The 138,390-nt window shown below is 39.5% G+C and overlaps 1 protein-coding gene across 3 annotated transcripts; it reads right to left on the bottom strand.

Moving 5' to 3' along the window:
* Positions 1–23,307: 23,307 nt before the first annotated feature.
* opn7b (opsin 7, group member b) lies at positions 23,308–120,335 on the bottom strand. Of its 3 annotated transcripts, XM_088332730.1 has the most exons (7): positions 119,473–120,335; positions 69,943–70,112; positions 63,404–63,453; positions 57,749–57,911; positions 57,400–57,527; positions 36,557–36,891; positions 23,308–29,165 (listed from the first exon to the last, which is right to left on the bottom strand). In XM_088332730.1, the coding sequence occupies exons 3-7, from the start codon at positions 63,426–63,428 to the stop codon at positions 28,668–28,670; spliced, it is 1,149 nt and encodes a 382-aa protein (XP_088188856.1). In that variant the 5' UTR covers positions 63,429–63,453; positions 69,943–70,112; positions 119,473–120,335; the 3' UTR covers positions 23,308–28,667. The 3 variants fall into 3 exon arrangements, with proteins under 3 accessions (XP_088188856.1, XP_088188854.1, XP_088188853.1); XM_088332728.1 differs by lacking the exon at positions 69,943–70,112; XM_088332727.1 differs by lacking the exon at positions 69,943–70,112 and having other exon boundaries at positions 63,404–63,491.
* Positions 120,336–138,390: the final 18,055 nt, after the last annotated feature.

The raw sequence follows: 138,390 nt of genomic DNA on the forward strand, positions 1-138,390 counted from the left end.
CTACCACTGTCAGTGGCTTGGTGAACTTTGAGTGTCCTTTGGCAATGATTCCAGGTTTGCGGATGCGAACCGCAGAGCCAATCTGGAAGCTGGGTGATTTTGCACCACGACGTTTGTCAGTGTATTGTTTTGACTTCTGTTGTTTGTTTTGTATGTTTTGTAGCATGTTGCCTTTGTCAGCACTGGGGCGCATGGAGTGAAGACCTGTGATGTGAAGATTGGTCTACCATGCAACAGTTCAGCGGGGGACACTGAAGTCACGGCATGTGGTGTGGCTCTGTAAGTGTGTAAAAACTCAGTGAAGAAGGCTTTCAGTGGTTTACCTTCAATGTTGGCTGTTTGTAGACAGTCCTTGAAGACTCTGTTGAAACGCTTAATTTCACCGTTGGCCTGTGGGTAGTACACAGAGCTGCGACGGTGTGTGATGTTCCTGTCACTAAGGAATGCTTCAAACTCAGTCGACACGAACTGAGGGCCATTGTCAGTAACAATTTCCTGTGGGTTACCTTCTCTGCTAAACACAGTGGAAAGAAAAGTCATAGCAGAGGCAGAAGTAATATTTGAGCAGAAGGCAATCTCAGGCCATCGGCTGTAATGGTCAATGAGGGTGATGGCGAAGCGGCAATCAGCAGGCGCAGAGTGAATAGGACCAACGATGTCCACAGCAACCTTTTCCCAGGCAGCAGTTGGGGTAGGCACAGGCTGTAACGGGGCAGTACGTGTGGTTGCGGTTTTGTCATGCTGCAAGCAGGTGGTGCATGATTTGATGGTGCGCTCAACCTGAGAATCCATTCTAGGCCACCAGTACAAGTCTCTCAGTCTATGTTTTGTGCGAACAATCCCTTGGTGTGTAGCGTGAGCAAGTTGGATCATTTTTTTCCTGTAGCTGTTGTGGTATCACAACACGATGAGTGCCACGCACAATGACACTGTTCTGCACGGCAAGCTCATTTTGCACACGGAAGTATAGCACGATGAGGGGGTCAAGGCCTTTTGCAGTACGAGGCCATCCCTTCTGCATGTAGTGTCGCACCTTCTGTAGCACCGGGCATTCCTCACACGCACTGGAGAGCTCATCAGCAGTGACTGCAGCAAAATCAGGGCACACAGCAGCCACCATCTCCAACTCCATCTCCTCGTGGTCGTCTGTTTTCTTGCTCACGACCACCAGAGGCGACACCCAGGCGGACGCGTCCACTCTCTCGATAATGCCATCAGTTTCCAGTTTCGTCAGCTCCTCTGACACCTTGTCACGCACGGCATATGGGAGTCTGCGTAGCTTTTGCTGGACTGGAGGCACGTCTGCACGCACTTTAACTTTGTGTATAAAACCTGTAGCAACGCCTAAAGCATTTGTAGCGTTGACGGTGTGACTCATCTCCGATGCAGCAGGGGTTGCAATCTGCCCATCTTGTATGTGAAGGCGAAGTGCAGTAAACAGGTCCATTCCCAGTAGTGGTGTACCGTCAGGAACTATGTAGAAGTCAGTATGTGCACTCTGGTTGCAGTATGTAACAGTAAGTTGAAGACAGCCCAACACTGGAATTGGCTTCTTCATGTAGGTCACCAGGTGTACAGCAGGCTTTGAGAGAGACACGTGCATGAATGAATGTCTGTAAATGCTCTCTGGCAGAATTGAAACTGATGAACCAGTGTCCACAAGCAGGTCAGTAGTAATTGACTGTTCATCATTCGCATGGAGAGCAACTGTACACGTTAGGCGCTTTGGGACTGCAGGTGTAAGGGGCTACTAGACACACAGTAAGGTCTGGGACAGTAACTTCTCTCACTGATCGAGTAGGAATTTCGCTGCAGCACATTTTACTAAAATGTCCAATTTTTTCACATTGGTTGCATTTTGCATTTTTAGCAGGGCATTTGGGGTCATTTGCTAGATGAGAGTTGGAGCCACAACGGTAGCAGGTTTTGTGTTGATTCCTTTTATCTCTTTGTTGCACAAGCTTCACAGGAGCTTCGGGCACGTGCACAGGAGCAATAGCATTCGCTTCTGCCATAGCGGATTCGATCTGTGTAGCAATAGTGATCGCTTTGTCAAGTTTTAAGTCCGTTTCCAACAGCAAGCGTTCTCTGATCCTCGAAGAGGGCATCTTCTCAATGAATTGATCCCTAATCATATCATCAGCAAACGTGCCAAAGTCACAGTTAGTAATTAATTCCCTCAATGCGGCAATGAACTGAGCAGTGGTCTCGCCCGGTCTCTGAGCACGCCGACAGAACTTGCTACGCTCAGCCAGGACATTCATCTTCAGTACAAAGAAAGTTTTTAACGCATCACAGGCGGATTTGTAAGAAGTGCCAGTGTCGGGAAGGGAAAAAAAAATTCTCTGCCCTTCTGTGCCTAAACAGTGCAGCAGTAGTGCGCGTTTTTGTCTGTCCGGCATGTCGTTTGCAGTCAATGCTAGCAGGTAATTTTCGAACATCTGAATCCACGTAGTGTTCAACATCATAGGCTCACCCGGGGTTTCAAGCAAAGCAGGGGGTTGTGAGATTCCGATCCAAGTCATCCTCGTCGCCAATATGTTGTGTATGTAGTAGGGTTGTAGTAGGATTCAAGGCAGGCACGGACGGTACATTCATAGAGTGTTTACTTAACTTCTTCCTCGGTAGTTCTCAAGCACAAGTACAAGGCTGCACATTGGTATACAGCGACACCGCAGGGAGGGGAGTGTATTACATGACACCACACCCAGCAATCATCGGGCAGTGGGCAGGGGACACCCTGAACTGGTTGCCAGCTAATCGCAGGGCACACAGGGACAGACAACTCGCTCGCTCAATCACACCTAGGGACAATTTGGACCGGCCAATCCACCTGAAATGCATGTCTTTGGAATGTGGGAGGAAACCGGAGTGCTCGGAGGAAACCCACTCAAGCACGGGGAGAACATACAAACTCCGCACAGGAGGTCCGGTAGCTGGATTTGAACCCACACAGGACCTTAGAACTGTGCCGCACATGCGCTAACCACTGTGCCGCCAAGCTGCCACAACAATAGTCGGGTATGAATAATGGTTCGGTGCCGCAGTGGTTTTATCTTACGTTGTTCACAATCGCAAGCTTCAGGAACCCAAACAATATACGCTCTTCCTGCCCCTTTTCTCAGCAATAGTTCGAGGATCGCGACCATAATTGTGCTGTTCATTTGTTGATCTCCGCTTGTAATACTATGGGATAGGGGATAACAAATTACGGTCACACCGGTGCTGTTGGCAGTAAAAAACGTCCACGCCTGACAAGAATGCACTCGATGCGATTAGGTTTAATGAATTGTGAAATATTTTTGAACCTGTGATGCACTAAGCCAGGGGTGTCAAACCCAATTACACAGAAGGCCAAATGTCAAACCACATCTTTGGTTGCAGGCCGAACAGGATAAATATTAATTGAATACACTAAAACTCAATTTAAAAAAAAAACGAATCAAAAACTGACAGGAATATTATTCCACAATAAAAAAAACTTAAAATACTTTGCTTTCCATAAAAATATCTCCTGTAAAACCTAAAAAAAACCTAAAATAATAAACAATGGAAATAAATATAAATGTAAATAGGGCAGCGCGGCGGAACAGTGGTTAGCGCGTGTGCTGCACATTTATGAGGTCATGAGATCAAACCTCCTGTGTGGAGTTTGCATGTTCTCCCCGTGCTTGTGTGGGTTTCCTTCCACATTCCAAAAACATGCATGTTAGGTTAATTGTCCGGTCCAAATTGTCCCTAGGTGTGAATGAGCGAGCAAATTGTCTGCCCCTGTGTGTCCTGCGACTCGGTGTCCCCTGTCCACTGCCCGAAGATAGCTGGGATGGGCTCAAGAACCCCCGCGACCGTAATGAGGTTAAGCAGTGTGAATAATGGATGGATGGAAATATAAATACAAATTGTGCTTTACACCAAAAATATGTGCTTTTAACATAAATATTATTTAAAAACAAACAATATATTTATTCCAGAATAAACAAACTAAAACATTGAATGACTTAAACTTTTCTCTCTATAAAATATCTCTTGTCAAGACTATACAAATTCAAAATGTGAAAAAAAGGAAATATCACTAAAATTACATTTTACTGTGGCATTATTTGTACACTTTAACGCTTCAGATTTCTGTATGTGGTCAGATTACCACATACCGTAGTGCCGTTTTACATAAAATTCCTTATGTACGGCCACATTAGCTCCACAGAGAAGGCACATGGGTTTACCAGGCAATGTCAGTTAACATATAATCAGCATCTCCTCTGTTTTGAAAGGCTCCACTTTCTGAATCAACTTTTTGGTCGGCTATTGTGAGAGTTTAACATCCGCGTCACCCACAGCAAAAGAAATGTCACCCTGCTTTTGTCCATTTAGCCTTCAGTTACATCGTGTTGGATACAAAAAAATCGTCCCTGGGCGTAACATCTCAACTTACTGACATTAAAGGCTCACTATTAATGCACTTGTTGGTCTTGTTTTTCAACTGACTGACGTGTTGTTTGTCATTGGATAGTTTTAAGAGTAGCGCTCGTCAGACTATAGCTAACTCGATTGATGCGGGAACATTTCCGGAAAGTCTTGTGGCGGCAGCTGAAGCGCTGCATTGTAGGATCTGTAGTTTGAGAGTTTCATAGAGCCGGGCCATTATATTGGAAGCATAAAAAAATGATTTCACGGGCCGGATATAATTGTACGCCGGGCCGGATTTGAGTTTGACACAAATGCACTGAGCTATGAAGCGAAATAGCAAAGGCATAACAGTACATCGATTGCCGTGCATGGCATGCATAAAATCGTATTTCATTTAACGTGACAAGTTCAATGTGGAAACGATTTGTATGTGCTTTGGTGTCATTCCCACACTGTGGACTCTTGTTACAAGTTCTACAAACGCATTAGTGTTTTCAATTCTGATGTCAATCGAACTATTCCTGGCATGTAATCATACCCAATCCAAAAATCGGATCAATAAACCTGTTGAGAAGATTTTTTTAAATGTAAGTGTCAAAGCTCTACCCTTGTTTTTAGCAGGCAAAGCCCAAACTGTTTCATGTTTTCCTGTTCATCTATGTAAAATCTTCCTGACACCTTTCAAAATTGTTTTGCATTTTCATTCTATTTCAATCCGTAAAGGCGTGTTTGTCATGTTCGTCTGCTCTTTTTTCTGACACCTCGTCATTTGTTTAAATTCACTTTTAGATGCCCAATTCTTTGGAATGATTTGATATGCACCTTTGAGATCAAGATCATCAAATGTTGTCTTAAAAAGCTCATTAAAAACATGAAAAACATTTGTTGTTGTCCTGAGGTTTCTCATTATATTCTTTCTTTTTCCTCGCTGGCATGAAATCCTATTATGTGTTCTTTCCGGCTTGTGTCTGTCTATAGTTTTTCTTGATTGGCTCCGCATTATTTTCTTCTGTCTGTGCTCCACGTATTGCAGTAAAATCCCAAAACTCATGTCACCGTGAGGTTAGCATGATCTACACCTTTCAATCTCAAATTATTTTTTTTCCCCTCAGGCGTGATAGTTTCTTACAAATCTAATTAAAAGTGCAAAAGACTGCTAAATTATTTTTTTACTTCGTTTATCCTGTGTTCCACTTTGAGGTCAGAGTGAACTTATTAAAATGAAATAATGTTTTTTTTAAAGGTTGTTTATCTTTGACTCCCTTGGACATGCTGTTTTGATCATTGGAAAGTAAAGACAAACTCTCAGAATAATAATGAACACACCTAATTGTGAGTCTGATGATCGACTCAAGCTGCAGAACTAACGGAATGGATGGAAAAAGAACCAAGACATACTGTTACAGACTATCTGTAATGACCGGGTCAGTCACTTGATGTAGTCCCGACAGCGGCAGAAAAATAACATCGGCAAGTTTTCCTGGAATAATTAATACAGCATCATAATCAAACCACCTCTGGCGTCTTATTCAATACCTCTTCGAGGAATTACTCACTTCAATATAATTGCAAACGGAGTTAGGGAAATGGTTTGTGCCTGAGGTTCAACCAACCAGCTTCCTTAGGCCCTTTATAATGTCACAGTCCTGCAGTCAGGTTTGATTTCCGCTTTCTCTTCCTTTCACTTGTCTTTACGTTATTTGTTCACTCACATCTTGGCTCTAATTTCCACCCCACACCTGGTGTCACTGTCCTGATTACTCTCCAATCTCACCTCTCTTCACAATTTAAACTATGTTTCCTTGCACGTTGCTAATTTGTTGCCTCTTATGTCACTTTCCAAGCCTTCTTGTCACAGTCTTGGTTTCTTCCAGGGTATCTGACCTTTGATTTCTTTCATGACCACGAGTACAGCCTCCCAAACATGTGGACTGTTGCCTAAGCTGAAGTGAATCACAACCCCTTGCCTGCCTCTGGGACCACAACTGCTGTCTCTGGATTTTGATACTGTTGCCCCATATCTGACTCCTCATGTACCAAACAATAACATAATAAAGAAGTCTATTAAGCCACCAATCCGTGTTTCCGCCCTTGCTTTCACAGCACCCTGAGAAGGTTCTTGACTTTCAACCAGATGAGTTACTGGCGGTATGGCTCTGTGACATGCAGTAAGGTTTGTGTCTGGTGAGGCACAGTATGATTTAAAAATAAATGAACCAACATTTTATTCATCATTTTTTGGCAGAGCAAGAAAGCAATATATGAACTATAGCAGAGAAAAAATGTTTTATTTTCTGTAGGGAGAATTGCTTTAAATTATCTTTATTTGGGTTTAAAATTGGGTTTCTCTGTGACAAGATTACCAATAAGGTAATAAGATCTAACACAAGAAAATGCCCAAAATAGCCTCTTTTGTTTCTGCAGTATCATGCGGGAAGGAATCATCAAAAAAAAAAAAAAAGTATTTTACCTTTAAATTATCTATTTTGCAGTTCATTGATATCGATCAATCCAGAGGAAACATCCTAGACTAACCCATCAGTCACTGAAGGCAACTCCTGAGACTGGTCAAAGTTTCCTGTTGACTCTTTTCAAAATAAAGTTGTCCAACTTACTGATTAAAAAATGGGCTGATTTAATTCTGACATGCGAGAAAATAAATCTCTGACACGAATCATGACAACGTACATAGGGCACCTCATTAATATTTTGCTTACAAATGAACACTCTGGGGTTTCAAAACTTTGTTATACAACTGAAGAGTCTGGTCACTCCCTGTAAATGAAGTACATTTCTGTCCGTGAGCCCTGGTGTGGAGTTTGGGGTGGTTTATGTAATCTGATATTTCCAAAAGAAACACAATTAAGAAAAGGGAAAATAAAGAGGGCTTGTGAGACGGATTTTTATTGTTTCCTTAAGTTGGCAGAGTCAGTGGTCGGAAAGGGTTAGGAAAAATGCATTTGTGGCAGTGTGGTCTCCTAGTCTTAGCTTGAAGGTATTCCCAAATTCTGAAACATCCAAAGTGTGAGAAAATAGTACATGGAAGAAAATACAAACATTTTGAGGTTAACACTGAATAAATATAACAATTTTGTAGAAGTGAGGCACATCATCACCTGCCTTCCCCCATTGCACGTCACTGATATGGAGTGAACTATTTTCTGAAATTAATTTGGGTCATGTGAAACTGAAAGTTAGTGGACTTATATAGCTTACTTGGATTGGATGGGGATCAAACCTTTACACCCTGTCAGGCGGTCAACTAGCCTGTTGATCTAGTAGGAATGTGGATGTATTAGAGCAGGTGCAAACTTGTATCACACATAAGAAAAAAAAGCCGTGAGGTAATGGTGAAATTTAATAGAACTTATTTTATCTGTTTAGTCAATTATCTTGAATTTTAATGCATCTCTATTACACAGGCAGAAAAGGGCAAGGCGACTCAGTCAGAATGCATAACACAATGCACATTGAAAATCAGCAGAGAAGCAAGCTCATACGCAGCTTAGTAGTAAGTAAGATTCAAACTTTTGACCTCTGGGTTACCTAGCAATGGTATAGACAACTGCACCAAAGGGCAGTGCTAAATACCAGTGAATATTGATATCATGTAGATAAATGGGGAGTGGCATAAGTGTAAAGATGGTTAAAATTAGGTCTATTAAAATGAATGTCCAATACATGACATCCACAGTTGATTTGTTCGAGAACCGTATTTTAATTGAATGGAGAGAAAAAATGGTAGGCATGGATTTGTGCAGCATAAAAATTGAACATTGTACATGGGAGCCCATAAATCTAAGAGTTAGCACTTTTTTTGCAGCTTCCAAAGAAAAGTCAGTGGGAGCGTGTTAGTTGTCAAACCGAAATTTACCGAAATTGTAAGAATAGTAGAAGTAAGTGTTCAGAGACGGCATGCCAGCTTTTTTTTTTCTTTTGCTTCCCACTAATAACTGTACATTTTTTAAAATTTTGTATTCTCATTAGTTTCTTACAGGTGAAGATGTGGTCATTTCAAGGTACTGTATGTGTGATTAACATGGTAATTGGGCTGGGGGTCAATGGTGGATGGATTCTGATTGGGTCTTAAGCCTTAAATGGTTTCTCCGTGCCCAATTCTGTTCCGACTGTGTGAGTACGTTGTGTGTAGGCGAGCATGCATTGTATGGTTGATGCTTTATACAATGGATGCTTCAACTCCTGCACTTTGATTTTAAATACCGGTATTTGTCCATAAAAAAGTACTACAGTTATCCCTGTTTTTTACCAGGGTTGCCTTCCAAAAGGGAGCCCTGAAAGTCAAAATCTGCGTAGTAGAACCCTATATTTATGAAATTATCTAATTCAGATTGACACCAAAGAATGACCCCATGTACACGTTAAAGCTTTTGTTTAACAAATAAAGTACCGTACTTTATCCACATTATTTAATAAAATAACCTTCGTAGACTTGGCCTACACAAATATCAGAGGAGCATACAGAGCAGTCCCCCGCCCCCACCTTGGCTCATCAGATCACCTTTCTGTTATGCTAATTCCTGCATACAAGCCCCTGCTAACCAGAGAAAAACCTACAGTGAAGCAGGTGAGGGTGTGGACTGAGGGGGCAATGGAGCCACTACAGGACTGCATTGAATGCACGGATTGGGACATGTTTAAATCGGCTGCCACTTACAACAACAAAATAAATATAGATGAGTACGCCATGTCTGTGTCAGCCTACATCAGTAAATGCGCAGAAGACGTCAGCAATACCAAAACCATCTGCACCCGTACCAATCAGAAGCCCTGGATGACTGCTGAGATACGCAAATTGCTAAAGGTACGGAACCTTGCCTTTAAATCTGGTGACGAGGAGGTGCTGAGATCAGCGAGGGCTAACCTGAACCGTGCTATCAGACTAGCAAAGCGATCGCACAGTCAAAAAATCCAGGACCGTTTCCTCAGCACAACCAACACCAGGGATATGTGGAAAGGCCTTCAGGCCATCACCAGATACAAGCCAATCACCGCCCCAGTGCAGGACACTAGCATGGACTTTCTGAATGACCTCAACAACTTCTTTGGGAGGTTCGAGGCACAAAATGGCACCCCTGCAGCGAAAGCGGTTCCACATTAGGACGAAAGAGCACTCCTCCTGGACTCAACTGACGTGAGGAAGACCCTGAGAAGGGTCAACACACGGAAGGCTCCAGGCCCGGACAACATTCCAGGGCGGGTCCTTAGGGAGTGCGCCGATCAGCTGGCTTGTGTACTGACAGACATTTTCAACACCTCGCTAGACCAAGCCACGGTACCATCATGCTTCAAGATTGCCACCATCATCCCAGTGCCAAAGAACCCCTAGATCTTATCATTGAACGATTACCGGCCCGTGGAGGCTGTGGAGGTTGTCAGCAGCATCAAGTTCCTAGGGGTGCACATCACAAACAAACTCACCTGGTCCGTGAACACTGCATCACTGGTGAAGAGGGCACAGCAGCGCCTGTACTTCCTGCGGAGGATGAGGAGAGCCCACCTGCCCCCACCCTCCCTCATCACATTCTACAGGGGCACCATAGAGAGTATCCTGACCAGCTGTATCTCTGTGTGGTGTGGAGGCTGCAGCGCTTCCGACTGGGGTAGTGTGAGGAGGGTGACGAGGACAGCAGAGAAAATAATCGGGACTTCTCTCCCCTCCATTCAGGACATTGGCCAGAAGCGCTGCCTATCCCAAGCTAATAACATTATCAGGGACCCCTCTCACCCCCATCATGGACAGTTCACTCTGCTAGCCTCTGGGAAGAGCTACTGCAGTGTGCGGTGCAGGACCACCAGGTTCCACAATAGTCTTGTCCCCCTGGCCATTAGACTGTTAAATGGTCAATCAAACACATAGTAAATCTAAACTGCTGCTAATCTGTACATCTGTTGGTTTTGTTTGACTTTTTTGCACTACTGGCAGTTTTTTATAGCTAGCCACTCCTTGCACATCTCTTTCTCTGCACTATTGTACTTACAGTGTTATTGTTACAGTGTTATTGTTACTGTTTACCTGACTTGTTTACCTGACTGCCCATTTTGCACATCCGGTTAGCTGCTCCTCTTGCACTATTTGCACTACTGTAAAATACTATACATAGCCATAATTATTTAGTATATTATTAGTACTCAATACTCCAACTCAATACAACATTTTATTTATATTTGTACATTCAAGGAAACTGTGCGGGTCAGATGTATCGACATTTCGTTCTGTATACACGTGTACTAGAATGACAATAAAGTAGATCTGAATCTGAATTGTACTATCAAGTTATAATTTTAAAGGTAACCTTACTGCTTTATTGCACAATTGATTAGAAAATGTGATGAAAAGGATTTAAGGGCACAATCCACTTTCTTACTTCAGATAATATTTGGTCGCCATCGTATGGACTTTATTGAAAGAGAAAAAAAGTTAGCATAAAAATACTTTTATTTTTCCTTTAGCAATTTTGAATGGATTTCTAAAAGAACAACTTAAAATGTTACTGTTATGTCGTTACTAAGTTATTGCCAGCGTAATTATTGGAAGTATGCTTAAATAGACTCAGTCAATCACACAAAAAATAACTTAACTTGATGATTACAATGACCCAGCACTGGTGAACTATTTTCAGTTCTGCAGACACATTTAGCTGTCCTTAGGGGGCACCATGTGGGAGACCACTTGTCCAAAAGGGTTTTGTTGACATGATGGCTTTTACAGAAACAAGAAAAACATTTCAAAAGATATGTGCGTATGTAACGTAGGCTTGTCAAGCCAGTCAGAAAGCCGAAGACAATGCACAATGAAAATCAGCTAAGAAGCAAAATCGGGAAAAGTAAACTGCCATACTGCTAGATTATTACTTTCTATCAGTGGTTTTCAAACTTTTATAGCCAAGGCACCCTTTTTTTTTTTAGATAAAAAAATCTTATGGCACGCTGTCAATTGCAAATGTTTAAAATCATTTAATTTTGATATTATTTTTAAAGCTTAAACTGTGATTATAAAGTTGTTCTTATTTTTTTGTGGTCACTGTGGTTAATCATTTTGGTTAATAATTTAGCTGTAAGATGGGATTTTATTAGATTTTTCCTTCAGAAAAATAACAAATAAATTACATGAGCAAAAATTCTTGTCAGTTTGTCTAGTGAAAAAAATAATAATTACAACTATATGCAAGATTCTTTACTTTATATCATTTATTTAATTTTTAATCAGGCTATCTTAAAGAGTGTCATTCAGAAAACTTGTCCCTGTACTACCTCCTGAATAGATAATTAATAAAAAAAAGAAAAAATATATGATATGGGTAAGAGTTGATCACTGGGAACAAAAACCCCAATAGCATGTCTTTTATTTGCAGGAATAAATTTCGGCAAATTCCTGCAGCACACTAGACAAGTTCTAACGGCAAACCTTTGTACCCAGGCACACTGGTTTAAAAACAATGTTACGTCGGCTGGGTGGTTGGCACGCAGCCCCACAGTGCAGAGGTTCAGGGTTCAAGTCCAGCTACCGCAGCCTCCCTGTGTAAAGTTTGCATGTTCTTCCCCCGTGCCTGAGTGGGTTTCCTCCCACAGTCCAAAAACATGCTTGTCAGGTTAATTGGCCGGTCGAAATTGTCCCTCAGTGTGAATGAGCGAGTGAGTTGTCTGTCTCTGTGTGCCCTGCGACTGGCTGGCAACCAGTTCAGGGTGTCCCCTGCCCACTGCGCAAAGATATCTGGGATGGACTCCAGCAGCCCTGTGACCGTAGTGAGAATAAGCAGTCCAGAAAATGGATGGATAGATGTAAATAAAGTTTAATTTGTAAGTCAAGTCAAGTAATGTTAATTTATATAGCCCTTAATCACAGAGTCTCAAAGGGCTGCACAGACCACATATTATTGCAAATACTTAGAGTAGAATGACAAGCAAATTCTTAAACTCCTGATAGCTGGCACATCACAATTGTGTATGATTAATGGATTGTATTCCTCCCCAAAAATCAAATGAATCATCCAATGAGCGTTAACATTATTTGAAATGTTTTTTTAAGTGCTTATTTACAAACATAATATTGGAGTCTCTTAGTTGAATTAACTGTCATGTCGGGCTGAAAATAACACCCGACTAATATCCTGTGTGAGCGGAAGGCAAGCTCACATACGAGACGGGATACAATGTTCAGAACTAAAATTATTTTTACCGGCAAGACAGTGCGACGTGTCTGAATGTTCCATGTAGGCTGTGGGAGCAAAGACAAACAAAGACTGTCGGGACAAATAAACTGTTTCAGAGAGTCTGCCCATAGGCGACAAATGCCTAGCCTGAGCCTCAAAACAACGTTGTCACACTATGAGAAGATAACAAGGATCAGTGGGAAAAGAACATACAGTATGTGACTTAATAAGCACGACATTTGTGCACAAAACATGCAGAGGTTTGTTTCTCATTGAAAATAACAAAAGCCCATACACAATGCACATTTATTGTCAATGAATTATTTGAACAGTCTAAAGTGATGCATATTCAGGTTTGAAATATTGCTTGTTAATTAAAAGAGAGCAGGTGTTCTGAAATTTCTTCCAACCCATAGAGACGTCCTACCAATGCCCAATGCAGATAGTGGTTTCCCGGGTAATGTGAAGGTTTTGGTCCTACCAGTCATTTGTGCCTTTGAAAGCAATGACACATACATGTTAAAAACGGTAAGTATCTCAAATTTTAGTTTTTATGTAGTCTTATTTATGTCTTTCCCTGCATTTAAATACATTTTACTGATGGAGCTTCTAAGCCTCTTTTGTTTTTAACTGTTGTAGCTTTTTAGTTTGGTGTTTGTTGACTACAGTAATCACGCAGTGTATGTATGCATGATAACCCTTGTTTTATAGAAAAATTCTGTTGGCAATTCAATGTTAGTGGTTTTACTTGATTATAAAAGAAAACAAAATTACTGTCAGATCAGCCTACATTAGGACGTCGCGGTAGGGTACAACATTTTGGCAGAACAGGGGTCCTATTTCTTTTTTTTTTCCTCTGAGTGTTATTTGATCCCAGGTAGCAAGCATCTAAGTTATGAAAATAAAGGCTGGAGTTGTTAAGAAGTTCAAGTTTGTATCCGCATAAATGAGCTATTGACAATGTCTGTAGCAATTGAACAAAATGGGTTTAGCACAGGGCATCACGGCGGCGCAGTGGCTAGCGCGTGTGCGGCACAGTTCTGAGGTAATGAGATCGAACCTTGCTGTGTGGAGTTTGCATGTTCTCCCCGTGCTTTTGTGGGTTTCCTCTGGGAACTCCGGTTTTCTCCCACGTTCCAAAAACATGCATGTCAGGTTAATTGTCCAGTCCAAATTGTCCCTAGGTGTGAATGAGTGAGTGAGTTGTCCTTATCTGTGTGCCCTGCGATTGGCTGGCACCCGGTTAAGGGTGTACCCTGCCTACTGCCCGAAGATAGCTGGGATAGGCTCCAGCACCCCGCGACCCTACTGAGGATAAGCAGTGCAGATAATGGATGGATGGGTTTAGCACATTCTTATACTAACAAAGGGACAGTGCCAGAGCAGAAAATTGAATGTGAAAAGAGGGATATTATCCCTAAATTAAACCTAAACTTCTTGTATAGTAAGCCTTTGTCTAGACCAGTTATAGTAGGTACCGATAGAATAAAGCTCAATGCCACTTCTGGCTACAAAATAAGGTCCAACTGAAATTTGTATGTGAAGTTGTAAAATCAGTGAAAAAATAAAGTTTTATAATCACGACTAAATAAACGTCATAAATAATTGAAAAAAAAAGTTAGAAATTCAGAAACTATACAACCATAGTTGAATACGACCTGATAAAGCACATTAATTTAGTTCAACACCTTTTCATCCCTTGTGTACCTGGCAGTGCATTGTGGCAGATGGTTTTCCAAAGCCACATGTTGATAACGTCCATCTGCTTTCATGTGTATGAAGGTTGGAGCAAATCCTCTCTAAGCTTCAAAGGTAATACCGTAGATGTGTTTAGTGGAGTAAAGTAAAAAATGTAGACCATGAACCAAAGCCTCATTATATTGAGCAAAAAAGGAAGGTCAAAGATATGATGTAATGTTATTTGGGGGATGTGTGGTTAAAAACGTCATGATATCAATCCATTGAACAATAATGGAAAAATCATTTTTAAAATGTGTCTTTTACTAAAGGCCAGTTGCCCCATAGTATAAAAGAACATTTCATTAAAAGAAAAAAAGAAAACAAACCAAAAACAATATTTACTCCCAGTGAAAATTGATTAAAAGGATGCCATATATCCACCCCAAAAAGACTTTATTTGTTTAAAAAGTGAAATTGGAAAAACAATGTTTACAGGACGTAGGAAAGATGCATTTTAATGAGGTACATTTAGACACATGAGATGAGGTAAAATCAATATTTTAGTTTTTTAGGATTAAAACACTTCTAAAACGGACCAGACTACATCTAAACATCCAAAAGACCTCCAATGCCGGTTGGTTTGCATTTTCAAATAAACTCAGAATAAGAAAAGGATTTTCTTCCCTGCCCAAATGAGCTACAGAGGAAAGGATGCAAATTCAATACAATTTCTCATATACTGTGAGAGCGGTCCTATGGCTGAGGAAAAACAAAACTAAGAGTAATCTGGTGTAGATAATTACCAAACAAGAGTCTTATGTCCAATGCACTTTCAAAACCAACTGATAAGACGAGGCAATTTTTGGGCTACAAAATCAAGCGCGGCTGACAAAATGGAAAAGCAGGGGGAAAAGAGCAAATCAAGAAGTCAAATAATTACAACAAAATAAATGAATACATGAAGAAATTATTTAACAATAACTAAATGAAGACGTAATAGATGAAGAAATCATACAAATATTTCTAAACACTTTGCAATATTACAGCAACCCCCAATGATTTTTTGTGCCTCGTCTTATGTTTTTATTTTTTTAACTGCATGGTCATGTTGTCAAAGGAAAGTGAGATTTAAGTTATTTCTTGTCTGTGCAACACATTTTGTACGTAAACAAATGGAAATGAGTGCACAAAACATGAATGAATTGTCATGCCATTAAAATGTATTGTTTAGCATGTCTAGACTATTGTGTTGGAGACCATTCCAATTATCTAAAATGTAAAATCAGCAACTTTTTGATTGGGGTGCGTAGTTTTAGGTGTCCTTAAAAAGTTAAAAAAAAAAATCTCTAATAAGTATGTGTTGACAATTCCCAACTGAGTTCAAAGAGCCTTTATATATATTTTTTTCATCGTGCCTATCTTACTTTTATCGTCAGTGTTCCTGCCAAGGAACGCATTAGGCTGAAGGAAAAGAGATTGGGGCACAGGGGACTAGAGTGATTACACGCGCAAGCCCGCGGTAAACTTTTTTAGACCCTTTCATAGCCAGTGTCATGTGTGACGTCACAGTGGAAGCTGGATGCAAACCATACTCCATGCTGGTCAAAACACTGAAGAAACCAAGTTTGCATTTCTGCTAGTTCCATGTTGCGTGTTTGCGTGCCGGAATCAGAGAAAAAACGTTAGTGATCATAAATTGAAATGTTGCCGGTTCCCAGTAGACACTCAGGATCAAAAAACTAATTATTATATCGGGTAAGTCTCTAGTCATTTTGTAAGCTTCAGATAACTATTAACATGTAGCCTAAACGCCAGCAATAGATGTTTCTTCGAAAAAAATAAATAAAAAAACAATAAATACATGAATAATTCAATGGAGCCTGTCCAAAAAATGACTTTGATTGTGTGCCTACAGTTTGTTTGCAAGGCATGCTTGTTCGAGCAGCCACACATACTGTTTACAAAGCTAATATTGGAATTCAGCTACATGCTAACAGTTAGCTGAAGCTAAGAAAATGAGAAGCTATTATGCCAATATACCAAGTAAAAATGACTTGATAGCAACAATCACAAATGTTTAACTTAGCTAACCTGATATTAGGTGTGTTCTGCAAACCCAAACATTTTTGATAAGTGCCTCGGTCCAGTCTTTTCATTTTAATGCATTTAACCACAACTCGTCTTTTTCTTTGAGGAGGAGTGTCCACTGGGATCCTGGAAAACTTATTTCAGTTCACAACATTTTTTCTTCGATTCTGGCTTGAACACAAAACATGAAACCATTTAACACCCCACTAGTAGCAACGAAAGCTTGGTTCACACAGTGTTTTGTCCAGCGCAAGTACTGTTTTGCTTCCAGTTATTAAACCACAACGTCATAGCCATTCATTTTGATGATACAAAGCTGAACTTGTAGCGCGTACACTTGTTGGCGCTGTTCCCTCTATGCTAAGCCCTGCAAACAAAATGCATCACAAAGTTTACAGGCAAATTAAAGGGTCAATTTCAAGATGAAAATGGTGAAAGTGGAAAAGGACTCTTTCAAAAACAGTCCAAATGCCAACCCAAAACCTCAAAAAGGTTAAAAAAAAAGTTGATTTGAGCCCATCTAAAAGAGTAACGTACTAGCACAGCAACACAAGCGGCTTGGCAGAGGGTTCAATGATGATTTTAGCCAGAAGATTGCATCAGCAAGTAGAATATTTGGAATTTACAGACAGCATTGTTAATGGACTTCTTACATTTAGCATTTTCTGCCTGGACATATACAATTAGTGATTGGATATCTTGTATTTATTTAAACATTTGTTGCCACCTACATGTATTGCTGATCTGACATGCTGAGTTCTAATGTCTAAGCTATCAAAGGCACTTTGTTGTCTTGTTAGTGAATCAAATATCTCTGCAAGCCAGATAAAACTGCGTGGCCGAAGTTTGACACATGTGATCTAAGGGCTGACTTTGAGGCATTCACCAAAAACAAGTCATGCCGTGTCACGCCTGACTATCATTTGCTACTGCGTCTGCGTCAGCACGGCACATGGCTATAACATGCCGGTCTCTTCCGTTGGACTTTTCTAAGGCTGGGGTGTGAGTAATAAGCGAGTGACTTTGTTGTGATGTGATAGAGACATGGCTATCCTAGATTTGTTCAAAATGTGTTGCCATTTTACGGAGAATAAATTGAAGTGATATAAAGTCCCCCTTCAATTGTTGCTTTTAATGTGTCGCAGAACAGTTCATATTTGTGTATAATACATTTTGTGTAGATATAGATACATCATTTTACAGGTCCCATAATACAAGGACTAACAGCCTCAGAGACAATTTCCTGCCCAGTGCCATCACTACCCTAAACAAGCAAACAAGAGCATGAAAATGTATATATTTTGACTATGTATTGAACAATGGGTTTCAGTATTCATATCTTTTTTGTCGACTTGTTTCGGAAATATGTCATTGTGCTACTTTTTTATTGAGCTACTGTTCTGTTACACCAGGGGGTCCCCAAACTTTCTCCTGTGAGTGCCACATGACTTTTCCCTTTTTTAATGAGGGAACAGGGTTAGTTTTCTAACACAAACAGTTTAAGGAATGCCAGAGTGCCTAAATGTGTTGTTTTCCGCAAAGCTAAAAAATAACCCTTCTGGAATCTTCACAGAACAAAAGTTGATGTATAAATATTAACATCATTAATGTAATATATAATAACCAAATGCCCCTCTCTGGACTAGTCAAGTCATGTATTTGTATTTGTATAGCCCTCAATCACAAAGAGTCTCAAAGGACTATTCACAAAACAAAAGTCAGAAAATAACTAAGATCACTTACGATTAAATAAATTACTACCAAATAACAGAAAAAAGCCAGTCTGTTGTGAAATGCACAGTCTTAGCGGGTCCAAGTTCACATTGGTTGTCAGAGCACAGGACCACCATTGTTCCAGATGACTTGTGAAAAGGCCATATATTTAATCCCATTTTATTACATGTTTATCTTGGAGCGCTACGTCTAATCTTGTTGTAAAGAATGTTCACAACATTGTCTAATTCTGTACCTCTCAGAAAAGTTTTATTGTTCACAATGTAAAGGGTTTTGTGACAAAAGAAACATCGGATTCGGTTTAAGTGCAGGTAATAGTCAGAATAAGATCAACGATTTGGTTTGTAGACAAATCTGTTAACAAGAATAGTTACAAAAGTTATACACGGCAATCTGTGGTAACCAGGATGATGTCATCACTCAAATAGTAGTTTCTGTGTTCACCATTTAGCATTGAATAAGCGGATTTTATCGTGTCTCATACAATCAATAAATCCTCTGATTCGGATTATTTATAGTCTGAACAAGAACATATTCGGATTAAAGTGGGTGTGTACGTTACTGAAATATCAGCAGAATTCAGACATTAATTTGACCATTACATTTATATAAATATACCCACTGTAATGGGAAGTTGATGCTGATGTTGTTTCTTGTAGAGCACCATTACACCGGATTGAAATCCATTTGCGGGCTGTGCAGTTCACATCGATGGCTTCACTCCAGTCTCGACTGCTCATGTGTCGTTTGCACACGTATCGACCCAATTAGCTGGTTTGTTCGCAAACCACACATTTTTTCAGGAATTATTCGTTGTTGACTTAACTGTGTCAAGTATAGGAAAAATTCGATTTTTCTTTTTTTTTTTGATACATCTGTTATTTACAGTACCTTTATTTTGCATTCAATTAGTTTCACAAAACAAATGCAAATGTTATTCCTGTCTTAGATTGTTTATTTGTTCTTGCACTGAAGTCAAGTCATTATTTCTAATTAACATTATGTTGTGTCTTTATTAGAAATTCTGAATTTCTTGAAGTTAATATTAATATTAATTAGTCTAAAGTAATTCAAAGTTTAATGAGCTACACAACACAGCGGCATATTACGGTAGAGTCTCGAAAAAAAAGGCTTATATCACTTGGTAGAGTAATATATTTTTTCTAAATTAATTCATTTTGTACCAAATGTTTAATCATTATTAGTAAAATACTGATTACCAATTCTCCATAATGATAATATTGCCATGTGCCCAGCCTACCACACTGTGATGCAGTATGCCTGTATGCTCTCCATTCACTTATTTTGAGAAATGAATGACTGCATAATTTACCCCAAATCTTGAACAGTATGATGTAAGAAATGGTGATGATAAATGAGTGTTTTGTTAGACTGTTGCATGTTAAAATGACACCTCAGAGCTGTAACTTCGAGGATTGAGAAGAGCACATCGAGTGACTTATCTTGTCTTCTACATGCTTATGATATTCGAATTAACTTTCTTATCATAGATAATAACACAATGAACATTGTTTACAACCAAATTAAATGTAGGACTCCAGAGGAAAGACTTGAAAGATAAAAAGAAAGTCAGAATAAATATACAAAAATAAACAAACATATTTACAGCGTTGATCGGGAGAGACAAGTAACATGCAGTGAAATAAAAATCAAACATCAGACTTATGCAAGCACCTGTTACATCTATCTATCTATCTGTCTGTCTGTCCGTCCGTCCATCTATCCATCTATCTATCTATCTATTTATCACAGACCTGAGCCCTTGGTTGGTGATTACCTTGTGGGAGTATCTGTCTCTGAGCCTGTTCCTAAGCTGGGACAAATAAGCAAAATGGGAGCATAACAACAAACGATCGGTTCGGCGGCACTAGGTATATTGCCTCGGCCAATCAGCTTTCGAGATTCCCCACCTCGGGAAATTATGCAATGCACTGAGTTGCAGAGCCAAATAGTGAGTGTATAAGTACTGGTGGATCTTTAAAGTTGTGATGGTTTCTTTCCTCCCACTGTGTTTGCAAGACTCGGATGCATGTCGTGCTCAGAGACAATCTTCGCTCAAATAAAAGTCGCTTTTGGTAAAATATCCGGCACCCGGCTGATTCTGCAGATCCTGTTGTGAGGTGCTGCACTTAATAACTTAGCCTGAAAACATTAGCAGGCTTCAAGTCTGCAAAAGAACACATGCCACTTTTCCTTAGAATGAACAAATGATGCAAGTCGTGAAATTCCAGGAATTAATCTTTAATTTTATTAATTATTTCTCTAAAAGTGGTACGAGGGAGAAAAGATTTTGATCTCACTTATGGCTGTGCTCATAAATTTACATTCCCTGGCAGACTTTGTCTACTAATGATTTTCTTTAAAAAATGTAAAAAGGACTGCATGTGTGGTGTTAAAATATTGGTTTTCTTGTAGATTTGTCTCATTTCAAATTAACATCAAGTTTTAACTCAATCTCAATGCAAACAAAACATTGTTCATCGGTCACTCATTTTTTATTAAGAGGGCATTCAGTCAAAAACAAATATGATTAATATAAAGTAAAAGAAAATTGTTTTATATTACTACTAGTCAGTCACAAATTGCCTGCTTTCTGGAATTGAGTAGTGATTGATCCTTACCTGAGCTAATGATATAATGCCACGTGACAAAAACTAAACTAAAAAAAACCCTGCTGCTTTATATTAAACAAACATTAAATCAATAGTTAGGATCCCATTTCTAGAGCAGTCAGTCATCTCTTATAATCAATTGATAAATCAATAACATATTTCAAAAGTTCTCTTATTTATTTGTTTTTTTTTTTTTATAGAAAAGCTCACAAATTCTGCCAAGACATGTAAAAATTTATGAGACAACACCGGAAAATGCATCTAACAATCTTCATTTTTGAAACATATATCTGCAGTCCAACAAACTTAAGTTATTCAAATATATTATAGTCAATGATCACAATTTGATAAACACTTTGATATAATTTCCTTCCATATATAAATATATACATTTCTTTTCATATCACATTCATTATTATTCTGTCAAAATTAGGGACATCTTGAACAATGTTAAATGATGTCTTTTACATAAAGATGTGTATTTACACAGCTATACTTTTACAAGCTATTTTTTTGGCATACGCACAACACAATACTGAGTAGTGGCTTTGCAAATTGAAGCATATTTTTTAAATGTTACAAATTGAACCAACAAGCGCACCATTGTTTTCTGTATTTATTTCACAGAAACATTTTGGAAGAAAAAAGACAAACTATTTGCGACACTACTGTACCCTGCTTGTTGGTGCAATAATAGAACACTCTTTAATTCTGGGCCTCATGATAACTGACTCATGCGTTTTGACATTTGAACGCACTCACATTACAAACAACTCATTTGAGTTGACACAGATACATTCTTTGACAATAGTATAAAGTACAAATAAATACTGACAACAAAAACAACCACAATGAAATGCGGCAATCACGGCCAAGCAAATTTCTCCAAGGTATAATTCACTTATTTTATTAACTATATGTTGTCATCATTGTTTTATGTGGGTGCTGTCCTGATATGACCTCATTGTTTACTTTTCCGTTTCAATAATCTCTCTTTTTGTTTTTATTCTACTTTGCTTCTGATACCAGACAGGTGCAAGGAGGAAAGGAAATATGAATTTTGGCTATGGGTTAGTGCTGTGAATTGGTATATATAAACATATTGTCTTTTTATATGGGAGAAGACTCGTACCATGCCAACCGCTAATTATTCTTTGGCTTAGATCACTTCGGTTGTTACCAAGTTAACTATCTTATTTTTTTTCTAAAACATTTCAAGTTTTATCACAGTTTGTCTTGGTGTGCAGTTTTTATACTGTGAGCCTTTTGAGGTGTTCGTGGGTGATACATTTTTTATCACAAAAGCGAATACGTTGTGTGGTTTCTTATCTAATCAGTCAATTTTTGCAGCCCACATGTTGGCTTTTGCAAGTCATTGGATAATTGAAATCATGTGTTGTTGCTCTTCTATTTGTGCAAGAAAAAACGTACCGAAACACTTAAGCATATAATATTTTCTGTTGTCAGTCAATTTAACTCCTCCCATCACATGAAAATAACAATGCGTGTCTCAATCTAACATTGATGTAGAATATTGGTCCTAACGACTGGTATTAAATGTAATCAGCTTTTATTCAAAGTCTTTGATGATTGACTCTGATATTGACACTCATACATATTATATATATATATATATATATATATATATATATATATACAGTGGAACCTCGGTTCTCGACCATAATCCGTTCCAGAAGCCTGGTCGAAAACCGATTTGGTCGATCACCGAAGATTAATTTTCCCATTAAAAATAATGTAAAATCGTTTTAATCAGTTCCAACACCCTGAATGTTTAGCATGAATGATCAACGTAATCATAAAGCTAACACATGTTAATCGTACGTTCGCGTTATCGTAATCTTCCGTACGAATGATTACGCTAACATGGACGTGTAAAAATAAAAAATCAGGTCATCTACAAGTCATTTAGCACCACAAGTGGCTAGCGCTTCTTTGGAAAGGGGCTCCGTTCCAACACCCTGAATTTGGGGCTTAGTTCCAACACCCTGAATGTTTACCTCGAATCATAAAGCTAACCCAGGCTAATCGTACGTTCGCGTTATCGTAATCTTCCGTACGAAAGATTACGCTAACATGAACGTGTAAAAATAAAAAAAGGATAAAGAAAACAATTATGAATAGGATTTCTTACCCCGTTCCTCGATAACAAAAGCAAAAAAAGAGGCACGTGTGCACGTTGTTACAATGTATGTGTTTCACCCGGTGCGGTTAGAAGGGGGCACTAACTGTCAATGTAAACACTGAAGTTTCCGGTAAAGCTGAGTGACATACTTCAGTGTTTACATAGACAGTTGGTGCCCCCTTCTAACCGCACCGGGTGAAACACATACATTGTAACACGCGTGATAAAAGTTGGTCACGAGGGGTGGGACCCATCTACACCCGTGCGCCGCTCAGCATCGCACCGTAGCGTACGCACTCACATATTACCGGCGTCCGAAGACCGATTTTTTGACCGAACAGCGAAGCAAGAATTTCTCGAAATTTTTGGTCGAGCACCGATATGTGCGAACTGAGAGGCGTTCGAAAACCGAGGTTCCCACATATATATATATATATATATATATATATATATATATATATATATATATATATATATATATATATTCCCATTTTGCTCTCCCATTCAATAGTGTCTTCATGTAGCTTGCATAGTCTATGTGTTCATCTGTAAGAGTTGCTGTGGAAATTTGGAATTTGAGTGGAAAAGGATTAATTTCAAGATTAATAAGGCAAACCGAAATGCCCAATTCATACAAAATGCTAACATCATAAAATAAAACAGCCAGAAATATTCAAAAAGTGTCTCATGACAAAATATATAGAATTTGGTTGAAACATATAAAATACCTACTGGTTTCCTGTAGCAATTACAAAATATTTCCGATTACATTTTTAGGTAAGATAATATGCTAAGTTCGAAATTTTAAGTGCTGGTGGAGACACTTTTAATTTTTCTAAATGTTTTACTTGTATTTAAAGGCCGACTCTGCCTATCTAGTTCTTCACAGAGGTTAAATAATGAGTACATTTTCAGAGAAAAATTACAACACATTTTATCTATAGACCATAAAAAACAAAAACAAAATCAAATTAGTCTTTTTACATACTGAAATAGCTTGTAACTGCACACAACCTGTAGTAGGTGGCAGTGCTGCTCTCATTGCACAAAAAATAAGCACCTATGCAAAGTCCTCCGTAAAGAAATGTATAATATATAAATTGTATTGCATTTGTGGGGAATAGCCAATCAAGATGAGTGCAATGAAAAATAGTTTTTCCCGAATCAATTGGCATATACTGCAGTTTCATGACACTGAAGCTCAGAAAATAAATGTCTGGTACAATTAGTCAGCTAATTTTGTCCATCCTTCCATCCATTATTTTGCGGGTGTGGGTTTCAGGGTCAGCGGCCTCGACACGGAAAGGCAAACCTCCCTGTCCCCCAGCCACTTCATCAAGCTTGTCCACAGGATCCTGAGGCGTTACCAGGCCAGCCTGGAGACGGTAGTCCCACCAGTGAGTGCTGAGCTGTCCCCGGGGCCTCCTGCCTGTGGGACATGCCCTAAGGGAAGTGTCCTTGGCTGGTTCCTGGGAGAACCCAGCAACTCTACAGAGGAAACTCATTTCAGCCGCTTGTATCTGAGATCTTGTTCTTTTGGTCACTCCCCACATTTAGTGACCATAGATCAGGGTAGGAACGGAGATTGATCAGTAAATTGAAAGCTTTGCCTTTCAGCTCAGCTCCTTCTTTACCACGACTGATTCCTCTGTCAATATACCGTTCCATCCTACCCCTACTTGTGAACAAGACCCCGAGATACTTAAACTCCTCCACTTGGGGTAGGGTCCTTGTCTCCAACTCGGAGAGGGCATGCCACCCTTTTCCGTCTGAGAACAATGGTCTTGGACCTGGATGTGCTGATTTTCCTCCCGGCCACTTTACAGGTGTGTTAACTGCTCCAGTGAGAGGCATGAGGAAGCCAGCACCACATAATTTGAAAAAAAGCAGAGATGCAATGCTGAGGCCCCCAAATCAGTTCCCTTCAATGCTTAGGGCCCGGTCACACAGCCGTTTGCGTCTGAATCACGGCCAGAAATTTCTGCCTGTGAAGCAGACGCTGTTGGACGCTTTGAGATCGCCATACAGACGAGATACAGCAGTGCTTTACACGCGGTCGGAAATTCACACGCGGTTGGCAGCGCGGAATAGTTTTGCGCTGCTCAAAACTTTAGGGCCCGGTCACCAAGCCTTTCACGGGCGTATCGAGGCTGAATCACGGCCAGAAATTTCTGCCCGTGAAGCAGACGATGTTGGACGCTTTGAGATCGCCATATAGACGAGATACAGCAGTGCTTTACACGCGGTCGGAAATTCACACGCGGTTGGCCGCGCGAAAAAGTTTTGCGCTGCTCAAAACTTGAGACCACGTGTTAACCGCGGGCGGCACACGAGGTAATGACGCGGAACGACGTGGTCTGGCCGCGGCCAGGGCGTGGTTACACATGGGTAGTGTTGTGGAAAATAGACTTGCATTTGTAGAATAGAGTTGCATACATTTAGAAAGAAATGTAGAAAGACTTGCTTACAGTGTGACAGAATGTTGACATCATTTCGGGAAGGTCCTTGGGACCTTCAAGGACTCTCTGAGCAAACTGAGGCGAACAACATGTCCTAATAAGGGTACGACAGCATCTTCCTTGTTGTTACTGAGGACTAGGGCCGTCTTTTGGGTTGTACTCAAACTGAAGCTATAAAAGCGTTGTTATGTCTGGAGTTCTCTGAATTTCTTTGGGATGACAAAATAAAAAGCTCCCCCTCATGGCAAGCCCCGGTGTACTTTATTAAATCACGTAAGAAGACTTAAAAGATTATCGAACCTGCATTTTCTCCTACAGTAGGACGCGAAATTTCAGCGGGTAATCGTGGGTGGAGCACGGTCATAGGATGTTCTTCGCCTGTATCGCGGTGTTATTACGTGAAATTAGCGTGTTACGCGTGTGACGGTCAAACGCCTTTCTCCGCGTATATACAGCGCGATTTGCCGAGCACACGTCAGTTGTGCTCGAGACGTCAAGGGGTGGACATGGATCCCCCTCACCGTAGTGACCTCGTCTTAATCCATTTTTATTTCTTGACATTTCTTTTCATTTCATAACAAGATAATAAAATAAAAATGAAAAACTATTACAATAATAACATATTAACTTCTTCGGTGCCATAGCTTGAAATCTTGATCTTCACGGGACTGTGTCTTGAGCGGTTATGATTTCTACAGCCCGGTGTTATGCCGAGAAATGCATCCCTGCCAAGATTTGCATCCCCTCGCTACTACAACCACTTTTACCTCGTTTTATCTCACTTTTATATCACTTTTAGGGAATGTACTGGCGAACATATAACCAAATCCACTTCGTCTTGCATTTGTTGGGAATATAATACAACTTAAACCATTCCGTCTTTGTTTTTGTTGTGAACGTAATCGAACGGTAATGCACACCGTATATAAATCACTTTTGAGAACTGTTATGCACTCTACCGTAAAGCTTATTATGCAGAAATAAGCTTTATGGTAGAGTGCATAACAGTTTCAATACGAGCGATTTGAATAGAAAAAGGCAAAATAAACATGTTACCTGCTCAAAAAGGCTCGGCAGCTTTTATACCCGTGGTCCACACGAGAAAATTACGCGGAAATGATGCGATGAGGAAGCGGAACAGTCGCCGGCGTCTGTTTTGCGGGCATACCACCGATGAACAGCGGGTTGGCCAATTTTGCGCATTTTCCATCGCGGGCAACCACGGGCAAAAAAACCCCACAAAATTTTACCCGCGATACAGACGCAAACGGCTGTGTGACCGGGCCCTTAGGCTACGTGCAGGAACTCCATTCTTTAATGTTATAAACTGAATCAGAGGGTGTAGAGATAGTCGACTGTTCCACGGACTGGACAAAAATTACACTTCTCCTCATAAATCGAATATTTGAATTTTTTACTGACTTTCCCATCCAGAACCCTGAAATAGATCTTACCAAGGAGGCTGAGAAGTGTGATTCCCCTGGAGTTGGAACACTCTCTCCTGTCCCTCTTCTTGAAAAGAGCGACCACCACTCCAGTCTGCCAGTGCAGAGGTACTGTACCTAAGTCCCTGTGATGTTGCAGAGGCATGTTAACCACACGCCCACAACATCCAGAGCCTTGATTCTCTCGGTAGAGATCTCCACCCCTGGGGCAATATCACAGAGAGGCTTTTCAACCCCTGGTGACTTAAACCCCAGAGAAATGTAATCCCACACCTGAGTCCCCAGGTTCTGCTTCCTCACAGAAAGACGTGTTGGGGCTATTGAGAAAGTGCTTGAAGAATTCTGCCCACCGCTTCACAATGTCCCAGGTCGATGTCAGTAGCGCACAGTGTTGATGGCATATCATTTTCTCCCCCTAAGACACCGGCTTGTTGACCTGAATTTTCTTGAAGCGATTCGGCAGTCACTTTTTCTTGTTTTTGCCAAACTCTTCCTATGCTCAAATTTTTGCCGCTTGTCCAGCTAATACCCCTTCAAATCATAATTGCGCGGCGCTCCACACACCCGACCCCTTTGACCTGCTCTCATAGCTGGTGAGCCAAGGCCTGGCTCCGGAAGGGGGACCCAAAAACCCGGACAGGGGCAAGGGAACTCGTGTCCCAATGTTTCAATCAAAAAGCCTTTTATTTTGTGCATATGATTTTACAAGTGTTTATTTTAATCTTTTGCAGAATATCTTTTAAAAATTACAATAGTATTCTTTTTGTTTGCATTCTTACTGAAGCATATCATAAGAACTTATTTTAATGATGCTTAGCACCTTTTTTTCTTTTTCTTTATGTTAGAATGTCGGATTAAAAAAGTCCTACCTAAGTAAGCATCTCTTCAATTTTGACTATTATAAAAATAATAACTATTGACAATATTGAAAAGAAACACAAGCAACCGAGTTGCAAATAAATAAATAAATAAATAACGACATAAATAAAGCAAACTTCCCGTTTCAGACTTCTCGTAGCTGCAGTTATTTATTTTTTGGGATTGGGCAGCTACCTGACTTCTTTTATGCCAACATAAATTGGCTTAAGCTCCTGATACATACTCAAGTATGTTACCAGGAGCAATCTCGTTCACTCTCACTTGTATTGACACTTTCACGATGAATGTAACATTTGATCATAATATAGTGGGTACACTGCTTACTGGAAAATATATTACTAAGTTTACGAAACTTGCATGTTTTTCTTTTCAATAAGATGTGCCATTATTCCAAGTAAAGCAAATCACTTGTCTCAAAATGTTACTATGTCCAACTTTTTGTCACAGTGCAAATCACATTTTGTACTATTCAAGATGTGTAGCTTATTTCACAGCACGAAATTTTTGACCAGTGGATTGGATCGTAGAATTCCATTTTGTCCTGAGGCCTTTCTCCTAACCACATGTATAATAGAAGGGATGTTTTCTCACAGTGTTTTCTTGTCGACATTAAGTTCGCTCCGAGACATGGCTGATAACTTCAAATAACACCTTCTAACTAACGCAGCACCAAATACAAACATGTTGTCTTCCAATTTGTGGCATCAATAAATATAGAAACTGAACATGGAATCAAATATATTATCATCAAAAAATACATTAAAGGTAGTTTCATCAGGGACTCTTCCCTCAAAAAGTTTCCGTTCTTTTCACAGGTCCACGTTTGAACTGTAATCTGATTCGATTGTTGCATGCTAAATTACCTGATTTGACTTTGATCTTCTTGCATGTGGGTTTTTGCATGAGTAGTTTTGGCAGGTTTTGTTTTGAGGCGATTGATGGATCTTTCAACTTTGAAGTCCTGTGGGAAACGTCTTATTTCTATCACTTTCTTTTCTCCCCAATTTCTTGTGTGGCACTTTCTATACTTAGAGGAAGTCACTCTGCTGTTCATTGGAGAGTTGACTGACGGCCACCTCGCTATGCTGCAAGTCCTGGAGCATTGCGGCGGTTTGCCGAAGGCCGTGGTTGCCACAGTTGACCCCGGGGGTTGCGATCTCTGGAAAAGGACAATGTCTACATGAGGCGTGGTCCTCCAGCAGACCGTTGGATAGCTGCATACAGTTACACTCTTCTTTTCGATGAGAAAGCCTGCGCGTACACTTCCCGTCAACATTGGCCTGACACAAATGCCCGCAGAGGGACCTTCTGCACAGTGCCACATCCCGGCAGAGCGATTTGCGGAAGTTTGGCTTGAAAACCAGATAGACGATCGGGTTGTAGAGTGTGGAGGACTTGGCGAAGATGGCGGCCAGCGCAAAAGCCATGGGCGGGACGTTGGCGGGGTTTCCAAAAGCTGCCCACATGGACACAATCGCATAAGGACTCCATGCTGTCAGGAAACCGATGCAAACTGCCACAGACAGCTAAAATCAAAGAAAAGAAACAAGAGCAAAACACAGAATTAGAAACTTGTCTACAGTGCTCAATACTTTGCTTTTTGACATTTCAGGAAGTTACTTGTAATGAGTCACTGCGTATACACTAATAATTGGTTGGCTTTTTCACTTATATCCCCTTTATCATTTTAATCATCACATCATTATATTAATCATGTTAATCAAACACTGGTAATTTATGGTGGTCACCGGCGGTGAGGGATGCCGTCAAGCTGAAGAAGGAGTCTTATCGGGCCTTCCTGGCCTGTGGGACTCTGGAAGCAGCTGGCAGGTATCGGCTGGCCAAGCGGAATGCGGCTTTGGCGGTTGCCGAGGCAAAAACTCGGGCATGGGAGGAGTTTGGCGAGGCCATGGAAGCCGACTTCCGAACGGCTTCGAGGAAATTCTGGTCCACCATCCGACGTCTTAGGGGGAGGAGGCGGTGTGCCATCGACACTGTGTATAGTGCCGATGGGGCGCTGCTGACCTCGACCCGGGACGTTGTGAATCGGTGGGCGGAGTACTTCGAAGACCTCCTCAATTCCACCGGCACGTCTTCCTCTGGGGAAGCAGAGCCTGAGGACTCTGGGTTGGGCTCTCGTATCACTGGGGTTGAAGTCACCGAGGTTGTCAAAAAACTCCTCGGTGGCAGGGCCCCGGGGGTCGATGAGATCCGCCCAGACTTCATTAAGGCTCTGGATGTTGTGGGCGTGTCATGGTTGACGCGCCTCTGCAACATCGCGTGGACATCGGGGACAGTGCCTCTGGACTGGCAGACTGGGGTGGTGGTTCCCGTCTTTAAGAAGGGGGACCGGAGAGTGTGTTCCAACTACAGGGGAATCACACTTCTCAGCCTCCCTGGTAAGGTCTATTCAGGGGTACTGGAGAGGAGGGTCCGCCAGGAAGTCGAATCTCGGATTCAGGAGGAACAGTGTGGTTTTCGTCCTGGCCGTGGAACACTGGACCAGCTCTATACACTCTTCAGGGTCTTTGAGGGTGCATGGGAATTTGCCTGTCCGGTCTACATGTGTTTTGTGGACTTGGAGAAGGCATTCGACCGTGTTCCTCGGGAGGCCCTGTGGGGGGTGCTTCGGGAGTATGGGGTACCGCACAGTCTTATCCGGGCTGTGCGGTCCCTGTATGCCCGGTGCCAGAGTCTGGTCCGCATTGCCGGCAATAAGTCGGATTCGTTCCCGGTGAGGGTTGGGCTCCGCCAGGGCTGCCCTTTGTCACCGATTCTGTTCATAACTTTTATGGACAGAATTTCTAGGCGCAGCCTTGGCGGGGATGGAGTCCGGTTTGGGGGCCTCAGCATTGCGTCACTGCTTTTTGCAGATGACGTGGTGCTGTTGGCTTCCTCAGCCCGTGATCTTCAGCTCTCGCTGGAGCGATTCGCAACCGAGTGTAAAGCGGCCGGGATGGGGATCAGCACCTCCAAGTCCGAGGCCATGGTTCTCAGTCGGAAAAGGGTGGTATGCTCCCTCCGTGTCGGGGAGGAGGTCTTGCCCCAAGTGGAGGAGTTCAAGTATCTTGGGGTCTTGTTCACGAGTGAGGGTAGGATGGAACGGGAGATCGACAGACGGGTCGGTGCAGCGTCTGCCGTCATTCGGACCCTGTACCGGTCTGTCGTGGTGAAGAGGGAGCTGAGCCGAAAGGCAAAGCTCTCGATCTACCAGTCCATCTACGTTCCTACCCTCACCTATGGTCATGAACTTTGGGTCATGACCGAAAGAACTCGATCCCGGATACAAGCGGCCGAAATGAGTTTCCTCCGCAGGGTGGCTGGGTTCTCCCTTAGAGATAGGGTGAGAAGCTCAGTCATCCGGGAGGGACTCGGAGTAGAGCCACTGCTCCTCCGCGTTGAGAGGAGCCAGTTGAGGTGGCTCGGGCATCTAATAAGGATGCCTCCTGGACGCCTCCCTCGGGAGGTGTTCCGGGCATGTCCCACCGGCAGGAGGCCCCGGGGGCGGCCCAGGACACGTTGGAGAGACTATGTCTCTCGGCTGGCTTGGGAACGCCTCGGGGTCCCGTCGGATGAGCTGGAGGAAGTGGCTGGGGATAGGGACGTCTGGGCTTCCCTTTTAACGCTGCTGCCCCCGCGACCCGATCTCGGATAAGCGGAAGACAATGGATGGATGGATGGATGGTAATTTATAAAGCTAATGATTATCTTTATATTTGAATGTTGTTATTTACTTATTTACTTTATGTTTTATTCACTTTATGTGTCTTTTTATGTAGTTGTTACATAGTGGTCTTATTGTTAACAATTGGGGGTACTTAAGACTTGCCTTGAGTCTCATTAAACTAACAGAAGGACTCAGTCTAAACCAGCGGTCTCCAACATGGTGCCACAGGAACCAAGTAGTCCCATAAGAAGCTCTTAAAATAGCTCAACAGTGACAGGTCATTGTGGTTTTCCTGGAAATTTGATTTCTAACTAACATGTTAAAATAGGGGGCAGCACGGCGACGCAGTGGTTAGCGCTTGTGCGGCACAGTTCATGTCATGGGAACCTGTCGTGGGTTCAAATCCAGCTCCAGACTTCCTGTGCGGAGTTTGTATGTTCTCACCGTGCTTGCGTGGGTTTCCTCCGGGCACTCCGGTTTCCTCCCACGTTCCAAAAACATGCATTTCAGGTGAATTGGCCGGTCCAAATTGTCCATAGGTGGGAATGAGCGAATGAGTTGTCTGTCCCTGTGTGCCCTGCGATTGGCTGGCAACCAGCTCAGGGTGTCCCCTGCCCACTGCCCGGAGATGGCTGGGATGGGCTCCAGCCCCCCCGCGGCCCTAATGAGGATAAGCGGTACGGCTAATGAGATGAGATGAGATGTTAAAATAGGCTCAGTCAACCAAGCCAATTTGAACTCAACTCCCAATAATTACAACCTGGTATTTACAAACATCCATCGATTATCTGAGCCCATTCCAGCCACCTTTGGGCACTGGGCAGGGAACACCCTGAACTTGTTGCTAGTCACTTGCAAGTCACAGAGAGACAGACAACTCACATGCTAATTCACACCTTGGGACAATTTGGACCTGCAAATGAACCCAAGATGCATGTTATTTGGAATGTGGGAGGAAACCCACGCAAGGACGGGGAGAACATGCAAACTCTGCACAGGAAGGCTGGTAGCTGGATTTGAACCCATGACGTGCTAACCACTCATTTGCTGTGCCACCCTGGTAATAACCTGGTAGCATGAAAAGAAGTCATTTTAGAAATGCATATAAAACTGGTGACCCATTGTGCCAATCGATAGCAGAAAGCAGAAAGTTTAAAGCTTAAAAAGGGTTGTTGACCCCTTGATAAAAAGCTAGAATGAAGCTGGGACTTTCCACTGACTTGAGTTTTAATTTTGTAATAGCCTGCCTCTTTGGTACATACATGATTTTAGCAATGTTTAAAGGAAACTTGTTGAATTTGTGCAGCCTTTTTTTGTACTCATAAAAAGGCCAGAATATTCAGTTTTGTTTGTTTTTATCGTAAGAAAAAGCTAAACGGTACAGCTTCAGTCCAGGGTTTGTTTTGCCCGTCACGATTCGCAATCTGAAAGTTAAAGAAAACCGTGAATTAAGAGTCTGTCTTCCTTTATTACATATTTTGATTGTCTAAGTGTAAGGGAAAATAATTACTCCGAACGTGACACATTGAGTAAAACATAGCAAAATTTGAATCATTAAAAGAGACCCAAAATTTCAACGGTCACTGCAGGATGTCGGCTCAACAGCCAATCAAAAATAACCCATCTTTCTGGAGGATCTAGCTACAAGAAATACAACTCTTTAAATCAGGTCTCAACTGTAAAACTTAATTGAACATGCACATGAGCTCCCAATAGCAAAAGAAAAAATACTCTTAAGTTCATTTCTGCATGAGTCAATGTACATTTCCTGGTTCAATTACAATTAGCATTACTCAATTATCTTGATTATGATTCTTGCAATCTGACAGGGAAGGATGCCGTCTCATTACTAAGCAGGAAGGCTTGCCTTGACTTTACAACTTCATTTTGTTCCTCTAGCATTTTAAGACAACTATCACTGTACAAATTAGACAAATAAAAACACAAACTTTTATTTTTAACTTAATACATATAAGCAGGCCAGTTGCAAATTGAAACAAGTAAAAACTAGTTTATGTGAAAAAAGGTTTAGTACATTTACATAAATAATCAGCATTTAAGACAAACTTAGTCTAATTTTGCATGGAAACCATAGGATAAAGATTTTGCAGGAGAGAGATACCTTACTTTAAAGCATTACACATGTAACTAACTAATAAATAATATCTTACCCGCAGATGACAAGGGATCTTTTCTAAACGTAAAACATTTACTCACAAACAATGATAAAGGAAAATGTTAGTTTTGGGCATTTAATGTGTTACCTTGGTTTATTTTAACGGTTGAGTCAATCCAGTTGTAAACGTGAACCAACTCATCAGGTTATACAAACTCAACACTGCCCTCTAGATGTTGGAGAGAGATTTGGTCTGCATTAATTCAAGATATTTTGATAGAAGCGACCTGTAGACTTTGTTTCCTTTTCGAAATAATCAGAAATTTATGGCGGCCCGGATTAAATCAGCCAATCGGGCAAATCTGGCCCGCAGGCCAAATGTTTAAAATGGAGGATCTAAGCCTTCCTACCCCTCAAATACACTTTGAGTCAATACAATTTCATGGGACTCAGGATTGTTCACACCTTGTCCCTTTATGATAACCCCCTTATTGGCAAAATGAGATTTTAATTCTAGCAAATATAATCTGCATCCTCAGTCCCCCCGTTCCCTGTTGGCAAAAATCCTTCTCAGACCAGCTTGGCTTGGCATGTTTTCTAGGGAAAAACCCTGAACATGTACAAACAATTGGTTGCGAGAATTGTATACAGAGACCCCTCGCTAGTTCGCACTTTGTTTTTCGCTGACTCACTGCTTTGTGGTTTTTGAATTTAATCAAATTGTCTTTATTGACATTGATATCAACGTACTATTTCAAAAGGTGTTCAGCACACAGCAAATTCTATCACAAAGACAGGTTAGGGAGGGCTTTGTGTGTTGGGTGGGCATGTCTGTCTTTGTCTGTGATAGGCTGGTCTATAGTACAATGAAGAAATTAAGTATTTGAACTCCCTTCTTTTTGCTATTTCTCCCACTTAAAAAACATGGAGGGGTCTGGAAATTTTCGGCGAAGGTGCATGTCCACTGTGAGAGAGATAAACTAACAATTTATTTGTGTAATACAACTGCAAATAAGTATTTGAACACCTGTGTATCATTTGGAAATACCTATGAGTCAGCCCATTTGAAGTCCACCTGCACTCCTGAATAAGATGTACCTGTTTGAGGTCGTCAGCTGCATAAAGACACCTGTCAACCCCATACAATCAGTAAGAATTTAACATGTAACACAGCGAAGAGCTGTCCAAAGACACCAGCGACAAAATTGTACACCTCCAGAAGGCTGGAAAGGGCGACGGAGCAATTGCCAAGCAGCTTGGTGAAGCAAAGTCCACTGTTGGAGCAATCATTAGAAAATGAAAGAAGCGAAACATGACAGTCAATCTCATTCAGAGTGGAGCCCCATGCAGGATATCACCTCGTGGTGTCTCAATAATTCTAAGAAAGGTGAGGAATCAGTCTGGAACTACACGACAGGAGTTGGTCCTGAAAAGAGCTGGGACCACCATTTTTAAGGTTACACTAAGATTTCATTATTTGAAATTATGCATGGCACGAAAGGTTCCCCTGCTTAAACCAGCACATGTCAAGGCCCGTCTTAAGTTTGCATATGACCATTTGGATGATACAGAGGAGTCATGGGAGAAAGTTTTGTGGTCAGACAAGACCTAAATAGAACCTTTTGGTCATAATCCCACTCAGCGTTTTTGGAGGAAGAAAAATGAAGATTACTATCCGAAGAACACCATCCCTACTGTGAAGCGTAGGGCGGTAACATCATGTTTTTAAGGTGTTTTTCTGCACATGGGACAGGACGAGTGCACTCCTTCCATCAGTGAAAGCATTGAAGATGGGTCATGGCTGGGTCTTCCAACACAAGAACGACGTAAAGCACACAGCCAGGAAAACCAAGGAGTGGCTTATTAACTGAAGATCCCGAAGCACGCGCCTGGTGACAGACTACAGGGAACGTTGACTTCTGTAATAGCAAACAAAGGCTACTGTACTAAATAATGACATTCATTTTCTCAGGTGTTCAAATACTTATTTGCAGCTATATCGCACAAATAAATCAATAAAAAATGATGCATTGTGATTTCTGGATCTTTCTTTTTAGTTTATCTGTTTCACAGTGGACAGGGAGTTAAAATACTTATTTTCTTCACTGACTCAGTCAAACGGTTGGGCAGGTCCACAAGTGGCTACGAAAACAAACTGCGGAACATGGTGACCGCTAGCTTTTAGCGGCTTGTTACATTGAAAAGAAATTCATCTATTAAACTCGACTCTGACGAAAACCAGAAGAGTGGATTATTATTAAATTCGGGAAGCGACTGAGGCGGCATCGGGGAGAAGCCTACTGCTACAGCTAGGCTAACAACTCACTTAAGGCAAGCCTGTTACCTAACACCAGATCCATTACCTATGAAACGGATGACCTGGAGCTGCAAGGTAGGCGCCGTTTGGGGCAGCAGTAGCTCAGGAGGTAGAGCGATCGTTTTAGGATTAAGGGATCCCAGTTCGAATCCCGGCTTGTCCGTGTTACACGTCGAAGTGTCCTTGGGTAAGACATTGAACCCCCAATTACCCCCAATAAGCAGGTTAGCGCCTTACATGGCTGCACAGATCACGCCCGCTATTGGGAAATGTGAAGCACAATGTAAAGCGCTTTGGGAAGTCATTGACTTGAAAAGCGCTATATGAATGCAGATCATTTCATTTCATTTCATTACAAATTGTGGGAAACAACTACATTTGGGACGGTTGTATTTCAATCATAGTGCAGACCTGGCTTTAGCCAAGGTTACTTGCTAGCTGCTCTCTAAATCACTTGCTAATTCTGAAAGAAGCCCTACAATTTAGTTGTACAGTACTTTTGTATAACGACAGTAAAGACCATTCATTAAAAGGAAATTCTGTGTTCTGTCTTATTAATTGAAGATTTAACGTCATTATTTTGTTACAATTGTATACTCTCAGTCGGTGACGACTTCATCTTGCGGTAAGTTTGACCTTTGGGCCTTGCTTTTTATGAAGATGTAATGCTACTTCAGGTATTTTCACTTTTTTGGGGTAGTTCTGGTCCCCATTAACCGCAGTATTTGATTTGACTGCAAATTAATAATTTTGCTTTTGAATTTGGAGTAATCTGTGCATCCTGGTGTCAAAACCCTTTTAATAGTTGGAAATTTACCTTAATAATGAGTGCATGTGCATTGGTGATCTTGTTCTGGGGGGACATGTGCTGCTGCACAGCCTGGCGGGATCCGCGGACAGTCAACAGGATGAACAAGTAGGACAGAAATATGACCGTGCAGGGGACGATGTAGCAGAAAAAAAAGAGGCAGATGATATAACTCATTGCCAGTGAGTTCTGGCTGGGCGCGTGCCAGTCGATGCAGCACGCAGTGCCGTAGGGCTCGGGACCGTACTGACCCCACCCCACCAGGGGCCCAATGGCGAACACACTGGCGTAGCACCACACGCCGGCCACCAACAGGCAAGCGTGGCAGTAGGAGAACTTGCTGCCTGTGGAAAAGAAAAACAGAGAGCCGGACTAAGGAAACAAGTCACACGATTGGAGGAACGCTTCTGAACTTGTCAGCAGTGTTCTCACAGACACTCGGCATGGGGAACATTGTGTGCTACTATAGGGGCCTGGGTATGACAGGATGAACGGAGCTCCAAAAAGTCCAAGTTCAGTCTTTGTAGTCTTTCCGGATATGACAAGCTATTCATCCCAGGTATCCGCTTTGTATACCTTCGTTGAACTCCTTCCAGTAGGTTAATGTCCTTGAATAAGTAAGGGTTCCACACAACGCTGTTATATTCTAACTCGGGTCTAACATAAACGCAAAACATTCAAACTAAGAATGCTGGGTTCTTGTTGTAAAAGTGTCTGTAAATGTTTGATGCTATGTTATTGGCTTTGTTGGTAATTTTGGCGATATGCGTGATAAACTTTAGGTTTGAAGTAAGAGTGACACCCAGATCCTTATGTTCAGTAACAACATGCAAATCATGATCATTAATGTTATACAGCGGAAAAGAACCATGAAAAAACGACTGTGCTAAGCATTTATGAGATGACAGTTGCAGTTGCCACTTTTCGGACTAAAGAAAAACTGATTTAATGTCATTTTGGAGAGAATCAATTGTTCCTGTAACCTGGGTTTTTGGTAGGAAAGCTGACAGTTTAGCATTATCGGCAAAAATTGAGATGTCACTACTTTGAATGGCCTCAGGTAAGTCGTTCACAAAAAACAGAAATAATAATGGTCCTAGTACTGAGCCCTGCGGTACCCCACTACAAACTTCCGACCACGCTGAAAGAACATCATCAATTTTTACGCATTGTTTACAATTTGACAAATATGCAGTTATCCATTCAAGCAGTTTTCCACTAATACCATAGCATTTCAATTTCTGTAAAAGCTTGTTATGAGACACTTTATCAAAAGCCTTGCAAAAGTCTAAGTAAACAACATGACCAGCCATATTGTGAACAAAAAACATACTGGTAATATTATTCAAATGAGCTACTAAGTTAGTCATGGTAGAATGTCCGGACCTAAACCCATGTTGTTTAAACGTAAAAAGATTGTTCTCCTGTATAAATTTCCATATGGCATCTGAGATAATTTTCTCAAACACTTTACAAACGCAGCTAGTCAAGCTAACTGGTCTATAGTTGGCTGCACTTGTTGTGCTCCCCCCTTTAAAAATGGGGTAGGATATCATAACAAGCCCGTTATTAAAAGTTCAATGATTTAGTACTTTAAATATATCAACAGTGTGAGTGATGATTGAGAGATGAAAAAATTAATCCCAAAAATAATGGCTTTCCTTAATCTCTTTTTTCCCCCCAATAGGAATTGATTAAACAAATACTAAAAAATGTTTAAAAACCTTAAGCAGAACCATGCAAATCTCAATTTTATGTGCACATTGCACAGAATACGACATTCTGCCAAAATTCAAGCACTTGTTCAAATATAAATCTTGTGAACAAACTCTCCCTAACAAATATTATGACCTTTTTAAATTTATTTCTGATTGTTTCTCAAAAGAATCACCAAAATTACCAGACTTATATATCGCCGAGTATCTTGAGAAATGGAACAATGCGTAGGGCATCCACTGCCGTGAAAAAGTATTTGCCCCCTTCCTGCTTTCTTTGTATTTTGCATATTCATCACGCATAAAGCTTTCAGTTCATCAAAGCAATTTCAATATAACAACAAGACAACAAAGGGAATACAAAATGCAGTTTTAAATGTTGACACATTTGAAAGTAGTTTTTTGTTAAGGCACAAAAAAATGTGAAATACAATGTGAAAAAGTAGCCATTATCCACACATTGAAACAACTGGGGACATTGGCAAACCTCCCCAGGAGTGGTCGACTTACTAAGATTACTCATAGAGTGCCGCAACAGCTCTTCCAGGAAGACACAAAAGAACTTCAAAAAACAACCAAGTAACTGCAGGCCTCGCTGGCCTCAGTTAAGGTCAGTGTTCATGGCTCCACAATAAAAAAAAGGCACTTGTCAAAATCTGCATCCATGGGACAGTTCCCAGGTGAAGACCAATGCTGTCACAAAAGCACACGAAAAGTTGTCTCACATTTCTAAAAAAAAAAATTTGGTTATTTTCAAGACTTTTGGGACAACATTCTGAGGACTGATGAGTAAAATATTAAACTTTTTGGAATGTGCAGCCCGTTACATCTGGCAAACAAAAGGCACAGAATTTGAGAAAAAGAACATGACTATGAACATACCAACACTAAAGCATGGTGGGGGCAGTGGGATGGTCTGTGGCTGCTTTGCTGACTCAGAACCGGGACAACCTTCTCTGGTTAACGGAATAATTAATTCAGGTGTTCCGGCCATCATCATTTGTGCCCTCAAACTCAAGCGCTCTTGGATCATGCAGCAGGACAATGATCCAAAACGCACAAGCAAGTCCACCTCTGAATGACTCAAAATAAACAAAATGAAGGTTCTGGAGTGGCCAACTCAAAGTCCAAATTTAAATCCAATTATGACCTTGAAAGGAGAGGTCATGCTCCAAATCCTCCAATGAGGCAGATTTGAAACAATTCTGCAAAGATGAGTGGGCAGAAAATTCTCCACACCGTTGATAGAGACCCATTACCAATTATTGTGAACGTTTTATTTCTGTTATCGCTGCCAAAGGTAGCCCAACTCACTTTCAGGTTACGGGGCAATAACATTTTTACATAGGGACAGATGGATTTTTTTGTGCCTTAATAAATGGAATCAACATTTGAAAACTGCATTTTAGATTTCCTTGGGTGGTTTCTGTGTGATATTAAAATTGGATGATCTGAAACTTGTGTGAGTGATAAATATGCAAAAAAAAAGGAAAATCAGCACTGTAAATAATAGAACCAAAACAAACATCCTTGACATTCCTGCATTTGCCATCATTTACAAAGCAATTCAATCTCTTCTCCATGCCTTGTGATTTGTAATACCGTATATTTGACTGCAAAGCACTATGAATTTATAACAAGTACAAAATATGCGCTCACGAGTCTGCTGTGTAGTGAAAGACTAAACAAGGTGTGCTGTCGTGTACAATAAACATTTCTTGCAGTGCCTCTATTGTGTGGACCAAACACAGAGAAGCGTATACATGGAAAAAGCGGATGCCCCCCATTCAGCTAGCAAGATGAACCTTGTCAGCTTGAGAGCTCTCTGTTGCTATTACTTCCATGATGACTCACTGGGGATGCATTCAGACACGAGGGGCCCTTAATCCAATACACAAGGGCAGATGTGTGGTAATAAATGATGCTGAACGATTGACAAATCACATCCAGAAAATCCACCAAAAGAGTGTAACAGCGGAGACAAGATTTGATTTTATATTTCAATATCCATCGTAGATTTTGAATCCTCTTCAGAATTCACCAGACATTGTTGTATAAAACTGAACTCACAAAGGCTCAGGTCTCAAGCAAGTATAATAAGTACGACCAGTATGAATGTGCCCATACTTGACAAAGTGTGGCAACAATGACATATTTTCAAACTTGATCAAGCTAGAACAATCTTTCAATTCAGTTCAAATGTATTGGAACCTCACATGTCAAAGGAAAAGGTCTCCAGGCGTTCCGAAGGTCGTCGTTAATTTGTGTTTAATCTCTCTGCCTCAGTTCATTTGTGTCAATTCCGTTCCGTTTTTGAGTGCTGAGATAAATTGAACTCCTGGTGAACACATTGCAAGAATATACTGTGATTTTTTGATTGAGATGGTGCAGGTTTGAGATACAAAAATGCGATATTAGCGTGATGTGAAACTCGTGGTGTAATGATTTTCAACATTTTTGGGAGAAGTTAGTGTTTTACAAAAATCCTGTTCATTCCCAATCGTTTAAAAATAAACCCATACAAGAATACATTGTTGCATTGGAGCAGTATGTTTATTTCCCAACTTGCTCAGCTTCCTAATATTCCAAAATATGAATTTTAATGCAATATATTGTTATTTTGCACTCTTCGAATTTGCCATAAAATATTCATCAATTTATGATTTTATTGCTTCCAAAATTACAACTTGAATGGATCACAGATGAGCAAGGTTCTATTTCTCTATATTCTTTTGGGGGGGACTTTATTGCTTGTGAAACATAACTCTTTTTAATCCTGTTTGGAACTTCATTATATTATATAAAGTTTCTGAGTTACATTTTTGGATATATAGTTTTTCCCTAAAAATTCATAAGTAGCTATAAGAACATGAGAACTATACATATGACGGACCACAGTATCTATTAACGCTCACATATTAATACTGTACTGTAAGTACTGTAATTCCCAGTCAATAAGGTGCGTTTGACTAGAAGGTGCCTGGTCAAAAATATCTCATGGGAAATATTTTTTGATATATACAGTACATTCAATTTTTTGGCCAATTAAGGGTACCGGTACTTGGGTGCACCCTTTAGTCGGAAAAATAAATTCATTTAAGAATACAATTCGGTGCTAATCATGACTTCACCAAAATCAGCGATCACATGAATCAAATTTTAAATTCTGGAAATCCAAAAGAAACAATTTGGATTTAAATTGGCATGTGAATTTTGATAGTTTGTTGTCTACTCACATACCATATAATGATGCAGAAGAGGCCAGGTGCAGTTGTTACACAGGAACGATTGTAACAGTCAAAGTTTGACCAATTGGAAGAGAATTTTATGGAGTATTGAGTATTTTGACGGGCAGCACGGCGGTGCAGTGTTAGCATGTGTGCGGCACAGTTCTGAGGTCGTGGGAACCTCCTGCGTGTGTTCAAATCCAGCTACCGGCCTTACTGTGTAGTTTGTATGTTCTCCCGGTGCTTGCGTGGGTTTCCTCCGGGCACTCCGGTTTCCTCCCACATTCCAAAGACATGCATTTTAGGTAAATTGGCCGGTCCAAATTGTCCCTAGGTGTGACTGAGCGAGTGAGTTGTCTGTCCACGTGTGCCCTGCGATTGGCTGGCAACCAGTTCAGGGTGTCCCCTGCCCACTGCCCGGGGATGGCTGGGATGGGCTCCAGCCCCCCCGCGACCCTAATAAGGATAAGCGGTACAGCTAATGAGATGAGATGAGTATTTTGACCTCAGACAAGACTTTTGAAAACTCTGATTTAAAGTTAAAAAACTAATTTTTCTTTCTCAATGTTTTTGTCTCATGCAAATATGCTAAAGATGCTAAAATGTGTTTGTTGATGCTAGCTGTCAACCAGACAGAAAACAATGAGCTTAAAGATGGCTAATTCTGGATACTAGGACAGTTGTAACACATCCAAAAGTGACTATTTCTGTATAATTTGTATGGATAAATGCAAGGGCACAGAAAAGAGAGAAAAGTGGGTACAGTGATTTGATAGTCAGCAATTTTCCTTGAAAGGCTGCACCGCAGGCACTGGCTTATACATTTGCCACAACTGCTTGTCAGTCTCTGATTAGCAATGATGTCTCTACAAAAGGGTATTTATGGCACAAACATTTGTCGTTATTTCATGCTCTTTTTCTCATACATTTCTATTAAATAAACCCTTTCTCAAATAGTGGACTTATTGGTAATACGAAAATCACCTGGTTACAACAGTCCACTGGCAGTGTTACAACTATACCCAGTACTGGTTACAATTGTAAAACTGTGTATCTCTCTGTTTGAGAGACTGTCACAGACTTTTGGAGCTACTTAGCACTCTACCATTCATGTCTACGTGTAAAAAACAAATTAAGGTAACATGTTAAAAGTTTGAAAAGGCTTGCACAAAAGATCATAAAATGAGGAGAGAAAAGTTAAAATGTTCTGCAACTCTACCAGGCCTCCCCTAATATTAGAAATTGGGAGAACAAACACGGATGAACTTCTGCTATGTAAATTATTTTAAATGTCGCTGCAGTATTCCAGTTCCTGAGCAAAAGCATTTAAGCAAATTCATGCCACCCACCCACACTCCCTTGCACATCCATTTAAATGAGTATGGTTGCAGTCATGAGGGTGAAATGATCCATGAGAAATATCGTAGCAGCCCTCACTCATAGCCAATGACTAATTGATTCTGGCATTAGCGTCACCAGTGCAGAGGAAAATCCTGCGTGCTTTATCATCATATCCACTAAGCTTCTTCAGCTACATGTCAGGCCATTTTACAATCCCAACTTAGACTGGGGGCACCCCAGCATACAACGCATGTTGTGTTATCTGGTGTGCACATGTGTGTGCTTCTTCTTGAATCTTTTCTCAGATGTCAAGCATACTTTAGCTGATAAAAACATCTTGGCGGGACAAGTCAATTTCAATGTGAGATTGATTACATAAAGAGCTAATCAACAAATGTCCATAAATCCATTTTTTGCAATGCTTATCCACAGTAGGGTCACGGGCAGTGGGCAGGGGACACCCTGAACTGGTTGGCACACAGAGACAGACAACTAACTCGCTAATTTGGACCGGCCAATTGACTGGAGAATTAACCTGACATGCATGCTTTTGAAATTGGGAGGAAACCCAAGCATGGGGAGATCGTACAAACAGGAAGGCTGGTAGCTGGATTTGAACGCTCTAACCACTCAGCTGCCGTGCCACCCATAAAAATTTAAACCACACAGGTAGCAATAACTTATTTTCATTAAGCTAACACAATGGACACTCAATTCATGCAATTTTCAATGACTCATTTTCGTTTTTTGATTTTAAGTTATTGAGCTACCTGCCATTGTGAGCCAACAAAAGCTTACTGATAATTATTTAAACATGCAAGCCTCCAGTTTTCAAAACCACAACTGGTAGACTGAAAACAGGATATTTAAAAAAATGTTTTTTTACTAAAAATAATTATTAAAATGAATTTTAAAAAGGAAACATTAATAAAAATCCAACAATCGCTTTTACTAGAGGAGATGATGATATTTTTATTTTACTACATTTTTTCATTATTTTTCTTCTTTTTGAGGGTAACAAAATCTATCCATCCATCCATTATCTGCAGTGCTTATCCTCAGTAGGGTTGCAGGGGTGCTGGAGCCCATACCAGATATCTTCGGGCAGTGGGCAGGGGACACCCTGAACTAGTTGCCAGCCAGTCACTGTGCACACAGAGACAGACATACATTCACTCGTTCATTCACACCTCGGATAAAAATTTGGACTGGCCAATTAACCAGGCATGCATGTTTTTGGAATGTGGGAGGAAACCGGAGTGCCCGGAGGAAAACCCACGCAAGCACGGGGAGAACATGCAAACTCCACACAGGAAAGTTTGATCTCGAACTCAGAACTGTGCCGCAAATTACCAATTGTAATCATTAGGTTGAATAGTCTTTTTCATACATTCTCTTAACAAAAACATTTTCTGCAGGTAAGAGTTGCTTGTCTTGGAAACTATTCCTCCATTTAAATTCTGGTGATTTATACTACTTGTGTGTACTTTACTTATGAAATGCCACTGCAAAGAATAATAGATGAGTTAAAATACTTTTGTATTTTTTTTAGAATTTTTAAAAAGTAAACGTTTTCTGGAGTAAGGTAAGTTTGTTTTTCTTTACCGATATAAAGTACACTAGAAATTATATCCAATGCTTTGCTATATTTTGTATTTATTCTTAAATGAAAACATTTCCGATAGTTAAGTGTTGCTTATCTTAAAAACATTTGTGAAAAAAAGGTTGTTTCAGTGGCCCTAACTGCCCGAAATTTGTCAACCTTAAACCACGTCCACAGTCACCTAACCCATCCAGCTTTCTCTCCCCAAAAAATGTTATGACAAATCTGATAATGCACTGTCATTCCTAACACAATGTCAGATCCATTTCAGCATGGCAGCAGCAGTTTTTCCTTATGATCGGTCCAAGGTAGACTTCAATGTGTCCCACCTCACAGGAAGAGCAGCGGAATGGAGTCAATGTTTGGCACAGTGCAACTTCCTCGAGGCATTCACCACCACGCTCAGATGCTTCTTCCAACAGTTGGTTCCCGGGCGGATGTGGCAAGGTGACTCACAAGACTAATCCAAGGACACTGGTCAGTGTCTGACTACGCCATATATTTCCTTACCCCCGCTACTAAAAGTGAGTGGAACACACCAGCTCTTATAAATGCATTCTTCCCAGAGCTTTCCCAGGAGGTCATGGACCAACTCGCCACAGTGGACTTGCCTGATAACCTCGGCAATCTCATTTCCCTCTCCATCAAAATCGACTGGCAAATATCTGACAGAAGACGGGGAAGGCTAACAACACAGGGCGTCCTGCTTCATCAATGTCACTAGGATACGGGAAATCCACGTCACTCACCTTCTCATCATGTGCACTGCTCAGAGAAAGGAAAGGAGATCACGGAGATCAGAAATGAGCACCTCTCTCCAGTAGAAAGAAGCAAACGATGTCCTGAAGGACGTTGTTTTTATCGTGGGGCAAGAGGACATTTGCTGCGTTCCAGCCCCACCAAAGAGGTCACGTATTGAAAAAATAACACTGTAAGTGGTCTTAGTCAGACCAGTATGGACGGTATCACACGTGGCTTTAATCCTTGTTATTTTTTGTCCAATAAAATGATAAAACCTTACATTAGCCATGGCCAATGGGGCATGCCTGCATTCATTGACTTTGGGTCTGTCTCGATCTTTTTGAGCCCCTCTAGCCAGACCTTTAAGAGTGGATCTGCAACCACTGCCACACCCACGCAAGGTGTATGCCAACAACGGCTCTTTGATAGGTGTCGTAACTCAGATTACTAGCCCTGTCTACATTATATTTATGGATGGTATTGTAACAAGTGTATATGTATTATAAAAAGTACTTCATTTGTTAGTCCTTGGCTTATCCTGGTTAAAGTTACACAATCTACTATTCGATTGGGGATCTGTCCGAATTTTCTCCTGTGGTACACCATGTCAGTACTCCTATTTTAATAGATTTAAGTCGGCTTTTTCCTCGGTGCCCATTCTGTCATTACCCATCCTTGATTAACCCTTCACGGTTGAGTTTGGGCTTCTGACGTTGGGATAGGGGTGGTTCTTTCACAGGTCTAGCCTTCCTAAGAGTCCATGGTCGCATATTTCTGTTGACTTTGTACTGGGTCTGTGGTTGACCTCTTTTCTAAGATTGTTTACGTTATTTCTCTAGCCAAACTCCCCTCAACTAAGGTTACTCAAGGAGCTTTCACGCATTCATGGTTTCCCAGATGACATAGTATCTGACCAGGGTCCACTGTTCATCTTCAGGTTCTGGAGGGAGTTTTGTAAACTCATAGAGCTACGGTAAGTTTGTCGTCAGGGTTTTACCCAAATCCAATGGCCAGACCGAATGACTCAACCAAGAGCTTGAGAAGGCCCTGAGCAGGAGAAAACCCCGAACAATGGTTCTTGCAGCTAATTTTAGTGGAGATGGCATATTACACGCTCCTATCAGCGTCTTCGGATGTCTCACCCTATCATGTTGTGTTTGGACGCCCATTTTGTCTCTTTTCGGGATGTTCTGTCCAAGGTCTTGTTCCTTCTGCTTTTAGGTCGGTTCAGAGGTGCAGAAGAATGTGTGAGCAAGCATGGAGTCGTCTTCTGTGGCAGGCCTCTGTTTACAAAAGATCAGAGGCCCCTCAATATTTTAAAGGGTAAAGGATGTGGCTAGCCACACTAAACCTGCCACTCAGGGTAGCATCCGGCAAGCTTACCCCCACGTTTGTTGGTCCTTTCCCTATTTTCCAAAGTTATCAGTCCCATAGCGGTCCGCCAATGTCTTCTTAAAGGGATTTGCATGTTTCCCACATTTTAGGTCAGGCAGGTCAAGACGGTTAAAACTAGCCATTTGTGCTTAGCTATGATTTCTACTCAAACCGGATGTCACCAGCCCTGATTACATCCTAATCACCACTCCTGCTCACTCCTTTTTAGGGGCACGTTTGCCAGTTTGTTGCCATTCTTGTTTCGTTTTAGTGTTGTCTCAGCCTTGTTTTGTTTTCTGTTTACCGAACCCTTGCTTTCATTTCCGACCACAAATTCTGCTTGCCGAACATTTAGTCTGTTACTTACGCCAATTGTGAGTTTACTTCATCACCAACACCCTCTGGTAATCAAGATACTGTTGCCCCGCTTTTTTTTGTTTGTCCCACCTGTGTACCGAACCTGTACCGAATAAACGACGCATTTCTGTCTTAAACCTTGCTCCGGCATTGTGCTTCCATGCTACCCCGAGCGGGTCCTTAACAGTAAACAGTAAAAACATACATTTATACATATATCTATGGGAGTGATCACTCCACTCTTTTCTGCCACGAACTAAATGCAGAAGGAACTAAACTTGAACATGTATTTTTCTTTAACATTCTTTACCAGCATCCACCAAGTTTTGTCTGTAAAGTACTTAATAACAAAAAGTAGAGTACATTTTATCTAGTATACAATACACAAGGGTTCTCTTCAAATCTCTTAAGATCCAAAGCAGTCTGACCTTGTTTTGACCAGTCAGCTGCGCTTGGCATTACAAGTGATTTTCTCCATCGATTATGTTGTCAGTAAGCTGCAAACTCCTTTTTTAGTTCCTCCCTATTCCATCTCCCAGCTTTCAGTCAAGTGACAAAAGCAACATTAGCTTTTAAGTTTGCTAAGCAGGGGACCCTCAACTAACTTTATTGGGGTTTGATCCAGATCTAAAAAATAAATGAATAATCATAGGATGCTGTAGAATGAATCCAATGAAAAGCATTTGGTGTGCTTAAGAGTGGACAATTAGAAGTCCATAAACAATAATGAATTCAGTTTAGGGCAGATTTTCTGGCCCAAATATAATTTACTCTTCTAGACGTTTTTCTTAAATGGGAAGTGCCTGCGGTCAGCACAGTGGCACAATTGTTGGCGCGTGTGAGGCACAGTTCTGAGGTTGTGAGATCAAACCTTCCTGTGTGGAGTTTGCATGTTCTCCCCGTGCTTGTGTGGGTTTCCTCCGGGCACTCTGGTTTCCTCCCACATTCCAAAAACATGCTTGTCAGATTAATTGGCCGGTGTTAATTGTCCCTAGGAGTGAATAAGCGAGTGAGTTGTCTGCCTCTGTGTCCTACAACTGGCTAGAAACCAGAGGTTTCCCCTCCCCACTGCCCGAAGGTAGCTGGGATGGGCTCCAGCACCCCCACAACCCTATTTAAGATTAGCGGTGCAGATAATGGATAAATGGATGGAAAGTGTTCGTACCAGACAATGTTTGCCATTTTGCTTCTTTTTTTTTTTTTTAAATCATGCAGAAAATTTTATTATTTAGCTCTATAAGCATAGGATATACCAAAACAAAGCTTCAACCCTCATCTTTTGTTAGAAAGATGATTCCATACTTTGTTTCGTAAACAATTGAACATTGATGGGTTTCTTGAAAGTACTTGTTTCCAGAGCAAGCTTCAGAGAAAAACTGCTTTTTGTGAAAGAATGCATTTCAAGCAGAACTGAAAGATGCAGCAGAAAACTTATCAGGTGGGCACGGCCCCTTTAGCATCCTGCAGCCAGAGGCAGCCAGGTGTGCACAGAGCTTAAAACACAAGAAATAGACATGAATTAGTTTTTTTCATGCCTTAACATCCTGTGAGGCTTGTACAAAGTCGAAATTGAGTTTTGTTCGTAAATTTGAGAATTCAGTTTTTAATCAGGTGTGTGCTCTTTGGTCTAGAAATCACAGTATTTTGTTAACTTTTTTGTGTCATGGCGTAGTGGGCTGTTATTGACCATTTTCCACACTGATTGGCTATGAGAGTAAAATTTAGGTTTGATTCATACCCGCTGTGTTTTATTACATCCTTGCCCAACAACTGAGCCCAACAATGCGATTTTATTTAAAACATTCCCCCTCAAACCCTTTGGTTCACGTTCAGTGTAGAAGTACAGTAAAATCGGGTCTGAAACATCCACTCAACCTGACCCAGGCCCAGGGGTATTAAAGCCTGATTCAGCCCCCTATTTCTGTGTCGGCAAAGCTTAAATTAAATGACAATATTTCATCCTTCACAGAAACATTTTTGAGGGGTAAAGAATTGGGCCATAAACAAGAGAAGCGGTACATCCTTAAGAAATTGGCTTGGCACTTTAAGTGTAAGGCATAGATGACAAAGAACAACAATGACAGCAAGAGCAGCCCGGCCTGACCCAACGTAATGATTAATATTTTAGGCCCGATCAGGGCCAACTTTCGAGTCGAGTAGGACTCAGGATTGGCTTAAGATCTTACCTATGGTCCAGTGTTACCATAGTGGTTTCCGTAAAACAATAATAAACAAAATGTAAAATTCTGTGCGACAAGGTACAGCTTAGTGGTTGAGGATCACTAATCGTGATCTACCGGACTTAAACTTTTCACCCAGTTGAAACATTGTGTCTTTTTTTACAATAAATGTCTTCAAAGGCCTATCAAATGCCACTTTTGTTGGTTGATTAGATGCACTTTGAAGCATCCGAAAGAGTTTTATACATTGAGCAAAGTAAAGCCCAGTTGAAATCTCTTTTTATCTCCCATTGTCAGTGTATTGATTGGTCGATACACAGTCCCTACAAAAACTTTGAGGTTGGACTTTGATGTGGTCTGTAGACTAATAGGATTAGAACACACAAATTTTGCTGGAGTTAAACTGAAGCCGATTGTTTTTTCCTTATCTAGGATTCACTCAACAATTCAATAGAAAATGTGTTTGATCTTTAAATGCCCGTTTTGCTCATTTAACTGCTGTTCTTCTGTAACCACCTTCCCTGTTCTCAATACCTAAAATAAGACGACCGAAAACATTGAGATTAATTGCATGCGGCGGTAGAAGTAAAAAAACAAATTGACTCACATTCAGAAGCTAGCTTGTTATTCACTTGGCACTATGAGTTGAACTAAATTAATCAAGGTTTCTAAACCTGATTTCTCTTTCATTGCCTGAATTTGTCTATGGTAAGGGGTGCTTGAGAAACTTGATAATTTTATTTCGGAAATATTTATTTGATTACCTCGATACAGTGAGGCCTATTTACGACACACTCGAGTTCGGACCTTTCAACTTTATGATGCCTTTGCCTCATCCAAAATTTTGGCCCCAGTTAAATGGAGTTTGCAATCTGTTCAATCTGGCTGTGCAATCACAAAATGTGTTGCAAGGCTTTTTTTTAAATATGAACGCTAACACTAATTGCTGTATAATTTTGACTGTAATTATATAGTTTTTTTATGTTGATGCATGCAGCCATAATTACATTTTTGCCATTTGAGAAAAGAACGACCGATTAATGAGCATGATTTTATAAAAACAGAAAATATATTTTGCATACGTGCATGTGTCATCTATCATTGTGCTTTATATCCAGAAGACCTTTGGCTTTCTTCCGCACCAAAAAATAATGTCTTCATTGTCGAAATATTTCTTACTCATACGTCTTTTTATTATTTCTAGTAATAATTTTTATCCAGGCCATAAAAATATGACTTATACTCTAGTGCAATTATTGTAATAAAAAATGTTACAGAAATTAGATTAGTGCATAACTCCGGTTAGATCTGCATCTTAGTAACATAACTCATAATACCCTGTAAAACAGGGGCTTCAACTTTTTTATAACTGAGATATACTTTTTGTCACCAATTGGCGTAAAGGGCACCCAGTTTGATATGCATTACTGAAAAAACAACGGCAGTAGGGTTGAATAGAGTCTGTCGACCAATTAAAAAAAAGCATTTTACTAGAAAATCACATTTACCCAGCACTGGTGACCCATTTTCAGAACCGGTCTGCCAGCACTACGTTGGAGGCGCTCACTGTAGCTTATTTCCGTGCAAAATTGGAAGTGAAAAAATGATGAAAAAAATCTCATGAAAAATATTAATCTTTACATGTAAAACATGTATTGCTCGCCTTGCCTATAACTTTGCTCATTTTTTTTTTCATTTCAATATTTCTTCTATTTCATTATACAGGACTGTCTAAAAAAATGGAATATTGTGATGAAATTCTTAATTGTCTGCAATGCCATTAAAAAGAGTGTCATGCGTTCTAAATGTATTTTTTAAAAAAATGAGTATTATTTGTTTTGCTATTTATGGCAAATTCAACTATTTCATCTCAAAATATCATAAAAAAATAAAAATCCTAATTGTGGGCAATGAGACACAATCAGCCACTTTAATATAATAAAAGCCTTCCAATATTTCAGTTGATTTGTAAAGAATCCAGAATGTAGAAACACGTGTTTCTTAATTCCATTGAAGAAAAAATAACTTAAAATATTTTGATTTTCTGAAACAGTTGTATGGTTTTGGTCAAAACATGCAGCACAGCTAAGCTATAAAAGTTATAAAAATAAAGTCAACCTAAAAGATATCAACCAGGCATTTTGATGAATATTGTGATTGTCAAATATAAGTTAAGAAGCAAAATGCACATGTTTTTAGTTCTCTCTGGAGGTAGCCGATTGGAGAGCTTGTATCAAGGGATGTCAACATAAATATTTCCCAGGGCTCTTCCAACAACCAACCAGGTTTACCTGCTTTCTTCAGCAATGACATGATTGGTTGTTAGCTGAATACTGAGCTACATCGATGTCATCATCCTTCAACACCAACCTTTCAAAATAGTTTGAGTCTGGTTCTTAACTCCGCAAAATGCCAAGTAATACTAGTATTGGCCCATACAACATAATATTGTTAGATACTGTCTGTGGCTGAAAATATGTTGTCGTTTATTCTTTCTGTTTTGCACAAGGCAGATTGTCGCAAGCGTGTCGGGGTTGACTTTGGATGAGCGCCAGACCCTATGAGAGGGTGATTTCTGCCAAGTGCTCTAAATGTAAAAGTGAAGAAATTCAATGACGCACAGGTAAACGCTGGGAGTAATTATGACTCATTTCAATAGCCAAATGCCTCGAATTAGTCACGCACATGAATGGATGATCACGATCCCTACACTATTTACTAAATAAGTGGTAGATGATAATTATCTGGCTAGCAGTTATTGGAGTGATCACAGCCTAATATGACGTCAGTTTTCAGGCCGATCGGAAAAATATACCTGATTATTTGTCATCTGCTACCACACTTAATTATTTAATCTGCCAACAATACTTGTTAGAATGAATCCAAGCATTTTTGTAAAATGATTTTTGTTACACTCCTGCGTATATCCATCCATCCATTACCTGCACCGCTTATCCTCATTAGGGTCACAGGGGAGCTGGAGCCCATTCCAGCTATCTTTAGGCAGTAGGCAGGGAACACCCTGAACTGGTTGCCAGCCAGTCGCAGGGCACACAGAGACATACAACTCACTCGCTCATTTACCCCCAGGGACGATTTGGACCGGCCAATCAACCTGTCATGCAAGTTTTTGGAATGTGGGAGGAAACCGGAGTGCCCGAAGGAAACCCACGCAAGCACGGGGAAAACATGCAAACTCCGCACAGATAAGCTGGTAGCTGGATTTGATCCCATGCCGTCAGAACTGTACCAAAGACATGCCAACCACTCAGCTGCCGTGGCACCCTACTGCATATATGTTAATGTCAAATTTGATCAATACTGACTACAGTGCTAGTTGATTAAGATTAATAACAAAGTTGAGTTTCCTACTTTAGTTTGTGCATGCCTGTTCAGGTGTGCTCAGTAATCCAGATTTTAAAGTAATACTTTCTTTCAGTTGATTTCTGGTTGATTGACCGGTACCAAAATAGGCAAATTTCTGCTTTTCTAAGCAATATTTTTTTGGCAGCGCAACTTTAAAAATACATGGAAAAAACACTTTTCAAATCTTGAAGTTTATGGTTTGTATTGCAGAATTACACAATTTTTTCTTGCTGAATGTGCTTTATAATCAAGTCAACTTAATACATACTATTAATTTAAAATTATTTTCCCCTATTAACTTAATAAATCCGAATGTGTTATATGAACTTTGTGTTGGCGGTCCACAAATACTTTCCTTGTTCTTAGTGTCAAATTGTATTTTTAGTAGCAGTAGTAGTAGTTGTTTTAATTATTATTATTATTATTATTATCAGAGTACAAGTCCAAAAAAATCTGTCCGGCCAGTAATTCTTCACATCAACATCCCTGACTATGCATTATTTATCTAGTTCAGGTTTTCATTGCTTTCCTAATATTCCGTCGCAGGTTTCCAAGACTCGGTCAGCCTTATAAATTGGATATATATTTTTTTATTTGGTGTGAATATTATAGTACTTTTCTTTTTATCCATATTTTATTGTTGCATTCATGTGACCGGTGATCAGTCCAGTAGGCAGACTCGGTGCTCACATTCTGGGATTACGGCTTTGGCACTACTCAGCTTCTGGCCAGGCAAGAACAAAATTCCAGTGTTTCACATTTACCAGTGTATCTATAAGAGAGAGGCAGAACATTCAAGAGGGAAAATATGTGAGGTGTCTTTTAAAAATGAGGTTTGAATTTTCAAAAACTGAAGACTGATCAACAAACAACAAATCTTCTTTAACAGCAGCATGTCATCATACATGCTACATGCTTATATTACTAAAATATGAGTAGGCTTTGAATACTTGGATGTAACAGAAACCGAATTTCTTTTTGTCACAAGAATTAATAATAATTTTCACTCTGTCACTTTGTCAGTAGCCCTCTGACTGATACACATGAGCCGGACACACCATCCATCTTAGCTCATTGTAATTCACAGAGGACACTGGGACTCTGACTAGCAGAATAATTTCTGGAAATTCCTACACCTCACCTAACTGATACTGACAACGAAACTTCATATTCTGCTGGTGTGTAAATTTGAACTCAGCACTCATTGAACAATTTCCTCATGTCACCTATGATCATCTTTCCAAACACAAATTACCATCCACAAAAGTCAACAATCCTGACTGTGGACTGGAAATTCAGTGTGAAACAATATGTGGGATTTGTTTGTTTGTTCTATATCTTTGCTTAATTCCCGTGACCAGAATACTAACTATAACACTCATGCCTATGAGTGGGTAGCTGCAGATCACTGATACCGCAGCAGAGCCATCAACATTATAAAGGATTCTTCTCACCCATGCCACTACCTCTCTAACCTGTCGACATCTAATAGGTGCGACAGGTCTCTTAAAACAATGCTCAGAGACAGCTTCTTCCCCAGGAACATCACTGCCATACACGAGTGCACAATATATTTTGTGACAAATTCTGGGGCGTTTTTTGTTGCTGCAAAATGTTATTGTTGTGGAATGCTCTTCCCCCTGAGATCCGATCTGCTGCTTCAGTGGAAATGTTTAAATCTATGCCTAAAACTCACTTCTACTCTATAGCATACGAATAACCTAAACTTCTTATATGTAATAACTTGAGAAGCCCTTTGAGACTATTTGTGATTAAGGGCTATACAAATAAAAATGACTTGACTTGACGTGAAGTTTTTATTTTCAAACGCAAGATGAAAATATTGTAGATGGATACTTGAACAAAAAATAAATTTTAAAATACAGAAAAATCAGAAAATGACAACAAAAAATGATCAACCAACTAACCCTTATTATCTCCTGACCAATGGTGACGACAATTAATGCTTCGTACTATACATTTAAGCAACATGATAATGTAAGCCAGGGGTCTGGAACCTTCGGCTCACGAGCCAGGTATGGCTTTTTTCATGAGTACATCAGGCTCGGAGGTAAAATTTTGATTTGGCAAATCTTGTCAGTGTCGTTCCAAATTTTATATGTATGATGTAGATTTTAATACAAGCAACATTGGTGGTTTACAGTCAGAGTGTCACACCAACAGACCCTTTTTTGCCAGTACATCAAAAATGAATCTATAGGCGCTAATTAAACAATCTATGTTCACTGTTGAGACACTTAACGAAGAAAACCCACTGAACAAACTCTTAACACCTGAAAACGGCAGCCAAGCACCCAAAGCCAATTTATCGGGTAAGCGGTAGGGATAGGCAAAACTATGCACACATAGCACACACACACACTGCCTTCTCTCTTTCGCCCAGTGCCATAGGTAAATTTGTTGGTATTCTTGTTTTCTGTATTCTGTGACATTTTTACAAATTAAGTTTTAATGTTTTTGGACGGACTGTGTGGCTCGACATTTTTTAATGGAAAAAAGTATGCCATGCCTCAAAAAATGGTTAAGAAACAGTGCTCTAGAATACCAGAAACAGCCTCGTTAAACTAGTCATTATTGAATGTTCTTTTTTTTACAGACGGACATCTGTGGCAGCTTTATTGCCACTTACACGCATTGCAACAAGAAAAATAAAAGTCAATACTTGATTACAGTACACAACTTTTATGAGAGAAATAAATACGTCATGCCATCTTGCTCCAGGACATCACATCACCAGCATGGATTGGACTCGAAGGTGCTTCTCTGATCTGTATACTCAATCGACTGTACATACATCAGGCCACAACTTCCAATGTAACTTTTTTCTCTATACTCTACAAATCAGCATTTCTAGGGTGAAAACAAGACTAAGCTAGAGTAGTGTTTTTCAATCTTTTTAAAAACCAAGGTGCACCCATATAAAATGTAAATAAAATCTGATTCTGCGCTCTAGCTTTGTTTTTTAATGTTGAAGTTATCAAGACATGATACTGTTTAACGATATGGTTTTTTTGGGGGGTTTTATTAAAATGCCTTTAAAAATGTAAGTGTATGGTGGCTGTTTCTCTGGAGGGCGTACTAGAAAATAATTTTGGTAACTAATCTGACTGTAATTTTACAATGTAGTTCAACATTTCCTTTTCTTAGTTCTTTTTTTGTTTGTTTTCTGGTAAAATAGGATGAATTACATTTTAAAATGAAAATTATCTGACAGTAGAACAGCTTTTTAAAACTACATATAAAATAGAGGGAGGCAGTGTATACTCAAATGTCATTTCTAAACATAAGTATTTAGCAAAATAATTTACCCAAGCTACTTTATCATTTATCAGAAAAATGATCATCTGCCACCTAATGGATATAAAATATTATCAAAGTTACTCGGCTAGTGATTGAAAGAACACACTTTTACAACATCACAAATTGTGATAATTTCCTGTGGCATACCATAAAAAGTCTCACGGGACACTTTTGTTAAAGGGACAGTGTGTAAGATTTAGTACCTCCTGGTAATACAAATACTTAATTCAATAACACAATACATATATTTAGATAATAGGCATAAATAACGGAACCGTCCCGCAAATGTTGATTTTTATAGTTATTCATAGGTCGGAAAATTTGTATTTCTTTGACATAGAGTAACCCATACCTGGTAGTCGCCGCCTTGTTTGTCTGGCATCTTGCTGCTACGCTGTGCTTATTTGGCACTGGTTTCCATCCGCATTGATCAACATGGTGCCTTTGAGTAGTCAAATATTACATAAGCTACCTTAAATGAATGCCCTAGTGTAATGTTGACGTTAAAATTCAGTCCAGATTTGAGCTCAAATCGGGCGTCTGAAAAAAAAAATTATAGCAACTTTACTCGTGGCGGGTTGTGCATTTAACACCTAGGCCTTCAGTAGTGCAACATTGGAATCAATCTAACCCTCAATAACTGCATCGCTATGAAACATTTACTCGAGCTACAACTGCGTCACATATAAAATAAACATCAATAATTGCCTCATAAAATTGCTATATTACTCAGGAATATAGCCACATTTTACTCACAAACATATTTTTTATTTGTACACAAAATCAAGTTTCCTTTCTTTCCTCAATAATATTTCAACCACACTACTGTACATATTATTCATGGATTTCAGTTCCTTTAAAGAGTTATTTTCTATCGCCATGGCAGTCTAGACTATACAATATTTTTGGCATACGTTTTTATTCGATTTAGAGCTTTATAAGCAGTGGACAGGGGATGTATTTATTATACGTTTTTGAGTGATACTTCCGTTACTGTCCCCGAGCCAATCTTGGCTTGTGAAACTGCTGACATTTCTTCACGCCTGCTAGATGGCCCTGGCCCGCCAGCTCAGAATATGATTGGGTAAATCCACAGCTTCACCATCACTTATTTTATGCTTTGGGCCTGACAAACTGATTGTTAAGGCCTTTGGCTCTTGGGATCACTAGTAGACGAGCATTTTCAGTGCGAAGGCTCCGGACCATAACATAGGGGGGAATTAAATCTGATATGAGGGAGCAAGTCCTTGCATGATTTTGTTCCTTAAACCTTAAAATCACATCTTTAGCTAACAGAGAGCCAATGCAGGTTAGCTAAAATCTGGGTAATGTGATCAAACTTTCTTGTCTTAGTTAAAAGCCTCGCTGCAGCATTTTGTACCAGCTGAATGGTCTTGATTTGGACTTCGGGAGTAATGGCTGAAATGTGATTGGTTAAATGCTTAAATATGAAAGCACACATCTTGAAGTAGTGCAAACAGGGGACAAGCAATGGAAGCAATCTGACAAACAAGTTGGAATTGTACAAGTAATAATGGACAAATAATATTAATATCACATGATCCAGATATTGTTTAGGTCAGAAAAGAAGGCCTTGTGGCCCTAGCGGCCCACCACTGTACCTTACCGTAGTTTGGGCAGCAGACCTTGAGCCAGCAGACAGAGGACAGCACCGTTAGATTCGTCAGACTGCACAGGCCAAACAAAACGCCACAGAAGGCGTAAACGATGCAAGTGGTCTTATTATATAGCCACCTAAATACGGGGCAGGGGGACAACAAAAAAGAACACAGTGCATCATGTTAAACATGAGGGTAAGAGGTTTTTTTCTGCATCTTCTGCACAAAGATAAATCTCCATGACTTTGCCAGGGGCGAAGCAATACTAAAGAATACATTTTGAGCTCACATAATCATTGTATTGTATTTATGTGATTGCACAACAAATCCAAGTTACAGGTTAGAAAGGAGACTTACTTATGAGTGAAGGCTGACGGTACAGCGATGGGGAAGAGGGAGATGGTCATCATCAGATCACTGATGGCCAAGTTAACTACAAAGTATTCCGCTGGCTTCAAGGAGGACTTTTTTCTATAGGCCACGAACAATAGGATTCCGTTTCCCAGCAGTGACAGGGCACCTACGAGTCACAGTTACAAATTATTGATTGGAAGATTCCAGGAACCTTTATATAGAAGATGATTAATGAATGAAATATTGTGACAAGTGTTAAGACTGTCTAGGTGATGGGATCAAGATAAGCTCCAATTTTTCTCATCAGCCCTTTTTTTTGCTTTTTTTAACTAAACTCAACACAACTTTATTCATTAAGCCCTTTAAAACAGCCACATCTGAAGATAAATCGCTTTACACAAATAAAATATAGTTAAAAAAAAAACTTTATTGGCCACAAAATAATCAAAACACCTAAAAAGTATAGAAATAATAAAATAATAAAACGGTCAAAATCCGATAAATCATAATGTGTTTTTGACTAATTAAAAAAATGGACAGTAAGGGAGCCTTTCTGGTGTGCAAGGGTGAATTGTTCCAAGGTTTTGGAGCAGCAACATAAAAGGTTCTATCCTTTCTGAGCTTCCTCTTAGACTTGGGTACCTCCAACAGCAGCTCATTGACCTTAGGCACAGAGGAGGGAAATTACAGTGAAGCAGCTCACTCAGGTAAAGAGGAGCAAGGACACTTAAATATGAAAAAAAAAAAAACTAAAAATATATTCTGAAATGCACAGGCATCTAGTAAAGGGAGCCCAGAACCTGTGTATATGCTCCTTCTTATGTGTGCCAGTTAAATGTCAAACAGCTGTATTTTGGATTGGCTGTAGATGAAAGACTGGCTGATTCCATAATACAATGAATTGCAGCAGTCCAGCCAAGATGTGATGACGGCATGATTCACAATCTTAAATGTTCTCATGTGAGAAAAGGCTTCACTTTTGCTAACTGCCTTATATGGAGGAAGCTTGACTTCACTACTGCACTTTTGGGTTCATCTAGTTGAAAATCAGTGTTCATCTTGAAAACCAAGTTAAGAACAGTTTACTTCACATATAGTGCCAATGAACCCAAGGCAGTAGGTACACGGGAGCCACTGGGACCAAAGAAAATCATCTCAGTTTTTCTTTTCATTAAAGTTTAAAACGTTAAGGGTCATCCAGACTTCAAGTCATCAAGACAGGAAAGTAGGTGCTTAATTAAATTTCATATTTAATAGGATATATATATATATATATATATATATATATATATATATATATATATATATATATATATATTGTCATATCCTGCATGGTCGCCATGACACCCAGCTGGTCCCGCCCCTTGACACCGGCTGACACAGATTGACTTAATTGCGTGTGAGATTCTTAAGGGCTCGTTTTGAGACTGCCCGTGGCCTTACCATTGTTTTGTTTGACTCGAAGGAAAAACCTGTTCATGCCGGTTTGTTCTGAGTTACTGCCTTTCTTTCTTGAAGACCTGTAAGTGCCCGTTTGTTCTGAGTGATTGCCTGTAAGCCTGTTTTTGTTTTGTCTTTGGTCTCTGCGTGTTGGACAACTTTTATTTTTTAAATAAAAGTGACTGATCGTTTACGCAAAAATTAGTTCACCCTTTCTGCCTCTCGGTCCGTTCCCTGACAGAATGGTAAGGCCCACTCATGTGAACTCAGCGAACGATCCCAACCCAATTTGGGGAATACCGGGGAACTCCGTTTGTCTATCGCCTAGTGAGGTCACCGCCCTTCAGCTGCTGATCGAGCGAGGTCAACGCATAGGACGCCAAATGGAGCAATTTGCTCAGCGGGCTGAGCGCCTGTCGCGTTATCTGAATGAGCTGTCCGAGGCGCCTGACGGCCTCAACGCCGCGCCTTTCGGCCTCAAAGCCGCGCCTGCCGACCTTCCATTCCTGCTTACCTGTCTGACTCTTCTACTTGCCTGTCCGACCCCTCTGCTTGCCTCTCTCACCCCCCTGCTTGCCTCTCTGACCCCCCTGCTTGCCTCTCTGACCCCCCTGCTCGTCTGTCTGACCCCCCTGCTCGCCTGTCTGACCCCCTTGCTCGCCTGTCCGACCCCCTTGCTCGCCTGTCCGACCCCCTTGCTCGCCTGTCCGACCCCCCTGCTCGCCTGTCCGAGCACCCTGCTCGCCTGTCCGAGCCCCCTGCTCGCCAGTCCGACCCCCCCTGCTCGCCAGTCCGACCCCCCTGCTCGCCAGTCCGACTCCCTTGCTCGCCAGTCCGACTCCTTTGCTTGCCAGTCCGACTCCCTTGGTTGCCAGTCCGACTCCCTTGCTTGCCAGTCCGACTGCCTTGCTTGCCAGTCCGACTCCCTTGCCTGCCTGTCCGACTCCCATGCCTGCCTGTCCGACTCTCCTGCCTGACTGTCCGACTCCCCTGCCTGCCTGTCCGACTCCCCTGCCTGCCTGTCCGACTCCCCTGCCTGCCTGTCCGACTCCCCTGATCGCCAGTCCGACTCCCCCGATCGCCAGTCCGACTCCCCTGATCGCCAGTCCGACCGCCCCTGATCGCCAGTCCGACCCCCCTGATCGCCAGTCCGAACCCCCTGATCGCCAGTCCGACCCCCCTGATCGCCAGTCCGACCCCCCTGTTCGACAGTCCGACCCCCCTGATCGCCAGTCCGACCCCCCTGATCGCCAGTCTGGGATGCGAGGTATTTATTTTCTTTTGGGACCTCAGGAGCTGTCCCTTGAAGGGGGGGGTTCTGTCATGTCCTGCATGGTCGCCATGACACCCAGCTGGTCCAGCCCCTTGATACCGGCTGACACAGATTGACTTAATTGCGTGTGGGATTCTTAAGGGCTCGTTTTGGGACTGCCCTGGCCTTACCATTGTTTTGTTTGACTCAAGGAAAAACCTGTTCATGCCCGTTTGTTCTGAGTTACTGCCATTCTTTCTTGAAGACCTGTTCGTGCCCGTTTTTTCTGAGTGATTGCCTGTAAGCCTGTTTTTGTTTTGTCTTTGGTCCCTGCGTGTTGGACAACTTTTATTTTCTAAATTAAAGTGACTGATCGTTTACGCAAAAATGAGTTCACCTTTCCTGCCTCTCGGTCCGTTCCCTGACAGAATGGTAAGGCCCACTCATGTGAACTCAGCGAACGATCCCAACCCATTTTGGGGAATACCGGGGAACTCCATTTGCCTATCGCCTAGTGATCGTACACGCAAATGAGTTCACACTTCCTGCCTCCTGGTCCGTTCCATGACATATATATATTATTACAGTGTCTATTTTATGTAGCACTATCTAAATACTCTATATCAACACGTTACATTGGGTACTTTCGGTATGTATTATATTCCTTTTACTTTATTATTGTTTTGTTCTCAACACAAGGATACTGCTTTAAGTGTTAATTTCCCTACGGGGACGAATAAAGTATCTAGCTATTTATCTATCTATCTGACTGTCATCAGTGTAACAATAAATAGAGATGCCATGTTTTTGAGGATGGAGCTCAGCAGGAGTAAGTACAAAGAAAGGAGAAGGGGTCATTGGAATGGAACCAAAAGACAGAGGAGCGAGGACACTTTCAAAACCAGCAAGGCTTACACCCATAGTTCTGATAGTTCGATAAGACCTAAACCAACAAAAAGCGCTACTACTAATGCTCAAGGCAGCCAGGATAATAAAATATTGTGGTCTACCGTATCAAAGGCAGCAGTGAGTTCCATCAGGACGAGGATCACAAAATAGAAGATGTTAGCCAGGAGTATATCATTAAAAGGTTTGGAAGTGCTGACTCTGTGCTATGCAGAGACTTAAAAACTGACTGTAAAACGTCCAGAAGATCATGCTAATCCATAAAAGACATTAGTTGAGAATAAGCAACTTTCTTCAAGATCTTGGAGATAAATTGCAACTCGGAGATGTGCCTAAAGTTAGTGAAAACCGTTTTGTTCAGGCTAGGTTTTTTGGAAGTGGTTGCCTGTTTAAAACTAGCGAGGAACAACACCAGAGGAATGACTGCAGGTAATAATGGCCAGAACTGTCTGAAACTGAGAAAAACCTCTTTTGAAAATTATCATTGTTACATCATTAGGGGAACCTGAAGGTTTCATATGGCCAACCACATCTAAAAATGACAACGTTAAAGGCTTAAACTTATCGAACACGGCTGTGTATACGACAGAAACAGAGGGGTCAGTGACAAGAGCTGAGATTAGGGACCTAGTATTAATAATCTTGTCAACAAAAAAGTTGAGGAAATAATACATTTAGGTTGATGATTGATTCTTTCATCTGGAGGGACGAAAGCATGACCAACTTAGGTGCAGAGGTGCCTAACTTGTTTGGGTGTTCGGGGATTTGGGTTGGCCATGGTCCAAAAACGTTTGCGTGTGTTTTTTGCTATTGTTTTCCCCTTTTTATTTTCTTTGTTATTTCATGTGTTTGTCTTGCTGTCGGTCACCCCTCTTGAGGGATATGACCAAGGTAGATAGATAGATAGATAGATAGGTTGATGCTTCCAAACAGAAAGACTTTGGGGCATTAAGAACAGAGCCAATAGTTTTAAAAAGCACAGGTGAGTTGTTGTGTTAAGACACAATAATATTTAATAGGTCCTCTCTTATAGCTTCCTTAACAGTCATCTGGTAATGACGCCAGTAGTCCTTTAGCATTAAAAGTGGAACTTGCAGATTGTCCTTCTTCGACCAAGCTCAGCTATGCAAAACTCCCTACGAGCCGCACAAGATCTGTCTCATTTGTTTCATTTTTTTTTTCTTTTTTTTTCAAAACAATTTTAACCTTGTATTTGGATAAAAGACGGAAAAAATGTCAATCAATTATTAAGAGGCTATGAAAATATGGTACACCTTTCCACCTTTACGATTTTCTGGTACATTTTGCGAATATATATATAAATATATAATACAACCGTATTCCGAAATCAACAAGATTTTGATGTAATATGCAATATCTTTGGCAAACCGTAAGTGAATAATAATTTCATTAAACTTCATTCTCTTTGTCCGTTGTTTACAGAAGGTTTGAAATCTCGCAAATTTAGAAGCCGCACAAGTATTGAATTGTTTCTGTGCTGATTTTTGGCAAAGACGTCATACATTTTTAAGATTAAGACAAAAAACATGGCACAACCAGCCGCTAAAAAGAGATCGACAACTTATCTACATTTTGCAAAACCATGAAGTATCTTGAGAAATCAAGAGATTCTACAGTAAATATGTCTACCTTTTTGTTTTTTGATAAGACAACCCCCCCAAATAAATAAATAAATTAAATATATAAATAAACAAATAAAACAATATTTGCGGTTAAAATGTGATTCACTTAACTTGACCTGTACACATTTTAGTCACAGAGGGTTGAGAGTTATGACAGATTTTTTTAATTACTTTTTATTGATTGATTTATTCATTTATTTTTTACTAAATGTCAAATTAAAAGCGTAACCCTACTTGAAAAAAGCAAAAAAATGAATATATCTTAATTCAGGGAGTAAGTAAATGTATGTTGCAATAACCGTTTTACTTCAAACTGAATTATATGTCAAATTAGTAACACGGTTGCAACATTTACCCTGTTACATTAAAGTCCTGATGTGTTGTTGGTATTGGATGAACAGACAACAAAAAACTCACCAAAAATTGCATATATCGTCCCCATGAGGAAGTCATTGTCTTTTGATATCCTGGACACAAACAGATACGTTTCAGAGGCATTTCCCATCTGAAAGAAAACAACAACACAAAATGATGGATAAAGCAATTAGAAATAATGTTTTTTCCTCTTGGCAAGATATAGAAACAAAGAACATTTTTGGGGAATAGACAAACCAATCCCTCAGTGGTTCGTACTAGATCTATAACCTCCATGACGGATCCAATTTTCTCTGAAAATAAAGGAAACATATATAAGAGACATATCTTCAATAGTCTCAGAAGGTTTGCTAATAAACTGCTGCCTGGAGTTACAGCATGGTTTCATTTTCACTTTGCGGCGTTCCTGAAAATATTACTCGAATGACTCGCTATAACCTTGATTTGCACCGTGCCACCAATTGTGAAAACTGTGAAATGAAACTCAAACCTGCAGGATACCAGAATACAATTTTTTTATTATCAATCGTCCAGTCCATTGACAGTTGAGTGAGTAGACACCCAATGCATACACACACCAATTAAATTCTAAGTCCCAATAAAACACCTTGGAAGATCAGAAAAAAGGTTTGAAGGCCGAGTTGTTTAACACTCCAGAGTGGTACAGCAAAAGTCGCACTTTAATCCATGATTCATATTTTACAGGACAGTAACCAGGGTTGACCGCATTGGCCTGGAAGAGTGTTGATAAAGATTAAGACCTTCAAATAAACTCTACACCTGTGTGAAACGTTCCATTAAACTACCATTGGCTATGTTGTACACATGTCAATTCATGCTTCGAATTGCCGCAAAACACACCTGAAATCTTGAAGCGGTGTACGTGCAGTGCATTGCTGCTGTCTCATTCAAAGCACCAAAGCTCTCAAGTGAAAGTGCCAAATCTGAGTTGCTAGACTAGCCATTCAGATAAAAGGGTGTTCCAAATACAGAGCAGAATATTTCAATACCAAAAGAGAAAGTTTTTGAGTCATCGGAGAACTGTATTGAGGCTGAGTCAGGAAGGTTCCAAAACATGCAAGGAAATATGTAAAAAGAGAACTCATTGCTGCAGGCAGATGGGGACTCCGACATTGGGGAGAAAAAAAAATTGGGATATTTCTGCAACAAGATCATCATCCAAGCTTACAATCGTGGGCCTTTCTGGTTAGGAGAAGGATTGTGACCGCATGTAGGAATTTTGATCCCGTAAAATCTCTGACACATTCTATTCAAAGGACAGAGAATGAGTCCAGGTCCTCAAGTTACAAAAATGAAGGCTCAATCCAATGACTCCACTTCCATTTCAATGTGATTCCTTACTCTTTCATCGGAACTCGTTCACGATGTGGCTAAGAAGGTCAAAGCCTATGCAAACCGTAGAGTGAGATGGAAGAGTGGGGGACATAAGCTCCTTTTCACCAAGTCTAGTCAGGAGCACACTCGCTTCTCCATGGCTTCGCCCCCTCGGCATTACTGTCAGGCTAAAAGCAACTCCGTTGGGGAATGAGCTGATTAATTATATCTGTTTATTTTGTGTTTTGTTATGGAACATTCCTATAGATTGTGCTGCAAGACAAGGAGAAGCACTTGCGGGATAGGTTGTTGCTGGGAAGATGAGGAAGAGTAAATAAAAGTAAGGCACAGTACTCCTGTGGTGGTACACTTCTTTTTGTGTTAGTTAAACTCTACAGTATGTTGCTAAATCCACTTCCAATGTTACTGTTTTGAAGTGAACACAACAAAATTAAAAAGGAATGAACAATTATTTCCTCTTGCATCAAAACATGTGCTGCTCAATGAGATGATGTGTGAAGTAGGAACTCATTCCCAACTCCAAGAGTAACTGTTTCCTTGCTTTGTCAAAGAAGTGGAAAGGAGAGGAGGGGGCAAGCAAGGTGAATTGGGTAGGTGACAGAGGAAATAATGACATCGGGTCTAAATACCAGAGGATTTTCATATTAGTTTTCTTTGTCATTGTGCAAATCCAGCAGTTATTTACATACAACGTATGATCTAGGGACAAAAAAATATTGTTCTTTTGAGATGTAGGCATTATTCTGTGCTGGAATGACATTAAAATATATTCATGGTAATTTTTTCTTTACCAATGATTTGTCTTTCACCTTAAATCTGCAAAAAAAGGCGTTGGCCTATCAAAAGTGCAGTGTATTTCTGAGTTTAAATCAATCTCTATTATCGTGGACGATCTATTCAATGAGATAAGTATAGAGCATGATCCAGGACAAATATTCTAGATTGTGATCTATTGTTGTTTTTTATGTTTGTTTTTCTTAAATCTAATCCAGTCTATTCAGATTAACTATAACAGGCAGTACAATGCAAAAGTATTGTCTCCTTAAAACTTTAAAAACTCAAAACTATTTTCTAAAAATCAACTTCATGTGAGACACAGTAGTGAAAAGAAACTAAATGTATTCAAAATGTACTATCGTGCCTAAAACAAACAATTGAAAAGTAGGTGCAAAAATGTTGGCCCACTTTTAGTTAATACTTCCTTCCTTTGCTGCTATCACCACCACCAGTCTACCTAGGTTCTGCACACATGAAAAGTGGAATATTTGCCCAGTTTTCCTTATAAAACAGCTCAAGTCCCTCAAGGTTTGATGGTGATTGTCTGTTCAGAGCATTTTTTAGACCTTACCACAAATGTTCCATAGAATTGAGGTCTGGACTTGTTTGGCCATTCCAACTTTACATTGTTGGTTTTACACCTTCCCAATGATGATTTTTTTATGTTTAGCATTGTTCCGTTGGAAGGTTAAAATTCGCCTCATTCTCAGGTCTCTAGCAGACTCCCACAGATTTCCAGACAGAATTGCCCTGTATAAGAAAAGAAACCCCAGAAAATGATGCTGCCACAACCATGTTTGACAGTGGGGATTGTTTTTTCAGAGTTATGTGCAGCATTAAGCTTAAAGCAAACATAATGCTTTGCATTCAGTCAAACAATTCAATTTTTCGCTCATCTCACCTTGTGCCTTGTTCCACATATTATTTGTGTCCACCATTTGGCTTTTTGTCAACGTCAGATGGGCCTTTTTATGGTATTTTCTCAGAAAGGGCTTTGTTTTGCTACTCTTCCATAAAGGGAAATTTTATGCAGAGAACAACTAATAGTCCCAGATTGTTCCAGCTTAGCTGTGTATGCCTGTGTATGTCCAATTTGATCATGGGGCTCTTGGTTGCTTCTCTGACTAGTTTTCTGCTTGTTTAGGGCAAAGGTTTAGAGAGGCGGCCAGCTCTGGGTGGGTTTGCAGTCGTTTAATGCTCCCTCCATTTCTATATTATTGCTCGCACAGTGCTCTAGGAGAAGTATAAATGTTGCAAAATGTTGTGTCCCACTCCTGATTTTAACTTTTCCACAACTTTTTGCAAGACCTGTCTGGTGTGTTTTTTGGTCTTCATAATAATACCTGTTATTTTTCACAGACCTCTGAGCCCATCACAGAGCAGGTGCAGTTAAACTGAGACTTAACGCGCAGAAACATTCTGTTTGTCATTGTTATCATTTAGGTGGACATTGGATCATCCGTAAGTCATCAAGGAATTTCTACAGTCAGTTGGCTGGGCTGAGAGAAAAGGAGGCCAAAATACTGTATTTGCAACACCTAATTTTTAGTTTTTTGTTGTTGTAAATATAATCATAGATGTTGAGTTAATTTCACAATTGTTTCTCACATGTTGATTCTTAGAAAATAGTTTCAGTGTTTTAGCTTTAAGTTTAAAGACTGACATGTGGCGAAATGATAACAAGTTTTTTTGGGGGGGCAATGATTTTGCTACACTGTATATCCATAAATTTAGGTTTATTCTCCTTCATTCCCATTTAAGGGTGTTTGCCATCATGTTGCATTTTCATCTTTGTGTTCAGAGCTCTCTCGGTGCGACGCTCTACTTTGTCCCTAGTAAACCCTGAGGGGACATTTAAATGTCACATTACAACACGTTTGAACAGACAGGAAATACACAAAGTATAAATCATTGTTGGAATGTGAAAAACACATCTTCAAAATTCCTTTTTTCAGGAGGTTGAAAAAACATTCTCAAAATATGGAGTAGAAAAAATAATAGTAATTGTAAAATTAAGAATACATTTCATATTGACAGACAATTAGATTACTATCAAAAGGTACCGTGTCTAATAATTGACCACTATAGGTTTATGTTGTTGTGCAACCCAAAACGATTGCTCAGAAACAGCAAGGAAGAATACAAACCATGGATCCTGAGAATGACCAAAACACGTATATTTTGCCTCAATTTTTTGACTAGCGTTTGATGAAGAAAGAAAAAAAAAAGGAAAAAAATTGTAAAGGAAAGAAAAAAAATACTAAAATAGGGAAACCTCTCGAACAACAGAAAAATAGGTGGGGAAGAAAAAAGTAAAACAGAAAAGGAAGAAAAAGAAAGAAAGAAGGGTGAAAGGAAAATGTGAAAAAAATAAAAAGTTAAAGAGAAAAAAAACAGAAAAAGGGAAAAAAGAAAAGACAAAAGGAAAAAAATATAAATAAATAAAAAAAAATAAGCAAAAATGAAAACAAAAGAGAAACAAGACAAAAAACAAAAGTGATACTCAAAATGAGCATAATTGCTTACAGTGAAACAATGTTTTCACTTCTCTTAATGGTTTCGTTTTTTTGTGGAAAAATAAATAATCAAAATTATGTGAAAAAGAAAAATGACAGGTTTTGAGGGTAGTCTTTGCAGCAAGATTACAGCCAATCATGTCAGGATCATCTTATGTCAAATAAATACAACATTTTCGACTGCTGAGAATGTAAAAAAAATGCATTTTTTACATGCTAGTGCATACATGTTTGCTCACCATTTATATGATTTTTTTTTTTTATTAGGTTTTTTATAACACCAGGAGGCACTAAATAATTCACTGTCCACCCAAATGACTCATCAATTAGATTATGGACACAGTGTATTCTTTCTATCAAAAGGACAGAATTTTGGGAGAAATGCTCAACGTCATACCAGGCAAATAAACACTAGCACAAACATTACGGGGAATTTGTGTTTAATAGACACTGTGTAATATGTGAGCACTAGATGTCACAATATGGTGTCGTACAACTGAAGACAAGTGTGATAAAGCACAAGACTCAAAGAGACCTAAGCACATATTGACAATCATGTCAGCTCCCTCTTGGTCAGTGTTTCTCAACTGGTGGTTCAGGACACAAAAGTGAGTCGCACACCCGTTTTCAGTGGGTTGCAGCCCTTTGCCTTGGCAAAGTAATGCTAAAATGAGAAACAAACTTAGGGCCAATTAAACTGCTTAACAGTAGATGGGGATCATTCCCTGCCTGATCTTTTCATTCGGCACTGTCACTTGTTTTTGAGAGGGACCACATCTCATTTTATTGTGATTTTGAGTGTTTGTTTAATTTTGTCTTTCTGCCCTACAACAATGGGTCCCAGGAAAGTTAGTGATAAGGGGAAGGAAGACTGTAAAATAATGAAAACAATAATCAAGTAGAAGAAGGAAATGATAAAAATACGAGTGCCTGCCATTGAAACACTGCAATAGAGAACAGTGAATAGTTTAAAAATGGTATGTTGTTTTTTTTTAGCGTTAATTATAACAGCTTTATTCACTGATTGCCTCCGTAGAAATGTCTCCTACTGTGACACTTGCCATAGCGCTCTTCGGAGAATGTTGACAGTTGGTCCATGTGAAAAAAGGGAGCGGGGCTCAGCCATCGGTCACTTATGCTGCTGTTCTTTGATTCAACAGCCCTTAGGGCTGATCTGATTTTTGTAACCTTGAAGATTTATAAAAAGAAGGTGTTCAGAGGAGGGCCTTAGAAGGGATTGGAATTTCTTATATGAAGGCTTCTCACCCTATCCTTTTTGCAAGTTCAAAATCCACTGATGTCTTAACTCCCTATTTTTAATGTCTACTTAAGTCTAAACTTAAAAGTAACCCTCATGTTGTGTCATGTAACATAAATTAAAATTCCTAGACGTACGAGTATTTAAAAATACATGTTTAAATGACAGTTCAAACAAAAATTTTAATTTAGATTAGTGTTGTTTTTCTAATTATCATTTTTTTACCACTAAAAGGCACTAAATAACACACCATGCCTCCTAATCTTAGTATCAAAAAAGACAGAAAATTGGAATTGTTTAGTTGCATCTAAACAAATAATTGAGTGGGGTAACAATTGAAATTGTATTTGTTTGTTTTTGGTCCACAAACGGTAAGGTTCTTTATGTTCCCTGTGTTGAGCAACACAAATGGAATAACATGCTAATCAGATGGCCCGTTAATTGTTTTCACTCAGGTTCATAAATTAAAAAGAAGTCCTTTGATTCAGTGTATGTATTATGACACCTTAAGGCATGTCTTTTATTTGTTTTTTTAATTTATTTACTCTTTTTAACATACCGTTTCTATACATTGTTGACAACTGCAGTTCATAAAGCAGGTAGACAATTTACAATAAATGAAAATTCCCTCCAGGGGGTAAACCCAGCAAACTCATTATCTTCTTCCTTCATACCAAGTGTTTATCTTCACAAGGATATGTGGGGGTGACGGAGCCCTTCCCCAGCTCTCTTCGAACCAGTCACCTTAAAATTGCAAGGCATGCATAGACGGCCACCTATTCGCTCTTGCATTGAGGGATAACTTCCACTTCCCAAGCAACCTGCCAGGCATTTTTCTGAAATTCTAAAAAAAAAAAAAAAAACTCATTAGAAAGACAATTGTCGACAATTACAGTGGCTTGCAAAACTATTTGGCCCCCTTAGACTTTGCGACCTTTAGCCACATTTCAGACTTCAAACAAATAAAACTCTAATTTCTTGTGAAGAATCAACAATAAGTGGAACACAATCAAGAAGTGGAACACACTTTATTGGATATTTTAAACTTTATCAACAAATCCAAAACGAAAAAGTGGGTGTGGAAAATGATTTAGCCCCTTTACTCTCATTGCAGCAAACTCTGTCCACAAGTTCAGTGAAGATCTCTGAATGATTCAATGTTGATCTAAATGATCTAAATGACTAACAATGATAAATGGAATCCACCTGTGTGTAATCAAGTCTTTGTATAAGTGCACCTGCACTGTGATAATCTCAGAGGTCTGTTTAAAGCGCAGAGAGCATCATGAAGAACGAGGAACACACCAGGCAGGTCCGAGATACTGTTGTGGAGAAGAGATTAAAAGCGATCTCCTGAAAAGATTTCCCAAGCTTTAAACATCCCAAGGAGCACTGTGCAAGCAATAATATTGAAATGGAAGTAGTATCAGACCACTGCAAATCTACCAAGAACGTGCCGGGGGAGTGAAACACTGCCAAGGACCGTGGGAATAATAGTAAACCTCATGGAGGGGGAAAATACGGCCCGGTCAGGCGTTTTAATTCGCCGTGGGCTGCTAGTGGGACGCAAGTTGAGGCTTGATCAACCTCTGCTGGGTCACCTGGGCGAGAGTGTTTGATATCGTGAGACCCAAAACACTCAATGAACCCAGGAGACATGACTGATGATGCGTCCCAGTTGCATCCAGGAGATGTTTCTTTCAAGTCAAGTATAGTGCGACTGGAAATGAGTTCTACAAAGTAGAAGGAAGTAGGACCTAATGACGGCGAGTCCATTGACCAAACAGTAGCCTTGATTTACCGGGCTAGCCTTGTTAGACTAGCCTTGTCGGGATGTATTGACCTGAATGATTACCCGAAATACTATTATAAAAACGTGCATTTTTAAAAGATATACTCATACTCATCGGGTTCACCAGGATGGAGCTGAAATGGATGTCCGCCAACTTGCTTCTACGAGTACACTCAAAAACCTTGTGAAAGGCTGAACATTTCTATCTTTCTATCTACCCTGGTCATATGCCTCGAGAGGGGTGACCGGCAGCAAGACAAACACATACAAAAACAAAGAAATGAAAAAGGGAAAAAGTAGCAAAAGTAGCAAAACACACACACACAATTTTTTGTACCATGGCCAACCCAAATGCCCAAACCCCCAAACAATTTAAGCACCTCGGCATTCAAGCTGCTCATGATTTTGTCCCTCCAGATGAAACGGGACACAAGAAAGTAGCCATGTTACTCGGGTCAGGGTGACACAACACACTCTTCTGTTCAACAACGGGGCCTGACAGCTTTCACTGGTTTACCCCTGCTGCATCATACAGGTGCCCTGCCCATCCCTTGGAACACGTCCAAACATCCCACTATCCTTTTACAACACCTCTCCACTCATTCTTATCACCAACAAGAGCTCTAGCTTCCACTATATTTCGACTTTTTTCCTGCAGTGCACTCACAACACGATCCATCCACGTCAATCGCGGCCTTCCTCTTGGTCTCCTTCCCTGTACTTCTCCTCTGTAGATCCTCTTCAACATGCGCTCCTCATCCATCCTCTCCATGTGTCCCAACCAACCGAGCACTCTCTTATCCACACGCTTGCTCAGTGCCACTTCTTCTCCATTTCTGGCTCTCACAGTTTCATTTTTCAATCTATCCAATCTTGTCACTCTTAACATACTCCTCAAACACTTCATCTCAAAAACATTTATTTTCCTTCTCAAATCTGCATTCAGGCTCCAAGTCTATGCATCATACAACACAGTCGGCACAATCACACTCTCATACAGTCCCATACATACTCATACTCTTGTTGCTCATCACTCTACTCAGAGCACCCCCAAAAAAAATAGTGCAGTAGGGCACCTTAAGTCTCCATAGTCTGTGTTTTTTTTTTTCAAATGCAAACCAAATGCATTTTCTACTCACAAAGGGTAGTGTTGAGTGTGTATAGGATTGTGAGTTGGTTGAGGTGTAAAACTGCATTTACTCAACTTTTTAAATAAATCACATTCAATGCCAAACATAAAAATCGTTTTTTTTTCTTATTGTTATCTCTGGTTATCCGGATAATAATATTTAGGGTAGGTTACTAATGTCATCTGTAAAACTAGCATAAGATAAACATTTTAAGTTGATATTCTTTTATTGATCTAGCCCGCCTCAGAACAGAAAGTCTGGAATCGGCCTGGACATCCCTGCACTACCCAACATGGAGTGGTCACTATCACCCCCCATGGTTGTGGAGAGGTTGGGCTTATGCATTCTCTTTCATGATGACAAAACTACTGAGAGGGAGGAAAGTATTTGTATTTCTCAGGCTCTCACCATGGAGGTAGCACAGCGGGCAACTAGTTAACATTTCTGTCTCACTTTTCAGAGATCCTGAGTTAAATCCCAGCTACCAGCTCCCCTCTGCCTGATTGGGATTTCTGTGGGCACACTAATTTCCTCCCATGTTTCAAAGACATGGTCTGCAGCACAATTGGCGAGTTAAAATTTTCTATTGGAGTTATTGTGTGAGTGAGTGGTTGCCTCTCTTCATCTTCCCTGCAACTACCAGGCAACCAGTGTATAATTGTGCACAATATATATTCGTTACGGATGATAAATAATTTTGAAATGTGACTTACCAGTAAGCAAACTGTTTTTGTAATTAGTGGCAGCCTGAAATGAGCTGCACAAAACTGTGCTTGCGAATTAAAATGGCACACTAAAAGCGGAATGAAGGTTTCGCATTCTTATAACTTATGTTTTATTTACAATTTTCAGTGGAATCTCTTCCTGTTTGTATTTAATGCACGTGCCCAACTTATTGTCTTGTTGAGCACTGTTCCTCAACTGGTGGGTCAATTTGTGGGACGCATTTTTAGTGGGTAGCATTCCTTTGCCTTGGCAAAATATTGCTAAAAAGAAAAAAAACTACTCCCTATTTTTAATATGCACTCTGCCACCCCTCACACACATCACAAGTTGAAAGGGGATATATCATTTTAAACGGAAGAATGGGGGAAAAAAGCTGAAAAAAAGAGCTGCCACAGATGGCATATGCTCTCTCTGCCCCGCTCTCAGCAGTAGTGACAATAAAGAAAAAAGAAACTAAATATGAATAAAATAAAATAAAATGATGACACACGTGGTCCTGCCTTTTTTCTGTCCTCTGTACCTTTGATCAAATATAGGACATGAATGCATTATATACATTTCTAAGAATGAGAAGCAATGGAGGTGGATCGCAAAAGATGTGTGTGCCGTGGTAAGCTTTCTCTCCTGGCTTTGATCTCTTTGATCTCCGGCAAAACTAACATAAAATGCGACAGAAACAAAATGAAAATAAATCCAAACAGCTTGCCAACATCATTTTTGCCCTTCCATGTATTCTGTTACTCTCCAAGCCTGCACAAAATTTAGTAATTGTATTCATATTTAGTTTCTTTTGTCTTTTATTAGCATATTTGGTATTGGAGTAATCCAAAAGTAATTGAAAGTAATCAAGTTAAAGTAACCCAACCCAACCCTGCTCAGGAGGTAGAGCGCTCGTCTTGGGATCAAGGGATCCCAGTTGGAATCCCGGCTCGTCCGTGTTATATGTCGAAGTGTCCTCGGGTAAGACACTGAACCCCTAATACCCCCAATAAGCAGGTTAGCGCCTTACATGGCTGCAAGGCCGCTATTGGGAAATGTGGAGCACATTGTAAAGCGCTTTGGGAAGTCATTGACTTGAAAAGCGCTATATAAATGCAGATCATTTCATTTCATTTAATTGAGTTTGAGGACATGGACTGATGGCCCGTCGTTTTCCTTCAGGATCTTCACCAGAGTTTATCATTCAGTCAACCACAGCAAGTTGTCCTGGTCCTGAGGCAGCAAAGCAACTTAAACTTTTGACTAAATACAAAGAACGTTCTGAACGGGCTATGCACAAAACCTGCAGGACTACATCTTTTTGGAATCACATCTCCTTGAATTTTTGGTGAATGCTAATTGCATTCCTTCTAACCTCCAACTGGCCATGGGTGATATTGTCCTGCCTTTTTTCTCTCCTCTGTACCTTTGATCAAATATAGGACATGAATTGCATTATATACATTTCTAAGAATGAGAAGCAATGGAGGTGGATCGCAAAAGATGTGTGTGCCGCAACCTCACACACTCACAGGATGTTTGCAATGCAGTTGTTTTCAGTTACATAATTTGCACACTTGCAATTTCTCGTCTTTTTAGAATCATCAACAATTTGTCCTAGAATGGGCAAGGTCCCTCCCTCAGTTAGCCAGTTTGATGATTGTCCTTTTTTCTCTAAAGTGCTGTTGGCTTGCGTTCGCTCTACGTTGCGGGGGCCTGATGCGAAAGATAAAAGCGCAGTGACAGCGTTGTATTCTTCTCTCGCCAGGAAGACGAGCTAGCAAAAGCTGAGAACAAAAGTAATTGGCGAAGGCGCTATCTCCAAGAGCACAGAAAGATGCACTTGGAGCTGTGTACAACACTAAGATTATGTAAATAGGACGTGACTGATTATTTTATTATAAGCTACAGACAGCCTGGGGTCTCATATTCCCCGACACGCTGCTCACTTTTTATTTCAATGATAGCCACTTACCCTCACAAATCCGGTGATTGGTATACTGTGTGTTTTTCATTGACACACATTCAGAAACAGCAAAGGCCCACACTCGCCATTTCTGTCCATGTTCCCATTTGACACAAAAAAACATTTCGATTTAAAGGCGTACGCCAAGGAAAATCCGACACTTGACGAGTGACACGAGCACGGGAATCCGATTTATGCTCCTTTTGAAGCCGGCAAATGCGCACTTGTACATGTTGACTGGGAGTCGGATTTCAAGCTCGTCCAAACAGCCGACGCTTCTTCATAACTCCTCATTTCATTTCATAACTCCTCTGCCGAAAAAATGAGCTTTTGGTGATGGTCTAGACCATGTTTGTGTGTATAAGCTTGTTCAGCATGTGGGCTACTTTTACAATGACTAGGTCAAAATGGTCTATGCAACACAACATTGCAAAACCTCTACTTATTTTCAAATGTGCAGAACTTTGTAGAAAGTAATTTGCATTGAAAACAACATCTGGTTTGCACATGCTTCGTTCTAGTTTAGTGTAGTTTAAAATTACGTATCCTTATCTAAAAGGTGGCATGCTCTTTCCAGGTCAGGGATGAGGTCTTAACCCAAGTTGAGGGATTTAAGTATATCTGGGTCTTGTTCACAAGGGAGGGTTGGTGGGAAGGGATACCAACAGACGGGTTCAGGGTTGGGTAGGTTTACTTTAACTTGATTACTTTCAATTACTTTTGGATTACTCCAATACCAAATATGTTAATAAAAGACAAAAGAAACTAAATATAAATAAAATTACTAAATTTTGTGCAGGCTTGGGAAGTAACGGAATACATGGAAGGGCAAAAATGATGTTGGCAAGCTGTTTGGATTTATTTTCATTTTGTTTCTGTCGCATTTTATGTTTGTTTTGCCGGAGATCAAAGAGATCAAAGCCAGGAGAGAAAGCTTACCACGTGTTATGAGTCATAATTTTATTCATATTTAGTTTTTTTTGTCTTATATTAGCATATTTGGTATTGGAGTAATCCAAAAGTAATTGAAAGTAATCAAGTTAAAGTAACCCTACCCAACCCTGGACGGGTTAAGAATCACTGTACAATGTAATATTCGCAGACTGGCCTTATTTTAAAGTGTATTAGAATTAAATTGCAATAAAAGTAGTACAATCATATTAGGAGCAACATTTTTCCAAAGTAATGTTTGAAAAATAAACATGAATACATATTCTCTATACTTATGCAGGATTTTATTGTTTAGTCATTTGGTCGTTCAGGGCCCATAGCGTCTGCCAGAGGCCAGCAGGTCAAAGAGGTTTTGGCCAGGGTGAGATAAGGCCTATATACTTTTTTGGGCCCTCCTGCATTTGCTTTGAATGGATAGAGAGAGCAGCCGATGACTTTTTGGGCTGTGTTGATGATTTTCTGTGAAATTTAAGTGTTTGTATCTGTGCTCCCAACATACCACACTGTTTTTCCGTACGCTAGAATGCTTTCCAATGTGGCTTTGTACAAGAACACATGCAGCTTCTGTTCTGTAAACTCTCAAGAAATGCAATCGCTGCTGGGCTTTCCCTACCACAGCTCTGATGTTGGCAGAGCGGTCATGATCAGACATGTATTCAGAGATTTGCAGACCCAGGAGTTTGAAGGAGTGGATTTTCTCCACACAGTGTTCATTGATGATGAGTGGAGCTGGGTCAGTACTTTCCCACTTGCAGTCCAGTATGACTTCTTTGAATAAGATTAAATGAATGAATAAAAACTTTATTCAAACATTAAAACAAAAAACAGAACAAAAACACTAACTAAACAACCAAATAATTGTACATAATATGTTCAAAAAGCGGTAGTAAGAAGCAAATGCTTATATTCCCTACCCTTTAATTGTCCCTATTAAATACACCAACGATATAACAACAATAGTAATAATATTAATAATAACAGTTATGAAATAACAATAGCAACAATAACAAAAAGGTTAACTATAGTTGTAAACGCAGTATTTCCAATCTCTAGTATCACTTATACCCCATTTTCTTCATCTCTGTATTCCGCCAGTAATGTTTTTTTGTACTTAAATTTGAACAAGTGAATAGTTGGAGATTGTTTGATCTTGTCTTGTAAATTGTTCCAAATTTTGATTCCGCACATAGACACACACATACTTTTCATGGTGGTTCTCATTTTTGAGATTATGAATTTACTATAGCCCCTTAAATTATAATTTCCCTCTTTCCGAATGAATAATTTATGGATGTTTTCTGGCACCATGTTTTTGTTGACCTTAAATGGCAATTGTGCAGCAAAAATTTTTAATAAATCATCCAATTTTAATAATTTGGACAGCAGGAATAAAATATTAGTATGATTTCAAAATCCTACCCTGTGTATGGTTCTAATTACACTTTTTTGGAGGATAAAAAGGGGCTGTAGTGAACGTTTGTAATTATTGCCCCAGACTTCTGCACAATATGTTAAGTATGGCAGAAATAGAGAACAGTATAATAAATACAATGTGTTATAGTTTAAAATGAATTTGGCTTTTTTAATTATTGAGATGCTTTTAGATTATTTAGTTTGTATGTGTCTGATGTAGGGCAGCATGGAGGCGCAGTGGTTAGCGTGTGCGGTGCTGTTCTAAGGTCAAAAGATCAAACCTCCTGTGTGGAGTTTGCATGTTCTCCCCGTGCTTGCGTGAGTTACCTCCGGGCACTCCGGTTTCCTCCCACATTCCAAAAACATGCATAAAAAATGGCCGGTCCAAATTGTCCTTAGGTTTGAATGAGCTAGCAAAGTGTCTGTCCCTGAGTGCCCTGCCACTGGCTGGCAACCAGTTCAGGGTGTCCCCTGCCCACTGCCCAAAGATAACTGGGATGGGCTCCAGCCCCCCCGCGACCCTACTGAGGATAAGCGGTGCAGATAATGGATGGATGGATGGGTGTCTGATGTGTGTTTTCCAGCTTAATTTATTGTCTATTATGACCCCTAAAAACTCAATTTCTGACACAGTGTCTATTGCAGTACCATCCATTTGTACTTCTAAATCTTGATTTGCCTTGCGATAATCAAAGAATATTACTTTGGTTTTATTTAAATTTAAAGATAATTTATTTATATCCATCCATACTTTTAGGTTAACTAGTTCACGATTAATACAGGTTACCAAATCAATATAGTTATCATTTGAATAGAAAATGTTAGTGTCGTCTGCAAATATTACTATTTTTAATAGTTAATATATAATATAATATTGTGGTGTTCAGTATATGTCTCTAACTCAAAGTGTCTTAATCACCCCACACTTTGCCAAATTTCTCTACCTGAGGCATCAATAATAAGATGCACATAAGTTTAGTGTACATGTTTTTCATTTTATAGTCCTTTTACAATTCATCACTGCCTCAAGTTTGCATTATTTGCCCCCCCAGTACGAAAGCTCTAAGTGTCCAAAGGGTAACTTTGCTAAATTGAATAGGTGAGTGAATTCATAAATAATAATCTAAAATACAGACAAATGAATGGGAAGATATTCCTCACCTAACGTATATTGAGTCTGCTTTACGTTCTAACAAAATTCACCCACAACGATCCGACATCAACTGTAACATTTTTTTGCGCGCATCGTGATCGATCCATCTGTCAATTTTTTACAGATTATTTTGCAAGACCAGCAAGCCTTTTTCCCAGAAGATGCACCATGAATCGATAAAGAATTCCAAATGTTCTCCTAGAATCAAAAGAGTGTTTCTGCATTTCAATTATGCTTATGAGATCATAGGGTCGTGCTGTGAAATGGCCATTTGACAGCAGTTTTTGCATTTCATAACAAGAAGAAAAACATGTATCATCTTTCTATATTTGTGTATACTGTATGTATTTTTGTATATGTGTATATGTATGTATTTATATTGTTTAACCTTTCGATGAGTTTAAAAAAGAAAGAAAGAAGGAGAATAAAACAGACTGTTTTAAACTTTAAAAGCCCAACCAAATCAAAGTGCAGTGGTACTTCGAGAGTCGTGACTCCATTCAACCAAATTGGTGTTCGACCCCAGAAAATTCAGCAAATTTTGCTGCGTTGTTTGACCGAAAAACTCGAAACTTGAACAATAAAAGTCATGGGCGAATCAAAAGAGTGGCTATCTTGCCTAATCTTACCCAATGAAGTAGCATCATTTTGAAGAGAGATCTTCGGTCCAACATGTGTTGAGAATTTATTGTATTTATTTTGTGTTTTTTATTTATATGTATTTTTAATTTGATTATTTTATTTATTACGGACAATAATTGGTTTCAAGAAATTGTGTAGTAAAAGGATGACAATGAGGACAACTGAGAACGAGATCGAGAAACTTGCGAAATACGAGAACGGTGTACGCCATTTAAATCAGTACAGTAAATTGTTTGAAATGTTTTTAGATTTTTATCCGTATTAAGTTTATCTTTCTAGATGTACGGATTTAAATAATAATTGTATTTAGAGTACATAATAATAGTTGAGTACCGAGCAATCACTGTACGTCCATCTGATCACCTGACCAATTTCCCAAAAAAGGTGATTTCCCCAGAGTTTTTTTTTTAGCAAGTTTATTTCCAACAGCCCATCTGCTCAATTCCGACAAACTTTAAAACAGAATAATAATAATGCTTGTTATGTGGCTGATTTACCAACAAACACACAACAAAACAACGTCTGCTACAGTTAGTTTTGAAAATTTGTTTTGGCCAATGAATCCATATTATAGAATTTATACTTATCCCTTGAGTTATCACTAATGTCTATGGTCCCAAAGTTGTTCTGTACTCTATTTGTTTGTTTTTTTCACTGATCAGCATTTACAAGGTTATGATAAATTTAAGATCAACAGCATTGATAAACAATTACCAAACAATGTATCAATAAAGATCCGTATTGCACCTTATTTTTTTAGCATTTCAACAAGAGCCAGGGAAGGAGAGTGTTTTTTTTCCTGAATCTATTTTGGCTGTCATCAAGAAGACTGTATTTTTCTATGAAGTGGTGTGGTCTGCTAGTAAATAGTAAAAAGAAAAAGAGAGAAGTGTAGTCAAAATTATATAGGTCTATGGTTTCCAGTATCGTAAATATAACTTCCTTTCTGGACTGCTTTGGCCATTTTCATGTTTTTGGGATACTCCCTTCATATATGTAAGCAGTGAAATATTTGTAATATAATACGTAATTACCGGTACTTAATCAGTTTCATTTTAAACCAATGTACACCAATGCTGTTTTCAGAATACATTGTGATTTCCATTTCAGTTGATGGTTTAAGAAAAAAAGGACTAAATTTTATGTTTGTATTTTTCTTTTTCTTTTTTTTTTCAAAATGAAAGCCACACAGCGTATTCTTTTAGCTCTCTGGACAAGTTTGGTCTCACAATTATAGAATAAGTCATTAAATGTATCAGCAAATTGATTTTTTATTACAGAAAATACGATTGTTGCGTTTGATATTTTCTGGTGTTTAACACGTACATTTTGTCCCCATGTTTCTGATGCTTCAGTTCTGGTAAATTGGTAAAAATGATTTTTTTTTTCTTACATGCATTTTGTAAGGTTTGTTTATCTCTGGTTTCTTATTTTATTTCGATTTTTGTGTTGTTTAATGGGGATCTGACAGTGTAAATTGTGTTGTGATTGGATTTGATTGATTAAATAGTCACATACTAGGTTTACATCATAAATTTGACTTCAGTTTTGTTAACTTCATTTTTTATCAGAGTTGTGTTTTGTACATTTTTTAAATAATTACAAACAATTTTTGTCTTGTTTTCGGAGTATATTACTGGACTTCCAGTTTTAAAGAGTGAACACTAGTAAATGTTATGCGATGCCATTGATCAATATCCCACTGTCTTATTTATTATGATGTTTGATGTTTTGTATATAAGCAGTCTTGTAGACTTTGTAATTAGAGGTTGCATTCCTAAGGCATACATTGTATTTACAAAGCTTTCAATAATAGTGTGGTTGTTCAGATTTAATAGATCAATGTTGAAATCACCACAAAGAAGTATTTTTCTGTGGTTGTTTGTAGACAGTGGTATTCATATAAGCTCAGTGAAGTCTACTAATAAAAATTGATCACCTGATACCAAATCAGGTGATCAATTTTTAGCAACGAACAATTATACTTTTGCTTTTGTTCTTGTTCTTGTTCTTTATTAGGGTAATACATTCTCACATATTTCTAGAACACTAGTACAGTGGAACCTCGGTTCTCGACCATAATCCATTCCAGAACCCTGTTCGAAAACCGATTTGTTCGATCAACGAAATCATTTTTCCCGTTAAAAATAATGTAAATCGTTTTACTCCGTTCCAACGTCCTGAATGTTCACCTTGAATGTTTAACGTAAACATAAAGCTAACCCAGGCTAATCGTACGTTCGCGTTATCGTAATCTTCCATACGAAAGATTCCCCTAACATGAACGTGTAAAAATTTAAAAAAATCAGGTTGTTTACAAGTCATTTAGCACCCGGGTCGCCACAACAAGTGGTGAGCAGTTCATCGGAAAGGGGGCTCCGTTCCAACACCCTCAATGTTGGGCTCCGTTCCAACACCCGGAATGTTTAACGTAAGCTTAAAGCTAACCCAGGCTAATCGTACGTTCGCGTTATCGTGATCTTATGAATAGGATTTCTTACCTTTGTGGTGGTCAGCAGAAGGCGCTCGCACACCTCCTTCACATTTGGCTATTTCTTTCTTAAATGCAATAGTTGTACGCTCTACTTTTCTTTTTTCACCTGTAGCAAGTTTGCTGCTTGCACTGACTTTCTTCGGAGTCATAATAAGGGGCTAAAGCCGCTCAGCATCGCACCCTAGCGTACGCATTCACGCATTACCGGCGTTCGAACTCCGATTTTTTTGACCAAACAGCGAAGCAAGAATTTCTCGAAATTTTTGGTCGGACACCGATTTGTTTGAACTGAGAGGCGTTCGAAAACCGAGGTTCCACTGTACCTGTTTTTGCATGTCCGTTTACACATACCATTTTGTAGCCCTCAGGATGGAACTCACTATTGGTATTTGTTTTCTTTTCTTTTTTTCATTAATCCGTGATTCTGAAATTGCAGCAATGTCAAATTTTTGTTTGAAGGTTTCAGGTAATAATTTATTTGATGAAATTTGACATAGAAACTTTAGATTAATATAAATGTTTTGCAGTAAATTGTTCATAAATGTGTGAGTCTGTGTAATAAAGGCTTTTTTGAGTCTTCTTATTGTAGTTCTTGTAAAAAATATTTTCAGGGTAAAAAAATCCAGTCCGGTCAGAAACTTTGTTTTTCATTCAGCTTCACCTTAAATGGGTATTTTTAGATGCAGTGTGTATATATTTTTCGTCTGGGTTTTATGTTGTATTGTATACAACAATTGTTTGCTATGGGTCATTATAGTGTTGATACTCCTGTTCATTGAGTGTTTTTTGGTTTCTAACTTAGTATACATAATGCCAGAAAGTATTTTCAATATAATTTCGGAGTGAAGAAAAAAATGCCAAAAAGCAGATAAGTATTACAAAAGGGCATTTTCAAGTAACATGACACAAGCCTTAAAAAAGGGAACCAACTTTTTGTGTTTTCAAAATATGTTTGTTCGATTCGGGTCAACCACGACAACATGGTTGACATTTATTTCAAGGTTTCCCATTTTACTGTCAAAAATCACCTTCCAAGAAGTAGTTGAGGTGAAATAGGAAAAATCTGCCAGTGTCTCGTTTTGTTCGACTGTCAGTTCTTTCATTTACTTTTTGGCCTCGCTACAATCCTGTCATGTTTTTTTTTTGTTTCTTTTTTTGAAGGCCAGACTTGGTACTCAATACGCCAGTCCCAGACAGGAGTCAGCAATGGCATTCCTACCTGTTTGGCTTCACATTGTATTATCCTTTTCTTACCCCCAACTGTCACAAAATGGGCGTTCCAGGTGCATATTTTCCACCCAGCTGCTTGAACTGCTAACTCTCATCTGCTGAATTAAAGGAATAGTAAAAAACGTCTTTATCATCGCTCTTGCCGCAAACAGCATGATATGAGCTGTCATTTGGTCATTAATAACCTTTTTTTAACTGAAACTTCTTAAAAAGGTTATAAATGCATTAATTACCCGACAATCCACGTAAATCTGATTCGAGCCTAATGTCCCAATTCTTGGTGGATTTTGTAAGAACACATGTTTTTTTCCTCTTTTCACAAATTGTTTCCAAAATCATTGCAAAGCAATGAAGCATGTATTGTGGTCTATAACAGTCACTATCTTTATAAGTAGCCTGTTCCTTCTACACGCAAATAAATCATGTTCATTTGTTTGTATCATGCTATGTTGTTTTTTGATTGCGCTACGAAAACAAACAATCACTCTTTTTCGCTTTATGAATAAATCCCTTTTTTTAAGGGGGCTGAAAACTAGCATAGTAAATTCCTGCATTCTAAGCATGTTGTTTTGTGGTTTATCTTTTTTATGCCAAAAACAAACATGGCCTTTTTTGCACTTACATGTAGCATAGTGTTATTTTCTCAAAAAAAAATAAATAAATAAATAAACTAACCTATGCTATTTCCTTTCTTTTTAACAACTTATGGACTTTGGTGTCAATTTTAAGTTACCTATTATAAAAAAATTCAACACTTGTCTACAAGAGACGTGTCAAAGAACCTCATGAGAAAATAAACTGCAAAAAAAACTTAAAATTGCTAAATTAAGTATATGCAATATATTCCTTCTAGAAATGGAAGTATTTCCTGCTTTTGTACAGTATGAAACAATTGTGAGTACAAATTCGAATTTAATTTGTAATCCAGGCCAATTAAGACTATGTATCATGTTGGGGTCTTTGAGTGATTTACTATTTATCCCTCAACCAAGATAGCATTTAGCCTAGGATTAAGTTAATTCTATTGACTAGCGTTTACATTGCTTGATGAAATTGTATTGTTAGATTTCAAGTGAAATTTGAACATAAGCTTTAAACTTGTTTAGTTAATTCAGTTAAATAAATATTTCATTCTTTCACTCATTCAGATGGCACGGCGGCATCAGACCCACAGTACAGAGGCCACGTGTTCGATTCCAGCTACCAGCCTTTCCGCGGGGAGTTTGCTTGTTCTTTCCATGCCTGCTTCCGTTTCCTCTGGGTACTCCAGTTTCCTCCCAAATTCCAAAGACATGCATGGCAAGTTAATTGGTTGTTAGGAAAATGTCCCCAGGTGTGAGTGAGCGTGTAAATGGTTGTATGTCTCCATGTGCCCTGCGACTGGCTGGCAACCAGTTCAGGCTGTCCCCTGCCCACTGCACCAAGATAGTTGGGATGGGCTCCAGGACGCTTGTGGGGATAAGTAAGCGGCACAAAAAAAGGATGCATAGTGTCAGTTATTCATTCCTACAGTTGGTGCTCAAGCATGCTGTTTTTTTTCATGTGGACCGTCAGCAGATTTCCCAACCCCACATTCGTTCTGCACATCGGTTGGTTGAGCTGTCGCAAACACGCATGCTTTTGTTTTGAAACCGCATCCCGAGCTATGTCCACTGCCACCTTCCTCTTTTTTCTCGCAGGGGCTTCAATGCGCCAGGTCAATAAAATGATGTTTAGCCTGAGGGAAGCCCGCGGCTTTTTCTTCTAACGCTGTATGTAGCCCTTCAGCTTTAGTTACAGCAAACATTACTCAACATGTATCTGTCATCTCTTATTCTGTCAGATCATCGGTCTCTATACTATGAGGGTTGTTTGCCTCCGTAAGCATGCAAATTCATTGTGGGGCTGCATTAAGAAAAACATTCTTAAAGGTGAAAATGTACTCAAAAATTGCTTTCTTTTTTGTGAGAAAAGGTTAGTCTGTCAACTATGTTCGGGAAAAAGTCACCACGGTCAATACTTTTATCTGAACGTCATATATATGCCTGCACTATTCAACAAAATCAAGGAGTGAGCAAATCCGGGCGGCCAAACAAAAATGGTAAAAATATAATGATAAAATGCATTTAATTGTGAAAAAAAGTATCGTTGAAAAGTAGTGCCACTCTTGTCACCAGTGGCCCCAACAAAAAACTGGCTACATTATTCCTCACTTGCTATTTTTTATTAATTCTCAAGATTTGTATCAAATTTGATGAGAAAAAAAAACTTCTGAGATAACTGTATTTCATTTAGTTTTTTAATAAATATTATTAACATCAGTGCTTCAAAAAGGTACATAATGTATTACGTTGCTTTTATTCTGAGCAGTTCAAAACCAATTTGATTAAATGTTTTGTATACAGACAAAAATATTCAACAAATACTTGTAAATGTCTGCACGTTTCTTTATTCCTAAATTCATATCGCCGCTGCTTTTCTAAAGACCTACCATATTTTTTGTCATATTTTTACTTGAATGGATGGTTTCAAAAATGCAAAATAAAATAAAAAAAGATCATACCTTTTCAAATGGCAGCACAATATGATAACGATTGGATAGGCCTACATTATCTGTATCTCCTGTGTATCGCCAATGTACCGGATTCAAGAATGTCTCTGGCGATTCATAGTTCATGGATCCCTTAACCGCTTTAGTCATCAGGGCACCAATCAGGACCCAATTCTGGACAGCTTTCTGCACTGTTGATAGTTCCTGGCCTGTTTTGGGGTTGGCGCATAGTTGGTACCAGTTCATTCCTTAAAGTTATCGGCCCACTTCTTTTTGGTTCTTCCTCTCATTCTGCCCCCTTGGACTGTACCCTGGAGAAGTATGATGAAGGCAGTTATGATAATCTTATGACGTGACCATACCACGGCAGCTTTCGTATGCGCAGAGTTCACAGCATTTTTTTGTTGGGTCTAATGTGCCATCTGATGGTGTTGTGCATCGTTTCGTTTGTCACGTGGGCTTTGTGGTTGATTCCTAGAGGTTTCCTGTAGCATCGCATCTCCATGCCTTGAATTTTTTTTGCCAGCTTTCCTGTGAGAGCCAAAGCATAGTGAAAGATGAAAGTAACCAGTGCTTGCACGAGTATGATCTTTAAAGTCACTGCTATATTCTTGTGCTCCTAAATGGGTTTACGTCTGGCAAGTGCAGTTGTGGTTTGAGCTATCCTGGACATGATTTCTAGTTCTGAGCCCTCTTCTGATAAGACAGCTTCAAGATATTGAGTTGGTGACAGGTCCTAGCTCTCTGTGGTTGATAGTGATGTTTGTGGTGATACCTTGGGCATTGTTGGTCATTACTTTTTTTTCCTTTGCTCATTTCCATCTTATATTGGGTTGGTGCTTTGTCCAGGCGATCGACCAGATCTCTGAGTTATGGTTTATCTCCTTTTAATCTGGCAATATTATCATCAAAATTAAGTTTAGTGATGTTGTGCCCCCAAATACTGACTGTACTTTATGTTGCTCAAGAGTTTCGGACATGATCCTTTCCAGGAAGATGTTCAATTCTAGCTTGGATCAGTACCGCAGTGATGATCCTAGCATACAGCTGGCAAATGATCTGCACTTGTTTCTGGCCCATGTTGTACTTCCGCATGGTGGCCCAAAAAGCGGCTTGCAATACTCTGTCAAATGTACACTCAAAATAAAATTCAGCCCTTTTACCAAATGTTTGAACCCAATGCAGCCTGTGGCTAAAAAAGTTTGCCCACCCCTAGTGTAGTGTGTTCTTAATCATGGTACATGGGGACCAGAACCTCCCACGATTTGTGAAAACCTGCGATGTAAATTTGTGAATTAATAAAGGTTTTGTTGGTGTTTGCATTGGTGGAAAAAAGGGTGATATATACTTACATAATAGTAAATAAAATATTGTACAGCACTAATAATTCAAATGTAAGTAAAAATAAACTCAAATGTAACATACCCACTCGATGGAAGGCTGTAGAACCTGCTGCAGGTGATTTTTCAGCACGCAAGGAACATAGTCATCATACAGTTAGTTATTTAGCTGTTGCCCAAATAATGTTGAGGGTGAGTGAAATATCTGTGTGCCCTGTGACTGGCTACCAACCAGTTCAGCGTTTCCCTGCCCACTGCCAGAAGATAACTGGGATGGCCTGCAGCACAACCAACAAGACAAACCAGCACTGTTGAACAGTGAGTTTGATGCACTAGATAGGCATGCTCAATATGAGAGAAGCTGGGCTGTAAGGCTTGGCTAATAAGAATGGAAAATAGTTCTGTCATGGTGGATTCTGGGCAGCAAATAAGAGACGTGGATTTTGTGGATTCAAGGAGATGTCTCCCATCTCCTACCTCAGCTGATGTGGGTGCCTCACTGGCGTAAATTTCAAAATTTCGTTTTTATATATTTTTTACATTTTTAAGTAAATATTTTTCTACCTACGACGCGCTGAAGCTGCAAAATGCAAAGCATAAGTTAGTGAGGGATTTAAGTATTTCCTATATGAAATATTTGATAAAGTACACCATCCACAATTAAAGATTTGGCTTTTTTTAAAAAGGTATGATGCAGCGATGGAAAGCATTTAAGATTGGTATTTTGCTGCAAAACATGTCAAATGATGACTTTGCCTTAAAGCAAATCAATACGAACTTGAAGTAATGTGTCTTACAACTCAATTTAAAGTTTTTTCTTTTGTCAAAAGATGTACATTGACTCGGTCCAAGTCAATTCAAAAATTGAATACTCTTTTAGTGTAGAGACAAATGCGCATTATGTCAAATTGACTGTCTCAACCATTCATTCAAATGTATTCATAAAGTGAAGGGCATTTTCTCGAGTGCTCGCGGGAACTGGTTTAACTTCTTCCGGATAGGAATCAGACATGTTGACGAGGCAATGGAGAGTCTCCATTGTTGAGTTGGGATAAGGATGTATTGCGTGGTTCGAACATGAAGCCTTGCTCTTTTAAGGACATAAGTAAAAGGTGGGAGCAGGGCAAAGCAGGGCCGAGGCTCAAGCCAGAAAAGAACAGAGAACCAGGCAAAAGAAAAGAATGCCTCGACCTTCTCAAACACAGATTTTATTACATGCAGATGTACACCCATTCTGTGGCAGGTCTGAGTATCCGGTCTCAAATTCACAAGGGTGGTAAGAAAATTACCGTGTCTGTATGCATATGTCTATTAAAATGTACTTCAAAATAAAGCAAAACATGTAACCTTATGTTGTCGTTGACAACTGGACTGTTATATAATGAAACAAATCGGACCTATTTCCAGCTTGAATATGCTTAAATCGATCCTTGAGGGACACGATTTGATGTAGTACGGCGTTATGACTTTGAGAAAAAAAAAGTAGAATTTGGTAGTGGTTTTACTCATCAGACGGTACAAATGGGATTTAATTCATTAACTATCATTAACTACTAATTTATTTTCAGTAAGTGTTTCCTGTTCACAGGCTGTTCCATTGTGTTGTGCAAGTGTTGTTTGAGCTATGGTATTGTCAAGCCCTGTAAAAACATCTTGTGTCCCATGAGTTCAATAAAGTCAAGTGTGGAGGTCTGGAATGAATTCAAACGTGGATGTCGTTCACTGTTATTAATGAAATCAGCTAACTGTGAATTGGGAATGCAAAACACATCAAAACACATTCTCACTCGCAGATGACAACATTGATAGCCCTTTATTACCAAACCTTAGGGTTCAAACCTGACCGGGTGAGTTTACACATCTTACCAATTTGCAGTCTGTGATTTGCTCCATTAATTAACCAGAAAGAAATGTTAATCAATAATTGGTTGCCACATTTCTCTAAACCCCTGCATTCTGTCATGATGCGTAGTCAATTTGAAATACACAGATTTTGTGAATACAGTAGATGAAAAAACAGCCACTGATGTTGATTTTGTATTTTTTACACCACAGACTTAAAATCTCAAAGCTGCTCTTAACCTTACAAATAGATTAATGAGCGTAACTGAGGATTGTAGCTCAATCGAGGGGACTAGAGCCTTACAATGTTAGGTTCTTGTGTGCCCCTACCAGAGGGCGACTAATCGGTTGACACATGTGTCCCTAACTAGCCTGACCTTTCATAAGGACATTTTGGACGGCACCCTGGATCAGCAGATTTTCATTTTTCACTCCTTATTTTTCACCATCACTGTTTCCAGTTTTCATCCTGAGTTGTAAGATTTATTTTGGGTTTCTGGTTCTGACAGATTTATAGTTGTTGTTGACAAAGTGTTTTGTTGAGGATTTTGTCATTAAATATTATTTTTGAGCACCTTGCCATGGTTCCTGCGTTTGGGTCCATCACAAATCTTAACACACAGCTTTTTACCATTCAGTGCTAAAAGGCACTTTGACGGTGGATGTCTCTCCTGAGACTACTTGTAGAGAGACTCTCACCGATTTCCCTCCGTTACAGAAGCCAAGTACTTACAATAGGGGCTATTGCTTATTATAAGAGGTTTTCACAAGCCCAAGATTTTCATTTTCTACCCTACTGAACCTTTTCAGTACCACAGCTGTGGCCAGCTCATCTGAGCTCACCTAGAACAAAGTGCACACTGAAGAGATTAAACGTTCCTCCGGATGGCCTTGAGTTAGGAAGTGATCCCCCTTCCGCCAACTGCAAATAAGTCATATGTCATCGAGTTTTTGGTTTCAAACTTGCAGCGTAAGGCCTTGTGTAGGGCAATGAGATAGGGTATTTGAAGCTGGCACATGAATGACTTTTGGATGATTGCTAATTAGGAGTGGCAAAACGATACAGAAGACACAACGGACTGAAGGACTGAAAGCCAAGTTTAAAAGGAGACAATTAGGGAAGCCATTACTTGCACGGTTCACTTCAGAGATGATGCTTGATTGATTATGACTCGAAGAACAATGCACAATTACAAGATGTGAACGCGGCCAACAAGATCAACACAACGCTGCATCGCCACAGCTTGCACAAGTATTAAGGTCACTGCCTCTGGGTCTATTTCTAAGAGCACTCGAATCAAATCCACATAAATAAAACCACACGAGAGGAGCACATGTATGTCGATTTTTGAGCTTTGACATAAAACAATACACAGTGGGCAGTTTCTTAAAATGGAATACCACAGGAAAAGCACAAGTTGCTTACACAAACGTAATAGCCGGTTCCTTTGAATGTGAGGATCACTTTAGGCGAAGGTTTCACCCTTCAACAACAACAAAAAAAGAGCTGTTTTGTTTTGATTGCTTATTGAATGAATTAGTCATTTTAGATTTATAATTACTAATTGCTAACCTCTTGTTAAATTTAAACTTTAGTAGAAATTAGAAGACATTAATGAATTTTGAACTTACAAGGAGGACTGGGAGAAGGGCTTCAAGATAAGAGAATTTCATCTCTTCCTAAAGCCCTCCTCTGAGCCCCCCAAAACTATATTTGTTGTCATTGTGAACCACATAGTGAGTTGTGTTTTGTTTTTGTTTTGTTTTTTTGTTTGTTTTTTTAAGTTTATATACAGTAGACACCATTTCATTACTTTCTGTCCAATAAGGCTTTTTCAACATTTTTTTGTTGCCAACCTGTGGGCTGGGCCAATCAGCGTCCGTTAATCAAAATCTGTAAAGGTGGATGCTCAGCAGCCAATCAGAAATGTGGATTCTGGGATGTACTTTATGTCCCATCTCCTACCTCAGCAAAACTATTTACAAGGTAGTACTTAGAGACTAACCTGAGTTATAAGTGTATAGTACAAGAGTGCAATAAAGAATAGTGCAATTACATTTGGGACCATTATCATTCCGAAATAGGTCAAGAAAAAATATATGATTACCCATTTTGTTTACATAGGCAAGATATACATTTTTCACAGTTTTGTGTGCTGGTTTAGGGTGGTGATGACGCCTTTAGGAAGATACTGTCTCTGAGCCTGTTTGTTCTTGTTTTGAGAGGCCTGTAGTGCCTACCAGAGATTATTATGACTACTCAAAAAAGCTCCATTAATATTCATTAACTAATTGATAAGTTTATTCTGTTTTTAATAAGTAGAAGAGCAAATGAGATTTCATAGTATGCTATGCACCTAGTTATTTTGATTATAATTGTGCACTGTTGTTCATTGTTTCGATTATTGCATCACTGTCACTATTGGCCAATAATGTTGCGATTGTTATTCATTTGTTTTCACACCCTTTATGGGAGATTTTCTATTGTGAATTAAGAGATGTGATATAAAAAAGGGAAGACCTTTTAGTTTGAAATTTCAAGTTCAAGAGCCATTAATGTCTTCTCTATATATTTTATGTGTCTACTAAACTTTCAACTTATCACTTATTCACTACCAAATAGAGCTAAATACATCAACTATTTTAATTTGATCAGTTTTAGCTATATTGCCATACTCTTCTATAAATGTCAAAGATCTATTCACTGTTTAACAAGACAAAGATCCATTTCAGCCGTCCTGCCATAAACAGCTATAGATTTCAATATATATTTTTGCTAAGGTGGCAGTGAATGAATCCAATACTAGTCATGATTATAAGCACGTAAAGATTGGTAGTCAGTTTGTCAAACTCAGAAATGACCTTAGCTAGACCTTAAATCAACTTTTCATCTTAGGAACATTTTGTGAATTGTCAAAGATTCAAAAAAAACCATATTCTTTTGCAGACATTCAGAACCTTCCAGTAATTGGCATAGCACAGATGCAGTGTGAGAGAAAAGAGAGACTTAAGTCTTAACAAAGAAGCTCGGTATTAGAGATTCAGCAACTAATTAATTAAAACATGATTATCAAATGAATTGCCAACTGTGACTAAAACGAGGCTCAGGGAAACAAATAAAAAATAAACACAATGGTGGCTAAATCCATATACGCTGCAACTAATTGATTCATTTCATTAAATTTTAGGGGATGTTGGTGGTTGACGCCTCAGGCCAGGAATTTTCTTTTACAGTTCTTTGAGAAATGGATCTCTTCTTCTATTTGAACACATCATGACCCAAAGCGTTATACTAATCATAATAAATGAACTATGCCAAGTAATATTTCATGTTATCTGCAAGTATACATGGATATCTATTTTTTTCCTTTATCTGATTTATTAATTCATTCATTTTCCAGACGTTTGTCCTCAAAAAGGCTCTGAAGGTTTATTGACAAAATAAAACGGATTAATCACATTTTACAATAACTTTAAAGTTTCCTTCCACAACACGATATTTACAGAAACAACAATATCTTTATTCCAAATGGCTCTTTTAAGAGACCTAGCATTAAAACATGACAGGACAAGAATTCCTGGTTTAGGTCCACTTCTGGTTTACATGTAGGTATAGATTGCAATAGACATACTAACTGGTTTCATTAATTCGTCACAACGAAGAAAAATAACAAAATAAAGTGGTCTACAATGAGGTCTATAATGACAAGTGTTTAATCTCATTTTTTCAGTTTTTAAAATGCTCAGCCACCAATTAATATGATTTTGTTGTTTTGCGCGTATTATTCAGTGGGGAGGGAGAATGAGAACCACTGTTGAGGCATTTGAGCCTCGTTGAACATCATTCTGCTGATAAAAAAATGGAATTAAAAACAGTACCTCCTGTAATATTCTGGTTTGCACACATTAATTGGATACATGATTTGAGTAAAGCTGTGAAAAATGCTTTAAGGTCCTCATAAAAAAAGAATATGTAACAAAATAAACTCTGGAAAAGTAGTAAAACTTATGAGGGGTGTAAAAAAAAATAGATTTAAAGCATTTGTTGTAATTTACACATATTACTCTCGATAAATTCTCCATCTGGTCCTTCGGCTTAAGAATTTCGATGATATGAGGCTTTTAACTATTTGTGTGACACTAATTTCAACAGTTACTACCTCACATCAGTGCAGAGGGATTGTAAAGGTGGTAGGGTGGATTATTGGTCTTTAACAGCGATGTGCGCTGAGGTTGGTGTTTGGTGAGGCACAATCAGATTTGCAAATAAACGAACATATTGTCATGATTGCTCATTGCACTCGCCTGTGCCCGCTCGTTTGGCGCCAGCTGCTGCCAGTTGCCTGGTTGATTACCCTCCTATTCATACCCAGTGCCCCAGTCGCTCCTGGTCGGTCCGTCAGTGAACCTCTGCATACGCAAGGCAAGCACTTTGACTCTGGCTCCTGTTGATCCCATCTTCATCCGTTTCTTACTCGTCTGTTCCTGTTTTACCGTTTGTCTCCGGCTATCGACCCGTTTTGTCCATTTGACCACGCTCTAAACTCCCACTCTGGCTATAGACCCGTTTTTGCCCCTGACCACGCTCTGATCTTCCGTCTCAGCGAATCACTTCTGCATTACGATCACGCTATTTGTAATAGCGTTATTCCGAACACTGAGGGGTAACTAATTACTTTCTTTTTTAGTAAGCGTCCAACACTGTTAGCCACATCGTCTTTTTTGATAAAACCAAAAGAAGAAAGAGACAGAAAGAGATATGCCGTGCAACACTTTGAGGAGTTCTTTCAAAGTTAATGACTTGTGAGGGTTCCTCTGCATAATACATGCGTGGGGAGTTTGCAGTACTAATGTTATTTAAATGTGAATGAATCAGTTGAGGTCTTCTCAAATGCATTTCTCGCACAGCCTTTTTGATCCGGAAATATTTGCCACGGTTTATCCTTTCCCACAAATTTTGTATCAAAGCACTCTCAGTTGCCAAACCTCAGTCACTCAAAATGGAGAAAATATATACCCGTTAATTAGACACACCGTTTCAAAAAGGGTAAATGGGAGAGTTGTTTTCATCCTGGGGCATACTCGTCAACCGTGTTGCGTTTAAAAAGTATCAATCTCTTCTCCCTTGTGAAAAAGCTTCATTATGGACACCATTTCATTACTTTCTGTCCAAAGGCAATTCAGTAAGTCCGCTTTATGCTAATTAGGACTTTGAAGCAATTCTAGCTTTTCCCTTCCTTTTGTCGACGCTGTGTAGCCGAAACAAACGATGAAAATCTGTTTTATGATCTTATCTTTCAAACAAATATCTCAGTTAAACTATTTCTAAGTTAATTTCAACCACACTGAATCAAATCAGTCCTTTGAATAAAGAGATTGTGTTTATCGTAGCATATTTAATACATATCAAGTAATTTCAAAGGGGTCTGTAAAAGCGCTCTGTCATTTGCAAGCGAAATGGTGTTTTGAGCCGGTGCTTTGCAATGAAGGACGGGATCCGGCTACTCACCATAAAGAGTCGGTTACCTTCGAGACTCTTTTTACCTCTTGTGATTGGTCAATATTAACTTTTCATGGATTCCGCCTTGTTTACTTTGAATTAGTTGAGCATATAAAAGGTTACAATTGTTTGGTATTTAATTTTTTTTGTAGATATGTCAATCTTGTAATTGATGTTGTGTGTTTTTTTGGGGGGGAATGTGTTCAATGATGTATTTGTTTCTTTTTTCTTAAAGTTATTGCTGTTTTCTTGTTTTCTCTCATTTTTATTTTTTTAAACATTTTTCTTTGTTTCCTTATTTCTATTTTCTCACTCATTTTTAATTTTTTTAATGTGTTCTTCTTTTTCTTCTTTTTTACTAGCTATTTCATTTTTCCATTTTATTTATTTTTTTGTTCTTCTGAATCATTGTTTATTGGTGTATTATTACTGTTTTTCTTTATATACCCCATATGAGTCATTATGTGCACACCGTTACATAATAATTGGCAATGCTAAATCAATAACAATAATCTGAAGAAAACTAAAAATGCTAGTTCTTTGTGGAGAGCCGAAAGAGACGAGAGGAGCCCAAATTCCCACCATTATTCTGTAAACATAAAAATATATAAATAAGCACGAGTGAAGTTTGTCAACTGCTTACCAGATTTTCCCTATTATTAACATGCTAACACATTTCAGTAGTGTTAACTCACAAATATGTAGTATCAGTGAAACATTGAATCTATTCTTCCCAAAGTCGATTGGCTGAAAAAAAAAGTATGTATGTCGAGAGTTTCATCCAATTGTATTGTTATTTTAGTTGACTATGACAGTTTGTCTTGACTGTTATATCATCAGCATCATCTTGTTCATATGTTTTATTGTTACCATTCACTTTCAAGTCTATTAAAAGCTATATTGTAAAATAAAGGGAGCAATTGTCCTGTGGAGCAGCTACAAGGCATGTATTTAATTATAACTAGACACTTAAAAGTGACAGTGCATATACATTTTGTATCACTAGATGTTGCAAAAAAACTGACCGAAAACCAGGGCTACAAAGCGTACAGTTGGTTGCATCCCTTTACGACTGGGGTGGTAGAGGCACCATTTTCTGTGGTGTGTCATGGGCAAGTACAGTCCGGTGTAACCCATACCTCTCAAAGCCAACAACACGTTAAAGTCACCAAAACACATTATTTTCCCAATCGTTTTTGCCCATCCTTTTTGTGTTCGTAAAGTCAAGTCATGTTTCTCTGTATAGCCCTTAATCAAAATACTAGGAGTCTCAAAGGGCTGCACAGACCACAGATTATTGCAAAACACAGACTATTATTACACCATCGCCTGATCTAAAACCTACATGAGGGCAAGGAAAAACTCAAAAACCTTAACATGAGGAAAATGAAGACACCTTGAGAAGGGACTGTTCATGAAGTAATCCCCCTTCCAGGATGACCAGGCTGTTGCAATAACAAATAATACACAGATATTGTCAACATAAAATATAATTTATTCATATGCTATAGAATAGAAGTGTGTTTTAAGCCTAGATTTAAACATTTCCACAAAGGTTGCAGATCGAATCTCAGGGGGAAGAGCATCCCACAGCACCGGGGCCCGAATGGAGACCGCTCTCGAACTTGCGGTTCTCTTCTTGGGTCTTGGGATCACTAGTAGACCAGCATTTTCAGAGGGAAGGCTCCAGACCGGACCATAGGGGGAAATTAAATCTGAAAGATATGAGGGGGCGAGTCCATGGATGATTTTGTATCACACCAACAGAACCATAAAATCACATCTTAAACTAACAGGGAGCCAATGCAAGTTAGCAAAAATCGGGGTAATGTGATCAAACTTTCTTGTCTTAGTTAAAAGCCTCGTCGAAGCATTTTGTACCAGCTGAAGGCTCTTGATTTTGGACTTCGGGAGACCGGAGAGTCGTGCATTACAGTAATCGAGACAGGAGGTAACAAACTTGGGAATAATATCACTTAATGGTAGCATGTAAATGCTGAAAAGAAGGGGGGCAAGTACTGAACCCTACACAACACCACAGGTAACACAGGTAATGGCTCAGATGTAATTTCACCATGAAGTAAGATGCCGGACAATGATATCAGCACTCTCTGGGTGAGGTTATGTCAAGTTATGTCCAACCACTGAAATACCATGTCCAATGAATCTTTTTTTAAAATACACCTTTATATGCTAGTGCATGTTTTTTCAATCAATATTTTTAAATGATTGAAGTTTTTTTGCTTGGTGTGTTTGTTTTTTTACCACTTAAATGTGCTAAACAAGACACACACTGTCCCTTTAGCATGCAAGTCAATGATGCTTGTGTTATTTGCATTTAAGCTCTCGTAGCAGGTTAATTTTATCCGTTGGACTTTGTTGTCTCGTAGTCATTGTTCTTTATTGTTTTATGTGAATATCTTTAAATAAATCGTTTTAATAAACTATAGTTGTGAAAGACGGTTCTTCATAATTGTACAACATGCTTTTTAAGCAAGTCCGTGCAAATTACATAGTTACAAAAGTTTTTGTTGGTGTAAATTTTCTGTTTCAGTGTTTTGTTTTTGGCCCTTAATTTTCAATTCGATGTATCCCTAGAGTTCATTCAAACTTGAGGGTGATTCCCAAGATGACTCATTGGCTCCTACCAGCATGTCATAATTTGCCCATGTTGATCTTGCGCAATGTCAATCTGTTTTTTATCTTGTCCCCAGTTTTTTATCTATGTTCTTGTCATACTTGAATTCAGTTTTTTAATGACTTATGCTCTTTTGTTTATTTGTGAATTAATCGGTTTGGTTATTTTTGTCAGCGTGTACACTAATGAGATGAGGCCTGCTGCTCTAATTATGGATTCCAGGGTTCTTACTAATTACGACCCTATAAAATATTTTTGCGACAATAAAACATATCAATGTTAGCGCACGCAGAAAATCATACATAGTAGAACATAGTTCTTTTTCTCGGCTATAAGGCCGAAGGTATAAAGTCCAGTGAAGGACACTTCAACATTTAAGACCGAGGAGCCGGGAATCTAACCTGCGACCTCTTGATCCCAAGACGAGCACTTTACCTCCTAATCCAATGCGGCTGTTGTTGTATAGCGGATATAGTAGAGAACACCATGAGAACGTTAAAGCGGGAAGTGTGGGTATTTATTTGGGCATGTTATTGTGTATAAAAGAATTGGGTATGTGCATGATTGTTATTATTATTTTTTTTTTACACATCACTATCGCTTTGAACCCATCTGAAAGGCGAAGCCTTCCTATTGTGTGATGAATGAATGAAACTTTACTTCTAACATAAAAAACAAAAAGTCAGTAAACAAAAACAATGCTAACGTTACATGTCCAAAAAGGAATAGGAAGAAGCATATGCTTATTTAATCCTACACCATTGACTTCCTTGATAATTAGGTCGTATTGCCAGATCTCTTGTGTATTTACATGTAACAAGCACCTCATGAATATAAATATTTACATAAATTCTGTGGCTGCACAGTCACTTCATTATCACCATCATCATCATCATCTGTAGCACCGCCATCACTATTTTTACCTCCATCATCATCATCATCATCATCATAATCAGTGCCGTCTCCATACATGTTCAGTATAGTATATAAGTATCTATTACAACAACAATAGTTCGCATTGGCGCTCATGGGGACAACTGGCATTTTTCGGTGGTGTGTGTTGTCCATCATACAAAGTATCTTTGGACCTGCTGCTAGAGGGGGGCCCCTCCAGGCCGCAGGACCACCCATTGCTAAGTGTCCTGATCTGTGCATTAAAAAGACAAGACATGGGAGCTTGAGCCAGATACCTCCAGCATCAAAGCTTCCACCTGTCTGACTTTACTTTGAGTTGTACAGATATGTCTCTTTTGTATTTTTATTAAAAGTTAAGCTATGTTTGTTTTTTACCATCATCAACTCATTGTTTTGTTTATAAATATCTATCTATCTATCTATCTACCCTGGTCATATCCCTCGAGAGGGGTGACCGACAGCAAGGCAAACACATACAAAAACAAATAAAATTAAAAAGGGAAAAGGTAGCTAAACACACACACAAAAATGTTTGGACCATGGCCTACCCAAATGCCCAAACACCCAAACAAGATAAGCACATCAGTACCCAAGTTGGTCATGCTTTCGTCCCTCTAGATGAAACAGGACACAAAAAAGTGGCCGTGTCACTCGGGTCAGGGTAACACGACACACTCTTCTGTTCAACAGCAGGGCCCGACAGCTTTCACTGGTTTACCCCTGCCACATCAGACAGGTGCCCTGCCCCTCCATTTAAACACATCCAAACATCCAACACTCCTTTTACAAGACCTCTCCAGTCATTCCTATCACCAACAAGAGATCTAACTTCCATTATATATTCTCATCTCATCTCATTAGCTGTACCGCTTATCCTTATTAGGGTCGTGGGGGTGCTGGAGCCCATCCCAGCTGTCTGCGGGCAGTGGGCAGGGGACACCATGAACTGGTTGCCAGCCAATCGCAGGGCACACGTGGACAGACAACTCACTCGCTCAGTCACACTTAGGGACAATTTGGACCGGCCAATTCACCTGAAATGCTTGTCTTTGGAATGTGGGAGGAAACCGGAGTGCCCGAAGGAAACCCACGCAAGCACGGGGAGAACATACAAACTCCGCACAGTAAGGCCGGTAGCTGGATTTGAACCCACGCAGGAGGTTCCCACGACCTCAGGACTGTGCCGCACACGCGCTAACCAATGCGCCGCCGTGCTGCCTCCTTTATACATTATTTTTATATATATTTCCTGCAGTGAAAATTGTAATACATTTGCATAATATAATGGTAAATATAATATAATAACCAGAACAACGTTCAACAATAACATAAAGAATGATAATTCTACAAGTATTATATAGTTTATTACATATACAGTGGGACCTCGCTACTTCACGGTTCCACGTTCGCGGGTTCAGAGCTTCGCGGGTCTAAAAAATATAATAATAATAATGAAGTAAAATTAAAAAAAAAAAAAAAAAATTGAGCATTTTTGAAGGGGCATCGCAGATTTTCACTTTTCGCGGGTGGTTTTGGTCCCCATTAACCGGGTCTAAAAAATAATAATGATAAAAGAAAATAATTTTAAAAAATAAAATAAATATATAAATATATATATATATATACAGCGCATCCGGAAAGTATTCACAGCGCTTCACTTTTTCCACATTTTGTTATGTTACAGCCTCATTCCAAATTGTATTCATTTAATCTCTTATCTCGAAATTCTACACATAATACTCCATTATGACAATGTGATTTTTTTTTTTTACTTTTTTTGAATTTATTAAAAATAGAAAACTAAGAAATCACATTTACATAAGTATTCACAGCCTTTGCTTAATACTTTGTTGATCCACCTTTGGCAGCAAATACAGCCTCAAGTCTTTTTGAATATAATCCCACAAGTTTAGCACACCTACCTTTAGGCAGTTTTGCCCAATCTTCTTTGCAATAAGTCTCAAGCTCAATCAGGTTGGATGGGAGACGTTTGTGCACAGCCATTTTCAGATCTCTCCAGAGATGTTCGATCAGATTCAAGTCTGGACTCTGGCTGGGCCACTCCAGGACATTCACGGAGTGGTTCTGAAAGCCAATCTTTTGAGATCTTGGCTGTGAGCTTTGGGTCGTTGTCCTGCTGAAAAATGAACCTTCGCCCCAGCCTGAGGTCAAGAGCGCTCTGGAGCAGGTTTTCATCCAGGATATCTCTATATATTGCTGCATTCATTTTTCCTTCTATCCTGACTAGTCTACCAGTTCCTGCTGCTGAAAAACATCCCCACAGCATGATGCTGCCACCACCATGCTTCACTGTAGGGATGGTATTGGCCTGGTGATGAGCGGTGCCTGGTTTCCTCCAAACATGGCGCCTGGCATTCACACCAAAGAGTTCAATCTTTGTCTCATCAGACCAGATAATTTTGTTTTTCATGGTCTGAGAGTCATTCAGGTGCTTTTTGGCAAATTCCAGACGGGCTTCCATGTTCCTTTTACTAAGAAGTGGCTTTCGTCTGGCCACTCTACCATACAGGCCTGATTGGTGGATTGCTGCAGAGATGGTTGTCCTTCTGGAAGACTCTCCTCTCTCCTCAGAGGAACGCTGGAGCTCTGACAGAGTGACCATCGGGTTCTTGGTCACCTTCCTGACTAAGGCCCTTCTTCCCCGATCGCTCAGTTTAGAAGGCCGGCCAGCTCTAGGAAGAGTCCTGGTGGTTCCAAATGTCTTTCATTTACAAATAATAGAGGGCACTGTGCTCATTGGGACCTTCAAAGCAGCAGAATTTTTTCTGTATCCTTCCCCAGATTTGTGCCTCAAGACAATCCTGTCTCGCAGGTCTACAGACAATTCTTTTGACTTAATGCTTGCTGTTTGTGCTCTGACATGCACACTCAACTGTGGGACCTTATATAGACAGGTGTGTGCTTTTCAAAATCATGTCCAATCAACTGAATTTACTGCAGGTGGACTTCAATTAAGCTGTAGAAAGATCTCAAGGATGATCAGTGGAAAAAAGATGCACCTGAGCTCAATTTTGAGCTTCATGACAAAGGCTGTGAATACTTATGTAAATGTGATTTCTTAGTTTTCTATTTTTAATAAATTCAAAAAAAGTTAAAAAAAAACTTTTTCACATTGTCATAATGGAGTATTTTGTGTAGAATGACAAGAGATTAAATTAATACAATTTGGAATGAAGCTGTAACATAACAAAATGTGAAAAAAAGTGAAGCGCTGTGAATACTTTCCGGATGCACTGTATATTATTTTTTTAAATTATTTATTTTTTTTTTTTAAGCATTTTTGAAGGGGCGTCGCTATTTCGCGGAATTTCACTTTTCGTGGGTGGTTTTGGTCCCCATTAACCACGATAACCGAGGGATTACTGAATTGCTGTTGATAATGATAACAATACCAACACCAAAAACAATAGTAATGATAACAGTTGTAATAATAATGATAAGCTTAATTAGTAGCTTGCCTTATCTATTGACTGTACAGGGCTTTTGCTCACTTACATTATTTGGATATTGATAAAAAAAATTATAAGAGCAACAATAGTCACAAAGCAGTAATAATGAAAATAAGATTGATCATCATCATAATCATAAAATAGTTTTGTTTAGTTTTTCCCATCTATTAACTCTATAGTTGAAACTTTATTTTGAACATGAAAAAACAAACACAAAAAGCACAAGTCAAAAGACAAATGAAAAATAACATAATACAATTATAATCACAAACAAAGACAATTATTCATTCATTCATTTTATTTCATTAATTCTATGTGTTCCCATCTTAAGTCCCGTTGACACCTGAGCCATTAGTGAGCGTTTCCACGGACAATCGGGATCTGAATTTTCCTTTCCATCAATAACTGTACAAGAGCCAGTTTTGCTGCTGTGACACTACTTTTCCACAGTATGTTTCACATCAGCTTGATGTCTTTGCTTCTCACGTGCATTGACTTTTTCCGTATTTTTGCTGAAAACTTTGAAGAATGCCATATATATACTGGACTGTCTCAGAAAATTAGAATATTGTGATAAAGTTCTTTATTTTCTGTAATGCAATTAAAAAAACAAAAATGTCATACATTCTGGATTCATTACACATCAACTGAACTATTTCAAGCCTTTTATTATTTTAATATTGCTGAATTTGGCTTACAGCTTAAGAAAACTCAAAAATCCTATCTCAAAATATTAGAATATCATGAAAAAGTATACAAGTAGGCTATTCAACTTATCACCTGAATCATCTAATTAACTCGAAACACCTTGCGAGGGTTTCCTGAGCCTTAAAAACACTCAGCTTGGTTCAGTAAACTAAATCACTGCTGATCTGACTGCTGTCCAGAGGACCATCATTGATACCCTCCATCAGGAGGGTAAGACACAAAAAGAAATTTCTCAAAGAGCAGGCTGTTCACAGAGTGCAGTTTAAAAGCATATCCACAAAAAGTCTGTTGGAAGGGAAAAATGTGGCCGGAAACGCTGCACAACCAAGAGAGATGACCGCAGCCTTAACAAAATTGTGAAGAAGAGCCGCTTCCAGAATTTGAGGGCGCTTCAAAGACAGTGGGCTGAAGCTGGAGTCCAGGTATCAAAAGCCACAGTTCACAGACGTGTCCGGGAAATGGGCTACAATAGCCGTATTCCCATGGTCAAGCCACTTCTGAACTCAAGACAACGGAAGAAGCGTCTGACTTGGGCTATGGAGAAGAAGCACTGGACAGTTGCAGAGTGGTCCAAAGTCCTCTTTTCAGACGAAAGCAAGTTTTGCATTTCATTTGGAAGTCAAGGCGCCAGAGTCTGGAGAAAGGCTGGAGAAGAGCAAAATCCAAGTTGCTTGAAATCCAGTGTGAAGTTCCCACAGTCAGCAATGGTTTGGGGAGCCATGTCAGCTGCTGGTGTTGGTCCACTGTGTTTCATCAAGTCCAGAGTAAATGCAACTGTGTACCAAGAGATTTTAGAGCACTACATGCTTCCATCTGCTGAAAAGCTCTATGGAGATGAGTATTTCATTTTCCAGCATGATCTGGCACCTGCCCACAGTGCCAAAACCACCAGTAACTGGTGCACTGACCATGGCATCACTGTCCTTGATTGGCCTGCTAATTCCCCTGACCTGAACCCCATCGAGAATGTGTGGGGTATAGTTAAGAAGAAGATGAAAGACACCAGACCTACAAATGCAAATGAGCTGAAGGCCGCTATCGAAGCATCCTGGGCATCAATAACACCTCAGCAATGCCACAGGCTGATTGCCTCCATGCCACGCCGGATTGATGCAGTAATCCGTGCAAAAGGATTCCCAACCAAGTACTGAGTGCATCAATGGACATTTTCAAATGTTTGATTTAGTTTTGCTGTTATAAAATTATTTTTTTTACTTGGTCTGAGGAAGTATTCTAATATTTTGAGATAGGATTTTTGAGTTTTTTTCAGCTGTAAGCCAAAATCAGCAATATTCAAATAATAAAAGGCTTGAAATAGTTCAGTTGATGTGTAATGAATCCAGAATGTATGACATTTTTGTTTTTTTAATTGTATTACAGAAATTAAAGAACTTTATCACAATATTCTAATTTTCTGAGACAGTCCAGTATATATGCCTCTATATAACACGCTACAGTGGGCATTTGCACGTCACACTGGGTATTTGTATATTGTATTCTTTTGGCTTTATTATTGTACTGTTCTCAGCTCAGGGATGCTGCTGGAAATGTGAATTTCCCTTAGGGGATGAATAAAGTATCTATCTATCTATCTATCTACAAGATTTGAAAAATAGGCTATGTAACCGACAATACCATCTTAAATGGTAATATAAACCCAAACACTTGAGCAACATAACTAACGTACCCATTGGCATAGTTTTTCAACCTTTTGCAAAAGTCGCAATCATTTCCGAGGAGTCGCATGGCACAGAAAGTGACGGAAACTGAAGAAAGTAAAACTGGGCTGTTTGATGGGTATTAAGCATAGCTGTTGAATTCATAAACAGAGGCAGTGGTGATTTCAGATTCAGAGCTTTGGAGGTGCTGAACACATTGTGTGTCTGCCTCGTTAATTTTGCTCTTTTCAATTCACTTAAAGTGCCTCCACAGACTCCGCCGCTATGTCGCAAGTGACACTAGCGGCGAGGAAAGGGGAGAGTGGTGCTAGGAATCAACTGGATTGAACCATTCGAAGGCATTGGAGTATTTCCGACGCTGCGTTGTTCACGTTTTGGTTTGGTTTGACTCTTTTTATATTTTAGCTAGCGTTCCTCATCAGATTTAAGCCTATCCTGTCCTTTATTGAAGAAAAGAGTTTTGATAATGCTGCAATATTTGGGGGTGTTTGAGTTGATTTTACCTGTTGACTCCAAATTAATGGGCTGATCAAGCCCATTAACAGAGGTAGAGAACTTTGATAGATTTGACAATGATCACCAGTGAAATAAAAAAACTTGAATTAATCAAATAAAAGTTAGTACTTCAATTATTAAGTAACGCTCAACCAATCTCAATTTTATGGTTTTCATTTTTTTCTTTTTTTGATGTAATTGAAGATTTCTGTCTCATTTGAATGCACGATGTTGAGTCTGTTTTCATGGCAGACGACAACAGAGCAAACCAATTAAATTGACGTGCGTAGCTTCCCGGTCAGCTTTGATAATTACATGCTTGATGCATGTTTTTGTTTATGTGTTTTAGTGGCTGAATAACATGCATAATAATTGAAAACAGCTTCTGCTTTATGTGTGTGGGGGTGTTTGTCAATCAGAATCTACAGCAATACTCATTCCTTCCTTCATCTCAGGTTTATTGTTTAATAAAAGTTTGTGAGTGCCGATTTTTTCACAGGTGTCAGCCATTCATACATGTCGAAGTGTCCTTGGGTAAGACACTGAACCCCTAATGCCCCCAATAGGCAGGTTGGCGCCTTGCATGGCTGCACGGCCGCTATTGGTGTGTGAGTGTGTGTGAATGGGTAAATTTGAAGTACATTGTAAAGCGCTTGGGGAAGTCTTCATTGACTTGAAAAGCTCTGTATAAAATGCAGATCATTTCATTCTCTTCAAATGGTTCTGTTTTCCCCCTTATCTGGCACATTGAGTTATATTTTTACGCACCAAAAATTCTGTATGAATGAATACATGTGAGAAATTACCTCAAAAATCAATCTTTCTAGGCCTTGTATTTAATTTATTAAAACATACAGAAAAAATAATATACCCTTACAATTAGATTTTGGAGATTTGCCCCAAAAAATCCTTGTCCTTGGGAGAATCTTTCTTCTTTGTGTTTTAACAGCTGAGCATGAGATAGGTAAATAGAAGCAGTGCAAAGAGACCTCAGGTAGCTGAGTTTGTTTTAGACCACGTATAGAGAACATCACAAAATCAGTTGGAATTTCTAATTTGTGGTTGATTGGACAGTCCAAGAATACAACTTAAACCGATAAGATTATCCACGTTTATGAAAAATAGGTAACGCAAACAACATATCGGGATTCCAGTCCATGCTAAAGTAGGAGTGGGACTTCAGAAAAATGCAATGATGCCTACTTTTACTACAACCTTTGACATACATTTTCAGGCAAGAAGCATTCACGGATGCACATGGTTCCAAAAATACTTTCTAATATAATAACATAAATACAAAAAAAAGTCCACCACTCTGCTTAAGCGCACCTAGTTAAATGCATTAAAGCAAATGGATTGGACTAAGGAAATCATCAAAAATGCTCAGGATTGCAGTGCACACTTCATATCAGGTAAGAGAAATAAATGTTTATGATTGTTGCCATTGAGTCCAGAACATTTAGTCCATCGTTTGTTTGAGCATCGGCACACATTGTTTACAATCTAACAGTAGCATTTAGGCTACATGTTGACAGTCAACTGAAGCTAAGGAAATAACAAGACATTTTACTGATATAATAGGTAAAATAAACCTGATAGCAACGATCATAAAAGTTTCATTTATTTTACCTGATATGAAGTGTGCGGTGAAAACCCGAGCTTTTTTGATGAGTGCCTCGGTACAATATTTTTGCTTTAATGCGTTTTACGAGAACTCTCTTTTTATTTCATCAGCAGTGTCCACCGGGATGCTCTAAAATGTCAATTCACGATCACAAACGTTTTTTCTCAGATTCTGGCTCACATACAAGCAACATGACGACAACTAGCAGCAATGACAGCTTTCTTTTTCCCTGAAGAACAGCGCATGTCTTGTTTTGCCTCCAGCTTTGGCTGTGACTTCACACGCAATGTAGGTTATTAAACCGTACAGTCAAAGTCATCTGTTATGATGATACGAAGCTAAAATTTTGGCGCGTTCGCTTGTGTCGCCCTAGCTTTTGCTTACAGGCTAAGCCCCGCCGACCAGATACGTGAACATTTTTACAAAAAAAATGAAAGGGTCTATAGGCAAATATTTGCAAGGTAGTGCTTGGAGACTAGCTTAAGTTGTAAGTGCTTCAGAACAGTTAGTGCGATGAAGTTAGCAGCAATATGCTTACAAAAATAGTTGTGAAATGAATATGAATACTGACGCTCGCCTACTTACGACAAAGACTTACGAAAAACGGTAGATACGAACATTTTTTTCGGGTTGTCGAAAAATATCGATTTTGTGTTGTGAGCACCTTTTTCCGAGTAGAGGACAGTACTGTAGTGCTTCTTTCCGCCGCATGGCGCTGCGAGAGGTCACCCGGCATCCACCCGGAAGAAGAAAACCGTCTTCCTCTTCCTAGGTCATGTGTAAACATACCATACTAAGAACTTTGACATTTTTATTGTTTTAACATCTCTGGCATCCATTCGATCTGGTTCGTGTAAAGTGTAAAGAAGAAGTGAGCTGTTTTTTTTTAAATGAGAGTGGAATAAGAAAGCTTGATGCGGTTGAGAAACTGCTCCCTTTCTACCATGGAGGATGAAGTAAACTAACTCTTTCACAAGTAAGTTAAATTTAACTTTTTTTAAATCTTTATAGAACACATTATTTTATGATATGTTTTTTTATTAATACAAAACAATACAGGTTACTTATACAAGCCCTAAACATACTTATAAAAACCTTACAGATACAAAATATAGCACTGAAGCAACTTATGAAGAAATTTAACTTACTAACGATTTTCCGGAACCTATCTCGTTTGCAAGTAGGGCAGCATCTGTACTTATTATCAAGGGTCGGCAACCCAGGGCTCAGGAGCCGCGTACAGCTTTTTAGCACTGTGGAGTGGTTCCCTGTCCCTTTTCTAAAATTATTTACATATTGAAATACAATTGGAGGAGAGAATATACTTTTGATTTAATATTTTTTTGTTAGGATGACAAAAATGACACAAACGTTTTTCAATGCGGTAAAATGTGTAAGATAAATATTACATTTAGATTCTGAGCGTTAATACGTAACTAGAGCAAAATCAGCTCCCTTGCTTGTTTTCCTCCAGTCTTTCCTGAGCGCATTCTCTGGCCCTTTTAAAGTGGCAGCGTCACAATTCATTTAAACACAGAAGTCACATTAATCGGAAAAGCGCACAATGCTGCCATAAGCACAGAAATCAAATATGAACTGCATTAATTCGATTTTAATTAATTAACCTTATCAAAGGGTTGGTGTGTTATGTTTATAAATGCATGCTATGTTTTATAGCACTCTTGTTGTTGCTCTTGTTGTTGTTATGAGAGTTCCATTTTGTTGTATTTTCCAATCATCAAAATGAAAATGAAAATTTGATTTATTTCTTGTATTGCTTTAATGTTTAATGAAACATTCTGTAATTCATTAATATTGTAATGACTTTAAACTTGAGAAGGAATCCTAAAATCGAGTATCCATGGGGTGAACCACTCTCCACATTACATTGCTGCATTACATTTAGTCATTTTGCTAGAAGGCTATTATTAGAACAGATATAGATTATCAGGCTTACAAAGAGCTTTCCATTTTTTTGTGACCTCAGACAAATGAGTGCATTTGGTCTCATATGGCTCTTTCAACATTTTTGGTTGCCGACCCCTGTCCTATACATTGGTTGAGATATATAAATTTCTTCAAAATCTTAATCATTTAGGGTGGTGGTGGCTATGCGTTCTGTATGATTATCCAATTTCTCACACCCAAATCTGTCTTTGCAGACCTCACCATTTACATATTCAAGATATACGACATACAAAGCACCAGCCGACAGAAATCCAAACACAGTTTTAAAAGGACACCATTGCAAGTAGACGACAGCTGCTCGATTGGCTCACGTTGATATTTTTAAACCAGAATAAAAAGCAAACTGGAGTGCACATGAGTGGTGGGTGAAGCGGCTGTCACAGCACGGCGGTGTTGAAATTGCAATGGCGCTTTTCTCGCCCACTCCGTTTATTGTCGTTAGTTTGTGCGCTGTCGCTTCACTCAATCAAACAAGAACTTTTAACATTCCAAATTTTTAAAGGAACCTGATGGCAAATTAAGATAGATGTGTTAGTCTTCTACGTCCTTCCCGACATTTCTTTTATGCTTGCACTTAAAGGGACAGTGTGTATTAATTGGCCCCCTCCAGGTGGTAAAAAAACGTTGACTAAAATATGAACGTGCATTTTATTTAATACGCGTAGGTCGGGAGATTTACATTTATTTGGCATGACATGAGGATGACATGGAAGAAGCTGACATTATTGTCCACCAACTTGCTGTTACAGGTGCCCCTGAAAACGCCAAAGGTTTTCTTTTTCTTCACTATAAGATAGCTGGGTTGGGCCCCAGTGCCCCTGCAACCCTAGTAAAGATAAGCGGCACAGAAAATGGATGGATGAATGGTTGAATGTTTTTCCACCGCCCATCAAGGTGCTAACTTGTTAACTGCTCTATATTTACCATTCATTTCTTGCGAAGATATTTTTTCGAGGGTGTGAATCCCATGCCGGTGAGGTCAGCGTCATGATATCTCAGCATTCCTCTAATGTCATCACTTTACTCTGATGCTCACATCAGTGTGTACAATACGCTCAGATAAATGTCGGAGTTTGGAGGCTTTAGAAGGAATGGGACGGGGACTGGTGTTCTCGAAGGTTTTGAACAGTCACGTAACCAATTGCTTATTTTGGAATACCAGTGCGCAATGTTCCCTCTAATTTTCCACGGGTCTGAGCATTCACAAAAAGTCGGTGAGCAACGCTTGGAACAACAGTGAGCAACCATAATCCCAAATGTGGCAAGATCTCATCTCATCTCATTATCCGTACCGCTTATCCTCATTAGGGTCGCGGGGGGGCTGGAGCCCATCCCAGCCATCTCCGGGCAGTGGGCAGGGGACACCCTGAACTGGTTGCCAGCCAGTCGCAGGGCACACAGGGACAGACAACTCTTTCGCTCATTCACACCTAGGGACAATTTGGACCGGCCAATTCACCTGAAATGCATGTCTTTGAAGTACACAAATGTGGGAGGATAATTAATCAAAATTTCCGGTTCCGGTTTCCAACATGGCGGCGTGTGTTTACGTTGCGGCTAGTTGCTATCCGGCTATCCTACTATTTACCACTGTCCTCCTGCTTTACTTTTTGGATACATGCGTGGCCAATAAGACCTACAGCCGAGAGGAGCTCATCCGACTGGGTGGGCGTCTAAATTTCGACTTTTCGGGCACTTTCTATACCACCCATGACATCCCGAACGAGCTCCAAAGGGACTCGGGTTTGCCCTGCTTTCCCGCCCCACCGAAGAAAAAGAAAAATCGAAGACGAAGAAGGCGCAAAGACAGAAAAAAGAAACGGGGATGTCGTGCAGGGAAGCATGTGAAGTTGAAAGAGCAAGGACATGAAGATCTGTCTAATCCAACCATCATTTCTTCGTCGATTCTGCGAGTCAACCGACGCCTGAAGCCAAACGCACACGAACGGCGACATCTTGTGACGATCTCTACAAAGACTACAGCTAAGATAAATGATTCAAAGCTAAAATTTGGTATTTTTAATGTTAGATCGCTTGCTCCTAAAGCTTTACTTGTAGATAATATTATTCGCGATTATAAACTTAACTGTTTCGGTCTCTGTGAGACTTGGTTACGCCCGGATGAGTTTTTACCACTAAATAATGCTTCGCCACCAGACTACGTTAACAGATTGATTTGCCAACCCATAAAGATGGAAACACGCTCGACTTGGTTCTGACTCGAGGAGTTTCAACCTCAAACATGACGGTGTTACCGTGTACTACAGTTATCTCGGATCATTATTTAGTTACATTTGAGGTGCTAGCTAAATGTAGTACCAAAAAAACTGAAGGATTCAATGGACGCAATATAAGCACGGGCACAGTTTCTGAGCTCTCCGATATTCTTCCAGGAGCAGTTGCGTCCTTTCCTTCCTACATAAGCTCTATCGAATCACTCATAAATGAATTTAATACTACCCTGGCTAGTGCCCTGGATTCAGTAGCGCCCATTCGGCTTAAATCACGACCTAAAAGACGCACGCCTTGGTTTAATGATGAAACTAGATCCCTTAAACGAGAACGCAGGAAACCTGAAAGAAAGTGGCGCGCTACCAAGCTTGAAGTTTTCCATCAAATCTGGTGTGATAGTTTGTTGAAGTATAAAGCGGCCCTGGCCTCTGCAAAATCAGCCTACCTTTCAAAGGTGTTTGCGTCACAAAAGAACAATCCCAAGGTCCTTTTCGACACTGTAGCATCGCTTACAAGGCAACAGACTATCCCAGATAGCTCCACTCATTCTGCCCACGACATAATGGTCTTCTTTACTAAGAAGATCCAAAGCATACAGGAAGAAATCGCTAAAGACAGTATTAATTCAACACATACTAAAGCACTCAAATCTATAGATGCACGACATGGTGGCTGTCCAGGGATATTGTCCCGTTTTAGTGAACTGTCACTCGATAATCTTAAACAGATGGTGAATACGGCCAAACCGACGACTTGCCAGTTCGACCCGCTTCCAGGTTCACTTATTAAAGGTCTTTTTGGCGTCCTTGACCTTCAGTTCTAAATATTATAAACATATCACTCTCCTCAGGTGTAGTTCCAGCGGCTTTTAAGTCCGCCGTTATTAAACCCACACTGAAACGACCCAACCTTGATCCAGAAAGCTTATGTAATTATAGACCTGTGTCAAAACTACCGTTTCTTTCTAAAGAACTTGAAAAAGTAGTGGCACAGCAGCTGAATGATTTCATATCCGAGAACAATCTTTTTGAATCATTGCAATCAGGATTCAGGGCTAACCACTCTACTGAGACAGCTCTGATTAAGGTAACCAATGATCTCCTACGGGCAATGGACTCTGGCGCTTCATCACTTTTGCTGCTGCTGGACCTTAGTGCTGCTTTTGACACAGTGGACCATAATATCTTACTAGAACGGTTGGAAAAATTGATTGGTTTCTCAGGAAACGTCCTCTTATGGTTAAGATCCTACCTCTCACTGGGTTAAATATGGCAAAATGACATCTGAGCCCCTTAGTGTTACCTGTGGTGTTCCGCAGGGTTCAGTGCTTGGCCCCCTTCTTTTCAGCATTTACATGCTTCCATTAGGTGACATTATTCGCAAGTATAATATCAGTTTCCATTGCTACGCAGATGACACTCAACTATATCTCCTGATGGAGATAAAAGAGTGGATGTCACTCAATTTCTTGCGTCTTAACTTTGAAAAGACTGAAATGTTAGTTATTGGTCCATCTAAATGCCGCGACTTATTCTCTAAAACTGCTGTGAACATTGACAAATGTCACATCAGACAGAGTGACTCACTTAAAAATTTAGGTGTCACTTTTGACCCCGATCTGTCCTTTAAAACACATGTGAAGAAAATTACTAGAACCTCTTTCTTCCATCTTCATAACATTGCTAAAATTCATCCTATACTGTCTCAGTCGGATGCGGAGATAATAATTCATGCGTTTGTTACCTCCCGTCTCGATTACTGTAATGCACTACTCTCCGGTCTTCCGATGACCAGACTCAAGAGTCTTCAGCTGGTACAAAATGCCGCAGCGAGGCTTTTAACTAGGACAAAAAAGTCCGATCACATCGCCCCAATTTTGGCTAACCTGAATTGGCTCCCTGTTAGCTTAAGATGTGATTTCAAGGTTCTCTTATTATTATTCAAAATCATAAATGGACTTTCCCCCTCATATCTTTCAGATCTGATTTCCCCCTATGTTCCGGCTCGAAGCCTTCGTTCTGAGAGCGCCGGTCTTATGGTGATCCCAAGAGCCAAGAAGTGTTCCGCAGGTTCGAGAGCGTTCTCCATCCGGGCACCAATGTTGTGGAATGCTCTTCCCCTTGAGATCCGATCTGCAACCTCAGTGGAAATGTTTAAATTTAAGCTTAAAACTCACTCCTACTCTATAGCATATGAATAACCTAAACTGCTTAAGTGTAATAACCTGTGAAGCCCTTTGAGGCTCTTTGTGATTAAGGGCTATACAAATAAAAATGACTTAACCTAACTTGACTTCTTAATTAGTAATTTTTATCCCTCATTTTTGGGCGCTGGCTAGATTTTCTTGTGCGCTGAGAATGTGCGAGCAGTGCGCAATTGCGCACGGGCTCAGTTTAGAGGGAACACTGCCAGTGTGTCTTATTAAGCACCTCCTAGTGGTAACGAAAACTTTATTCATTGAATAAAAAATAAATAAATAAATACAACTAGATAATCAGCAAAAATACATCAACTCCGGTTATCCCTCGTTTTACAAACATCCCATAATAGTCAAACCCGCAAAAACAAATCTATTTATTACTTATTAGTCAAAAACAAACCCAACTGAAAGGCTACAATAATTGCTCAATAAACAAAACTAGTGTACTTTAATTTAAACAATATGTATTCTTTAAAGACCTTTTGTACTTTCAAATTACAATGTTAAGTCATCTTTTATAGCACACGATTGGATAAAGGGCCCGATCCATATACTGTACATGATACTTTCCCACCATCATGTAGATGCTATGGAAAACTGCTTTTGCCTTCCGGTTCTGTCCTACAGAAACCACATATTTCTTCCATCCTCAAATATTTTGGAAAAAGCACCAGTGAGAAACTAGCGGAGCACCAGAGCAAGTTTAGGTGGTCAAAAGGTACAGATTTGTTGGCAATAGAAAGCATCTTCCTTTGTTTATCCAAGTATGCAGAACAAAATGCAAGATGAAAATTCACGGAATAGAAAAACCACGATAAGTAAACTTTTTTTTTTAGTTTGATTGAATTTCCCTTGTTATGTAAATAAAACATTTTGTTGGAATCAAACCATAAGTAGTATTTATTTGTTTCTCTATATTATTCTCCTTTTGGACTGATCAATCCCTATCCATAGCAATGAACTGAAAAATCGATAATTGAAAGTTGAAAATAAATTATGTTTAGAGTATTGCTTCATCTATGATAAATGCTAGACACATTATGAGGCTATTTCAAATTAATTCGGGTGGAAAACCATGAGCCCAAACTGCTAGCCGAATCAGTACCCGCTAAATTCAATTCTGAACTAAAATGATATTGAATTAAAGCAATTGTCTCTATTATAATTATTAGTTTGACTTCTACCACAATATATTCAATGTCCTATGTTCAATACCAGATTACTCTTACGTATCTCAAATATGTTAACTTGACTCGATCGACGATACAGATGTAAGAGCTTGATAGAATAAAATTGAGGACAAGACTGAAATAAAACAGGTTGTTGTAGCTGCGTTGGCCGAGCGGCTACAGTAAATGCTATAATCCTCTTATACGGGTCCATGACATTTTTCAAAATTGTTCTGTTTCCATTCAGCTGAAAGGAAAGAGACACCTTGTCATTGAGCTCTTTATTCAAGAACAAATGTTACGTAGATCAATATTTTACACCAATTTGCATCCATTATGCATTGGTGACCTTCTATAAGACATACCCTGGATTTATATTGCTGGGTTACCAAACGGTATGTTGTGTTAAGGTCACATAAGGTGAGTAAAAGAAGACAAAGAAGACATGCATGTAACATATTCATGCAACTATGGTGAGTACCATTCTCTTGTCACTGAGCGTAAAACGTGGTTTTCGAGCAATCTCGTTCAGTCGATAAAAACAGAGAAATTTAATACGTGTGTTTGGGACCGCAATATATGGTTGAAGGATGCAGTTTCCTGTCACAAGTGAATCTTGCAAGTAATTATAATATTTTGTAAGTTTTAAAATGTTTTCAAACTCTCTCTTCAACCGGTGTGTCGGGGCACACTACTGTGCCATAAGGCCCTGTCTAGCGTGCTGCAGGAAATTGTCCAATTTTATGTTAGCAAAAAGAATGCCTCTGATCAATATATTTGTTTTCTTCCAGCGATCAACCAAGTAAGTATACAGTTAATTCATATCAGTAGGTGGCGGCAGATCAACATTTTTTTACCATGTATATACTAATTATCTGCTCATGAGGTTGTACAGGGGAAATGTATTGAACACCTGATTTTGTTTGATAATGCTGTCTAAGATTGCACTGCAATAACTATAAACAAAAAGGTAATAATCAAGCACATATTTTCGCTTATTCCATTTATTAATATTTTATTCTATTGAAAAAAAAAGTTCCAACGTGGTAAAACATTTTTTTTGTTCCACCAACAGAGAATGTTTTGCTCATTTTAACTAGTATTTGTGTTCTTTTCTTCTAGAAAAACAACATCGGAATCTGGTAAAACCATTCCTCCTTAGCCACAACATGATTAATTAGGAGCTAAAAGAACACACCTTAATGAAACTTAGTAGGCTACATTTTTGATCACATGGTGTGCATCGATATTTTTTTAATGTAAAAAGTGTGCCTTGGCTCAAAAAGGTTGAGAAACACTTCTCTGGTCCACACCAATAGCTATGGGCAGACCATCGGGGGCAGTTTATAACTTTAGTACTTTTGTTGGAGTTAGTGGAGTGTCAGTGTGTCACCGCTCGGTTCACTCCTTGGTATTACAAAACGTTACTACTTTAGGAAAACGTGAATTGAGTCTTGTGACGTATTAATGATCTGTTCTACACTTTATGCCTCTCACACATATCAGATAAAATGAACTCCAAATGAGATAAAAAAAAATGTAAACATTTAATCGGGATGTAGAATTCCCTCAGTGTGCGTGAAAATTTGTCACACCTGTCTTGATCTTCAACCTTGAAAAAACAAGACATAAACACTGTAAGCAATTTAGCTGGGAGTAAGGGAAAGTGTTTAATCTGGGAAAATAAGCCCACTTGAGATGCAAAAATTACAGAGGTTTTGTAGAGCTTGAACTTGCTCTGTTAAATCAACAGGGTACAATAATACTCCTTGAACTAATCCATTAACCCTTTTGTTCATGACCCTCCCACACATTGTGAAAACAGTTACCAAAACGTCTCTAACTAAGCTGCAGAAAGGCAACACAGAAAAACACAGAATAACAGACATGGGGACTTGAGACTTAGTGACTTGGACTCGAGTCGACTCGAGTCGCTGTTTTTATGACTTGTGACTTGACTTGGACTTGGCAATCTAAGACTCGGGACTTGACTTGTGACTTGACTTGCCCAAGAAAAAAATACTTGGGACTTACTTGGGACTTGAAGGTGAAGACTTGAGACTTACTTGAGACTTGCACATGTGTGACTTGGTCCCATGTCTGCAGAATAATCTCACAGAATTGCTGACTGCATTGTGTCTCCAACATTAACAGTGAATCAATCTTTGCGTCACTGATTTTTATTCACCAAAGAATTAATGGCAAATGGTTAGCATAAACTATTATTTTTTACTTTCACTCTATTCTGATATGCCTTTAAAACCTGACCAAGTAATGTTTCAGCAATTTTACCCGATGTTTAAGCAACGTCATTAAGTTCTGGTCAATGTAGAAGAGCAAAGATTCTGCTCTGATTCCCTCCTATTTGAGCAGTCCCTAATCTTTGATGTACCACTGTCTGGTTTAATGTCTTACAATGTTTCCAAGGTCAGTATTACACACGTTTGTACTTTTTCCTAAATTAACAATAATGACAATAACTATGATAACACTACAAACAATAACAATTACATTAATGACAACTTGAATAATAAAAACCGTGAATACACTGTGCAATAATTGAGTGTCCTGGTAACATCGTACCAACATCACATGACACGGGCAACTCTGACCCAATTCAATGCAACCCACTTCGGTCGCTATGGTACCATTTATTTCAAAATATCGTCGAGCTACACTCTAAGTATTCAAAATTCACCAAATTAACCAACCCTTGCAAAAAGTGGTGTTGTGTGATGTCCATAAACTAATTCTCGTAACCCTAACCCTTGCATCGGGGAAATCCCACCACCCGACTCCACTTACAGGGCGGTTACTAAGACCGCCAATCTTGGCCAGGTCTGCCCACACCTATAAAACACCACACAAGCTTCAAATTGCTCTCTTTTGTTATTGGTGCCTCCACCCGTACTTACGGGAGGGGGAAGCAAAGTGGGTGGACTGGGTCGACGAGGCGAAGGCCTCGACGGCCTAGGCGGTCTAAGAATAATGGCAACCAAGAATACCAAAAGCCACCACATCTCCCTTTTCAGGAAACATGGAAAAACCCAAACCATGATTCTCATTTTCCCTATTCCTTGGCTGTGGGATGCAACAAAAAGGAATCCAGAACCTTTTCTGAGTATTTTTTTTCCTTTCCACCATGCGGCCAACAAACCCCCAGGATTTCACAACAAACTGAAAAATTAATAATTAAAAGCTAAATTTCAAATATGTATTGCTTCCTTAATGATGAATTCTATAGACAATATGAGGATATGTCAAATTAATTTGGGCGGGAAACCATGAGCACTAGCCAAATCGGTAACCACCACATTAGATTCTGATTAAAAAAATAGTGTTCAAAGCAATTTACTCTAAACTTGCAAGGATTGATCTCTTCTCCAATGTCGAAAATGTTTGATTCTTCACTAGATTGGATCAAAGATGTGTCCAGGATATTCTGTGTAACTTGTTGTAGTAGGCAGAAGTTGACCTCTCCATGCTGATCGGCTATAATTGCAAAAATGTGGCTTGATATCTTCTGCTTCTAACATAATTATAGCACCAGCCAAACCACACTGGTTTAAACGCACCAGCTCAAACCTACCATTTGGTGTGACCGTAGTGGTGTCAATAAAACAGTAAGCAAAATATAATGGTATGGATTTTTCTTTTTGTAGGGCTTGGTACCGAACAACCCAAGGCACAGTTCTGATGCGCAGCCTTATGGTTTGGGACCACTGTCACACGTTACTTTAACTTCTCACCCAAACTAGAGAGGACAACCCGGGGATGCATTTACACTTGTTTCCATAATCTTATGGTTTGGCTCAGCTTTGTGGTAAAATTTGACTGTTATCATTATTCTGACCAAAAAATCCAAATCTCCGGCTTTTGGGAGCAATGTCTATCTCAAACTCACAGCTTAAAAAAAACTGTTCAGGTTCAGGCTGACCGTAGCCAATAGAGCATCCATCCATCCATTTTCTACGCCACTTTTCCTAGGTATAAACGTGGGGGTGCTGGAGCCCATCCCACCTATCTTTGAGCAGTGGGCAGAGGACAACCCACTCTCCAGGACTGGTCCGCGGCCCGTGGTTTGGTACCACTGTCCTCCATGACACAAGCTTCTCCTCACACTTTGAGAGGAAAGCCCAGGGAATAAACCAGTTTCTGTAATCTTGTAGTTTTGTTCAGGCTTGTGGCCAGAGATGAAGTGTGAACATATTCTGACCAGCAAACTAAGAGTTTTACCTTTCGGGAGCAGTTTTTTCTCCACCACGAAATTGAACATCATAACACTGATCCGCCTGTCGATTTACATCTTCAATTTATGTCTTAAATCTGCCCTTTGTTTGCAAGCTACTAAGATTATTGAAGATCCCCTCATCAATCTGGCATGGGCACTATACAGTTTTCTGCCTGAGGACCAATATATCAGATGCTGATTCTCATCCGCTATCCATGACTAAAATACATTTTTCTTAAAGGAGATGAAAAAATAAGAGAACACTTTTTTCACAAAGCAAAGCTCAAAATTCTATTTCATCAAACTTGTATCTGGTTTCAGTCCAGCCAAATAATTCTGGTTTCCAGCGCATACTTATATTACTAGGGACTTTTGTGTGCTTCATAATGGGAATTGAGAATACATTTGGCAAACACAAGTCGATGGCACATATATTCTTATACTGGCAGCAGGACTGAGACTGTTTTTTTCTCTCTCATGAGGGATGTTGGATAGGGGTTTTTATAATCATTCGGCAGCTTGCAAAATGTGTGCCTCTGTTTCGCAACCTGGAGGGACAAATTCACTTTTAAAACTAAATGGTGGATTTTGCTGTCAATTCTATGGTGGCATGTTTTTTTTTTTTACAGAAAATGCTGACCATTAGCCACTGAGACTTTGTAAGCTATAAAAGACCGGCACATGGTCACATCAAGAGGATATATATCTATTGAGGCGGCGTCACAGGTCATGGCCACTCTGCACGGTCTTGACAGCTTGGATGGATAGAGATCCAGTTTAAAAATGTAAATATGTGTGTGAACACTATAGTGGTTGGCCATAGGAGCCTTCAAAGTCTTCTCTGCTTGTCTAAAAACATATCTGAGATATGTGATGTTATTTATTTTTAGCCTTCAGTACTTGTTAACATTTTAAAATTTTCTTACAGCCTTCTTTTATTGCTTCTCCCTAGTTGCGCTTCTTCAATATTTAGGTATTCAAACAATCACATCTTAGCCATTAGTTGTTGGTAGGATCAAAAATCTACCTGGAGACTTTCTCAAACAAAATCTGCAAGCCGTCTCCCGTAATATTAGTCTTGAGAAAATCTGTTGGTTGAGCCAATCAGATTGTGAGTTGGCGTCTGAAGTCTAATGGCCATGAGATATGTCACCTGTTTCGCAAACTATGACTCGTTAGGGGGCGGTAATCCACCAGAGTGATTTCGCCAATAGCCATTTATATAAGGGAATAATACTGCCGAAAACTCGTGAGCCAGCCTTTCGCAAAACCCAAAATGAATTGTGATAAAACTTTTGTCCACCACTTTCAACCTAGATGTAAAATTATAAAAGAGAGCCCGAGCCCGTCCCGACCAATCTGAATTTTGGGCCGAAACGGTACGTTGTGGTTGGATAGAACTTATTCGCGGACTTATTTTTTCATCATCCACCTGTTATTGTTTTTCTGTTTATACAGTCTTGTTTAACTTAGATTTCATTACAAAGGACAGGCTTTATGTTTGCAATCCAAGGTCGCTTGCTGTCAGACCCAAAAAACTGAGCGCTGTGGGGCCAGGGGTTGGCCCAAGTTATCTCTACTCCACCTGAGTCCGCACATATAGTGTTCGCTTCCAAGAGCTGGCTGATATTGGCCTGTTTGCTCGCGAACCACACATTACTATTTCGGACTGGAGTAAAGGCCTATGTGTAGAATCCACGGCATGCCACTGGTTCCCGATATGTGTAAAGCCAGGTGAGACTCATCAATTGGGTTTCAAGAACAAACGCCAGTCCGTATTTGTTTGAGCCAGGGAACCATACAGCAGTCACTTTAAGACGAGGAAATTGTGGATAGGAATGTTATTAATGCATTTAACCTCCACCAAATTTGCTCCTAAGACAAGATAAACACTTGAAAGTGGTCGGAGCACTGTCTCCCACATGGTCGCTTTCAGGCTGCTCTCACCTGCGCTGTGCACCAGTGACAGCCTACCATGCCCTTCATGTAATTTCACAAAAACTTTGAGGGCTCATGATAAGCAATAAAGGTTCTTCTTTGAAAACGAGCCAAAAACTAACTCAAGCAGAAAATGATAAAGGCACAAATAACAGGTTTTGAAGAATTTCCTGGTTAAGTTGAACAGACTCTGTGCAGTTATTGTACTGAACTAAAGTTGATTAGAGGTTTAAAGAACCGAGCGCCTACCTTAATGAGAGGGTCTGCCACTTCGGGATCATTGGTCTTCAAGTCCACAGCCAACGCATCAGTCCTTCGACTCGTGTGGAAGTCAAGGAAACGGAGCAGACACTCCGTAGATTATGTGCTTCTTGCCGTGGGCTGTGTACAGAATTACACCTTCCACCATCCGGCGTTAGCAAGCAGTAGCAGCCCTACAGCTGCGCTTAGCTCGGGGAGATCTGAAGGAACGAGAGAGAAAGGCGGCTGTCTCTCTCTTTGACTGTCCCGATAGCTGCTGTTGCTGGGCTTTGCTGCTCTATACTTGGAGCTCTCTCTTTTTCACACATGGATTCTCTCCGCTTCATCTCTAGCTCGCTCTCTCTCCACTCTGTTTCTCTTTTGGCAACTCATATGCTCACCATAACTAAGGGTGGTTTCTTCACATGAAAGACTGTTTTTTAATTGAGTCTCCTAAGTCTACTGTTCTCATGTTCTTGGTGGTCACTTTGGATAGGCCAGGAATGGGTCAAAAGGATGCAACAGAGGAGTAAAAGACGACAAAATTTGCAACCTGTCACCTGACAGTTTAAGTGCAAGAGAACGTGATTGATGTTAGCTTGTCAGTCCGGATGTTCACTAGTGGTGATGGCTTGCTCCTGTCTCTATTTTTCTCAATTCAGATGCAATTTAGCAAGACTCCAAAAGATTGTAATACCAGCAAAGTAAAGGAATTAAAGATAAAATGCCATACACCTGTCATTGGCTTGCAACCAGCCTGGGATGCCCCCTGTCCACTGATCAAAGTCAGCTCTGGATCATATCTGGCACCCCAGTGAACCTCGTGAGATTAATCGGTAGGATAATGAATGGATCACTTGAATGAATGAAAAACAAAAAGACTTCCCATGCTACTACTGGGGTGGGAGGGTAGGAGGAGTGAACGACCATGTGACTCAAGGGGGTGATTTAATCGACCAGCAATAGCATGTTAACTCGGATTTATATTCAAATACTTTTTTCTTTTTTTTTTACCAAAAGTACCAAGTCATGAAAACACATCTCAAACACTTTGATGACTTTTAGCAATTTGGGTTATCCTCACAAAAGACTTTTTTGTGCACATGCGCAGTTTGCGCGACAAACATATGACCGGTGTTGGTCACAATATAATCAAAAGTAATTAGTTATACTCACTACTTTTTCCAAAAAGTAACTGAGTTAGTTACTGAATTTAATCTATCGTAAAATTAAGTAGTTACCAAGTAAACTAACTATTTCCATTACTTTGAAAATAAGTTGTATGTCAAAGAATTTGACATATTCTGAGCAAATGCTAAACATGTTATTTTTTTCGGCTCGGCTCACTAAAAAAGAGACGACTCTTTCCGTACTCAAACGGCCTTGCAGGTTGTTTTTTTATTTCATTATTATGTAACATTAATTCCAGAATGACTTTAAAAAAAGGAAAAATAAAGAAAAAAGCCAAAATTGAATATAAAGAAACATAAGAAAAAATACAAAAACAAAAGAAAAAGAAAAAATAAAGATAAAAATAGGAAAAGGAAAGAACTTAACATCTTTATACATCACATTACACTTAAAAATAAGGAATTAGATTGTAATTAAAATGGTTATGAATCTACAGAAAAAGATAAAATACAAAACGATTTTAACCTTTTTTAAACCCGGAATCCCCCCAAAATACTAAAATACTGAAATACAAAAATACTACAATGCTAAAATACTAAAATACTATTTTCGAAATTGCTATCTAACTACATGGTAGTCGCTATTTTGGATGGTGACTTGATCCCTAAAGAGGTGACGTAAAGAACTCGTTAGAAAGCAGATAACCAGGCCGCTGAAAACGGCGTAAGGCAGTCTGCCATTGGCGTTCTGAAGCCAGAGTAACACACCGTTTTCGACTGTCAGTAACGGTAACGGCGTTGTCACAGAAGAAAATATAATTTGTTTTTCGTTATTAAAATATAACGCTGTTACGTAACAGCTTTATTTATAACAGTATATGACTAAACGGTTCATTGATTTTGCGTTATGCTACGTAGTGATTCATTTATTGTCGGTATATCTTTTGAAATCTATCATCTTCTTTAATCCTGAAACCTAGCGTTGTCTTCTTCTGTGACTAAAACATATGAACAATGCTTGCTTTTTGTTTGTTCTCTCGCGAACTCTTTAATTTTGGACTAGTTCAACCGATACTACACACCTGTTTATTGTCAGTATAATATCATAGTTATTTTCTCAAGCATGCGTTACTGAACATAAAAAAATTAAAGGAATTAAGTGAATTCGGTGATCTTCTCTTCATATGCAATTATGATCCCACCTGTTCCTAAAAAGCTTGTGCGATATATCACATTCCTCAACACAATAAACCAATGTCACCAGTATTGGATTTGTTATATTTGCACAAACAAGTATTTTTCTCTTCAGTATAGAGACCCCTACTACACGCTTTACTGGTTCATTGAATTTTGAACTGAATTGTCTTTATTGACATTGATATCAACATAGAACATTGTGTTCTACAGCACAGAGCAAATGCTATCAAATGGGCATCATGTATGTGCGTTTGTGTGTTGAGTGGGCATGACTGTATGCACGACTGTGATAGGCTGGTGTTTGCTGTCAGACAAACCGTGGGGCGGGCGCACAAGTCAATGTGGCCACTACAACAATCTATGAAGTACAGCACCATCTTATTACATTGAAAAATTGAAATTCATCAATTCATTTTGAATCTATGGAATGTCTAAAGAGTGCAAAGAAATAGTTATTACCACCTGATGAACTGTTAATTGATTTAGGTCTGTGAAGCAACTGAAGCGACATCGGAGGAGAAGGCAATGGCAGTGCCACAGGTCCGGCCTACTGCGGCTAGGCTACGCAACAACTCTCAATAACTACCAATACAAGATTATTTACCAATGAAACTCCATCCTTAAAACCGCTATAAAGATACAAGATGGGTACAAATTTACTTTGTATCGCCAGGATACCCTATTCCATCATGCAGCTAGCCACCCAGTCTCTAAATTTCTTAAACTGAAAGAAGAAGGCCTCCAATGTTGTTGTACTTTAGTGTAATGGCAATAAAGGTCGTGTATTCAACTGCAATTTTGTGTTCTGTGTTTTTATCTACGGGTCTGTAGTTGTTATTTTGTTACGGTCCTTTACTCTCAGTCGGTAAAGTCGTCATCTGGAGATAAGTTTGATGAAGGGGCGTTACTTCTTTGCAGATTTTCAGATTTCAGGGTGGGTTCTGGACCCCATTACCCGCATTATCCTAAGGACTACTGTACTTCACAAGACATCCCAGTACAATAATTTCTAAGTTTGTGTAGCTCATAAGTAGTAGAGTTCTACGCATCTTGAAGTTGTTATGGAAAAGGTCATTCAAATCCAATTATCGTATATTATGCATGTTCTGTTATTTTTTATGTGCTAGCAGTGTGGGAAGAATTTGATAAATGCATTTCCTTCAAGCGAATCTGCACCGCCATTGTCTGATTTTTTTTTTTTTTTTTTTTTCCTTTGCTGCACCATCTGCTCGTGTCTTGGTTGTGTGTATTTGCACCACACAGGAATATCCCTCTACCAGGCCACCTTCTTCCAGACGAAAGCTTTTAAAAAAGGTACTCTATAGCTTAAGGAAACAATAATGTGCACACTAGGTTCATGTACTGCGATTGGCTGGCAACCAGTCCAGCGTGTCCCCTGCCCACTGCCCGATTATTGCTGGGATGGGCTCCAGCATCCTCGCGACCCTACTGAGGATAAGCGGTGCAGCTGATGAGATGAGATGAGGTTTATGTACACCACAATTTGATAAATAAGATAAAAGAAGTTTAAGAGATGACACACTTCTGTCCAAAACAAGTTGAAGAGATGACACTCTTCTGTCCAAAACAGTTATTTTTGATTGAAAAGTGAAAGTTTTAACAATGGGTTTTAATTGGCTTTAAAAGGACCTCTTAAAATGACTTTTGGGGGAGTACATTTGGAAACTATTATATGAGATGAGGACAAAAAATATTATTTTTTTTACAACAAAAAATATTACCATGTTGAATGGTCTGAAGTCAACCCAATTATCTATATCTATTTTCAGGCTAAAAATTGACCAGACCAAATTTAGCCCTCAAAACATGTGGTGTTGGGTGGGGGAAATGTTTTAGAACCTTAGCAAAGAATTTGTCAAGATATTTTCTTTGGTCAAATTTGTCTTGGATGCGACTAATTCTTTGTGGTACCCTTTCTGTCTTGTTCATATTTGTGTGTATGTATATTTATTTATATATTCTAAATCCCGACGGATCACCACCTTATCGTGGTGGGGCACTTTGCGCGTCTCCATGATCCCTAGAGCTATGTCGGCGGGAGTCTCGTACTCCTGGTAGGGTTACCCAAGCCGAACAGGTCGAAGGGTAGAGTCCAGACTAAGAGTGATCCCAAAAGCTGGTGGCGGCACGCTTTGAGGCGGTTTCCTACAGACCTGGATCCCGTTAGCCGCCTGCAGTTGTAGAAAGATGCCGGTCGTCTAGGGTCTCCCTTGCCACTGGAACCATCTTCTTTACAATCAAGATAGTGGCGTTGGGGAAAGCGCACCCCTTACGCCACTTTAAAAACTGTCATTGCGCAGGTATCCTCTTTTACCTGAGTCTCCGACCACAATCCAGGATCGGACTGTTCAAACATCAGCAGACTCACAAATAAAAGAAGATGGTCATCATCGAATCGATGGACAACCCCAACGAACAACAACGATATTCTAAATAGGGAGGCATAGCCTTATGGTGTGGAGGTTCAGGGTTCAAGTCCAGCTTCCGCAGCCGTCCCCGTGAGGAAATTTCATGTTCTCCCTGTGCTGACGCTTTCCTCCGGGCACTCCGGTTTTCTCTCACATTCCAAAAACACGCATGTCAAGTCAATTGGCCGTTTCAAATTGTCCCTAGGTGTGACTGAGCAAGTGAGTTGTCTGTCTCTGTGTGCCCTGCGACTGGCTTGCAACTAGTTCAGGGTGTCCCCTGCCCACTGCCAGAAGATAGCTGGGATGGGTTCCAGTGCCCCCGAGACCCTACTGAGGACAAGCGGTGAAGATAATGGATGGATGGATATTCTGAATAATATTATTTCCATTGATAACGACACAGTGAGCTTTGTTTACAAGCGGATTAGAAATGGCACTCAGGGGGAAGGAGAGGAATCTCATTAAATTGTCTTTTAAATACAGTATATGGTAAAATAATAACAAGTCAAGATTTCCATTTGTAGTATTTACCTGTTTGCCACTGCAGGGGTTGCAGTTCTGCAGTCTGCATGAAGGCACTATGAAGATGAATCCGACCGAGACGAACCATGAGGCTTACACATCCCTCAGGCCATCTTCCCTCGCCCTGCAACTTACTGTGACAACATGGGGAAAACATAAATGAATGAATAAATCACTAGTAACATCACATGTGTTTGCAACATACATAAGTGGTCGCTTGTAAATCTGTGACAAACAATCAGCGTTGTTCTGTTTATGGGACTGGAGCTATCTATCCTCATCAAACATTTTTCTGTATAGCTTAGGTGCCTTGAATAGTAAAACCATTACCTCAGAATCCCAGCAGGGCCTTACTTACTTGATGAATCGTCAGACATACATGCCTTAAGAACCACAATCCATGAGTAACACAACCAAAAGTGTGTTAGAGGCTGATGTAAGTAGTACCGCAAGCCGTTCTTTTTGATGATGACCTTTTAACATTGTAGTGCCGTTCCTTTTGGCGTGTTCTCAGAGCTCGCATTGCAGTTGACCTTGAGATTTTCCTCTTGAAATATAGAATCTAACGCCTTAATCACAGTCAAATAATGAAGAAGATAAGAGGTATGTCAATTTGCTGGCAACAACTTATACAAATGAACAATGTTGGGAACGACTGTGTGTTAAATAAATTTGTAGAGCATAAAAAAGGTTAAAATGTGTTTTTTATTTTATCTTTTTGATAGATTTATAAATGTTTTAATTATACTTCCTGTGTTTTGCAGTTTCAATGTGTTTATACAGATTTTTTTTTTATCTCTCATTTTTCTTTTGTTTTTCTATTATTTCTTTTGTTTATTTTTTTTCTTATGTTAATATTCTATTTACCCTCCCCCTTTTTAAGTCATCCACGCATTATGTTATAGTGTAATAATCTGTGAAGCCCTTTGAGACTCTTCGTGATTTAGGGCTATACAAATAAAAATGACTTGACTTGACTTGACTACATAGTAATTGGTAATGTAGGGATTAAAGCAAACACAACACCCGAAAAAACTAAACTGTTCTTTAAAAATAGTTAGAATTCCCTACTCCATTAAACTCCAGTCAAAGATGTCACTGCTAAGTTTCCTATTTGCTCTGAAAATGTCAAATGTTTTGACATACAACTTCATTTTAAAGTAACGGAAATAGTTACTTTCACTTGTAATTAATCATATTTACAATTGAGTAATTCAGTTACTAACCCTTAATTTTGGGAAAAAAGTAATGAGTAACTATAACTAATTACATTTTTAAAGTAACATGTTTAATACTGCTAATGAACAACCTTGGCAAAGTTAACATCTTCAGCTTTTCTCTCTCTTATTTTTGTATAATTAAGGCTTCATAGAGATTGTGAACCACTATCAAGGTCATTACTTTGTCTATGATTTTAATCTTATGCATTAAAATCTCGTCAGACTAATGCTTAGGTGTATGGCTGATGAGAAACTCTTGATTATTTTCAATTATATCTGCGTGCCCTGAGACAAGGTCTACTTTATCAATTTGTCTTTAGAATAGAAAGGTTTGTATTACAGATTTTACTGTGTTCTGACACATTTGTTTTTAATTCAAGTGTATCAATGTATTTATGAAGCATTCATTTTCATTTGTATTATTCTGTGAAAATGTCATAGAATACATAGTCCTGGGCTCTCCATGACCAGTAAAGACCACATTTATGTTTGATTTTTTTTTTTTAACCTCATTTGACTTGAACTTCTTGTTTGCCATCCAGTTATATCCAAACATGTGATGCTATGTCTTTGGAGGTTGAAAAAAACAAATCTTGTTTGATGTTTTTGGGAATTATAAGTATTGCAAAAAACAGATAAAAGCAGTTTTCTTCTGCTCAAAGAGGAGAGTTTAAGCTTTTTGACAATCCAGTCAGTAAATCCAGTTGAAGGTGTGGGGTTGAAGTGATTGATCCAATATAAAATCAGAACAATTTCAACACATTTTACTCAAGGCTATTCTATTTCTTGATGCAATGGCGATGCCTTTCCTACCTAGATCAATATTGTTTTCATGGAGACAATACAGCGGAATTAAGATACTCAGTTGATGAAAACATACAGTAATGTTCTGTGCTGGACTGGCGGTGCGTTCAAACATGTGACACACAGTCTAAACTTTGGAATCTTTAAAAACAAAGCTGTGATGTAAGAATGTTATTTATTCCAGAAGATTAACATCCAAGTAAATTGTTGTTTTTTTTAAAGCCGCATAAAAAGTATATTCTAGATGTTTGACGTACAAGTACTTCTTTACAATTTTAAATCAGCTTCTCAATTGTGAGCATCACTAAGAAAACAAAGTCAAGGTAAAGGGTCCCCGTGGTTGTTCTTGCTAAATGTTCCAAAGTCGATTAGTTGTGTGGTGCATTTCAAATGTGGCCCTTACAAGAGTATTCTCTCTATCTTTGAGGTTCAGGTAGTCTCCCGAGTCCCGACCTGATGACTTAGGTGGGCCTTGTAGTGCCAAGCAGTTGTTTCTTGGTTCCTGTGCTCACTGCGCTTGACTGCATTCACTAAATTGCTTTTCTGAGTATGTCATGTCCGAGTCATGTACCAGGATATTCTCAGCTAAGTTTTGTCAGTCGTATGTTCGAATTTCTCAGACAAAATGGATTAATTTTTCTTTTATATTTTTATAGCCTAGATAAAATTGATACACAGTGTTTGGACGATTATGTTACAAAGAAGCGCAACCCTGGAATGCAATAACTTTACTTGGTAACAAGTACTGTCAAACGTTATTAATGATAAATTGTAACTCCAGTGTTGTTACTACATGAAATGTTACTGTGGTGCTTATTAAATGCAGATAATCATTTACACGGTTCTCCTAAATAATTTTGCATCACACATGTTGTCACATACAATACTCGATTTATGACTACCTACAAAGCACAATTATGTTCAGTTACAGTGGCGCAGTCTCAAGCTGAGTAGGAGAACGCTGAATTTTTCCTCAAGCAGACATTTTCCCTACTCTACATAGTCACATCTAAAACAAATTCAAATTCATGAATTATAAAATTCATAACTATAAAAGAAATTACAGTACTCAAATCAGGGGGTCATCTTACATTTTTGGTAGTGTGTCCACCGATAGTGAATGGTAGGCAGGCTTATACAGGAACCAAAAAACGATGGGAAATCAATGGGGGCAACGGGGGCACAGAATTATGGTTAAAGTGTGCTGATTTCCTATTGTTATTTTTGAAATACAATATGCCTGGAGTAAAAAAGAACTTCTTGGACGGTATCCATAAATGGAGAACGAGATCTTGGAGTGATTTGAAGCCCAGAAACAAAATGGAGTGTCTCTGCTACATATTCGTTTTTGAGCTTCTTAAAATTTTCCAGCCAAAAAATGTAAAAGCTTCGCTGCTTCCACCGGTAGTGTAACCATTTTATTCTTTTTTTTTGTCATGTGACTATTTTAAAACAGTTTCAGGAGGTCGGCTGTAAAAGTATATATGGTTATTACAGTGTTACCTCTTCTTAACTCTATCATAAGAAGCTTTTCCATATTTTCATTCATTATCATCGTCTAGCTTGATGAAACAGTGATACCCGATCCCACGGACTAAACCATTCGGCAATTTAATGAAGTGGGTAGCAAGGGTCTCAACTAGCTTGTAAACCACCCAGGACACTGATGGTGCGTAGCTGCCCGAACCTTTAGTGACTACAGATGCTGGAAGACTGATCAAATAACAAGGAAGGTTTTAGTTGGACGCGAACTTTTGATACTGAAACAATTGTAAGATGAGGTACCACTGTACTAACTTTCAGAGTAAAACACTACTTATTTGTGTCAGTAATCTTGAGGGTGATAAAGTTAGTTTTTAAATGGTGGAACTGATCAATAAAGTTAGTTTTTAAATGGTGGAACTGATAAATATAACTAATTACTGTTTTTTTTTCCAGTAACACACCCAACACTGGCAATACAAAGTTAATTTGTACCCCTGACACGTTTGGAAACCTTGGTGTGAACTGTAGAACAGCTATTTAACACTCATTTAAAGAATGATTGTTTTGTTTGTGTTATGTAAAACAGAGTTCTATTTTTGTAATTGCACTATGTTGCCTCAAGAAGTATCTTTCTCTCCAAAGCCAATCTTGTGTAATTTTTGTCAAATTGATGCCTGGCGGTAATGTTAGGAAAGAAAGAGGAAAGTAGAGCAGCTGGGTAAAACTACAGATGAGGAACTAAACTGCTTAATACGGTGGCTTCATGAAATTTTCAGCATGAAAATGTGGCAAAAGTCCTGTTCACGGTGATCGGTTAAATAACAAATGCCACCAATAGGTCAGACCGACTTGGTCCAATTAGTATCTAATGTATCACAAGAGCGGCTTTTCCACCTTGGATGCAGTCATGAAGTCATAAATAACAATTCAAAGCTCAGGGTCAGTGCACAGAAACATTTTGTACATTCCACAGGCAATTTTTTTCAGCATCGTTATCTAGTTGCGTACGCTTATAGCTACAGTTGCCCATACTAGACTTTGTGCAACTAATGTTGGTTATTTTGAGGATATGCTTTTATCAACGACTCTTTTGCACTGCCCCTTTTTGTGATCCCACTATCAAATACCAGATGACATTCGAATGTTCTGTTTTCACACCCTAAATGCAAATGAAAACATAAGACAGGAACTTCTACACTGTTTGATAAAAACTATTGAAAGTCAAATGCTATTAAATACCACTTTTTATGGACTACAACGACTAGAGGTTTGTCTGACAAAATACAACCACCCGCCGCTACTTTGTGCTAGCGTTATCGCTGCTTTACTGATTTTTAATTAATTTTCCTTTATGGTCATTCATTTCAACGCATAGTGTTCAGAGGACACAGAAAATGCTATATCTGGTCAGGTTGTCTGTTGTGTGGGAATGACTGTCTGGGTGTGTGACTGTAATAGGCTGGTGTTTTCTGTCAGTCAAAATGTGGGACGAGCGCACAAGTCAATATGTTCTTCCCCACAAAAACAGCAGAGCATGGCTACTACAGCTGGGCAAGAATTTTAGCGGCTCGTTAAATTGAAAATAATTCATCAACTAAATTGGACTCTGGAGAAAGTCAGAAGAAAGCATAGAAAATCACCTGCAGGTGGCCCGTGGATAATCATTGGATTGATAGCGAGGCGGCAGGTCCGGCCCACTGCTATAGCTAGGCTAAGAACTCTCTTAAGTCACCCATGCAGAGCCTGTATCTCACCAAACCCAGATCCAATACCCATGAAACAGATTACCTGAAGCTACAGCTTGTGGGAAACTGCTATATTCTAAACGGCTGTACTTTAAACAGCGTCAAGACCTGGCTCAATTCAAAGATACTTGATCTTAGGGTGCAGTTGGTCTCTAAATCACTTTCTAACACTGAAGGGAGACACCCTCCAATTTTGACAATAAATACCATTATTTCAACAGCAATTTTGTGTACTGACTTTGTATTTGTAGATCTGTAGTTGTTATTTCGTTACAGTAGTAGACTCTCAGTTGGCAAGAACATCACCTCGAGGTAAGTTGGTCCCTTGCGGCTTTTATGAAGGTGTGACTACTATGCGGATTTTAGATAGATAGATAGATAGATAGATAGATACTTTGTTCATCCCCGAAGGGAAATTCACATTTCCAGCAGCATCCCTGAGCTGAGAACAATCGAGAACAATCGAAAATAACACGGGAGCTGCTGGAGTGGCTGCCATTCGTGACGGCGCCGGAAGAAAAGATTCAATTTGAATCATCACTTTACACAGGGGTTTCTGTCCCCATTTACTGCAACTGTTTATGTTTGAGCATAAAAATTGATGCAGATTGAGAAGAAAAGTTTTGTGGTGGAAATTGAACACTTGTTAATTCACCATCTGGGTTTCCATTCAAGTGTTTTTAAATCTTTTGCCATGTTGTTGATATTCTATCACTACACAAATGCTACCTGAATGCAACTTGAATGCCGCAGCACTGGTAGGCTACAACCTTTTCAGCATTCAAACTACTTAAATGACAAAGTCAAAAGAATCTAAAAACCACACAAAATGTAAAATAGCAAATACATTTCAACTATATTAGGATTGTGTGAACATTATTCAACTAAACCAACTCACCTGAATAAATATTCAAGTGCAGTCAAGAAAAACAAAACATGATTTTGAATGTTGACAATATCTCTCAAAGCATACCTAAATACTGTTTCATGAAAACTATCTATATTATGATTCAATTAAAATAATTTGTTCTGCATTTTTTTCATTTTGGTGAGTAACATTAATTAATCATCCTTAATTAATGTCAAACGGCATGAAAACTGCGTTATCTGTTTTTTCATCAGAAATTATTGATTTGAGTTCTTGTAAACAGCGACCAGGAAACATAAAGCAGTTTGCTGATTGGTTTGAGTGTACTGTTGCTTTTAAAGTAAGGCAAAAATTCAGGGACATATGCAAAAATCCGCATAACCACCATATTTTTCGTCTTTCCGGAGTATCCGTTGCACCAGCCAAAAAATGCATAGTCAAGAAGGAAAAAACAAATATCAGTCACATCTGGAGTATGACACATTTTTTGGCGAAAAAACAACAAAGAAAACCTACATCTTGAAAGCCAGTCTAAAATAAAACAAAAATAGGGAACCCTGTATAGTACGGTATGGTTGCATGTAGGTGTATTTCTTAGACACGCTCCAATACAGTACATCAGTAACGACATCCATCCATCCATCCATTATCTGCACTGCTTATCCTAAGTAGGGTCGTGGGGGTGCTGGAGCCCATCCCAGCTATCTTCGGGCTGTGGGCAGGGGACAATCTGAACTGGTTGCAAGCCAGTCGCAGGGCACGCAGAGACAGACAACTCCCTTGCTCATTCATACCTAGGGACAATTTGGACCGGCCGATTAACCTGACATGCATGTTTTTGGAATGTGGAAGGAAACCGGAGTGCCTGGAGGAAACCCACGCAAGCAAGGGGAGAACGTGCAAACTCCACACAGGAAGGTTTGATCTCACGACCTCAGAACTGTGCCACACACTGGCTAACTACTGCGCAGCAGTGCTGCTCTTATGACATAACATCTCATCTCATCTCATCTCATCAGCCGTACCGCTTATCCTCATTAGGGTCGCGGGGGGGCTGGAGCCCATCCCAGCCATCTCCGGGCAGTGGGCAGGGGACACCCTGAACTGGTTGCCAGCCAATCGCAGGGCACACGGGGACAGACACCTCACTCGCTCATTCACACCTAGGGACAATTTGGACCGGCCAATTCACCTGAAAAGGGGTAGCACGGCGGCGCAGTGGTTAGCGCTTGTGCGGCACAGTTCATGTCATGGGAACCTGTCGTGGGTTCAAATCCAGCTCCAGACTTCCTGTGCGGAGTTTGTATGTTCTCCCCGTGCTTGCGTGGGTTTCCTCCGGGCACTCCGGTTTCCTCCCACGTTCCAAAAACATGCATTTCAGGTGAATTGGCCGGTCCAAATTGTCCCTAGGTGTGAATGAGCGAATGCATTGTCTGTTCCTGTGTGCCCTGCGATTGGCTGGCAACCAGTTCAGGGTGTTCCCTGCCCACTGCCCGGAGATGGCTGGGATGGGCTCCAGCCCCCCCGCGACCCTAATGAGGATAAGCGGTACGGCTGATGAGATGAGATGAGATGAATTCACCTGAAATGCATGTTTTTGGAATGTGGGAGGAAACCGGAGTGCCCGGAGGAAACCCACGCAAGCAAGAGTTATTCATATATAACTCTATCATAAAGAACATACTTACCAAACTATCAGATCTATCAGTCACTTTTATCGGTAAATGACTTCTCCAACTCGGGACAATAAGCTGCTTCCTTCTTCCAGTTCAAAAGATGTCCACCCACCAGATGGCAAGGTTAAAATTATCAACACAAGCCTAGAGCACCCTCTTGCGGTTTAGTATGAAAATAACACGTAGAATTATAGAGAACTGGTATAAACAAATTTAAAACTCAATGATATAATAAAAATAATATGAGTGCAAAATATAACAAAAATAACTTTAAATTATTGCAGATCACATAAATCAATGTGGCGGGCCACAATTCACCCACGGGTAATGAGTTTGACTCATGTGCACTATTACGGATTGAGCGTCCCACCCGTAGCATCTTTCCCACTCAGACAAACATGTAGCATTTTAATTTATTGAAGTCACATGGTAAACAAAGTGTAAAGTGCAATATAAATAAAACAAAAATGGCCGTGCAGGCCTTTACAACAAGAATGCAATGCAAAATAGCTGCCTGCTCATTAATTCATTATTCATCACGTTACCAATGATGTGCTAATGTAGAGGATGTGACAGAGAGTATTTGAAGTCTGGACACATTTTCTCTCTTTCGTTGTTGACTGTTTGGGATGTTGGTGTCAGGCAGGACGGAAGGAAAACTGAGATCACTTGAACTTGTTTCTTGGTTTTTATTGGAAGGAAGGAATGACAAGACGTGAATCTTCGATCCGTTGTTTGACGGATTGTCGAGACTTGACAGGCGGGTGAAGGCTTGGCGGGAATGGTCGCGGACAGGCGTAGTCGTCGTGTTGCTGGTTGGGGCTGGAGAAGAAGGGCGTTGTTGTGTTCGGAAGAGAGATCAGGAGTCGGGCGGGCAGGGCAGGTCGTAGGCAAATTCGGAAACGGGTCGGCAACGGAGATCAGGTAGAAAAACAGGAGGCAGACAAAGAGTCGGAGGTACGGATTTTCTGAGCGGATAGCAACAGATCGCATAGTACAATCGGATAAAGTGTTACCGGAAGCTGGGGATTTAAATTTACAGGGTGCGCCAATCAGCTGTCCTGGCTGTTGGCGCCAAATCCTGAACACAGGTGTTCTTGATCCGGGTGATTGTGACAGTTGGAGTAAAAAAAAAAGGGAATGCTAAGGGTGTTATAATGAAGCAAATGTGCTTCCATCATCTGGCTTGTTTTTTTTTGTCGGGGACCAGGTTTGACGACCAGTGGGTCTTTGTCTCCTTTTCACTTCAAGCTTGTTTGTAAAAGTACTTAGTTTTATTTTGCATTTGCCTTGTAACCTTTACCGAAAATGAAGAATAACAACCATGTTTTTATCTGCACATACAAATGGATTCCATTAAGTAAGTAAGCTTGTTTTTATAAAACCAAAATCCTCTAAAAACAATCTTACTATAAGTTAATTATATCACCCAAGACACTCTCTATTACAGTATCTTGCTTGACATGATTTTGAATTAAATCTTCTTCCAGGGCCACTCAGTACATGTTTTGCTGTTTGCATCAAATCCCGAAACAGAAGCTTATCTGCTTAGCCCGCTGAAACTAATGAAGTTTAACAGGATGACAAAGTGACCTTGAGGGCATTTTGAGATATAGAAAACAACCCCAATCTATTACATGAACCGTGATTATCAATGCCGACTCATGCTAATTGTCATTTGTTTACTATATTCTAAATACCATGTTAATGTTTTTGTGCTCACGAACACTCATTTTCATGATTTTATCTATTGTGCTTTTTCCCAATTCCAAAATACAAGTTACAAATGACCGCAGGGTCAGTCATAGACAGCATTCACACTTAGTGTATTGAGAAAAAGCTTTCCTACACGTCAGGCTGTTTCACTCCTATCACAGCTTACTCTCGACTTCTTTTTGTGCTTGTGTGCAGCAGGTAATTTATCATTTAATAGCATAGAGTGTCACTTGTTTTCAGCACAGCTTTGCCTGATTTTAATGCCGCTGCAGTCACTGTTCCAGAGACAAAATGAATTCATTCCTGTGGAAAAGGGTTGGACTAAACGTGTAGTTTAAGATGAATTAAATGAACAACGCATCCTGGTGTTGTGCATTAGTCAAGGTAATGTCAAATTGACCTATGATTTGTGTTAAGGATCAATATATTTAATATCCGTTCAGTTATACTAAACACTTAACATTCTACACTTAAGAGTACTTAACATTCATACCTCCACCCTGTGGTAATTATATCAGCTTTTGTGCCAAGAAATAAAAGAACTGATAATTGTTTGCTATTTGAAATGAAGCACAATAACTATGACGTATAGTAGTAACAGATTTTTGTAGCTTGCATCTCCTCATCAAAGATCATATCTAGTCTGAGTTTATGAATATGTGTAGTTAATTAGTCAGAGTAATATCAGTGACTATGTTTACCTGTACACAATGTGCACTCTGATCTGAATATGGTCTTAGTCTGACTGCAATTAACTTTCCTTCCTACATAGGCTCTATCGACTCACTTATAAATGAATTCAATGCTACCCTGGCTAGTGCCCTGGATTCAGTAGTGCCCATCCGGCTTAAATCACGACCTAAAAGATGCACGCCTTGGTTTAATGATGAAACTAGATCCCTTAAACGAGAATGCAGGAAATCTGAAAGAAAATGGCGCGCTACCAAGCTTGAAGTTTTCCATCAAATCTGGTGTGATAGTTTGTGGAAGTATAAAGCGGCCCTGGCCTCTGCAAAATCAGCCTACCTTTCGAAGGTGATTGCGTCACAAAAGAACAATCCCAAGGTCCTTTTCGACACTGTAGCATCGCTTACAAGGCAACAGACTATCCCAGATAGCTCCACTCATTCTGCCCACAACATAATGGTCTTCTTTACTAAGAAGATCCAAAGCATACAGGAAGAAATCGCTAAAGACAGTATTAATTCAACACATACTAAAGCACTCAAATCTGTAGATGCACGACATGGTGGCTGTCCGGGGATTTTGTCCCGTTTTAGTGAACTGTCACTCGATAATCTTAAACAGATGGTGAATACGGCCAAACCGACGACTTGCCAGTTCAACCCGCTTCCAGGTTCACTTATTAAAGGTCTCTTTGGCGTTCTTGCACCTTCAGTTCTAAATATTTCAAACATATCACTCTCCTCAGGTGTAGTTCCAGCGGCTTTTAAGTTCGCCGTCATTAAACCCACACTGAAACGACCCAACCTTGATCCAGAAAACTTATGTAATTATAGACCTGTGTCAAACCTACCGTTTCTTTCTAAAATACTTGAAAAAGTAATGGCAGAGCAGCTGAATGATTCCATGTCCGAGAACAATCTCTTTGAATCAATGCAATCAGGATTCAGGGCTAACCACTCTACTGAGACAGCTCTGATTTAGGTAACCAATGATCTCCCACGGGCAATGGACTCTGGCGCATCATCACTTTTGCTGCTGCTGGACCTTAGTGCTGCATTTGACACAGTGGACCATAATATCTTGCAAGAACGGTTGGAAAAATGGCTTGGTCCCTCAGGAAACGTCCTCTTATGGTTCAGATCCTACCTCTCAGATAGGACACACTGCGTTAAATATGGCGAATTGACATCTGAGCCCTTTAGTGTTACCTGTGGTGTTCCGCAGGGTTCAGTGCTTGGCCCCCTTCTCTTCAGCATTTATATGCTTCCACTAGGTGATATTATTCGCAAGTATAATATCAGTTTCCATTGCTACGCAGATGACACTCAACTCTATCTCCCGATGGAGGAATCTGCCACACTAAACTGTGGAAATTTGGAGGCCTGCCTCACTGAGATAAAGGAGTGGATGTCACTCAATTTCCTGCGTCTTAACTCTGAAAAGACTGAAATGTTAGTTATTGGTCCATCTAAGTCCCGTGACTTATTCTCTAAAACAGCTGTGAACATCTACAATTGCCACATCACACAGAGCGACTCACTTAAAAATTTAGGTGTCCTTTTTGACCCCAATCTGTCCTTTCAAACACATGTGAAGAAAATTACTAGAACCGCTTTCTTCCATCTCCGTAACATTGCTAAAATTCGTCCTATACTTTCTCAGTCGGATGCGGAAATCATAATTCACGCGTTTGTTACCTCCCGTCTCGATTACTGTAATGCACTACTTTCCGGTCTTCCGATGACCAGACTCAAGAGTCTTTAGCTGGTACAAAATGCTCCAGCGAGGCTTTTAACTAGGACAAAAAAGTACGATCACATCACCCCAATTTTGGATAACCTGCATTGGCTCCCTGTTAGCCTAAGATGCGATTTTAAGGTTCTCCTATTACTATACAAAATCATACATGGACTTTCCCCCTCATATCTTTCAGATCTGATTTCCTCCTATGTCCCGGCCCGAAGCCTTCGTTCCGAGAGCGCCGGTCTCCTGGTGATCCCAAGAGCCAAGAAGTGTTCCGCTGGTTCGAGAGCGTTCTCCATCCGGGCACCGGTGCTGTGGAATGCTCTTCCCCCTGAGAGCCGATCTGCAACCTCAGTGTAAATGTTTAAATCTGAGCTTAAAACTCACTTCTACTCTATAGTATACGAATAACCTAAACTTCTTATATGTAATAACTTGTGAAGCCCTTTGAGACTATTTGTGATTAAGGGCTATACAAATAAAAATGACTTGACTTGACTTGACTTGATTAAAAATATTGGATTAGTCCATTTTCGGATTACTCATGCATGTATGACCATTCAACTGATCGGGTTACTTGTGCAGATTACTGCGCAACTGTAATTTCTCCATCCAGGATATGTTTTCTTTTTCTTTGGGGCCTCAAAGAATTGTGCACTTATCAATGGTGCGCCGTGAGTTTTACCCTTGGGCCTTGACTCGAGTCTGAATTAGTGATGTGTCGTTCGTGTGTTCGTTGACTTAAAATCAGTTGTGTTTAAGATGACATTAAATGTATAAAGAAAAAAAAACTCAGAAAGCCAACAGTGCGCTCTCCTTAACTTTTTTCCCCCTTGTGTTCATTTGATTCCGGGTTGCAGTAGGTAGGTTATCGAAATAAAGGCTGGAGAGATGAGTAGATCCTTCAAAGGTTTTATTTACAAAAAATTATGTACAAGAAAATGAGCTTTAGATATTCCTAAAAGCGCTGGCTTACTGTCTTCCTTATACGAAAAGGGCAGTCTGGAGGCTAAATAGAAACCAAAACTTTAAGATAAAGTGCTAATTTCCAACGAATCTTTGCTAAAAATAGAATCTACTAAGGGTTGACTGATATGATGATGTCCAAGGCCACAACTGAAATATTAGGAGAAGCTGTATGATCACTATTGAGTAAAGAAATTATAAATGAAGAAATTATACAAACGTGACAGTGGCACGTTTCAATACTACAACACTGGTCAAGTAAACAGTTTGTTTGGATTGGTTCCAAAATCCGAATGCTGTTGCCAGTCAAAATACTTGGAAGATTTTAAATTAAGGGTGCAAAATTTGAGTCTTGACGGAAACCACAAAATGGCTATTTAAAATGGGCAACGGTCGCAAAACAATGTTCCTCGCCCTTGATCTTTTATAAGTTTTGCAATCACTCTTAAGTACGATGTTGACCTTGTAAATTGTTTATCAAGAACCCACATCAAACTTTTATTAAGATGACAATAGACAGATTTCCAGAGTCAGTGTTCAATCTGATGTCATTTAGCCTTTCATTAAGAGCGATGTTGAATCACAAAAGTGCTGTGAGTGAAAGATAACTCAATCATTCAATGGGATGTTCAAATAAATGCATTTTATTAGAGGTGTATCCAAAACTAAGTTTACATCATGAGTCTAGAAACCACTAAAGCATTGTGATCGGACATTATGACGAAGGATGATTCTGGGT

The sequence above is a fragment of the Urocampus carinirostris genome, chromosome 3 (genome assembly GCF_059441175.1).
Source record: "Urocampus carinirostris isolate Australia breed hairy pipefish chromosome 3, RoL_Ucar_1.0, whole genome shotgun sequence".
Taxonomy (NCBI): Eukaryota; Metazoa; Chordata; class Actinopteri; order Syngnathiformes; family Syngnathidae; genus Urocampus; species Urocampus carinirostris.

Excerpts from the sequence above, each read along its gene's own strand:
- opn7b (XM_088332727.1), bottom strand. The coding sequence starts at position 63,491 with ATGGGAAATGCCTCTGAAACGTATCTGTTTGTGTCCAGGATATCAAAA. Across the intron at positions 57,528-57,748 it reads CCGTCAGCCTTCACTCATAA|GTGGCTATATAATAAGACCA; the intron begins GTAAGTCTCCTT and ends CCCCGTATTTAG. Across the intron at positions 36,892-57,399 it reads GGTCTGCTGCCCAAACTACG|GCAGCAAGTTCTCCTACTGC; the intron begins GTAAGGTACAGT and ends TCTTTTCCACAG.